Raw genomic sequence first — 144,179 nt, 5'->3', positions numbered from 1 at the left:
GGAAACTAGACCCTCTAAGGAACTTATCTAGATGTGTTTTGAGAGCTTTGAACCCCCAAGTGTTTCACTACAGTTTATAACGCAGAGCTGTTAAAATAAATTTATTTTTTTTTCGCAAAAATTTTTTAGCCCCCAGTTTTGTATTTTCACAAGGGTAACATAATAAATTGGACCCCAAAAGTTGTTGTCCAATTTGTCCTGAGTACGCTGATACCCCATATGTGGGGGGGAACCACTGTTTGGGCGCATGGCAGAGCTCGGAAGGGAAGGAGCGCCATTTGGAATGCAGACTTAGATGGATTGGTCTGCAGGAGTCACGTTGCATTTGCAGAGCCCCTGATGTACCCAAACAGTACAAACCCCCCACAAGTGACCCCATATTAGAAACTAGACCTCCCATGGAACTTATCTAGATGTGTTGTGAGAACTTTGAACCCCTAAGTGTTTCACTACAGTTTATAACGCAGACCCGTGAAAATAAAAATTCTTTTTTTTTTCACAAAAATGATTTTTTAGCCCCCAGCTTTGTATTTTTACAAGGGTAACAGAATAAATTGGACCCCAAAAGTTGTTGTTCAATTTGTCCTGAGTACGCTGATACCCCATATGTGGGGGGGAACCACTGTTTGGGCTCATGGCAGAGCTCGGAAGGGAAGGAGCGCCATTTGGAATGCAGACTTAGATGGATTGGTCTGCAGGCGTCACGTTGCATTTGCAGAGCCCCTGATGTACCCAAACAGTAGAAACCACCCACAAGTGACCCCATATTGGAAACTAGACCTCCCATGGAACTTATCTAGATGTGTTGTGAAAACTTTGAACCCCCAAGTGTTTCACTACAGTTTACAACGCAGAGCCGTGAAAATAAAAATCCTTTTTTTTCCCACAAAAATGATTTTTAGCCCCCCAAATTTTTATTTTCCCAAGGATAACAAGAGAACTTGGACCCAAAAAGTTGTTGTCCAATTTGTCTCGAGTACGCTAATACCCCATATGTTGGGGTAAACCCCTGTTTGGGCGCACGGGAGAGCTCGGAAGTGAAGGAGCACTGTTTTACTTTTTCAATGCAGAATTGGCTGGAATTGAGATCGGACGCCATGTCGCGTTTGGAGAGCCCCTGATGTGTCTAAACAGTGGAAACCCCCCAATTATAAATGAAACCCTAATCCAAACGCACCACTAACCCTAATCCCAACTGTAACCCTAACCACACACCTAACCCAGACACACCCCTAATTCTAATCCCAACCCTAATCCCAACCGTAAATGTAATCCAAACCCTAACCCTAGCCCCAACCCTAGCCCTAACCCTAACCCTAACCGGAAAATGGAAATAAATACATTTTTTTTAATTTTATTATTTTTCCCTAAGGCTAGGTTCACATTGCGTTAGGGAAATCCGTTTAGCACTAGCGGATTGCGCTAACACAATGTCTTTTTAGGTGTCGTGTTTAGTGGTCGCGTTAACGTCCCCGCTCTGGAAGATCGGGGATCGGACCTCGGGCGCGCCGCGGACGCTGCAAGCAGCGTCTGAGGCGCGCCACAAAAGAATGGCACCTTGCTAGCGCGAGCCGAAAATGGCACGCTCTAGCGATGCGCTACACCTGAAAATCACATTGCTGTCAATGGTTGTGCTAACGGACCCGTTGCACGGCGTTAATTGTGACATTTTCGCCGTGCAACGCTGTCCGTTAGCGTTAACCCATTAACGCAATGTGAACCTAGCCTAACTAAGGGGGTGATGAAGGGGGGTTTGATTTACTTTTATAGCGAGTTTTTTAGCGGATTTTTATGATTGGCAGCCGTCACACACTAAAAGACGCTTTTTATAGCAAAAAAGTTTTTGCGTCTCCACATTTTGAGACCTATAATTTTTCCATATTTTGGTCCACAGAGTCATGTGAGGTCTTGTTTTTTGCGGGACGAGTTGACGTTTTTATCGGTTACATTTTCGGACACGTGACAGTTTTTGATCGCTTTTTATTCCGATTTTTTTGTGAGGCAGAATGACCAAAAACCAGCTATTCATGAATTTCTTTTGGGGGAGGCGTTTATACCGTTCCGCGTTTGGTAAAATTGATGAAGCAGTTTTATTCTTCGGGTCAGTACGATTACAGCGACACCTCATTTATATCATTTTTTTTATGTTTTGGCGCTTTTATACGATAAAAGCTATTTTATAGAAAAAATAATTATTTTGGCATCGCTTTATTCAGAGGACTATAACTTTTTTATTTTTTTGGTTATGATGCTATATGGCGGCTCGTTTTTTGCGGGACAAGATGACGTTTTCAGAGGTAACATGGTTATTTATATCCGTCTTTTTGATCGCGTGTTATTCCACTCTTTGTTCAGCGTTATGATAATAAAGCGTTGTTTTTTGGCTCGTTTTTTTTTTTTTTTTCTTACGGTGTTCACTGAAGGGGTTAACTAGTGGGCCAGTTTTATAGGTCGGGTCGTTACGGACGCGGCGATACTAAATATGTGTACTTTTATTGTTTTTTTGTTTTTTTTTATGTAAAGAAATGTATTTATGGGAATAATATTTTTTTTTTTCTGCTTTATTTAGGAATTTTTTTTTTATTTTTTTTTTTACAAGTGTGGAAATTTTTTTTTTTACTTTTTCACTTTGTCCCAGGGGGGGACATCACAGATCACCGATCTGACAGTGTGCACAGCACTCTGTTAGATCGGTGATCTAACATACAGCCGGGCAGGATTAGAGCTGCAGCTGCAGCCTGATCCTGACCCGGAAGTGCTCCCTGCAGGACCCGGATGCAGCCCGGCGGCCATTTTGGATCCGGGGACTGCAGGGAGAAGACGCTCGGTACACGGTGAGCACATCACCGTGTACCGATCGTCTCAGGGAAGCCCGCAGGGAGCCCCCTCCCTGCGCGATGCTTCCCTGCACCGCCGGCACACCGCGATCATCTTTGATCGCGGTGTGCCGGGGGTTAATGTGCCGGGAGCGGTCCGTGACCGCTCCTGGCACATAGTGCCGGATGTCAGCTGCGATAGGCAGCTGACACCCGGCCGCGATCGGCCGCGCTCCCCCCGTGAGCGCGGCCGATCGCATATGACGTACTATCCCGTCCATGGGAATTAAGTCCCAGGTCACCTGGACGGGATAGTACGTCATATGGGATTAAGGGGTTAATGTAAGAAGCAGCTACTTGTATTTACAGGGTGCCCACACGTTGTTCAAATGTGCTAAATGTCTTCCCTGCATGTTTCACCCCCACGAAGAATGCCACACTGCTACACTTGACTTTCGTCATCCCAAAGTGTATAATTAAATACCTCGTGAAATTCTTTAGGCTGTGCTTAGAATTCGTTTGATTTTGTTTTATTCTAAACACACACTGCGTAATCCATTAATGTGCACTCCGAACATTGTCTTTCAAGGCACTTTGTTCCATGTCTTCTTATTTTTTCAAAGACACAACACCGGATTTCTTTTTACTGTAGGTGGAAAATGTGCCAGCTAAAAATAAAGCAGATAATTTACTGAACATTTATGTCTGAACATTTTCCACTTTTACTTCTTTGATTCGTTTGTGACTTAAGTGCTCATGACAAAATTTTATTTTGTATTTTATAATTGCTGTGTCAAATATTTAAATATAGAAAGTCAATGCAGTGTACTGCAAAATGTTCATGAACAAATGTGAGGGACTGATATTTAAGTGAGGGTAGTAATGGTTTGTCATATATGGGATATGTAAGTGGCCACAAGGGGCACAGAAGAAGAAGAAGAAAATCTGTCCCTGTATCATTGGAGCAGCACCAATTGGAGGAGGTACATGCTTAAATAAAATACAGGGAATGTTCCTCTTTAACCCCTTTCCGACATCGGGCATAATAGTATGCCGATGTCAGACTCCCCGTTTGGGGCGGGCTCCGACGCAGAGCCTGCACTTTTCCAGGCACTTCAGCTGTGGGTTGAATCAAAATCCACTTGTGGCTGTTAACTATTTAAATGCCGCTGTCAATCTCTGACAGCGGCATTTAACCCGCGCTTCTGGCAAGAGCGCCAGAAATCCCACCCATCGCTGACCCTGTCACATGATTGCGGGTCAACGATGGGTTGGCATGACAACCAGAGGTCTCCTGCAGATCTCTATGATTGTCATAGCCAGATTGCTATGAGCGTCGCCCGGTGGTCGGCGCTTTTGGCAAGTGAGTATTTCTGCTACACATAGGCAAACTGATCATCGCCTTTATGTAGCAGAGCCGATAGGACAAGTGCAGCTTCTAGTCTCCCATGGAGACTATTGAAGCATGGAAAAAGTTAAAAAAAATGTTTTTAAAAATATAAAATAAAAAAATATAAAAGTTCAAATCACCCCTCTTTTGCCTCATTCAAAATAAAACAATAGAAAAATCAAACATACACATATTTGGTATCATTCAGAATCGCCCAATCAATATAAAAAAGAATTAACCCTATTGTTAAACAGAGTAACGAGAAAAAAAAAGTAAAAAACCCAGAATTACAGGGGGTGGAGGGTGGGGGGGTTGTAGCAACAGTGCAATAAAATGCCATAACGAGCAATCAAAAGATTGTATCTGCACCAATATGGTTTCAATAAAAACATCAGCTCAGCATCCAAAAAAGTGCTCTAACCCAACCCGAGAGAAAAATGGAAATGCTACGGGTCTTGGAAAGTAGCGCAATTTTTTTTTCTTTTTTACAAACATTGGATTTTTTTTCCACCACTTAAATAAAAAAGAACCTAGATGTGTTTGGTGTCTGTGAACTCGAAATGACCTGGAGAATCATGATGGTGGTTAGTTTTAGCATTTAGTGAATACTGTAGAAAAAATAAAACAACTGTGGCACTTTTTTTGCAATTTCACAGCTCATGAATATTTTTCCTGTTTTCCAGTACACGATATGTTAAAAGCAATGTTGTTGTTCAAAAGTACAACTTGTCCTACAGAAAACAAGCCCTCAAATGGCCATTTTGACCAAAAAATAAAAAAAGTTATGGCTCTGGGAAGAAAGGGAGCAATAAATGAAAGTGCAAAAACTGAAATACCTCTAGTCGTTAAGGGGTTAAAGAGATCTGTCACCAGGTTTTTGCTACTCCATCTGAGAGCAGCATTATGCAGAGAAAGCGACCCTGATTCCAACAATGTATAAGTTTCATTACTGATTGTCGCAGTATAGATTAAAAACAGTTTTATCTGGTGCAGATGATGACACAACTGTGGAAACAATGATTTTTATAAAGACTACACTAAGCAGCTCAGTAAGTCACACATTGCTGGAATCAAGGCCTCAACCACTGCATCTTCAAAAACCTAGTAACAGATCCCTTTAAATACTGAAGCTGAAGCTATACAGGTCCCACTGAAATCAACGGATTGACAATACAATACATGTCTGGACAGGTCATCCACAGAGAAAAAAATTCTTATTATCTGTTCTCCACTGTGGCCAAAACTTATTAATCCAAAATAAAAAAAAAATATTTACCCCCTTTATTATCTTTGATTTTCCCTAATAGTATTTAAAGAAAATCTTAAGTGATCAGTTTTTGTTTAAAATTGCATAATTTTATTACTGCCGTTCAAATTATTCAATTTTTTCTTTTTATTTCAAATCCCCAATACAGTTCCAGAGTTTTAGCTTTTTTATTTACTATACATTTTTCCCAAGTGGGCGTGGTTCACAGAATTAACTCTCTTTCTCTCTCCTCTACTTGTATTTTTCTAGCAAATACAAGTTTTCCATTATTCATATTGACACTAATTTATTCACTGAAAATCAAAATTGTGGGGACAGTTCACTGAAGTTGGCGAATTTGAATTTCAGAATATCCACTCATCTCTATTCAATAGTTGACAAGTAGTGATGAGCGATTATACTCGTTACTCGAGATTTCCCGAGCAAGCTCGGGTGTCCTCCGAGTATTTGTAAGTACTCGGAGATTTAGTTTTCATCGCTGCAGCTGAATGATTTACATCTGTTAGCCATCATAAGTACATGTGGGGTTGCCTGGTTGCTCGGGAATCGCCACATGTAATCAAGCTGGCTAAGAGATGTAAATCATTCAGCTGTGGCACTGAAAACTAAATCTCCGAGTACTTACATATGCTCGGAGGACACCCGAGCGTGCTCGGAAAATCTCGAGTACCAAGTATATTAGCTCATCACTATTGACAAGCAATGCAATCTCAATAACAATCCAATTTCAAAACAGTCCACAGAAACACGTGCTTCTCACAAAATTAGGATATCATCAAAAAGTTAATTTATTTTTAGTGATGAGCAGGTGTACTTGTTGCTCGGGTTTTCTCGAGCACACTCGGGAGCCCTCCGAGTATTTGTTATTGCTCGGAGACATAGTTTTCCCGGTGGTCGGCGCTCACACAAAAGTCAGCAGTACTGCTACATGCAGGGGATCTGATCATCGCCTGTATGCAGCAGAGCTGATGGGGTTATGGCAGCTTATAGTCTCCCATAGAGACTATTGAAGCATGCCAAAAATAAGAAAAAAAGTTTTTAAAAATATAAAAAAAAATATAAAAGTTCAAATCAACCCCCTTTTGCCCAACTCAAAATAAAACAATAAAGAAAAAAATCAAACATACATATATTTGGTATTGGCACTTTCAAAATCACAACAATCTATGAATAAAAAAGGATTAACCTGATCGCTAAAGGCAAAGTGATGAAAAAAAAATCAAAACACCAGAATTGCTTTTTATTGGTCGCCACAAAAATACATTAAATGCAATAATGGGCAAAGAAAAGATCATATCTGCACCAAGATGGTATCAATAAAAACAGCAGCTCGGCATGCAAAAAATAAGCCCTCACCCATCCCGAAATCACGAAAAATGGAGATGCTACGGGTCTCAGTAAATTGCAGAATTTTTTTTTTCAACAAAAACTGGATTTTTTTTTTCACCGTTAAATAAAAAAGAACCTAGACATGTTTGGTGTCTATAAACTTGTAATGACCTGGAGAATCATAATGACAGGTAATTTTAGCATTTGGTGAACATGGTATAAAAAAAATCCCCAAAACGTTTGTGTAATTGCACTTTTTTTTTGCAATTTCACAGCACTTGGAATTTTTTCAGTACACGATATGGTAAACCCATTGGTGCTGTTCAAAATTACAACTTGTCCCACAAAAAACAAGCCCTCACATGGTCATATTGAAGGAAAGATAAAAAAAGTTATGGCTCTGGCAAGAAGGGGAGCAAAAAACAGAATCCCAAAAATGAAATTGGACTGTGGTGCGAATGGGTTAACCATGTATTTGTACTTTTGGCAGTGCGGACAGGTGCCGAGTCCTGCTGGAGAATGAGAATTCCATCTCCATAAAGCGTGTGATCAGAAGGAAGTCTGAATTGCTCTAACATCTCATGGTAGACAGCTGAGGACCTACCCCACCAGATGACATGGCTCCCCAAACCATCACTGAATGTGGAAACCTCACACTAGACCTCAAGCAGCTGGGATTGTGCACCTCTCCACTCTTCCTCCAGACTCTGGGACCTTGATTTCCAAATTAAATTCAAAATTTACTGTCATCTGAAAACAACACCTTGGACAACTGAGCAACAGTCCAGCTCTTTTTCTCCTTGGTCCAGGTAAGACACTTAGGCCATTGTCTATTGGTCATGAGTGGCTTAACATAAGGAATGCGACACTTGTTGCCCATGTCCTGGATACGTCTGTGTGTGGTGGATCTTGAAGCAATTACTCCAGCAGCAGTCCACTTCTTGTGAATCTCCCCAAACAACAATCATTTTAAGGCTGCGGTTATCCCGGTTGCTTGTGCACCTTTTTCTACCACACTTTTTTGTTCCACTCAACTTTCCATTAAAATGCTTCAATACAGCAATCTGTGAACAGCCAGCTTCTTTAGCAATGACCCTCTGTGGTTTACCCTCCTTGTGGAGTGAGTCAATGACTGCCTTCTGGACATCTGTCAAGTCAGCAGTCTTCCCCATGATTGTGGAGCCTACTGAAAAAGGCTAAAGGACCTTTTTAAATACTTATGAAGCCTTATCAGGTGTTTTTTGTTAATTATTCTAATTTACTGAGATAATGACTTTTGGGTTTTCATTGGCTGTAAACCATAATCATCAAAATTAACAGAAACAAACACTTAAAGTAGATCACTGTTTGTAATGACTCTACATAATATATGAGTTTCACTTTTTGTTAAGGAAGAACTGAAATAAATTAACTTTTTGATGATATTCTAATTTTGTGAGAAGTATCTGGGTATCTGTGATCAGGGAACATGCAACCACCACCTTTCAGGGCTGATATACAGCATTCTAATGCCGTATTTCGGTCCCCAATCTGACCTGTATGACAAGAGAGATTATTTTAATTATACTCACCTGTAGGGAGGTCCGGTGGTTCGGTGCCTCATCTTCTTAGATCACCATCCTCCTTCTTGGTTCGTGTGGATGACGCATTCTTGCATAATCCACACAGTCTCCCCGGCATCGCGCTTCTGTGCAGGTGTATTTATCAGCCCTGTTGAGGGCATAGCAAAGTACTGGAGTGCGCAAGCGCCGGGAAAGGTCAGAGAGGCCTAGCACCTGCGCACTGCAGGACTTTCTTCTGCCCTCAACAGGGCAGATAAGTATACCTACACAGAAGCGCGATGCTAAGCAGGGACGCATCATCCACACGAACCAAGAAGGAGGACTGCATTGCAAGAACAAGTTAGGCGCCGGACCAAGAAGAGTGACACCCCTCTGACCACACTAACCCGCAGGTGAGTATAATAAAAGTTATTTTTCTCCTCTAACAGGTCAAGTTGAGGACAGATATACAGCTCTATATACTCTGGGGTCTCTATCCAGGATTATCCACACAAACAATTGAATTTTGCCTGATTCACTTATTTCTATTGGTGAGTGGCGGAGAAGCATTCATAACGATGTCACTTTTTGGTCATTCAATGTTGACTCCTGACTAATGTTTTTGTCTCCATATTGAGGATGATGCTTAAAGTTTTGTAGTGATGTTTGATTTATATTTATCTAATCCATAAAACTTAAAAAAATCCTTAAATTGGAATGCAAAACCGCAATAAACAAGAATTTCCAATACCACTGAGTCATCTATCAAAGGGAATCTGTCATATGATACATGCTAATGTATGGGCACCATGAATCATATACCAGCCTCAGTATTACAAAAATGTTCTGAAGCATTTATGAAAAAAAAACTTATTTGAAAATGGTAGCATGGTTAAGGTCTCTTGTCGATTGGTTATATCTCATCTAGCTTCTCTCTGTCCAATCAGCTAGACTGTCAGGTCTTTTCCTATTAGGGGAGTTTAAATAGAATATAAATTTGGTCTTTCCATCCTTTACAATGTCATATATTGAGATATAATGTACCTTTTTTATGGCATGGCCTGTTTGATGGATGAAGTCCAAGGTGACATATATTCTGTGCTTACAGATGAAAATTCTATGCTGCCCGTCACATAAGATGACAATATTCATCATTATTGAAATGTATAATTATAAAAGGTAAGACATTTTAACTGTAAGAATTCTGTGCACATTTCCTTAATTTTACAGTGCACACAAGTTGTTAATACAACCAACCAGGTAAGATAAATTACAAACTAGAAATAAGTCATTGTCAAGTCCAGATCCAACAAGAGTGATTAGCGGTTAAGTAGGCTGATAGATTTTCCATGTTATTTCCGTTAGCTCGTAGACTTGACCACCCAGCCTGTTTCATTTTTGTCTGTGCTTCATCAGCCCATGTGTCCTTCACGGAGGAGGCATAAGATTTCCTTTTGCATTGATTTTGGAACAACCTCATGTCACTAAATTAACAAATCATTCTATTTAAGGTGTAAATAGCCTGCAAACTATTTCCTCACCACTTCTGGCCAATCTTGGACACTTTGTATCCCTCCTAAGTAAATTTATTTTAAAATCAATTGATGTGTAGAATGTCCTTGTAATTTTGGGCTGTTCTTAGTTTAATCTTCTATGTGATAATGGTCTGGAAGCCATTAAACTCTTCATATAAGCTTTCACGTCCTTTTTTAGATCATACAGAATTATATATGTGGCAAGACATCTGGAAACTGCATATACAATAATCAGCTTTTATTACAATTCATTGAAGTTGGTGCTTTGTTTAAACATTATGGAAACTGCATAGAAAGAAATACCCACAAATTCATAACTGACATTGAAGTGGTTCTCCCATGACACCCACTTATACCTTGTCAATTACACAATAAGCTGCCCACCATTCATGAGAATGATGGGTCCCTATTCTTGATTGAAAAGCCCCATAGCTTCATAATGCTTAGTGAGAGAGTCATAAGTAAACAAGTGAGTGCACAGACTTAAAAAAAAACACAGTTCATGTTACGCAGGCACTGTACGTGGTTAGCTGGCAGCTTCAAAATGGCGTAGCACGAACAGGTTTGGCGCAGTCTAATCCATTTGCCAGAACCCAAGGGTTGCCCTGGTCTTCAACCTCTAACCCCTGTACAGGAATATGAAATTAAACAGGGTGCACAGGGCTAGGCTACAGAGTCAACTATTGTTTGGTGGCACAAGCAGCCTTAAAAGATAGTCAGGTAGCTGGGTCAGATCCATGAGGTACAAAATAGTAAGGCAGGAGAAATGATAATAAAATAACCAAGGTCATGTAACAGAATAAATTAGAATGAAACACCAGATGTACAGAACCAGGTAGCCCAATCATTGACTGGCGGCGGGAACTGATTCTCAGGGGTTTCTATAGTGAACAGCCCAACTCAGGGCTGACAACAGGAAGAAACCCAAACACGATTAATCCCATAGCTTCTGGACTCACAAGGCTACAAGTCTCAGGAATAAGATAGGATTAATGCTGTCAAGCATCATTAACAACAATGGCACGGTGCCGTCTAGTGGCCGAAGCAGAAACCGGCACAGATGTTACAGTTCACTTTGGAAGTTGACTGGTGTTGACATATATCTTCAGCCTGGCAGCAAAACCTCTTAGATAACACAATCAATAATAACCAGTGAAAATATAAGTGTAAACAAAGGAAGGGGCTGAAAGATTGTGGATAAAGTTATGTTTCAATGGCAGCCAAAGCTAAGAAAATAAACCAAGGGCTTCTGTCCAGTGTAATAGCACGTGTGGTGTCTTTCCAATAAAATTATGGGATAACAGAAATAGATTGCAGAGCTTGACTACGTTTGTCAGTGCCACTGGTTTCCACAGAGCCTATAAGTGAGTGATGTGATATTTATGGTGTAGGATAACCCTACTTCTGAACTATGAGGAAAGTATAGAGCAGAGATAGAACAGATACACTGTAGATTCAATGGCATTTGCAAATCTTGTTGAGGCTGCATTTAGACTGAAAGATTATTGTGAAAATGGTAATTAGACCTACAGGTAATTGTATTTCCAGGAATCCATCCTGACAGCACCCTGGAAGATGTCCTTCTTATCCATCATGGGACAGGAAACACGAGAAGTTAAAAGGACCCTCCCCCTACCACCCTTCACTGCTTTTCAAAGTAACACATGAGGATGGATGCAAAAAAATAAGGTGTTTATTCCAACAAAATAATCAAACATACAAATGTTACATCACATGAGTATAAAAATTATACAGTAGGGAGGGAGTTAATAGTGCTGTCAGGATGGATCCCTGGAAATACAATTACTGGTATTTCTAATTACTGTTTTCCAGGTCACCACCTGACAGCACCCTGGAGAAATACCAAAGAAGAATGGTATTTAGGGTGTGACTACTACTTAAAGTACCTTCCCACCAAAGGCTAACTGAGCTGATACTACATCTAGTTATAATGTTTTGAAAAGGCCCTAAGGCAGGACCAGGATGCAGCACTGCAGAACTGCTCTGCGGTAGCCCCCCCTTTCTCTGCCCATGACGTGGCCATGGCCCTAGGTTAATGGGCCCCAAGGTTAGGCGGGGAACTTTTCCCCTGTGCTTCATAAGATAAACTGATTGTAGACTTTATCCATCTTGCAATGGTTGCTTTAGACGCTTTTTCGCCCTTATTTGAGCCTCTAAACTGGACAAACAGGTTGTTATCCTGTCTCCAGGGTCTAGTTAACTCAAGGTACTTGAGTACCGTTTCCCTAAAGTTCAAATTATGGTAAAACCTTTCCTTTTGATTTTTAGGGGACTGGCAAAATGAGGGCAGAACGATTTCCTGATTCATATTAGAATTTGAGACGACTTTTGGGAGGAAGGCTGGGTTGAGTTTTAAGACTAGTCTATCATCGAAAGTTTGTAAATACGGGTTCTGTACCGATAGAGCCTTTAATTCCCCCAGTCTATTTGCTGACGTAATTGCCAATAAGAACACAGTTTTAAGGAAAATTTACTGATCTCTATGTCCCCCGCTACATCCCATGGCTGTTCGCGTAGAACATTAAGGACCAGGTTAAGATCCCACGGCAGCACCGATCTCCTAACTAACGGTTTTAGCCTCTGAACCACCCTAGAAAATCGATTAATCCAAGGATATGTAGATAGAGAGAAGTCATAAAACACACTCAGGGCTGCTATTTGGACCCTCAACGTACTAGGTCTAAGCCCTTTCCTGAATCTAACTGCAGAAAATAAAGGATCTTGGGAATATCAGAATGGTAAGTATTAACTGTCATCTCCTCATAAAACCCGCAAAATCGTTTCCATATTTTTGTATAGATAGCTGACGTCACCGGTTTTCTACTGGCCTGGAGGATAGACATAACGTCATCTGATAGTCCCTTCGCTTTTAAGACCTGCCATTCAGGATCAAGGAGAGCTTCTGAGTTCTGGTGTAGAACCGAGCCTTGATGAAGAAGATCCTTTCTTTCCGGTAACAAAAGGGGTTTCTCTTCTGATAACTTCTTTAGTAAGGAGATCCAACTCCGCTTCGGAAAATGGGGTTCTATAAAAATGACCTTGGCCCTGTCCTTGCAGATTTTTCTGAGCGTACTTGGAATCATCGCCAGAGGAGGGAATGCGTAGAGTAACCTGTTGTTCCAGGGATGTGAGAAAGCATCGATCCCTGCTGGGCTTTCCTAAAGATTTAGAGAGTAAAAGGTTCTAACTTTTGCATTCCGCTTGGCTGTGAATAGGTCCACATACGGCTTCCCCCAACGCTGACAAAGCCTGTTGAAGACTTCGTTGTTCAGTTCCCACTCTGTTGGGGCCACTTTTTTCCTGCTGAGGAAGTCCGCTAACTGTTTTTTTGAACCTTCCAGATGTACTGCCGAGATTAAAAGTACCATCACATTGGCCAACTTAACAACGATATCGGTAGTGATCCGTGACGTTGCAGCGTCCTGGCTAGCGATATCGTTGTGTTTGACACGCAGCAGCGATCTGGATCCTGCTGTTACATCGTTGGTCGGAGCAGAAAGTCCAGAACTTTATTTTGGTCGCTGATCTCCCGCAGACATCGCTGAATTGGCGTGTGTGATGCCGATTCAGCGATGTCTTCACTGGTAACCAGGGTAAACATCGGGTTACTAAGCGCAGGGCCGCGCTTAGTAACCCGATGTTTACCCTGGTTACCAGTGTAAATGTAAAAAACAAACAAACACTACATACTTACATTCCGGTGTCTGTCGCGTCCCTTCGCATTCTGCTTCCCTGCACTGTCAGCACCAGCCAGCCGTACAACAGATTATAGCGGTGACATCACTGCTGTGCTTTACGGCCAGCCGGCGCTCACAGTCAGTGCAGGAAAGCAGAACGCCGGGGACAGACACCGGAATGTAAGTATGTAGTGTTTTTTTTTTTACGTTTACGCTGGTAACCAGGGTAAACATCGGGTTACTAAACACAGCCCTGCGCTTAGTAACCTGATGTTTACCCTGGTCACCAGGGGACTTCGCATAGTTGGTCGCTGGAGAGCTGTCTGTGTGACAGCTCTCCAGCGACCACTCAGCAACGATGCAGCAATCGGGATCGTTGTCTACATCGCTGCAGCGTCGCTAAATGTGATGGTACCTTAACAGTACAGACTTTTCTGCCCATCTGAAGATCTGCTCCACCAGGCCTTGCAATGCCATATGTCTTGGACCGCCTTGATGAAGGAAGGCTACAGTTGTTGTATTGTCCGAAAAGACTTTCACATGCCTGTTTCTTTCCAGGGACTGGGCAGCTGATAAGACCTTCCAGACTGCATGCATCTCCCTGCAGCTCAATGATCTATTGTTGTTTCCTCAGAGTCCCTGGAAATACCTTCCTTGGACATGACCTCCCCAGCCTTGCTGACTCGCGTCTGTTGTAACCGATACACTTGGATTTTGAAGCCATGGCACACCAGCATGAAGATTTCTGGGAAGAGTCCACAATTTTAAGCCTCTCATCTGGTAGGTAAGACATTCTTGCTTCCGAATCTAGTATGACACCCAAGAATTTTATTTTGATTTTGGGTATCAGATCCGACTTGGTCCAGTTTATGATCCACCCTAGATTTTCCAGTGTGGAAATGAGGGATTGACAGTTGATCCTGAGCTGGACTACGGAGTCTGCTGCTATTAGAAAGTCGTCTAAGTAAGGAATCACCATAATGTCCTGATTTCTTAGATAAGCCACGACTTCTACCATGGGTTTTGTAAAAACCTTGGAAGCTGACACTAGTCTGAAGGGGAGGCAGCGAAATAGGAAATGGTAGATTTTTCCCTCCATTTTTACCGCAAATCTCAAAAACTTTTGATGGTCTGGATGAATTGGCACATGGTAGTATGCACTCTTTAGATCTAGAGTGCACATTACCACGCCTCTCCCTAACAGGGGAGTGGTTGACCGAATCGACTCTATTTTGAATCTTTTGTATGTTACCAATTTGTTTAAATGTTTTAGATTTAATATTGTCATTGACTCTCCCGAGGGTTTTACTATTGAGAAGAGATTTGAGTAGTAACCTCTGTGCTCTTCTTGAGGGGGTACCGGAACAATTGCTGCCATGTACAGGAGGCCCTGGATATCCGACTACATGGGGGACACTGAATTTAGGCAGGAGCTGGAAACCAGGAATCTTACGGCAGGGGGAGACATAAATTTTATTTTGTATCCCTGGGATACTACTTGTAAGACCCAAGGACTTGTGGTAACTTCCCGCCATCCCCCTAGAAACTCAGATAGTCGGCCCCCTATGCTTATGGCGTCATTTTCTCCGGTAGTTAGACCCCGAACCTGAGTAGCTCGAGTCCTTGATTTTGAGCCTGCTCTATCCCCCTTTTTGATAACTCCATCTGCCTTGCGTCCCTTTCCCAGTGTGATCTGTTTTTTTATTATAATGGGGTCTACGAAAGGGCTGAAATCTTTTAGGTTTGTCTTCAGGGAACCCTCTCTTTACATCTGAGGCCTTCTCCAAAATTCCATCGAGGACAGGTCCAAAGGCTCTGCCCCCGGAAAAGGGTATAGAACAAAGTATGCTCTAAGAATGCACATCTCCTGAGCAGCTCTTGAGCCAAATAGCTCTTCTGGCTGCATTGGATAGGGATTGACTCCTAGCTGCAAACCTAACTGATTCTGCAGAGGCATCTGCTAAAAAAGTGGTTGCTAGTTTAAAAAGAGGGAGGGATTTTAAAATAGTTTCCCTAGGAGTTTTAGCTGATAACTGATCCTGGAGATCATCTATCCACAGGTGCATGGAACGAGTTACCGATGTCGCTGCTATATTAGCTCCTATGATTGCCGCTGAGCTCTCACAAGCTCTTCTTAGAAGGCCGTCTTCCTTCCTATCCATGGGCTCTTTCAGGTTAGAGGAGTCCTCAAAAGGAATTGCCGTCCTTTTGGACACCTTGGCCAGTGGGATGTCTATTTTAGGAATGTCCATCCATTCCTTGACCTCTTCTGGGTCAAATGGCAAGCATGAGATTGAAGTCTTTGGGAATGGTCAGTCTTTTCTCTGCCTCCTCCCATTCCTCTAAAATCATAGAGCGGATATGGGAGTTTACTGGAAAGACCTTAGAAGTCTGGGAGCGTAACCCCCCAAATATTTCATCTTGTACAGAATACGACGGTTGAGGTTCTTCAATTTGCATAGTATCTCTTACTGCCTCTAAAAGTTCTCCTGTGTCTGCAGCGGAAAACAAATATCTTCTTCATTTTTCTGGAAGCTCTCTACTTTCCTCCCCCCCTCCAGATCTGAACAGGAAGAGAATGAGTCCACTGAGGAAACTTCTTTCCTTGGCTTTTTCCTGGATCTTTCTGAAAGTGACGGTTGAGGGGGTACCAGTCCCGATACAGAGGCCTGAACTTCCTCTCTTATAATGGATCTCATATTAAACATAAGGGAAGCCTGCTCTTCTCCTACAATCCTGCAGGTGCATACCTCAAATAGGGGTTTCTGCCAGGCATCCTTCAGCTTAGCTGCGCAAATAGGACATTTTCTATGTTTGCTGGGCTTCTTTATGGTTTTCTCTGGCAAGGAGGAAACCTACAAAATATATAATTGCCACTACTATCATGGAACTGTCCTGTAATGGTGTTCTAGAGCTTCTGCTCTATCATTTACATGTCCGAGGCCCTCCTGCCCTCCATCAGACTTAGATGCGTCATCCATGGTAACTAGATTGAGGATCGCATGTGTCACAGCCTCCATACCTTTATGCTTCTGATCTTCTGTTGCAGCGCTTCCGCATGATCTGACCGCTCCGGAAATGTTCTCCCTGGAGAAGACGCCGCCTACCCTCTTCGGCCGCGAACCAGAAGTGACACGCGGCCGGAGCTGAGAGCGCGTATCGTCAGCTGACTTCCCCCCGGAAGGGCTGCATGAAGATCTGAGATAAGCAGAGGCATTCTGAAGTACCGATATCACAGTGGGTGCGACGGAAGGGAAGCGACCCCCAGACCAGGAGAAGCGCTGCACTGGTAGGCAGAGGGACCCTCGGGCGGGTGTCAGCCTGTGGGTGCCTCATGATGGCAAGGGTGAAGCCGAGCCCCCCCGATCCACACCTCCTGCACAGAATGGTCGGTCTTCCTCTCGTCCATTGCTATCCCTAATGTGACAGGAAAAACACTGAAGGGTGGTAGGGTGAGGGTCCTTTTAACCTCTCGTGTTTCCTGTCCCATGATGGATAAGAAGGACGTCCTCCAGGGTACTGTCAGGTGGTGACCTGGAAAAGTTAATTCTTTAGAACTTTTGTTCACTATAATCTTTCAGTGTAAACAGGGTGTCAATTACCCGATGAACGAGAAAAGCGATTGTTCCCAAGTAGTGTTGAGCATTCCGATACCGCAAGTATCAGGTATCGGCTGATATTTGCAGTATCGGAATTCCGATACCGAGTTCCGATATTTTTGCGATATCGGGATGAAGATTGATGTGTAAAATAAAGAATAAAAATAAAAAATATTAATATACTTACCCTCGGACGCGCCCTGGTTGTAACCGCTGCAACCGCCATGCTTCTGTTCCTAAGAATGAGCGCGTGAAGTACCTTCGATGACGTCGCGGCTTGTGATTGGTCGCGTGAGCGGTCACATGAGTTTCCTCTCCTTCAGACCCTGGGAACCATAGAGGATACCTTCCGATATTTGTGTCCCATTGACTTGTATTGATATCGGATATCGGTATCGGCGATATCCGATATTTTTCGGATATCGGCCGATACCATCCGATACCGATACTTTCAAATATCGGACGGTATCGCTCAACACTATTCCCAAGATGAAATGATCTTTTGGAAAGCATAAAAAACATAGTTCACAGGGGATCATTGTCCTGTGTAAGCAGCATCACAGGGGATCATTGTCCTGTGTAAGCAGTATCACAGGGGATCATTGTCCTGTGTAAACAGGATTTGTGTTGCTGAGATGAATGCCAGCCTATGTGCACTGAACAATCATTCAGCATGCATTGCTTACTGTAAAGCAGAATAATAAACGAGCGCTAATTGATAAATGTTTACACATCTGTGGTTATTTGGTGCCAGAAGTCAGTCTGTGTAAACAGACACTAAATTGATGACTGTGAACAAAGTTCCTGAATGTTATCCTGCAGGAGGTGTCAGTGAGATGGAATAACTTGGAAGTGCCACAGCATTTGCAAATTTGGCTTGAGAGTATCTATCTAAAGAGAAAGTCAGGCCCTTTTTGGAGGATATTAGGGTTGGTCTGCACACGTTTGACACTAACTTGTATTTATAAAATTCACCCGTCTAGGGCTGTGCAGTCTTTTATTAAATATGATGGCCAGTCACAGACTGGTGATGGGTAATTTTTAAATGTGAATGTGCATATGTGGGTGCAGTTAAGAACATGAAAGAGAAAAAAGACTTTCTAATGTGTCAGCAAAAGTCTGATATAGACAGCCACTATCAGTATTTACCAAAGCGGGAGAAGCAAAGGTGGGAGGGGGCAAAGCGAAGCCCACCAAGCAAAGACAAAAAAAAATCTGCCACATTTGTGGTACAAATTTTGCCAGTAATGTGTTATGGTTGGCAGATTGCGCTAAATAAAATAAATAATAAAGCGCAATCGCAACCCGAGGTCCATCGTGCAGAGATGGAAAACTGCTGCTATTGAACAATGATGGAACACACGGAGAGCGATTACCTGTACACACTGGGTTAGCAGATTGCTGAGTTCCAAACTCTAGTACGCCACAGGAAGGAACAGTACAAACGAGTACTAAGTGCTTTATCCTTTTAAACGTCATGTGAACTGAACTTGCACACAGAAACGAAACAGATGCTTTGCAACTGAGCTGTGTCACTTGCACACAGAAACAAAACAGATGCTCTGCAACTGAGCTGTATCACTCGCACACAGAAACGAAACCGATGCTCTGCAACTAATCTGTGTCACTCACACACAGAAATGAAACAGATGCTCTGAGCATAATACCCTGAATGGGTTGAGATTGCTCTGAAACTCTACTGTGCTAACCACACACATGTAGGTAACAGATGTTAATTGCCCCCACTGACGCTAGCTGCCTGCCTATGTGTACAATATACAAAAAATGGGTTGTACTCTATCGTGCCAAAGCATGTCAAATATGAAATACATGAAATATGAATAGCAAAATGGCTTTTGAATATTAGGAAAAATATTTATGAGACAGTTTGCACAAAATTTTTATTTCATGTATTTCATATTCGACATGCTTTGGCACGATAGAGTGCAACCTTTTTTTATATTGTAAATGGAGGTAGCTGCTCCTGGTATGCACCTATTCACACTAGTTTGGATGTGCCAGTCATTTTTCTGTCATGCCTACATGTACAGTCCCGAAGCTTAGGCCGGGATCACACACAGCGAGACACGGCACTCACAAGCTCTGGCACCGGCACTCCGGCCGCATAGCAATACATGGAGCTGCATGCTCCGCTCTGGAGTGCTGGTGCCAGAGCTTGCTTTTAACCAGCCAGACTCAGCCGTATCTCGCTGTAGTGTGACTCCGGCCTTAGGCTGGTTTCACACTTGCATTTTCATCTGCATGCGTTTTTAACGTGTCTTAAACGCATGCAAAAACGCATGTAAACGTATGTCGACGCTGCGTTTTTTTGATGCATGCGTTAACGCATGCGTCTACAAAAACGCAGCGTTTACACGCGTTTACAGGTGTTTTTGCATGCGTTTGCGTTTTTTTTTGCACAAGTCCAAAAATATCACTGGAGCCAAAAAAAGATAACGTGACACCACCAATGGGAATAGAGAGGGCGTATATGATGGGCTCTCTATATATAGACCCTAGGGCTACTGAAATTTTAACTGCTTGCTACAGTTTCCTGTGTCATGATGGATCTTAGCATGGAGAGCTTTTATTTCAACCTGGATTTCAGCTTCAAGATTTTTCTGGCCTGTGCTTTTGCTTGGGAGCAAGACCGAAACCGCAAAAGATGGAGAAGGAGACAACGTCGGCGTTTTTGGAGGCACCCCATAATAGAAGTGCGTGAGAGCCATGGAGCCTATCACACGCTCTATGCCGAGCTGAATGCCAACCTGGAGAAATTCTAGGAGTACACGAGAATGTCACAAGCATCATTCCGGGATTTGCTGTCTCGTGTCCAAGGAGTCATACGGCGCCAGGACACCTAGCTCCGTAGAACGATACCACCCAAGGAACGTCTGCTGGTGACATTAAGGTACGTTCAAAATCTAAACCAATGACAGTCCTTTTTTTTTTATTCTGACATTTTTTTTTGTTTTCTTCTTTTTTTTTTCTTTTAAACCACACCATAAAAAAGAGTAGATTGTAATGTTTTTTTGTGTGTTTTTCTTCTAGATTTCTTGCGACAGGGGAGACTTTATCTTCCCTCCACTTCTAATACCGGCTTGGAATATCCACCCTCTCCGGAATAGTTGTGGACACGTGTCGGGCTTTTGGAACGTACTACGTGAGGAGTTTATACCAGTACCCACCGTGGACAGGTGGCGTGAAATTGCCGACAAATTTTTGAATGTGTGTGATTTCTCCAACTGTTTAGGGGCGGTGGATGGAAAGCACATCCACATTATCAAACCTGCCAGAACCGGATCGGAGTTTTTCAACTACAAAAAATATTTTTCTGTGGTGCTCATGGCAATAGCTGATGCGGACTGTCGCTTCATCGCCGTGGACATTGGAGCTTTTGGCCGTGGCAATGATTCCCAGTCTTTCAAGAGCTCTGATATGGGCCATCATGTGTATGGCAACAATTTAAATTTTCCTCCTCCACAGCCTCTCCCCAACACTCAAGGCCCACCGCTGCCATTTGTTATGGTTGGGGATGAGGCCTTCCAGATGTGTGAAAATCTACTGAAGCCATATTGCAGTCGGGACTTGGACCACACTAGAAGGATCTTCAACTACAGACTGACCAGAGCCCGGAGAACAGTAGAGTGTACCTTTGGCATTCTGGTTGCTAAATGGCGCATTCTTGCAACCGCCATAAATCTAAAAGTGGAAACAGTTGACGAGGTGGTCAAAGCCTGTGTGGTTCTCCACAATTACATAATTACTAAGGAGCGACCCCACATTGAACTGGATGAACCAGTTGCACACCCACTGCCTGATTTTCAGCATCACCCGCTGAGGTCAACTGCAGCCGTTGGTCTTATGCGGGACCAATTTGCGGCCTATTTTGTATCTGATATTGGACGTGTGTCATGGCAGGACAATGTTGTATAAATGTCCTGTTGTATCTTTATCTTTAACAGTAATTTTCTACAATGAAAAAAAAGTTTAAAATAAATAAACTTTAGTGTTGGTTGTGTTAACCGTGTCTCCTATCTTTTTCTTCTCCAAGCCAAGGTTGGCCAAAAACGGCCAGTACATATGTGTGTAATTTCATTTTTTGTAATCCAAAACCAGGAGTGTGTGATAGAGGCATAGGTATTAGGTATTAGTTATTATTTTATTATCATAATTGACCTCTTATAGTTTCATTCCCTATTTTGTTTTATAAATAATGATATCAAACACTTACAAATAATGATATCAAACACTGGCCACATACTTCTAATAATGGCAACCATGTTGATTTATTGGTAAGCTTGTTGACGTCATTGCGTCGACACTGTGACAATCGCTGTCACGCTATCTATACTCATCAAGTCAAGTGTCAGAAATAATGAATTCATGATAAACATATACAGGCTCATGAATTCACTAATTCTTACCCATGGGCAGGCGAGCATAGATATGTAGCGTGTGACAACCATTGTCACCTCAATTGGTGTATAATACATTTTGTTTAAAGAAGAGAATATGGTGAATATACAAGGCAGTTATCAACTCAATGGGTCAGGTGTCCTAACTTATGACTTTTTTTGACACCTGACCTATTGAGTTGATTACTGCCTTGTATATTCACCATATGCTCTTTGTACTGTCACACTAGGCATATACAAAAACAGAGTATGGAAATTATTTTTTGTGCCACCTCATATCTCCATACTAAAGACACACATATAGCTGCTGTCTTGTATTTTTAACTACTGGAGATACGTTGTGGCCCAAATAATGTGTATGGCGAATTATCGTGGCGCACGGTGTGTATTGCCGTGGGCGATAGACACAATAAACCAAACATAATTGTGGCAAATAAAACTTTTTTATTGATTTAACAAAATGTAAAACTTATTTTTTGGTACCCCGACGGCTTGTACCACGACGGCTTGTGCTGCGACGGCTTGGGGTAGAGTGATGTAAATGGGGGGTGTGCAGAACTAATGCCTGGCTAACCGTGGACGACGCTGAGGTGGCAGGAGAAGGGGCAATGAAACTGGATGGGTCTGGAAGCTCGGGGATGGGGCTTGACACATGAGAGGCTTGAGACACACTGGAAGGGTGAGACAAAACTGACAATACAGACACATCGGTAGGTGAAGGGGGAGGAATACTAAGTGTTTTTTGTTTGTTTTTTTTATGAGTTTTTGTTTGGGTTTGCCTGGTAGGGGGACGTCTTGGTGGGCTCATATGCTGTAGTGTGGTGGCGGGAGACACATCAGGGTCCGGCTGCACTGTGTCAAAGTCCATTGTGCTTGACGAACGCTCGGCCTCACCAGAGTCCTGCTGCATCGTAGTGGGGGGGGAACATAAAGCCCTGCCAGGGTCCTGCTGCATCGTTGGGGGGGGAACATAAAGCCCTGCCAGGGTCCTGCTGCATCGTGGTGGGGCCGGCCCGATAAGCCATGCCTGGGTCCTGCTGCATGGGGGGGTCCTGCCCAGAAAGCCATGCCTGGGTCCTGCTGCATGGGGGGGTCCTGCCCAATAAGCCATGCCTGGGTCCTGCTGCATGGGGGGGTCCTGCACGATAAGCCATGCCTGGGTCCTGCTGCATGGGGGGGTACTGCCCAGAAAACCATGCCTGGGCCCTGCTGCATGGGGGGTCCTGCCCGGAAAGCCATGCCTGGGTCCTGCTGCATGGGGGGGTCCTGCCTGGAAAGCCACGCCTGGGTCCTGCTGCATGGGGAGGTCCTGCCCGGAAAGCCATGCCTGGGTCCTGCTGCCTGGGGGGTCCTGCCCGGAAAGCCACGTCTGGGTCCTGCTGCATGGGGGGAGTCCGGCCCGGAAAGCCACGCCAGGTTCCTGCGGCCTCGTGGTGTCAGTGGAGGAGGTCCAAGCCGGAGCAGCGGTTGTCACGGTGGTGGCGGTGGGATGTCCAACAGCACTGGTAATGGTGTTGCCGCTGTAGTGAAGTCCACCTGTGGAAGGAATTGAGGTGGCCGTGCAGTGGTATGCAGCAGAGGTAGGAAGGGATGTTAATCGTGACAGTGACGGCACAGTTGGATATGCCGCCACTGTCTGCTGTAAATTGCGACTCTGCTGCATAGCCTGCACAAAAGCAGCATTGCAGGCCTGCATCACACTGAGCTGGAGATCAGGGCTAAGGTGTTCCGACATGCCCTGCTCAATTTGGTTGAAAAAATGATGAGCTGGCCTCTGGAGGTCGGCTTTAACTTGATCAAGGCTTTTGGTGACATCCTGGATACGGCAATTTAACAGGTTATGAGACACATCCATTCGGTCACCTAAAGCCTTGATTGCTTCGTGTAAAACCGAGCTCAAGTGCAAAAACTCGGGCATGAGTGACCTGTCCGAAGCACTCTGTCGCTGCCGGGATGTGCCCGCAAAAAAGAGTGCAGTGGAAGAGGACTGCGAAAGGGAAATACCTGATGGGCCAGCTCCCTGGTCTCCAGTTAGTGTGGAAGGCCCACCTGCTGCTGCGCTGCTGGATGGCTGGGACGGGTCCGTGGTTGCCGGCTGAAGGACCGCTCCAGAACCTGGGGCGACAGTCGTGCTGTGTGTGCTGTGAAAAAAGGAAACATAAAATTAATACCAAAAACTAACCAGACGCTAAATCCTGTGGAATTTGAAAATACATATTATGTCAATGCAATACAACCAAAAGCATGTGAGAAATACTTACGTTCTCATGAGAAAGACCGGTCTTAAAAATGACAGCACACGATGGTACTTGTACAGTCTGATCCTTGCTGCAGAACCACTGGCAACACGACTCATCGCGCAGGTCCTTGTTGAAGCGGTCCTTCATGGAACGCCAACGTGTTCTTAGTTTGTCCACTGTTAAATAAAAATAAAATATAATGATCAGTAAATGGACTTTTGGCCGTGCAAAAACAACTATGTGTGATGAAGAAACTCTGAAGAGTTTCTTTCATCACACACAGTCAAGAAAGCACGGCCAGGGTCTCTGCTGCTTCACACTGCATTGCAATACTTACCAAATGCACTATGGGCCCGTGGCGGGGCATTGTCCCAGCCATCCCACAACGCTTGGGCCACCTCACTCCACAACCGACGGAGCGTGCTGTACACTGCGTGCTGTTGATCCCGGCTGTCCCACAACGGGACTCGCTCCTGGATAAGGGTTATCAGGAGGTCGTTGTCAATCCGGTCATCGTCCCGTCGTGAAACCTAAAATTTAAAGGAAATAATTAAAGTTTGATCAATCACATAAGGAAAAGAAAGAGAACAGATGTTGAGAAATGGCATGAATACAAAAGTCAACATACAAAAGGATTCCAGAAGAAAAATTAAAAGAAATATGAGTGTAAAGAAAAGAAGATTCAAGAATATTACAATGAGGACAGTCTGCCTTGTAAACGTACCCGCTGGCGTCTTTCCACCGGACCTTGACTCCGCTGCTCCGGCCCTGTCTGTGCCTCAGTAGAAGTGCTCTAAATAAAAAAAGGAAAAATCAAATTGTCACATGTGTCGATGTGACAGTGAATACTTACCAAGCTGACGGGGCAAATACTAACCTCACTAACATGATCCACTTCCGACTGACGTGGCTCAAACTCCTCACCAAATGAAGACTCCGAAGTAGACATTCTGACGCATTTGGAAAAAAATATTTGGAAGAAATTAGGACATGTAGAGCAAAAAATTACAAAGAAAGGCATTGGTTAGGATATACTCACATTGTCCTGTGTCTTGTCCTCTAAAATGCTGTCCGACAGTGTCTTGTCTCCTTGGGAGTCTGATGAGAAGTGTCCTGAAACTTCCCCCAAGCTCCCTTTTATCATCTTGAAGCTAGGGGGTGGCTTATCAGTGTCTAGACATCTTTATCTTAATTAAAACGCATGTGTTCAAAAACGCATGCAAACGCATGTACCTCAAAAACGCATGCGTTTCCATTGACTCCAATGCATTTTTGGCTGCAAAAAAACGCATACGAACGCATGCGTTTTTTTTGTGTCCAAAAAACGCCTCTTAAAATTACTACATGTTGCATTTCTGCAAATGGACGCATGCAGAAAAAAACGCATGCGTTCATAAACGCGACCAAACACGTATATAAAAAAAGCATGTGTTTTTAATGTTAAAGATAGGGAAAAAAACGCATACTTTTTTTGCGGTAAAAACGCTGCAGATGAAAACGCAAGTGTGAAACCAGCCTTAGACAGACATACGACACTTGCAGACAAAGTGGAAGGGTCTACACTCACATAGCCACACACAAATGATACTAACGTGCGCCACTGGGGTTTTTTTATGCCCTAGGCTCCACTCCAAACACGCCTACTTGGGTGAGACATCACGGGCAGGCCAATCCGGAGCTGCCACATCACCCATGCAGCAAGCATCTGACCGCCAATGTGATGCCGCCACATCACGGACATGCTCAGTAAAGAAAACTCTGGACTTAGGCTCCAGGCTGGCAGGCTGCTCCTGTGTAACACTGGATATAAAGGCCTTGGCTGGAGAGCCTGCAGTAACCAACCGTATACCATGAGCCTGAGCTAGACACTGGGACCGACATCTATGCTGAGCAGCACCTGCTGTGGTTGTGCCCAAAGGCAGACAATGCTTGGGATCTACTCTGTGCAGTGAGAGAATTCTCGCACCTAACACAATATTTTTTGACAGAGGCCCACAGCAGTTGTAATATGTGCCTAATTCATTAAGTGGTGTGCACCTATCAATTAATTAGGGGTAGCTTACGCCGGCACTAAATTTGGTGTGCAGAATGCCAGTGTTAATAAATTGGGACCCTAATGTGCAGCCATGTTTTGGATTCTCTCCTTTGTACCCTTTATTTTTTTTTCCAGAGAGACAATTCATCTTTCTGTAACTGCTCATCTGTTTAACAGTTTTCACACATAGTGTACTTATAATTGACACAGCAGCTGCTTTCTTTTGTGTGATCTTGAGTGCAATGTGGGGGGCTGTAGGCTAGAGAGTGGGATGAGAACATGCCCACATAGCCACTGTCAGGCCTCCTCCATTGTGAGTTCAAACATGCAGAACTGAGGTTCCATACAGGCAGCGCTAACTCTGGCCAAACCTTCACTATTAATCAACTATACACATTCAGTACTTGTTGAGGTTTTTACCTCAGTATTTGTAAGCCAAAACCAGTAGTGGAACAATCAGCAGAAAAGTATAATAGAAATACGTCACCTCTTCTGCATTTATCACTCACTTCTGGTTTTGGCTTACAAATACCGAGGTAAAATGAAGACCAAGTATTCAAGGTGTGAACATGGCCATAATCAAGCTAATGGAAGGTACTCGACATTTTGAATGAGTTGGGGGGAAGGTGCATCAAGGAGCTCTCATTTACATATGCAATAAAACAGGGAAATCTATACTGTAGGTTTGAGATTTACAGGGGGTACATCCCCTGTTAAACTGTGTACGTTTTTGTGTGGACAGACCCCCTTTAACCCCTTAAGCCCCGAGGGTGGTTTGCACGTTAATGACCGGGCCAATTTTTACAATTCTGACCACTGTCCCTTTATGAGGTTATAACTCTGGAACGCTTCAACGGATCTTGGCGATTCTGACATTGTTTTCTCGTGACATATTGTACTTCATTTTAGCAGTAACATTTATTCGATATAACTTGCGTTTATTTGTGAAAAAAACGGAAATTTGGCGAAAATTTTGAAAATTTCGCAATTTTCCAACTTTAAATTTTTATGCCCTTTAATCACAGAGATATGTCACGCAAAATACTTAATAAGTAACATTTCCCACATGTCTCCTTTACATCAGCACAATTTTGGAACCAAAATTTTTTTTTGTTAGGGAGTTATAAGGGTTCAAAGTTGACCAGCAATTTCTCATTTTTACAACACCATTTTTTTTTAGGGACCACATCTCATTTGATGTCATTTTGAGGGGTCTATATGATAGAAAATACCCAAGTGTGACACCATTCTAAAAACTGCACCCCTCAAGGTGCTCAAAACCACATTCAAGAAGTTTATTAACCCTTCAGGGGTTTCACAGGAATTTTTGGAATGTTTAAATAAAAATGAATATTTAACTTTTTTTCACACAAAATTTATTTCAGCTCCAATTTGTTTTATTTTACCAAGGGTAACAGGATAAAATGGATGCCAAACATTGTTGTACAATCTGTACTGAGTACGCTGATACCCCATATGTGGGGGTAAACCACTGTTTGGGCGCATGGCAGAGCTCGGAAGGGAAGGAGCGCCATTTGACTTTTAAATGCAAAATTGACAGGAATTGAGATGGGACACCATGTTGCGTTTGGAGAGCCACTGATGTGCCTAAACATTGAAACCCCCCACAAGTGACACCATTTTGGAAAGTAGACACCCTAAGGAACTTATCTAGATGTGTGGTGACCACTTTGACCCACCAATTGCTTCACAGAAGTTTATAATGCAGAGCCGTAAAAATAAAAAATCATATTTTTTCACAAAAATGATCTTTTCGCCCCCAATTTTTTATTTTCCCAAGAGTAAGAGAAGAAATTGAACCTCAAAAATTGTTGGCCAATTTGTCCTGAGTACGCTGATACCCCGTATATGGGTGTAAACCATTGTTTGGGCGTATGGCAGAGCTCGGAAGGGAAGGAGCGCCATTTTACTTTTCAATGCAAAATTGACTGGAATTGAGATGGGATGCCATGTTGCGTTTGGAGAGCCCCTGATGTGCCTAAACATTGAAATCCCCACAAGTGACACCATTTTGGAAAGTAGACCCCTTAAGGAACTTATCTAGAGGTGTGGTGAGCACTTTGACCCAACAAGTGCTTCACAGAAGTTTATAATGCAGAGCCGTAAAAATAAAAAATCATATTTTTTCACAAAAATAATCTTTTCGCCACCAATTTTTTATTTTCCCAAGGGTAAGAGAAGAAATTAGACCACAAAAGTTGTTGTGCAATTTGTCCTGAGTGCGACGATACCCCATATGTGGGGGTAAACCACTGTTTGGGCGCATGGCAGAGCTCGGAAGGAAGGAGAGCCATTTGACTTTTCAATGCAAAATTGACTGGAATTGAGATGGGACGCCATGTTGCGTTTGGAGAGCCCCTGATGTGCCTAAACATTGGAACCCCTCACAAGTGACACCATTTTGAAAAGTAGACCCCTTAAGGAACTTATCTAGATGTGTGGTGAGCACTTTGACCCAACAAGTGCTTCACAGAAGTTTATAATGCAGAGCCGTAAAAATAAAAAATCTTATTTTTTCACAAAAATGATCTTTTCGCCCCCAATTTTTTATTTTCCCAAGGGTAAGAGAAGAAATTAGACCACAAAAGTTGTTGTGCAATTTGTCCTGAGTGCGACGATACCCCATATGTGGGGGTAAACCACTTTTTGGGTGCATAGCAGAGCTCGGAAGGGAAGGAGCGCCATTTGACTTTTCAATGCAAAATTGACTGGAATTAAGATGGGACGCCATGTTGGTTTGGAGAGCCCCTGATGTGCCTAAACATTAAAAACCCCCACAAGTGACACCATTTTGGAAACTAGACCCTGTAAGGAACTTATCTAGATGTGTTTTGAGAGCTTTGAACCCCCAAGTGTTTCACTACAGTTTATAACGCAGAGCCGTTAAAATAAATTTATTTTTTTTTCGCAAAAATTTTTTAGCCCCCAGTTTTGTATTTTCACAAGGGTAACATAATAAATTGGACCCCAAAAGTTGTTGTCCAATTTGTCCTGAGTACGCTGATACCCCATATGTGGGGGGGAACCACTGTTTGGGCGCATGGCAGAGCTCGGAAGGGAAGGAGCGCCATTTGGAATGTAGACTTAGATGGATTGGTCTGCAGGAGTCACGTTGCATTTGCAGAGCCCCTGATGTACCCAAACAGTACAAACCCCCCACAAGTGACCCCATATTAGAAACTAGACCTCCCATGGAACTTATCTAGATGTGTTGTGAGAACTTTGAACCCCTAAGTGTTTCACTACAGTTTATAACGCAGACCCGTGAAAATAAAAATTCTTTTTTTTTTCACAAAAATGATTTTTTAGCCCCCAGCTTTGTATTTTTACAAGGGTAACAGAATAAATTGGACCCCAAAAGTTGTTGTTCAATTTGTCCTGAGTACGCTGATACCCCATATGTGGGGGGGAACCACTGTTTGGGCTCATGGCAGAGCTCGGAAGGGAAGGAGCGCCATTTGGAATGCAGACTTAGATGGATTGGTCTGCAGGCGTCACGTTGCATTTGCAGAGCCCCTGATGTACCCAAACAGTAGAAACCACCCACAAGTGACCCCATATTGGAAACTAGACCTCCCATGGAACTTATCTAGATGTGTTGTGAAAACTTTGAACCCCCAAGTGTTTCACTACAGTTTACAACGCAGAGCCGTGAAAATAAAAATCCTTTTTTTTCCCACAAAAATGATTTTTAGCCCCCCAAATTTTTATTTTCCCAAGGATAACAAGAGAACTTGGACCCAAAAAGTTGTTGTCCAATTTGTCTCGAGTACGCTGATACCCCATATGTTGGGGTAAACCCCTGTTTGGGCGCACGGGAGAGCTCGGAAGTGAAGGAGCACTGTTTTACTTTTTCAATGCAGAATTGGCTGGAATTGAGATCGGACGCCATGTCGCGTTTGGAGAGCCCCTGATGTGTCTAAACAGTGGAAACCCCCCAATTATAAATGAAACCCTAATCCAAACGCACCACTAACCCTAATCCCAACTGTAACCCTAACCACACACCTAACCCAGACACACCCCTAATTCTAATCCCAACCCTAATCCCAACCGTAAATGTAATCCAAACCCTAACCCTAGCCCCAACCCTAGCCCTAACCCTAACCCTAACCGGAAAATGGAAATAAATACATTTTTTTTTATTTTATTATTTTTCCCTAAGGCTAGGTTCACATTGCGTTAGGGAAATCCGTTTAGCACTAGCGGATTGCGCTAACACAATGTCTTTTTAGGTGTCGTGTTTAGTGGTCGCGTTAACGTCACCGCTCTGGAAGATCGGGGATCGGACCTCGGGCGCGCCGCGGACGCTGCAAGCAGCGTCTGAGGCGCGCCACAAAAGAATGGCACCTTGCTAGCGCGAGCCGAAAATGGCACGCTCTAGCGATGCGCTACACCTGAAAATCACATTGCTGTCAATGGTTGTGCTAACGGACCCGTTGCACGGCGTTAATTGTGACATTTTCGCCGTGCAACGCTGTCCGTTAGCGTTAACCCATTAACGCAATGTGAACCTAGCCTAACTAAGGGGGTGATGAAGGGGGGTTTGATTTACTTTTATAGCGTTTTTTTTAGCGGATTTTTATGATTGGCAGCCGTCACACACTAAAAGACGCTTTTTATAGCAAAAAAGTTTTTGCGTCTCCACATTTTGAGACCTATAATTTTTCCATATTTTGGTCCACAGAGTCATGTGAGGTCTTGTTTTTTGCGGGACGAGTTGACGTTTTTATCGGTTACATTTTCGGACACGTGACAGTTTTTGATCGCTTTTTATTCCGATTTTTTTGTGAGGCAGAATGACCAAAAACCAGCTATTCATGAATTTCTTTTGGGGGAGGCGTTTATACCGTTCCGCGTTTGGTAAAATTGATGAAGCAGTTTTATTCTTCGGGTCAGTACGATTACAGCGACACCTCATTTATATCATTTTTTTTATGTTTTGGCGCTTTTATACGATAAAAGCTATTTTATAGAAAAAATAATTATTTTGGCATCGCTTTATTCAGAGGACTATAACTTTTTTATTTTTTTGGTTATGATGCTATATGGCAGCTCGTTTTTTGCGGGACAAGATGACGTTTTCAGAGGTAACATGGTTATTTATATCCGTCTTTTTGATCGCGTGTTATTCCACTCTTTGTTCAGCGTTATGATAATAAAGCGTTGTTTTTTGGCTCGTTTTTTTTTTTTTTTTTCTTACGGTGTTCACTGAAGGGGTTAACTAGTGGGCCAGTTTTATAGGTCGGGTCGTTTCGGACGCGGCGATACTAAATATGTGTACTTTTATTGTTTTTTTGTTTTTTTTTTATGTAAAGAAATGTATTTATGGGAATAATATTTTTTTTTTTCTGCTTTATTTAGGAATTTTTTTTTTATTTTTTTTTTTACAAGTGTGGAAATTTTTTTTTTTACTTTTTCACTTTGTCCCAGGGGGGGACATCACAGATCACCGATCTGACAGTGTGCACAGCACTCTATCAGATCGGTGATCTGACATACAGCCGGGCAGGATTAGAGCTGCAGCTGCAGCCTGATCCTGACCCGGAAGTGCTCCCTGCAGGACCCGGATGCAGCCCGGCGGCCATTTTGGATCCGGGGACTGCAGGGAGAAGACGCTCGGTACACGGTGAGCACATCACCGTGTACCGATCGTCTCAGGGAAGCCCGCAGGGAGCCCCCTCCCTGCGCGATGCTTCCCTGCACCGCCGGCACACCGCGATCATCTTTGATCGCGGTGTGCCGGGGGTTAATGTGCCGGGAGCGGTCCGTGACCGCTCCTGGCACATAGTGCCGGATGTCAGCTGCGATAGGCAGCTGACACCCGGCCGCGATCGGCCGCGCTCCCCCCGTGAGCGCGGCCGATCGCATATGACGTACTATCCCGTCCATGGGAATTAAGTCCCAGGTCACCTGGACGGGATAGTACGTCATATGGGATTAAGGGGTTAAGCGTAGTGTGCCATTAAAGTGACAGTAAGAGCTTCAAAATTTTTTGCCTTATAGTGTGAAAATAAATTGTTCTTCTTTTGCACCAAAATGTCTCCAACATTCTGTCACGGGTGCACCCTGTACTGACTCAATCATAAGTCTCTTTTGCTATTTGCAACTGACTGTGATGGAACTAAAAAACATGTGACAAAATGGCGGCACGCAGGTAGATCAATAACATATTTAGAAAAAAATATAACAAATTTACGGCAAAACCTTAATTTTAAGTTAAAACATTATATGTGGAATAGTTACAGATACTTCTCAAAAAATTAGAATATCATGAAAAAGTTAATTTATTTCAGTTGTTCAATGCAAAAAGTGAAACTCATATATTATATAGAGTCATTACATACAGTGTGATCTATTTCAAGTGTTTATTTCTGTTAATGTTGATGATTATGGCTTACAGCCAATGGAAACACAAAAGCCATTATCTCAGTAAATTAGAATACCTTACACCAGCTTGAATAATGATGTTAAAATCCGAAATGTTGGCCTAATGAAATGTATGTAAAGTAAATGTACTCAATACTTGGTCGGGGATCCTTTTGCACCAGTTACTGCATCAATGCGGTGTGGCATGGAGGCGGTCAGCCTGTGGCACTGTTGAGGTGTTGTGGAAGCCCAGTTTGCCTTGATAGCAGCCTTCAGAGCATCTGCATTGTTGGGTCTCGTGTCTCTCATCTTCCTCTTGACAATTTCCCACAGATTCTCTATGAGGTTAAGGTCATGCGAATTTGCTGGCTAATCAAGCAAAGTTATACTGTTTTTTGTAAACCAGGTATTGGTACATTTGGCAGAGGGAAGCATGAAGTGATCTAAAATTTCCTGTAGATGTCTGCACTGACTTTGGTCTTAATAAAACACAGTGGACCTACACCAGCAGATGACATGACTACCCAAACCATCACTGATTGTGGAAATGTCACACTAGATCTCAAGCAGCTTGGACTGTGTGCCTCTCCACTCTTCCTCCATACTGTGGGACCTTGATTTCCAAATGAAATGCTAAATTTACTGTCATCTGAAAACAACACCTTGGACCACTGAGCAACAGTCCAGTTCTTTTTCTCTTTGGCCCAGGTAAGACACTTCTGGAGTTGTCTATTGGTCATGAGCGGCTTGACACAAAGAATAAGACACTTGTTGCCCATGTCCTGGATAAGTCTGTGTGGAGGCTCTTGAAGCAATAACTCCAGCAGCAGTCCACTCCTTAGGAATCTCCCTCAAATTTTTGAAGGGCATTTACTTAAAAATCCTTTAAAGGCTGCGGTTTTTCTGGTAGCTTGTGCACCTTTTTCTACCTCACTTTTTTGTTCCACTCAACTTTCCATTAATGTGCTTGGATACAGCACTCTGTGAACAGCCCGCTTCTTTAGCAATGACCTTTTGTGGCTTACCCTCCTTGTGGAGTGTGTCAATGACTACCTTCTGGACATCTGTCAAGTTAGCAGTCTTCCCCATGATTGTGGAGCCTACTAAAACAGACTGAAGGACTTTTTTAAGTGCTTAGGAAGCCTTGGCAGGTGTTTTTTTGTTAATTATTCTAATTTACTGAGATAATAACTTTTGGGTTTTCATTGGCTGTAAACCATAATCATCAGCACTAACAGAAATAAACACTTGAAATATATAACTCTGTTTGGAATGACACTATATAACATATGTATTTTGTATTGAATAAATGAAATAAATTAACTTTTTGATGATATTCTGATTTTGTGAGAAGCACCTGTATAAGAAATATACACTATAAAACATCACCTTGTTACCTGAAACTCTACTTGATACAACATGGGATTTTTTTTTATGATTATAAGATGATAAGGCCAAATTAGCAAAATAGCATCGCATCCAATTTGTATATTTTGTCCTTTCTTAATTTACATGTCCTTTTTTATTTGCAATTCATCAAATAAATGTGCCATCTGTTGCATGGAGTGTAGCATAATACCATGTGTGAAAGGCAAGAATGCTGTCATTGTATAGAGTATATGTTTGATGAACCCTCCGGCAATGGGTCACGTTCTGTGAGGTGTGACAGTACCAATTAGCTAATAAATGAATTTGCTAGCCTTTCTGCTGAATTTGCATGTTACTTAATACGTGTGAAATCATCTAGACAACACCATCAGTGCACGGACAGTAAACAGAATGCATTGTTAATGGGAAGATCAAGTAGTTCATATTAAACTATCCCATCGTTGTTTGCCAGTCTAACATCTGTCTGTTAGAAACAAAACTGGAAAGTCTTATAGAAAGACAGGAAATATTCCATTACCTCATTCATCATCACCCATTCTTACAAAAATATGGCCACATAGTCAGTAGAAATGCTCTTACCTCAGGCTAGGCCTTCATTGTTCAGAATGTTCTTACAATGCCAGATAAAATGAATCAAAACACACAAAAGTTTTACCTTAAATTACACTGAACTTGATTTAATTATTTCTGGTATCTCCTGGATCCCACTATATGAGTTATAGAAATTTCACTTCTATAGATTAGAACTTTAAAGGAAACCTGTGATGTAAAAAAAAAAAAACACTATTAATCTGCAGGCTGATAGCATTCTAAAGCTTCTTGGCTCCCGCACTGAGAGCCCTGCTGCCAAAGAGAAATGAACTGGATTCCACCTAGCAGCCTCGGGCTTTCAGTCATAGAGGTGTGGCTTCAGTCACTGGCACTGGTGCCACCGTCACTGACTGACAGCCGACTCTAATGCTGAGTTAGGGTACCGTCACACTATACGATTTACCAACGATCACAACCAGCGATACGACCTGGCCGTGATCATTGGTAAGTCGTAGTGTGGTCGCTGGAGAGCTGTCACACAGACAGCTCTCCAGCGACCAACGATGCCGAGGTCCCCGGGTAACCAGGGTAAACATCGGGTTACTAAGCGCAGGACCGCGCTTAGTAACCCGATGTTTACCCTGGTTACCAGCGTAAAAAAAAAACAAACAGTACATACTTACATTCCGGTGTCTGTCCCTTGCCATCTGCTTCCCGCACTCACTGACTGCTGGCTGTAAAGTGAAAGCACAGCACAGCGGCGGTCACCGCTGTGCTCTGCTTTCACTTTACAGCCGGCAGTCAGTGAGTGCGGGAAGCAGACAGCAAGGGACCTGACGGACACCGGAATGTAAGTATGTAGTGTTTGGTTTTTTTTACATTTACGCTGGTAACCAGGGTAAACATCGGGTTACTAAGCGCGGCCCTGCGCTTAGTAACCCGATGTTTACCCTGGTTACAAGCGAACGCATCGCTAGATCGGTGTCACACACGCCGATCTAGCGATGATAGCGGGAGATCCAGCGACGAAAGAAAGTTCCAAACGATCTGCTACGACGTACGATTCTCAGCAGGATCCCTGATCGCTGCTGCATGTCAGACACAGCGATATCGTATGGATATCGCTGGAACGTCACGAATCGTACCGTCGTAGCGATCAAAATGGCACTGTGTGACGGTACCCTTAGTGCTGGGGATGCAGTTTCCATCGCCGCTCACTGTGCACTGAGCAGTAACTGGATCTACACTAGCCTATCCTATGACCGAGGCTCCTGAAAGGAATAAGGTTCATTTCCTCTCGGCAGCAGGGCTATCAGTGCAGGCACTGTACAGCTTCAGAACACTAATATAACCCCAAATTTGCAGGTTAATAGCAATTTTTTAAATGATAGACTACCTTTAACTAATAGAAAAACATCTGTTTGAATAGCAGTTCATGAGCCGTGGCAAAGCTGACAAAATGGCAGTGTCACGTATTGTAGCTCAAGAGTGTTGATCATAGCAATACGCCAATGACATTTTTGATAAGACAATTATATGAGAGGTAGTGAATTACACTTCTGTAATTTATTAGGATGAATAAATATTGACCCATTAGTTGTCATAACCATTTTCCCAAACATTTTATACAGATTTACAACTCTTAAAAAAATGGTGCATCTTAATTCAGTTTTATTTTTTTTTCATTAAAGACAAGTAGATAAACCACCAGCCCTAGCAATCTCCCGTTATAACTGCTGACATGTCTGCTCCGAATTTCAAAGGTGATGTTTCTAAAAGTGAACATACGATTTCACAGACCATTTTCTTTGCCTAAGGGCTCATCTCCACTTGTGTGAGAAAAAAACGGTCCGATTTACGGACCGAAAAAACGGATGTAACGTGTGCGATTGTCATGCGAGTGTCATGCGAGTGTAATGTGATTTTTTAATCGCATCATCCGTTTTTACATCCGTATGCAATCCGTTTTTTTTCTCTGCAACTATTTTTATACAGTCATTTACAGGACTATTTACAGTGTTCTGTGCCACAGAATGGTAAGGTATCCGTAAAAAACGGATGGAATACGGATGGTCTGTATTCCATGCGTTTTTTTTCTCGCACCCATTGACTTGCATTGGCGAGTCTCGTACGAGAATCTCAGCAATACGCAGCATGCTGCGATTTTTTTCTCAGCCGACACAGATTTTTCTCAGTCCGATTTCGGCTGGGAAAAAAATCGCAAATGGAGTGTCACCTACTGATTAACATTGGTCCGAGTGCAATTCGATTTTTTATCGGATTGCACTCGTCCGTTTTCCTCACAAGTGGAGATGAGCCCTAAGTCTGATGTCTTCATCTCTGTATGTAGACATCAAGTCTAATGTTTTAGAGACCTAATACTTCTTCTTCATATTTAATTCATTGTTTACCTACCTATCAGGATTGTCATCTGTTCAGAAATTTCAGGACAGTCCAAAACAAATGGTTACTTTTTTCAAATGTACGCAAAAAACAATCTTTGCGCCATCTTTGATTTTGTTTGAGGCTGAAGAAAGTAATTCGGAATATTTCAGTCCATCATAGATGGAAGCAAGGCAAAAAAAAAAAATAATGCATCAGTTATATAAATATCACTGTCATCTGATGCTGATTACTCTGGGTACTAAATTATTTTAGAATTACATTAAAACTCTTTGACTAGTCTACAAAACTGTCCATAATTCTGCACTGCTAAATTTTTCGATTCTCTCTTTACAGAATCTGACTCGATCACAAATCCATTCTTTCTACAACTAGCTACTCTTGCTGGATAATTCTGCACTTTATCCATGTTAGTTTAATAATTGGCTAGTTATGTGTTCATACAACTATATTTCTCAACCCCAACACAAGGGCAGCAGTCTATCACCCTTAGAAAAAAATTTTTTAGGTACTTTAATCCCAACTCCTTGATCTGCCCTGGCTTCTGCCAGTCTATGGTCAATAGAATAGTCCCAAAACATTAGATTGTTGGACAGTCTCACTAAAATTAGCTGGGTTGACCAATATGTTTATGTATTGTGAATGGCCCATATGAGACCTCTTTCTGAGGTTCCTAATATGTTAACAGTTTAAAGGGACTCCGTCACCTGAACTTGGCGGGCTCTGTTAATGGTCAGATGGGCTGTGTTTTCTGTTCTTTCATGCACACCTTCCTTTCCCGCTGGCCGCAATATTGTCTTGAATTTGATTAGGTTTCCTCCGTAGTACATGCGTGTACAGTGCAATTTCGCCTTGCGCACATGCAGTATGCTTTGCCCAACTGCGGGCAAAGCTGAAGAGCATTAATGCGCATGTGCCGGTGCACTATGTCCCGGAACACAGTGAAATACTTTCGGGACATAGTGCGCCGGAACATGTGCACTAATGCTTTTCGGCTTTGCCGCAGTTGGGCAAAGCATACTGCGCGTGCGCAAGGCGAGATTGCACTGTGCACGTGTGTACTACGGAGGAAACCTAATCAAATTCAAGACAATATTGCGGGAAAGGAAGGTGTGCATGAAAGAACAGAAAACACCGCCCATCTGACCATTAACAGAGCCCGCCAAATTCTGGTCACAGAGTCCCTTTAATGTGCAAGTACTAGTGAAATTTATGTACCTGCCTAAGGTCTTGTTAATATCTGCCTGAGGTCTATTATGAAAATGACCTACCGTAGCACTGTTTTTAATTTTTTTAATTTATGTACAGGAAGGTTCTTGAAAAGTAAAATCATTACAGGGAAAAATTTAAATTGAAAATAAGGGTTTGAACTACTCTCTTCTACCAAAAAAGTAAAAAGTTTTTCATTCTCAGTTATTCCATAATCCCCACAAACATGCAAGAGAAAATTGCTGATTATGCATGATGGACCTTATTTAAATATTGTGTATATCAACTTCAAGGAATTTTTTTTAAAACATGCAATGTTGTGAAAAAAAATCAGAAATAAAAAACCCACAAAACTTGGTTTGTGGCACCATTTTCTGAGAACCTTAACACCTTTATTTTTCTGTCTGTGTAGATATGTTAGGGCATGTCTTTTGCATGGTGGGCCATCATTTCTATTTACTGTATATCATTTTAGACAGCATATAATGTTGATTGCTTTCTATTGGATTTTTAGTTACAAAAAGGAAGCACAATTCTGGCAATTTATTTTTCTGTTGCTGGCATTTACTATAAGGGTTAAATAATTTTTCAGTTTGATAGACTGGAGTCCTAAAAAGGCAGCAATACTGTTTTTTTTTTATTCCTTTATTTTTAAAGTGAACCTGTCAGCAGGATTGTGCTCAGTAAACTGCAGACATTGTTAGGTTGGAGCTGCTATACTGATTAAATATCATACCTTGGTTAATGAAATCCGTCATGTTGTGCTTGCGTGATGAATGTTCAGTTTTTTTTCCACAAAATATTCTATGCAGTATGTAAAATAAGAGGTAGGTCACTAAAGAATTAGTGACCTGTCATAAGCCCATACAGATGCATATGTAAGCATAGCATAACATAAAGCCCAGTCCACAGCCACACCCAGAGGGGCACGAGAATCTAATTAACTGAAAACTGCAAATATAGATTAAACAACAAATAGAGAAAAAGACCAGCACATCCAAGCTAGTGTTAACAGGCGCCAACCCCCAAAAAATATAAGTTGAAAAACGATAAAGGTTGCACCATTATTTACCGTGTCAAGGCATCCTTTGTGATTTTAAGTAGTTAGCTGGTCCACTCGAGACCCATAAATTTTAGGCTTTTTTGCCCAGGAGAGGTGACAAAACAAGACAGGGACCCACATACAAAGGATGCCTTGTAGTGTTGAGCATTCCGATACCGCAAGTATCAGGTATCGGACGATATTTGCGGTATCGGAATTCCGATACCGAGTTCCGATATTTTTGTGATATCGGGAATCGGTATTGGGATTAAGATTCATGTCTAAAATAAAGAATAAAAATAAAAAATATTGATATACTTACCCTCGGGCGCGCCCTGGTTGTCACCGCTGCAACCGCCATGCTTCCGTTCCTAAGAATAGTGCGCGTTAAGGACCTCCGATGACGTCGCGGCTTGTGATTGGTCGCGTGAGCGGTCACATGACGCTACCGCGACCAATCACAAGCCACGACGTCATCGAAGGTCCTTAACGCGCTCATTCTTAGGAAGGGAATCATGGTGGTTGCAGCGGTGACAACCAGGGAGCGTCCGAGGGTAAAGTATATCAATATTTTTTTTTTTTATTCTTTATTTTACACATGAATATGGATTCCAGGGCCTGAAGGAGAGTTTCCTCTCCTTCAGACCCTGGGAACCATAGAGGAATACCATCCGATATTTGTGTCCCATTGACTTGTATTGGTATCGGATATTGGTATCAGCGATATCCGATATTTTTCGGATATCGGCCGATACCATCCGATACCGATACTTTCAAATATCGGACGGTATCGCTCAACACTAATGCCTTGACGCGACAGTTGGGCTCACATACATTGGCCAATTAATGTGCGAAGTACCTTCCTTTTTCCATAGCAATTTTTGCAGATAAAAATTTTATGTGTACATTATATAGTAATTTTTCCTATTTTATATGGCAGTAATGCATTTTCAATGTTCTAGAGTAATAATTCTTGGTAAATAATGGTGCAACCTTTATCGGTTTCAACTTAGATTAAACAACAACTACAAGATGGACTTCATTAATCGAGGTATAATTTTAATCAGTGTAATGGTACCAACCTGACAGTGTCTGTAGTTTGCTGAGCACAATCCTGCTGACATGTTCACTTTAAAATCTACTTTTCTTTCAGAGTTTCCAGCACATAGAGAGTACATTCTCACACACAGAAATGTACACAGATTATAATGTTGCTCTACACATTTGAGTAAATCCACAAGACCGTTTCTACGTGGGCTATGTTTTCTATCCAAGTATTTAGCCAGATGAAATTGGTATTAAAGTAAATTCCTAAAGTCGTAGCCTTGCAACAGTAAGGTTACAAATATATTATTTTATTTAAGTAATGTCATTACATTAGTTTTGTGTTTTCCATATTAAATTCACTGAAACCTTTTATAGGAAATGTCATGTAATACATTATATTTAATAATCATATGAAATATTGCAATTCATGTAGTAAAGCTGAAAAGTGCATGGTGAATGCTGTCTCTCTAGGGGAACCTGTGCCAAGATGTACTTAAGTCACAAACGCAAGACCACCCAAAATCTTACTCTTGAAAATAATTTCACTCACCAATTCCACATCACCACCAACATATTAAATGAATTAAGTCAACACTTACGGCTGTGAGAACAAAAACACCCTGGCATGTAGCATTGTTCACTGAAACATGTTCCAGAATCAAGCAGTTGAGCAGCTAGTGTTCCCTTTACTCTTGTGGAACTTAATGTTAGGCAAATTGTTAAACCATCTATATTACACGCAAAAAATAATTCATAATAATATAAATAAATATTCATATATGTGTGTTAGGTCTCAAGTTCCCGCTTCTGCACAGGGGGAATCTCGAGCCATCTCCGCTGTGGTCTCCCATTCTTATCCAGTCGCAGTGGAGTCTGCTCAGCAGGGACGTCGGTCCCAGCGTCTTGCTCAGTCTCACTCTGTACAGAGAGTTACTGCTGCTTCTTCAGCTTCTGCCATTAAAGCCAGTGCTGGTCAGCAGCGAGCAGACTTCTCTGGGACTAAGTCCTTGTCTGCACACACTGAGCATGCCCAGGGCAAGATCTCCCGTTGGAGATCGAGGGTCATGTGCTCAGGCCCTGCAGCACATTCCATTGGTCCTCTTGGCAGGTCTTGGAAGGGCAAAGTTTCTGTGGCCACTTCCTGTGCTGCAACTATATAAACTGCGCATGACCGCACGGCCATGTGCTAGTGTACATTTGCATACGTGTGTTTGTTGTGAGTGCAAGTCGTCCTTGGATACCCCTTCCCTATTGAATGTCTGTTCGCGGAAGGTGTATGGTTGCTATCTAGCGCCCGACTTATCCAACAGCACGAATCACACATTACAGCGTCCAGTTGCTGTGACCGCCAGTACGGCGCCGTGCACTTCCTCTGTGCTTTCCTTACCCAAGCCTGGGTGGTTAGTGGCGTTCGTCAGTGCGGCACCGCATGCACTCTTGTGCCCTGATATTGTTGTTTGGCTTCCTTACACACCCAGTTGCGGTGTTGTGCCAGCAAGGGTCTAATCGGACTTCAATCCTAGTTGGGGTTGAGTTCGCTGGCTACTTGCTCGCGCTCTATGTGCGGTACCGCGGTCCTGAGACGCAACAGGATCGCTTCCTTCACGCTGGGTGAAGTTTAACCCACGTGTGTATACTTGTGAGTACCGCGATATAGTCCGTCATTACTTGGCAGCAGGTTCCATCTCTGCACGGTGGACCCCGGGCTGCGAACTCACCATACTCTATCTGTCTTAGTATTTGGTGCGTTCCGCTAGCCCTAACATTACACTAGCGCCAGGGTCTGGCTAGTAATGACGGACAAACAGCAGTCCTTGCGGTATATCCAGCAGCTGGAGGGTAGGTTGGCGGCTCTTGAGAGCGCAACCTCAGCTGTGGATGTTACCGCAGTTGCTGTACAGGCTGCTAGCGTGGCTGCAGCAACCCTGTCCATTGCCACCCCTGCTCCGACATTATCTCGCCTCCCGCTGCCAGAAAAATTTTCTGGTGATAGCAAATTTTGTAGGGGATTTGTGAGTCAGTGCTCTATTCACCTCGAGCTCCTGGCTGCACGTTTTCCCACAGAGGGGGCTAAGGTGGGATTTATAGTGTCTCTCTTGTCGGACAGGGCATTGGAATGGGCTACGCCGCTGTGGGAGCGTGGCGATCATGTGGTGCAGAGTGCTCCGCTGTTTCTGAGCACTCTGAAACAGGTCTTTTTAGGACCTCAAGTCACCCATGATACTGCGCTCCAACTGCTGGCATTAACTCAGGGTGAGTCCTTGGTCAGTCATTTTGCCGTCCAATTCCGCACTTTAGCTTCTGAGCTGGATTGGTCGGATAAAGCTCTTATCCCCATATTTTGGAGGGGCCTGGCTGACCACGTTAAGGACGCTCTGGCCACTAGGGAGATTCCTGCCACACTGGAGGAGTTAATAACTGTCTCCACTCGAATTGACCTCCGTTTTAACGAGCGGAGGTTAGAGCGAGCCCAGTGTAGGCAGAGGTTTCGACTGGCTCCTTCCTTCGCCAAACCTCTGGAATCTCCGGTCCTGGTTCCTGAGTCACATGAGGCCAGGGAAGTGTCACAGGCGGGATCTAAATCCCGGACCGCTTGTGCACTCAAGGTGTGTCATGTTTGCCTGCAGTCAGGACATCTAGCCACCAGATGTTCTCAGCGGTCGAGGAAACGTCAGCGTCTAGTGGTAGTAGGTGGAGGTACACTAGACACGGCGACGTTTGCCTCTAAATTGTCCTTTAAGGGGACAATTACTATAGGCTCATTCTCCCACTCGGTAGAGCTCTGCGTGGATTCTGGGGCGGAGGGCAATTTTATGTCTTCTGCCTTCGCCCAACGTCACGCAATACCCCTGGTTATGCTAGCTCAACCAGTAATGGTACGAGTGGTGAATGGGTCGACACTGCCCTCACTGATAACACACCAGACCATCCCTTTTACTCTGTCCATGTCGCCATCTCATCAGGAGATTATATCTCTGCTCGTCATTCCTGAGGGAATTGATGAGGTCCTGTTGGGAATACCTTGGCTATGGTACCACTCTCCTCATATTGAGTGGTCCTGTGGCAGAATCCTGGGATGGGGCGAATCTTGTGGGGGTAGGTGTCAGAGGGAGTGCGTTCAGGTTGCTACTACAGAGGTACCCGCAGATCTTTCCTCTCTCCCCAAGCAGTATTGGTCTTATGCAGACGTGTTCTCCAAAAAGGCGGTGGAGATCCTTCCGCCCCATCGCCCCTATGACTGTCCTATTGATCTCTTGCCTGGTGCTGAGCCTCCCCGGGGTCGGGTCTATCCGCTATCTCTCCCGGAGACGGAGGCAATGTCACAGTACATCCAGGAAAATCTGGCAAGAGGATTCATTAGGAAGTCAGTGTCACCTGCTGGGGCAGGGTTCTTCTTCGTGCAGAAGAAGAATGGGGAATTGCGTCCATGCATAGACTACAGGGGTCTTAATGCCATCACCGTTAAAAATAAGTATCCTTTGCCCTTGATATCTGAGCTCTTCGATAGGCTTCGGGGAGCAAGGGTATTTACTAAACTAGATCTGCGGGGTGCTTACAACCTGATTCGCATCCGTGAGGGGGACGAATGGAAGACGGCTTTTAACACCCGGGATTGGCACTATGAATACCTGGTGATGCCCTTCGGGCTCTGTAATGCCCCAGCCGTTTTCCAAGACTTTGTGAATGATATCTTCCGGGATATGCTTTCCACCTCGGTCGTAGTCTATCTGGATGATATTCTCATCTACTCTCCAGATATTGACTCCCACCGGAGAGATGTTTGCAAAGTCTTCGACCTCCTACGGGCAAACTCCCTCTATGCCAAGTTGGAGAAGTGTATGTTTGAGCAGGAGTCCTTACCTTTCCTAGGCTACATCATCTCTGCCCAGGGATTGGCTATGGATCCTGCCAAACTACAGGCGGTGATGGACTGGCAGGAACCCCAGCGGTGCAGCGCTTTATGGGGTTCATTAATTATTATCGCCAGTTCATTCCGCACTTCTCAACTTTGGTAGCTCCCTTGGTTGCCCTCACCAAGAAGGGGGCGAATCCCAAATTGTGGTCTGAGGAGGTTTCCAAGGCCTCTAACTCTATAAAGTCACACTTCGCTAGCGCTCCCATCCTACATCGCCCCGATGTTGATAAGCCATTTATCATGGAGGTGGATGCCTCTTCTGTTGGTGCTGGAGCAGTCCTCTTCCAAAAGGATGCTCAAGGTCGGAAGCATCCTTGCTTCTTTTTCTCCAAGACCTTCTCACCAGCAGAGAGGAATTATTGCATCGGGGACAGGGAGTTGCTAGCCATGAAGTTGGCTTTCTCGGAGTGGAGACATCTCTTGGAGGGAGCACGTTTTCCCTTCCAAGTCTTCACAGACCATAAAAATTTGGTGTACCTGCAGACAGCCCAGCGGTTGAATTCTCGCCAGGCCAGATGGTCCTTATTCTTCTCCCGGTTTCATTTCACCCTCCATTTTCTTTCTGGGGAGAAGAACATTCGGGCCGACGCTCTCTCTCGCTCCGTTGTGTCATCTGCGGAGGAGGAGGAGGAGCCTCGGCTTATTGTCCCCACCGAGAGCTTGAGAACTGTGGCCCCGATTTCGCTAGAGTCTGTGCCTCCGGGCAAGACTTTTGTACCATCCAGTTTGCGACCGGAGGTTCTCTCTTGGGCACACTCGTCCAGGGTGGGTGGACATTTTGGTACCAAAAGGACATCCGAGTTACTGGCGAGGACATACTGGTGGCCGCATATGGCTCGTGATGTCGCAGAGTATGTTCGGGCGTGTGTCTCTTGAGCCAAGAACAAGACTCCTCAGCAACGGCCAGCTGGTTTGCTTTATCCTCTGCCAGTGGCGGACAGGCCCTGGGAGATGGTCGGGATGGACTTTATGGTGGGCTTACCCAAGTCTTGTAACTGCACCATTATCTGGGTGATCACCGACCATTTTTCCAAAATGGTGCACTTGGTGCCTCTTCCACGGCTACCTTCTGCACGGGCGTTGGCTGTCTTGTTCGTCAAGCATATCTTTCGCCTACACGGTATGCCAGACAAAATTGTTAGTGACCGGGGTCCCCAGTTTGCGTCTCGATTCTGGAGAGAGCTTTGTCGTCTACTCAGTATTGAGTTGAATCTCTCTTCGGCATATCATCCCGAGACGAATGGGTTGGTAGAGAGGGCCAACCAGACCTTGGTCACATATTTACGACATTTTGTTTCTGCCAGGCAGGATGACTGGGCATCCTTGCTACCGTGGGCAGAGTTTGCACTTAACAATGCCGTAGCCGACTCCACCGGTCAGACTCCATTCCTCCTAAATTAAGGCCAGCATCCGCGTGTTCCTGTGCCCATGCCTGTGTCTTCTGCTGACTCCAGGGTGGCAGACTGGGCTGTGGAGGCACGGGACATTTGGGACCGCACGCAGGATGCCATTCGGGCCTCCCAGAAGAGAATGAGGTCCTCCGCTGATGTTCATCGGCGCCCCACTCCGACCTTTGCTCCTGGCAACTTGGTGTGGCTCTCCGCCCGTAACATCAGGCTGCGAGTTGAGTCCACTAAGTTTGCTCCTCGCTACTTGGGTCCCTTCAAGGTTCTCGAACAGGTTAATCCTGTGGTCTACCATTTGGCTCTTCCTCCACGCTTGGGTATCACCGACACCTTTCATGTGTCCCTCTTGAAACCCGTATACATGCCCCGGTTTTCCGAGTCTTCTGCCGGGACATCGGGTTCGTCTACGGACGATTACAAGGTGAACGCTATTTTGGGGTGCAAGGTGGTACGCGGCAAAAAGTTCTATCTGGTGGATTGGAAGGGTTATGGCCCAGAGGACAGGTCATGGGAGCCTGCTGAAAACATTCGGGCCCCACAGCTCATTGCTGCCTTCGAGCGTAGCGAGGCCCAAGGAGGGGGGGCCCTAGGAGGGGGGTAATGTTAGGTCTCGAGTTCCCGCTTCTACACAGGGGGAATCTCGAGCCATCTCTGCTGTGGTCTCCCATTCTTATCCAGCCGCAGTGGAGTCTGCTCAGCAGGGACGTCGGTCCCAGCGTCTTGCTCAGTCTCACTCTGTACAGAGAGTTACTGCTGCTTCTTCAGCTTCTGCCATTAAAGCCAGTGCTGGTCAGCAGCGAGCAGACTTCTCTGGGACTAAGTCCTTGTCTGCACACACTGAGCATGCCCAGGGCAAGATCTCCCATTGGAGATCGAGGGTCATGTGCTCAGGCCCTGCAGCACATTCCATTGGTCCTCTTGGCAGGTCTTGGAAGGGCAAAGTTTCTGTGGCCACTTCCTGTGCTGCAACTATATAAACTGCGCATGACCGCACGGCCATGCGCTAGTGTACATTTGCATACGTGTGTTTGTTGTGAGTGCAAGTCGTCCTTGGATACCCCTTCCCTATTGAATGTCTGTTCGCGGAAGGTGTATGGTTGCTATCTAGCGCCCGACTTATCCTACAGCACGAATCACACATTACAGCGTCTAGTTGCTGTGACCCCCAGTACGGCGCCGTGCACTTCCTCTGTGCTTTCCTTACCCAAGCCTGGGTGGTTAGTGGCGTTCGTCAGTGCGGCACCGCATGCACTCTTGTGCACTGATATTGTTGTTTGGCTTCCTTACACACCCAGTTGCGGTGTTGTGCCAGCAAGGGTCTAATCGGACCTCAATCCTAGTTGGGGTTGAGTTCGCTGACTACTTGCTTGCGCTCTATGTGCGGTACCGCGGTCCTGAGACGCAACAGGATCGCTTCCTTCACGCTGGGTGAAGTTTAACCCACATGTGTATACTTATGAGTACCGCCATATAGTCCGTCATTACTTGGCAGCAGGTTCCATCTCTGCACGGTGGATCCCGGGCTGCGAACGCACCATACTCTATCTGTCTTAGCATTTGGTGCGTTCCGCTAGCCCTAACATTGTGTGGATGGATGGATGGATGGATGGATGGATGGATGGAAAAAAAAAGTTAAGAGCAGCACCAGAAAAAATGGGTGCAGAGCCTCCCAGGTACATACTGTTCCAGTCCACAAATGTAGCAAAAAAGTATAAAAGCAGCATACCATAATCCGTGAAAAAAAAGCTAGATTAATAGCCCATGTGGCGTTGTTTCCGCTTCAAAGTGTGAGCCTTCCTCAAGCAATATACAAGTGCATGTGTAAGGTATTTAAGATGTATAAATTAGCAATGGCATTTAACAACTATAATAATAAAATATCACACTGTCAAAACATGATATACATTCACAATCATTTAGATACACAAGAGTGCCAGTGGAATAAATGCATACACAAATAGGAACATATGAATATAAATAATATTTCAATTAATAATTAGAACACAGCTGTATAGAGTCATTATACAACATTACTCACTCCATTCATATTAGTGGTGCTGGTGATATCGGCTTTCTGTTGTATCAAATGCGCATGTCAAGAAGTAAAAAAGAAAAAAAGAGCCATACCGAGTGTGCACGATCGCTCTCTTAAGCATCTAGCACCATCTTGGCACAGAAAGAAATGTCATGAGCGCACGCACTGCAGTGTGACGTCATAGTCACCTGATTCATGTTTCTTTGCACATGCGCCATAGCTATTTCCCAATGGTTCTCAGCCTGGAGGGTCGCATCTTTTAACCGTCCAGGTTGAAAACTAATTATCCCCACAAACATGGATTACGGCGTGGGACAGAACGACAGACAGGTGAGGGATATGGTTGTCTTTTATTTTGTTTTAATACAGAATACGAGGACTTCAGTGGAATGGGTGTTAGGTGGGTATAACTGTGTTTGCTATTTTTAAATGAAAAAGTAAAAGAGTGTTTTGTTTTATCTAAAAAAAAGGACTTTATTCTGGCTGTGTGCTATTTTACCATAAAACTATAAGATTAGTAATTGATAGGTGTCTTATAGACACAAATATGAACCCCACTTGCCACCGCAGGGCAAGTGGGAAGAGCTGGGCAAAGCGCCAGAATTGGCACATATAATAGATGTGCTTTTCTGGGCAGCTGCAAGCTGCTATTTTTAGGCTGAGGGGCCATGTCTATGGCCCCTTACCAGCCTGAGAATACCAGCCCTCAGCTGACTGAATGGTTGTCAAACATTTGGGTACCCCATGCCTTTTTTTATTATTTATTTAAATAATTAAAAAAATTGGAGTGTGGGCCTCTCTATTTTTCACAAACTAGCCTTGCTGAGGGTTACAGCCCCCAGTTGTAGAGTTTTGCCTTGTTGGTTAGCAAAAATACAGGGGAACCCATGTCATTTTTTTAAAATTATTTATATACAGTGCAGCTGCTGGCTGATGAATACTCCCATCAACCACTCCTGCTCTTGCTGTTGGAGCAGCAGCAGGCGTTGGCTGACGGGAGCAGTAGTCCCATCAGCTGACACCAATGAAAGGAGGTAAACTATATACCTCCGATCACAGCTGTGCGCTTGCCCTGTTTTTTGACAGCGTGGGAACTGTGGCTGTCTAACTGACGGTGATGATTTTACCACCGATCAGAACTGGTGTTCGGTGTCCATGCCTGTTATGACCTGGTGGTTAGGAGCACCTGACCTGATAGTTAAACTCATACAGGACGAGCTCTGGGATGTGGGAGCTCTGCTGACCGCAAGCCCTAATCCTATCGCACACACTAAAAATAGCCGTGGAGCGCTCCTGACGCTCCCTAGGCGCCTCGTCACAGCCTCAGAGCTAGCTAGCCCTAGAGATAGAAAATAAAGCCTACCTTGCCTCAGAGAAATTCCCCAAAGGAATAGGCAGCCCCCCACATATAATGACTGTGAGTAAAGATGAAAGTCACAAACGCAGAAATGAAATAGGTTTCAGCAAAGGGAGGCCAGACTTACTAAATAGGCAGAGGATAGGAAAGGAATCTTTGCGGTCAGCACAAAAACCTACAAAAGACCACGTAGAGTGTGCAAAAAGACCTCCGCACCGACTAACGGTGCGGGCGGGGCCACTCTGCATCCCAGAGCTTCCAGCTAGCAAGACAAAATCAGGATAACCAGCTGGACAAAGAAACAATGAGCAAAAATAACAATAAGGAACTTAGCTTCTGCAGGAGAAGACAGGTCACCAGGCAGATCCAGGAGCGAACTGAGCCAATGCTAAAACATTGACAGCTGGCATGGAGTAACGATCTGAGTGGAGTTAAATAGAGAAGCCAACCAAAGGATAAACCATGTCACCTGTGTAAGGAACCTCAGAAGCAGCAGCTTCACTCATAGCCACCAGAGGGAGCCCATAGACAGAACTCGCCGAAGTACCATTCACGACCACAGGAGGGAGTTCGACAACAGAATTCACAACAGTACCCCCCCTTGAGGAGGGGTCACCGAACCCTCACCAGAGCCCCTAGGCCGATCAGGATGAGCCAAATGAAAGGCACGAACAAGATCGGCAGCGTGAACATCAGAGGAAAAAACCCAGGAATTATCTTCTTGACCATAACCCTTCCACTTGACCAGGTACTGGAGTTTCCGTCTCGAAACACGAGAATCCAAAATCTTCTCCACCACATACTCCAACTCCCCCTCGATCAACACCGGGGCAGGAGGATCAACGGAGGGAACCATAGGCGCCACATATCTCCGCAACAACGACCTATGGAACACATTGTGGATGGCAAAAGAAGCTGGAAGGTCCAAACGAAATGACACAGGATTAAGAACCTCAGAAATCTTATATGGTCCAATGAAACGAGGCTTAAACTTAGGAGAGGAAATCTTCATAGGAACGTGACAAAATGACAACCAAACCAAATCCCCAACACGAAGTCGGGGACCAACACAACGCCGGCGGTTAGCGAAACGTTGAGCCTTCTCCTGGGACAATGTCAAATTGTCCACCACATGAGTCCAAATCTGCTGCAACCTGTCCGCCACTGCATCCACACCAGGACAGTCCGAAGGCTCAACCTGCCCTGAAGAGAAACGAGGATGGAAACCAGAATTGCAGAAAAAAGGAGAAACTAAAGTAGCCGAGCTGGCCTGATTATTAAGGGCGAACTCAGCCAAAGGCAAGAAGGACACCCAATCATCCTGATCAGCAGAAACAAAGCATCTCAGATATGTCTCCAAAGTCTGATTAGTTCGTTCGGTTTGGCCATTAGTCTGAGGATGGAAAGCCGAAGAAAAAGACAAATCAATGCCCATCTTAGCGCAAAAGGACCGCCAAAACCTCGAAACAAACTGGGAACCTCTGTCCGAGACGATGTTCTCCGGAATGCCATGCAAACTAACCACATGCTGGAAAAACAATGGCACCAAATCAGAGGAGGAAGGCAGTTTAGATAAGGGTACCAAATGGACCATCTTAGAGAAGCGATCACAAACCACCCAAATGACCGACATCTTTTGAGAAACAGGGAGATCAGAAATAAAATCCATTGAAATATGCGTCCAGGGCCTCTTTGGAATCGGCAAGGGCAAAAGCAACCCACTGGCATGAGAACAGCAGGGCTTAGCCCGAGCACAAATCCCACAGGACTGCACAAAAGAACGCACATCCCGTGACAAAGAAGGCCACCAAAAAGATCTAGCCACCAAATCTCTGGTACCAAAGATTCCAGGATGACCAGCCAATACTGAACAATGAATCTCCGAGATAACTCTACCAGTCCATCTATCAGGGACAAACAGTTTCTCCGTAGGACAACGGTCAGGTCTATCAGCCTGAAACTTTTGCAGCACACGCCGCAAATCAGGGGAAATGGCAGACAAAATTACCCCTTCTTTAAGAATACCCGCCGGCTCCGGAACACCCGGAGAGTCAGGCACAAAACTCCTTGACAGGGCATCAGCCTTCACATTCTTAGATCCTGGAAGATATGAAACCACAAAATCAAAACGGGAGAAAAAGAGTGACCATCGAGCCTGTTTAGGATTCAACCGTTTGGCAGACTCGAGATAAGTCAAATTCTTGTGATCCGTCAAGACCACCACGCGATGTTTAGCTCCTTCAAGCCAATGTCGCCACTCCTCGAATGCCCACTTCATGGCCAACAACTCCCGATTGCCCACATCATAATTGCGCTCAGCAGGCAAGAATTTTCTAGAAAAGAAGGCACAGGGTTTCATCACCGAGCCATCAGAACTTCTTTGCGACAAAACAGCCCCTGCTCCAATTTCAGAAGCATCAACCTCCACCTGAAAAGGGAGCGAAACATCTGGCTGGCACAAAACAGGGGCAGAAGCAAAACGACGCTTCAACTCCTGAAAAGCCGCTACAGCCGCAGAGGACCAATTGACCACATCAGCACCTTTCTTGGTCAAATCAGTCAGCGGTTTAGCAATACTGGAAAAGTTAGCGATGAAGCGACGATAAAAATTAGCAAAGCCCAGGAACTTCTGCAAGCTCTTCACAGATGTCGGCTGAGTCTAATCGTAAATAGCCTGAACTTTAACAGGGTCCATCTCGATAGTAGAAGGGGAAAAATGAAACCCAAAAATGAAACCTTCTGAACTCCAAAGAGGCACTTTGACCCCTTCACAAACAAGGAATTTGCACGAAGGACCTGGAACACCATTCTGACCTGCTTCACATGAGACTCCCAATCATCCGAAAAGACCAAAATGTCATCCAAATATACAATCATAAATCTATCCAGGTACTCTCGGAAGATGTCATGCATAAAGGACTGAAACACAGATGGAGCATTAGAAAGCCCGAATGGCATAACCAGGTACTCAAAATGGCCCTCGGGCGTATGAAATTCCATTCATCACCCCGTTTAATTCGCACAAGATTATACGCCCCTCGAAGATCTATCTTGGTGAACCAACTAGCCCCCTTAATCCGAGCAAATAAATCAGACAGCAGCGGCAAAGGATACTGAAATTTGACTGGGATCTTATTAAGAAGGCGGTAATCAATACAAGGTCTCAAAGAACCATCCTTCTTGGCCACAAAAAAGAACCCTGCTCCCAATGGTGATGAGGACGGACGAATATGACCCTTCTCCAAGGATTCCTTTATATAACTCCGCATAGCGGCGTGCTCTGGCACAGATAAATTAAACAGATGGCCCTTAGGAAACTTACTACCCGGAATCAAATTAATAGCACAGCCGCAATCCCTATGAGGAGGTAGGGCACCAGATTTGGGCTCTTCAAATACATCCCGGTAATCTGATAAAAACTCAGGGACTTCAGAAGGAGTGGAAGGCGAAATTGACAGCAATGGAACATCACCATGTACCCCCTGACAACCCCAGCTGGACACAGACATAGATTTCCAATCCAACACTGGATTATGGACCTGTAGCCATGGCAACCCCAAAACGACCACATCATGCAGATTATGCAACACCAAAAAGCGAATATCCTCCTTATGTGCAGGAGCCATGCACATGGTCAATTGAGTCCAGTACTGAGGCTTATTCTTGGCCAAAGGCATAGCATCAATTCCTTTCAATGGAGTAGGATACTTCAAGGGCTCCAAGAAAAAACCACAGCGCCTGGCAAACTCCAAGTCCATCAAATTCAGGGCAGCGCCTGAATCCACAAATGCCATTACAGAATAGGACGACAGAGAGCAAATCAGAGTAACGGACAAAAGAAATTTAGACTTTACCGTACCAATGGTGGCAGACCTAGCGAACCGCTTAGTGCGCTTAGGACAATCGGAGATAGCATGAGTGGATTCACCACAGTAAAAACACAGCCCATTCCGACGTCTGTGTTCTTGCCGTTCAGCTCTAGTCAAAGTCCTATCTCATTGCATAGGCTCAGGCCTATGCTCAGAGAATACCGCCAGATGGTGCACAGCTTTGCGCTCACGCATGCGCCGATCGATCTGAATGGCCAAGGACATAGACTCATTCAGACCAGCAGGCGTGGGAAATCCCACCATGACATCCTTAAGGGCTTCAGAAAGACCCTTTCTGAAAATTGCAGCCAGGGCACATTCATTCCACTGAGTAAGCACAGACCACTTTCTAAACTTCTGACAGTACACCTCCGCTTCATCCTGACCCTGACACAAAGCCAGCAAGATTTTTCTCTGCCTAATCCACTGAATTTGGTTCATCATAAAGCGATCCAAGCGCCAGAAAAAACGCATCTACATCTCGCAATGCAGGATCTCCTAGCGCAAGGGAAAATGCCCAGTCTTGAGGGTCACCACGCAACAAATAATTTATGATTTTTACTTGTTGAACAGGGTCACCAGAGGAGCGGGGTTTCAAAGCTAGAAACAGTTTACAATTATTTTTGAAATTCAAGAATCTAGATCTATCCCCAGAAAATAAATCAGGAATAGGAATTCTAGGCTCTAACATAGGATTCTGAACCACAAAATCTTGAATGTTTTGTACCCTTGCAGTGAGATGATCCACACAAGAGGATAGACCCTGAATGTCCATCTCTATACCTGTGTCCTGAACCACCCAAAGGTCTAGGGGAAAAGAAAGACAAAACACAGTGCAAAGAAAAAAAAATGGTCTCAGAAGTCCTCTTATCCCTCTATTGAGATGCATTAATACTTTGGGCCAGCTGTACTGTTATGATCTGGTGGTTAGGAGCACCCGACCTGATAGTTAAACTCATACAGGACGAGCTCTGGGATGTGGGAGCTCTGCTGACCGCAAGCCCTAATCCTATCGCACACACTAAAAATAGCCGTGGAGCGCTCCTGACGCTCCCTAGGCGCCTCGTCACAGCCTCAGAGCTAGCTAGCCCTAGAGATAGAAAATAAAGCCTACCTTGCCTCAGAGAAATTCCCCAAAGGAATAGGCAGCCCCCCACATATAATGACTGTGAGTAAAGATGAAAGTCACAAACGCAGAAATGAAATAGGTTTCAGCAAAGGGAGGCCAGACTTACTAAATAGACAGAGGATAGGAAAGGAATCTTTGCGGTCAGCACAAAAACCTACAAAAGACCACGCAGAGTGTGCAAAAAGACCTCCGCACCGACTAACGGTGCGGGGGGGCCACTCTGCATCCCAGAGCTTCCAGCTAGCAAGACAAAATCAGGATAACCAGCTGGACAAAGAAACAATGAGCAAAAATAACAATAAGGAACTTAGCTTCTGCAGGAGAAGACAGGTCACCAGGCAGATCCAGGAGCGAACTGAACCAATGCTAAAACATTGACAGCTGGCATGGAGTAACGATCTGAGTGGAGTTAAATAGAGAAGCCAACCAAAGGATAAACCACGTCACCTGTGTAAGGAACCTCAGAAGCAGCAGCTTCACTCATAGCCACCAGAGGGAGCCCATAGACAGAACTCGCCGAAGTACCATTCACGACCACAGGAGGGAGTTCGACAACAGAATTCACAACACATGCTCGAACAGTAGGTGTTCGGTACAGACGCTGAACTTTACTGTTTGGGTTCACCCATCTCTAAATAAAACCTCTATTGAAATGAAAGGCAAAAAGTAGTACCTATAAGGTAACACCCATTTTGAAATCTGCATTAAGTCCATATGGTTTCAATGTATTTAGTCTTCTTATCCATTGAAGTTCTTTAATCTTTAGTAATTTTACTCTATCTCCCTTCTTTTAAGTGAGGGTATGTAGGTAAGGATCCCAAATTTTAGATTCTTTTCCGAGTGACCACATTAAACAAAATGTTTACAGATATGATCAGTATTATATTACTATATATATATATATATATATATATATTCTTGTAATATGTAGCATCTTATCACTAAATATATTAATATCTTATCACTAAACACATTTTCTATGATGCTTCTCATTTGCACTGTCACATTAATTAATTGGAATTTTGCCGTTCCAATCATTTGGTAAGAAAAATATTTAGAATTGAGAGTCCTCAGTGGTTGATACCTTTTAATAGCTAACGGAAAAGATAGTAACAAATTGCAAGCTTTTGAGACTACTCCGGTCCCTTCATCAGGCATAGACTAAAAAAAATTCTGAAGAATCACATATTTATGTACAACAAAGCACAGAAAAATGCCATAGATAAAATGTATCATCCACTGAGGACTCTCAGTTCTAAATATTTTTGTATCCACTGGCTAACACGGTACCAAGATATATATCTTTCCTGTATCAATCATTTGGAAATTAATTTATTGCCACCACTGTAATTCATTTGCATTTTTCACTTCATTTTATCCTTTGAATTTAATCTTGCAATTTTTGTGGTTATCCATTTATACATCATGCATATTATATATACATTACAGACCAAAAGTTTGGACACACCTTCTCATTTAAAGATTTTTCTGTATTTTCATGACTATGAAAATTGTAAATTCACGCTGAAGGCATCAAAGCTATGAATTAACACATGTGGAATTATATACTTAACAAGAAAGTGTGAAACAACTGAAAATATGTCTTATATTCTAGGTTTTTCAAAGTAGCCACCTTTTGCTTTGATGACTGCTTTGCACACTCTTGGCATTCTATTGATGAGCTTCAAGAGGTAGTCACCGGAAATGGTTTTCACTTCACAGGTGTGCCCTGTCAGGTTTAATAAGTGGGATTTCTTGCCTTATAAATGGTGTTGGGACCATCAGTTGTATTGAGCAGAAGTCTGATGGATACACAGCTGATAGTCCTACTAAATAGGCTGTTAGAATTTGTATTATGGCAAGAACAATGTAGCTAAGTAAAGAAAAATGAGTGGCCATCATTACTTTAAGAAATGAAGGTCAGTCAGTCTGAAAAATTCGAAAAATTTTGAAAGTGTCCCCAAGTGCAGTTGCAAAAATCATCAAGTGCTACGAAGAAACTGGCTCACATGAGGACCGCCCCAGGAAAGGAAGACCAAGAGTCACCTCTGCTTCTGAGAATAAGTTTATCCGAGTCACCTCAGATATCGCAGGTTAACAGCAGCTCAGATTAGAGACCCGGCCAATGCCACACAGAGTTCTAGCAGCAGACACATCTCTACAACAACTGTTAAGAGGAGACTGTGCAGCAGGCCTTCATGGTAAAATAGCTGCTAGGAAACCACTGCTAAGGACAGGCAACAAGCAGAAGAGACTTGTTTGGACTAAAGAACACAAGGAATGGACATTAGACCAGTGTGAATCTGTGCTTTGGTCTGATGAGTCCAAATTTGAGATCTTTGGTTCCAACCACCATGTCTTTGTGCGATGCAGAAAAGGTGAACGGATGCACTCCTCTACATGCCTGGTTTCCACCGTGAAAGATGAAGAAGTAGGTGTGATGGTGTGGGGTGGTTTGCTGGTGACAGTGTTGGGGATTTATTCAAAATTGATGGCATACTGAACCAGCATGACTACGACAGCATCTTGCAGCGGCATGCTATTCCATCTGGTTTGCATTTAGTTGGACCATCATTTATTTTTCAACAGAACAATGACCCCAAACACACCTCCAGGCTGTGTAACCTCCAGGCTGTGTAAGGGCTATTTGACCAAGAAGGAGAGGGATGGGGTGCTACGCCAGGTGACCTGGCCTCCACAGTCACCAGACTTGAACCCAATCAAGATGGTTTAGGGTGAGCTGGACCGCAGAGTGAAGGCAAAAGGGCCAGCAAGTGCTAAGCATCTCAGGGAACTCCTTCAAGATTGTTGGAAGACCATTTCCGGTGACTACCTCTTGAAGCTCATCAAGAGAATGCCAAGAGTGTGCAGAGCAGTCATCAGTGCAAAAGTTGGCTATTTTGAAGAACCTAGAATGTAAGACATATTTTCAGTTGTTTCACACTTTATTGTTAAGTGTATAATTCCACATGTGTTAATTCATAGTTTTGATGCCTTCAGTGTGAATTTACAATTTTCATTGTCATGAAAATACAGAAAAATCTTTAAATGAGAAGGTGTGTCCAAACTTTTGGTCTGTACTGTATATCCCCTTTGTTCTGACACATATAAATTCATGATACATTATAATATATACCGAATATCATGGTACCACTTGCACCAGCACTTTCAATATATAATGATGTTTTCTCTGCCTCTTACTTATTTAAGCATTTGCACTGTCATTTTATTTTTCATGATCCAATTTTTATTTTTTTATATATATATATATATATATATATATATATATATATATAATCATAGTGTTGATGCCTTCATCCAGCGCCCGAACCCCTGACATCCTGTGACCAATCAGCGACAGAAGCAGTCCAGCTAAAAAATTGATGCGGGATTTAAACCACGCTTCGCTGATTGGTCGCGCCCAGCCACCCGCGAACAATCAGCGATATTGGTGCAGTATTTAAACACCACTTCGGTCATTGGTTGTGCCCGGCCGGCCGGACCAATCAACGCAAGGCGCAGTCCGGCCGCAAATTTGCGCCAGATTTGAACCATGCATCGCTGATTGGCCAGCCGGGCGTGACCAATCAGCGATATTGGCGTGGAATTTAAACCCTATTCACAGTGCGACATACTTACATACATACATATTCTAGAATACCCGATGCGTTAGAATCGGGCCACCATCTAATATATATATATATATACATATATATATATATACACACAGTGGGAATGGAAAGTATTGAGACCACTTTAAATTTTTCACTCTTTGTTTCATTGTAGCCATTTGTTAAATTAAAAGAGTTCACTTTTTCACATTAATATATATATATATATATATATATATATAATATAGATAAGAAAAACTGAAATATCACATGGTCATAAGTATTCAGACCCTTTGCTCAGACACTCATATTTAAGTCATATGCTGTCCATTTCCTCCTGATCCTCTTTGAGATGATTCTACTCCTTCATTGGAGTCCAGCTGCATTTAATTAAACTCATAGGACTTGATTTGAAAAGGCGCACACCTGTGTATACAAGACTTCACAGCTCGCAGTGCATTTCAGACCAAATGAGATACATGAGGTCAAAGGAACTGGCCAAGGAGCTCAGAGACAGAATTGTGGCATGGCACAGATCTGTCTAAGGTTACAACAGAATTTCTGCAGTACTCAAGGTTCCTAAGATCACAATGACCTCCATAATCCTTATACGAAAGAAGTTTGGGACCACCAGAAGTCTTCCTAGACCTGGCCATCCAGCCAAACTGAGCAATCGTGGGAGAAGAGGTTTGGAGTGGGAGGTGAAGAAGAACCCCCAGGATCACTGTGGTTGAGCTCTAGAGATGCAGTAGGGAGATGGAAGAAAGTTCTACAAAGTCAATTATCAATGCAGCCCTCCACCAGTCAGGCCTTTATGGCAGAGTGGCCCCATGGAAGCCTCTTCTCAGTGCAAGACATATGAAAGCCCACATAAAGTTTGCTAAAAAACACATGAAGGACTCCCAGACTATGAGAAATTAGATTCTCTAGTCTGATGAGATGAAGATAGACCTTTTTGGTCAGAATTCTAAGCAGCATATGTGGAGAAAACCAGGCACTGCTCATCACCTGCCCAAAAGAATTCGAACAGTGAAACCTGATGGTGGCAGCATCACGCTGTAGGGGGTGTTTTTCAGCTGCAGGGACAGGGTGACTGGTTGTCATTGAAGGAAACATGAATGCAGCCAAGTACAGAGATAACCTGGATGAAAACCTGTTCCAAAGTGCTCTGTACCTCAGACTTGGCCGAAGGTTCATCTTCCAACAGGACAATGACCTTAAGCACACAGCTACAATAACAAAGGAGTGGCTTCAAAACAACTTTGTGACCATTCTTGACTGGCCCAGCCAGAGCCCTGACCTAAACCTAAATGAGCATCTCTGGAGAGACCTCAAAATGGCTGTCCACCAATATTCACCATCCAACCTGATGGAACTGGAAAGGATCTGCAAAGAAGAATGGCAGATGATCCCCAAATCCAGGTGTGAAAAACTTGTTGCATGATTCCCAAGAAGACTCATGGCTTCACTAGCTCAAAAGGGTGCTTCTACTCAATACTGAGCAAGGGGTCTGAATACTTATGACCATGTGAGATTTCAGTTTTTCTTTTTTAATAAATTTGCAAAAATTACTACATTTCAGTTTTTTTCAGTCAAGATGGGGTGCTGAGTGTACATTAATGAGAAAAAAAATGAACTCTGGTCACCACCCATCTTGAAAAATTTCCCCCCTCCCATATACTAATTTGCCGCAAACAGGAAGTTGTTATCACAGTTGTTACAGACTGTCTTGTGTTTATACTTTTAGTGACATCCACTTCCATTGAGACGCTGTGATGGTCTGATACTCCTCTCAAAACCCTGAGGTAGAGGCTTTGGGTCATGTGATCGTGTCATCTTCATTATACCCCTGTGATAAATACAATGAGTTAGCTTGTGGTCGCATATATGCTCACCTTCCCCTTTCTCTTATCCTCGGCAGCGTCTGTTGCTATGGAGACACTGTGATGGCCTGGCTTCATGCTTCTCTCACATTACCGTGGCTCTGAATGATGTGATCACTATGTCTCCATGAAACCCCTGATGAAGCAATATGATGGGCGACCATGAGCCATCACATGCGTCAATCAACACTCGTGTTTCATCTCTGTTTGTAATGAACTAATGAAATACTCAACACTTAGTGATATTTATTGAAGCTGGATAATACATGTAGCCACTCTCCCGGAAGAAGTCTTTGACGATGAAACGCGTGAAGGAGGCTCTGGCACCACAAACATTGCTTCAGTAAACATTATTTATGCTGATTATTTATATACACCTGTGTTTAATTATTATCCATTCCATGTCTCAGCTGGGAGACTATCTTTTTAGCTTATTCATTGAGTGAAATACGTACTTTACATTTTTCTATTATATATCTTTGAAATTGGATATAGAATTTTTGATCAAGTGTCATCCTATTCTTTATTACACATATATATGTATTGTTTACAACTTATGATCTCTTTAACTGAATTACTTAGTAACAACCATGTTTTATAAATCTACTATTTTTCATACTTTACCTTGACTGTTGATGCCAATCATTGGCTGACTGTTCATGTAATTTTTAATTATTTTCAAAAAAATTGTATATTATAAATCTTCTATTGTGGTTTTTCCACACCTTTCTTTATATGATTAATATGATTATTTTGTGTAACCATTTACTAATGTGCTAATACCCTGACACATTTGTAAGATTATCTCCACACAGGAACATTATTTTTAACACATCTAATTTTAGAATTTATTTTTATTTCAATGTCTATGGGCAACCCCTTTAATAAGCAAAGTTGAGTAAACCTATTAATAAGTCACAATGTGCAAAACTTCAGAGATTTAATTCAAAGATTACTCCAAAATTAATACAAGCACTGCACAAACATGGAAGTAAAAATTAAACAATAAAGATTATAACTTTTTTCAAATTATTTCTAAAATTTATTTTTGAAAAGCAATACCCTTTCATGTTTTACTCTTTTGTAAAAGGTTCAGAAAAATTGCTTTTTCATCTATACCTTTATCCTCATGTATTTAGAATATAACATGACTTACTGATGAGAAGAACCAGAATTTGCCTTGGTATATTTATTTTTAAGTAGTCCTTCCCCACTGTGGGTACATGGATGGTAAGCAGAAAGAATAAACAATGTTACCCTGCTTCTCTGCATTTCATAGCTGCTGGATAGTGTTGCATGCACTACAGAGGAACCAGAAGCTACTTTGTTATTGGGATCACATTTGGGATTGATGGTGAGTAAAGGAGACATCAGTTTCTGTTTATTATGCCACAATACACTAGAGATCCTATACAGCAACAAACACAAGACAGTTTGTCACATTGAGGTTGAACACATTGTTTAAATTAAGGTACATTATAAGGTCCTATGGCGTAGGTTAGGCCACACAATGGGATAAGTAACATCTGATGAATGGAGAAGGTTAAAAGGTCACCATCAAAGAAGGAATGCTGTATGCCTTTCTCCTGTAAACAGTTGCCTAAGAAGCTTATTTCTCTAAGACGTCAAAGCTGCATTAAATAGGTTGTTCACTACTTTTTCACATAGGTCATCAAAGTGTGATCACTTGTTGTCTGCGGTGGAACTGCTCAATTGCCGAGCTGCTCCATCTTCTGAAAGGGGTAGCAGCAGGGCACTGCACATTCACCTCCTATTCAAAATCAAAAGGAGGCGGATATGCAATACTCTACCGTGGCCACTATCAGAAGACTGAGAAGGTGTGAAGTTGACCAGCTCCGGCTGGCGGTGGGGATGTTGGGTGTTGGACCCAAACTGATCAGACATTGATAACATGTCCTGAACAAATCAAGGACATCTTAGTACAGTTCCATTTCACTGACTCCCTTCATTGATTCATGTCTCTGCCAATTTATCTGGATAATCGGTTGAGTGAACGCAGATAGGAGCCCATTGTTGATTCTGCACTCCTACCTAAGACTTATGCACCTTTTACTCTTAGGGTACCATCACATTTAGTGACACTGCAGCGATATAGACAACGATGCCGATCGCGACAGCATCGCTGTTTAGGTCGTTGTGTGGTTGCTGGAGAGCTCTCACACAGACAGCTCTCCAGCAACCAACGATGCCGAAGTCCCCGGGTAACCAGGGTAAACATCGGGTTACTAAGCGCAGGGCCGGCCGGCACTGACAGTCAGTGCGGGAAGCTGACACCGGGGGACGTGACAGACACCGGAATGTGAGTATGTAGTGTTTGTTTTTTCAACTTTTACAATGGTAACCAGGGTAAACATCGGGTTACTAAGTGCGGCCCTGCGCTTAGTAACCCGATATTTACCCTGGTTACCAGTGAACACATCGCTGGATCGGCGTCACACACGCCGATCCAGCGATGACAGCGGGTGATCAGAGACCAAAAAAAAGGTCCTGATCATTCCCAGCGACCAACGATCTCTGTTATGAATAGGTAATTCAGAACCACAAAGGACCTTGAAGTTCAGAGCACACAAAGTGACCTGACAATAACCAAAAGACATAGGACAAGCTCTGAGACGTGGGAACTCTGCTGACCGCAATTCCTAATCCTATCCAACCACACTAGAGGCAGCCGTGGATTGCGCCTAACGCTCCCTATGCAACTCGGCACAGCCTGAGAAACTAGCTAGGCCTAAGAAGGAAAAATAAGCCTACTTTGCCTCAGAGAAATACCCCAAAGGAAAAGGCAGCCCCCCACATATAATGACTGTGAGTAGAGATGAAAATACAAACGCAGAGATGAAATAGATTTAGCAAAGTGAGACCCAACTTACTGAACAGACCGAGGATAGAAAAGATTGCTTTGCGGTCAACACAAAACCCTACAAACAACCACGCAGAGGGGCAAAAAGACCCTCCGCACCGACTAACGGTACCGAGGTGCTCCCTCTGCGTCCCAGAGCTTCCAGCAAGCAAGAAAAACCAATTAAGCAAGCTGGACAGAAAAAATAGCAAACAAAAATAACACAAGCAAAACTTAGCTTATGCAGGAAGACAGGCCACAGGAACGATCCAGGAGGAAGCAAGACCAATACTAGAACATTGACTGGAGGCCAGGAGCAAAGCACTAGGTGGAGTTAAATAGAGCAGCACCTAACAACTTCACCACATCACCTGAGGAAGGAAACTCAGAAGCCGCAGTACCACTTGTGACCACAGGAGGGAGCTCTGCCACAGAATTCACAACAGTACCCCCCCCCTTGAGGAGGGGTCACCGAACCCTCACCAGAGCCCCCAGGCCGACCAGGATGAGCCATATGAAAGGTACGAACAAGATCGGCAGCATGAACATCAGAGGCAAAGACCCAGGAATTATCTTCCTGACCATAACCCTTCCACTTAACCAGATACTGGAGTTTCCGTCTCGAAACACGAGAATCCAAAATCTTCTCTACAATATACTCCAACTCCCCCTCCACCAAAACCGGGGCAGGAGGATCAACAGATGGAACCATAGGTGCCACGTATCTCCGCAACAATGACCTATGGAATACGTTATGGATGGAAAAAGAATCTGGAAGGGTCAAACGAAAAGACACAGGATTAAGAACCTCAGAAATCCTATACGGACCAATGAAAGGAGGCTTAAACTTAGGAGAGGAAACCTTCATAGGAATATGACGAGATGACAACCAAACCAAATCCCCAACACGAAGTCGGGGACCCACACAGCGTCTGCGATTAGCGAAACGTGAGCCTTCTCCAGGGACAAGGTCAAATTGTCCACTACATGAGTCCAAATCTGCTGTAACCTGTCCACCACAGTATCCACACCAGGACAGTCCGAAGACTCAACCTGCCCTGAAGAGAAACGAGGATGGAACCCAGAATTGCAGAAAAACGGCGAAACCAAGGTAGCCGAGCTGGCCCGATTATTAAGGGCGAACTCCGCCAAAGGCAAGAAGGACACCCAATCATCCTGATCAGCAGAAACAAAGCATCTCAAATATGTTTCTAAGGTCTGATTGGTTCGTTCAGTCTTGCCATTTGTCTGAGGATGGAAAGCCAAGGAAAAAGACAAATCAATGCCCATCCTAGCACAAAAGGCTCGCCAAAACCTCGAAACAAACTGGGAACCTCTGTCAGAAACGATGTTCTCTGGAATGCCATGTAAACGAACCACATGCTGGAAGAACAATGGCACCAAATCAGAGGAGGAAGGTAATTTAGACAAGGGTACCAAATGGATCATCTTAGAGAAGCGATCACAAACCACCCAAATGACCGACATTTTTTGAGAAACGGGGAGATCCGAAATAAAATCCATAGAGATATGTGTCCAAGGCCTCTTCGGGACCGGCAAGGGCAAAAGCAACCCACTGGTACGAGAACAGCAGGGCTTAGCCCGAGCACAAATCCCACAGGACTGCACAAAAGAACGCACATCCCACGACAGAGATGGCCACCAAAAGGATCTAGCCACTAACTCTCTGGTACCAAAGATTCCAGGATGACCAGCCAACACCGAACAATGAACCTCAGAGATAACTTTATTCGTCCACCTATCAGGGACAAACAGTTTCTCCGCTGGGCAACGATCAGGTTTATTAGCCTGAAATTTTTGCAGCACCCGCCGCAAATCAGGGGAGATGGCAGACAAAATTACTCCCTCTTTGAGAATATTCGCAGGCTCAGACAAACCCGGAGAGTCGGGCACAAAACTCCTAGACAGGGCATCCGCCTTCACATTTTTAGAGCCCGGAAGGTACAAAACCACAAAGTCAAAACGGGAGAAAAACAGCGACCAATGAGCCTGTCTAGGATTCAACCGTTTGGCAGACTCGAGATAAGTCAAGTTCTTGTGATCAGTCAAGACCACCACGCGATGCTTAGCTCCTTCAAGCCAATGACGCCACTCCTCGAATGCCCACTTCATGGCCAGCAACTCTCGATTGCCAACATCATAATTTCGCTCAGCAGGCGAAAACTTCCTGGAAAAGAAGGCGCATGGTTTCATCACCGAGCAATCAGAACTTCTCTGCGACAAAACAGCCCCCGCTCCAATTTCAGAAGCATCAACCTCGACCTGGAACGGAAGCGAAACATCTGGTTGACACAACACAGGGGCAGAAGAAAAACAACGCTTTAACTCTTGAAAAGCTTCCACAGCAGCAGAAGACCAATTGACCACATCAGCACCCTTCTTGGTCAAATCGGTCAATGGTTTAGCAACACTAGAAAAATTACAGATGAAACGACGATAAAAATTAGCAAAGCCCAGGAACTTTTGCAGACTCTTCAGAGATGTCGGCTGAGTCCAATCATAGATGGCCTGGACCTTAACAGGGTCCATCTCGATAGTAGAAGGGGAAAAAATGAACCCAAAAAATGAAACCTTCTGAACACCAAAGAGACACTTTGATCCCTTCACAAACAAAGAATTAGCACCCAGGACCTGGAACACCATTCTGACCTGCTTCACATGAGACTCCCAATCATCCGAGAAGACCAAAATATCATCCAAGTATACAATCAGGAATTTATCCAGGTACTCTCGGAAGATGTCATGCATAAAGGACTGAAACACCGATGGAGCATTGGCAAGTCCGAATGGCATAACTAGGTACTCAAAATGGTCCTCGGGCGTATTAAATGCAGTTTTCCATTCATCGCCCCGCTTAATACGCACAAGATTATACGCACCACGAAGATCTATCTTGGTGAACCAACTAGCCCCCTTGATCCGAGCAAACAAATCAGATAATAGCGGCAAGGGGTACTGAAATTTGACCGTGATTTTATTTAGAAGGCGGTAATCTATACAAGGTCTCAGCGAACCATCCTTCGTGGCCACAAAAAAGAACCCCGCTCCCAATGGCGACGATGACGGGCGAATATGACCCTTCTCCAAGGACTCCTTCACGTAACTCCGCATAGCGGCGTGCTCAGGCACAGATAAATTAAACAGTCGACCTTTAGGAAACTTACTACCAGGAATCAAATCGATAGCACAATCACAATCCCTATGCGGAGGTAGGGCATTGGACTTGGGCTCATCAAATACATCCCGGTAATCAGACAAGAACTCTGGGACCTAAGAAGGGGTGGATGACGAAATAGGCAGAAATGGGACATCACCATGTACCCCCTGACAACCCCAGCTGGACACAGACATTGATTTCCAATCTAATACTGGGTTATGGACTTGTAGCCATGGCAACCCCAACACGACCACATCATGCAGATTATGCAACACCAGAAAGCGAATATCCTCCTGATGTGCAGGAGCCATGCACATGGTCAGCTGGGTCCAGTACTGAGGCTTATTCTTTGCCAAAGGCGTAGCATCAATTCCTCTCAATGGAATAGGACACTGCAAGGGCTCCAAGAAAAACCCACAACGCCTAGCATACTCCAAGTCCATCAAATTCAAGGCAGCGCCTGAATCCACAAATGCCATGACAGAATAAGATGACAAAGAGCAGATCAAAGTAACGGACAAAAGAAATTTTGACTGTACCGTACCAATGGTGGCAGACCTAGCGAACCGCTTAGTGCGCTTAGGACAATCGGAAATAGCATGAGTGGAATCACCATAGTAGAAACACAGCCCATTCTGACGTCTGTGTTCTTGCCGTTCAACTCTGGTCAAAGTCCTATCGCACTGCATAGGCTCAGGTTTATGCTCGGATAATACCGCCAAATGGTGCACAGATTTAGGCTCACGCAAGCGTCGACCGATCTGAATGGCCAAAGACATACACTCATTCAGACCAGCAGGCATAGGAAATCCCACCATGACATCCTTAAGGGCTTCAGAGAGACCCTTTCTGAAAATAGCTGCCAGCGCACCTTCATTCCATTGAGTGAGCACGGACCACTTTCTAAACTTCTGACAATAAATCTCTATCTCATCCTGACCCTGACACAGAGCCAGCAAATTTTTCTCTGCCTGATCCACCGAAATAGGTTCATCGTACAGCATTCCGAGCGCCAGGAAAAACGCATCAATATTACATAATGCAGGATCTCCTGGCGCAAGGGAAAATGCCCAGTCTTGAGGGTCGCCACGTAATAAAGAAATAATAATCCTAACTTGTTGAACTGGGTCACCAGAGGAGCGAGGTTTCAAAGCCAGAAACAGTTTGCAATTATTTTTGAAATTCAGAAACTTAGTTCTATCTCCAGAAAACAAATCAGGAACAGGAATTCTAGGTTCTAACATAGATTTCTAAACCATAATGTCTTGAATTTTCTGTACTCTTGCAGTGAGGTTATCCACACAAGAAGACAGACCTTTAATGTCCATCACTACACCTGTGTCCTGAACCACCCAAATGTCTAGGGGAAAAAAAAGGCAAAACACAGTGCAAAGAAAAAAAAATGGACTCAGAACTTCTTTTTTCCCTCTATTGAGAAGCATTAGTACTTTTGGCCTCCAGTACTGTTATGAATAGGTAATTCAGAACCACAATGGACCTTGAAGTTCAGAGCACACAAAGTGACCTGACAATAACCAAAAGACATAGGACGAGCTCTGAGACATGGGAACTCTGCTGACCGCAATTCCTAATCCTATCCAACCACACTAGAGGCAGCCGTGGATTGCGCCTAACGCTCCCTATGCAACTCGGCACAGCCTGAGAAACTAGCTAGGCCTAAGAAGGAAAAATAAGCCTACCTTGCCTCAGAGAAATACCCCAAAGGAAAAGGCAGCCCCCCACATATAATGACTGTGAGTAGAGATGAAAATACAAACGCAGAGATGAAATAGATTTAGCAAAGTGAGGCCCAACTTACTGAACAGACCGAGGATAGAAAAGATTGCTTTGCGGTCAACACAAAACCCTACAAACAACCACGCAGAGGGGCAAAAAGACCCTCCGCACCGACTAACGGTACGGAGGTGCTCCCTCTGCGTCCCAGAGCTTCCAGCAAGCAAGAAAAACCAATTAAGCAAGCTGGACAGAAAAAGTAGCAAACAAAAATAACACAAGCAAAACTTAGCTTATGCAGGAAGACAGGCCACAGGAACGATCCAGGAGGAAGCAAGACCAATACTAGAACATTGACTGGAGGCCAGGAGCAAAGCACTAGGTGGAGTTAAATAGAGCAGCACCTAACGACTTCACCACATCACCTGAGGAAGGAAACTCAGAAGCCGCAGTACCACTTGTGACCACAGGAGGGAGCTCTGCCACAGAATTCACAACAGATCTCCCAGCAGGGGCCTGATCGTTGGTCGCTGTCACGCATAACGATTTCGTTAACGATATCGTTGCTACGTCACAAAAAGCAACGATATCGTTAACGAAATCGTTATGTGTGAAGGTACCTTTACTTACAGTAGAAGCCTATGCAGATTAGGGTGAATCACTCTCATTAACAACAAGATGTCAAGTAATAAAAACTATTTTTTTGGTAGCCATTGTGGAGCATTTGGATATCAGATAAATGCCAGCCAAAGACAACTGCCACCAGAAAGACTCCAGCTCCTAGGTAGCTTTGTAGATGCCATAGGTATTTCCTTATGACTCTTCAAATCAAATATTGTTCATCTTACCTACATAAATCTGTATGGCACAGATAGTTCTTTTGCAAACTTTGTTTATGGCAAGAGATTTTGGTTTATCTTTGCCAAAAATTATGTTTTTCTATAAAAGTCACTGATATTCATGTTACACTTTTCACCGAGGATAATGTAACATACTGTATGTCACAATGGAGGTGTCCCTTCTTGTCAGTGATTAAAATTTTTTAATCAGTGTAATTTTTCTTCCGAAAACTATAAGCACCTGAGATCTTTGGCATGCCTTGGTTATGTAAAGATAACTTGACTGGCACAAAGTAAATATTGTATGCTGAAGCCCTGAGTATCAGAATGAATGTACAGCTTGTCTTTGTGAATTTGTCATATGTCGTGCTTAACCTCCTATATTTTGAAGTTTTGTTGATGCATATTCTTTGTCCAAATCTGAAAAATTACCCAAACACGTAGGTTATGATTGTTCCATTGATCTAGTACCATACTCCCTTCTCACCCAAGGAAAAATATATGATCTTTCTTGCCTAGAATGTCAGGCCATGAAGAATTATGCGACAGATAGTCTGCAAAAAGGGTTCATCAGACCTCCCACTTCACTTGCAAGCGCAGGTTTCATTTTTTTTTTTTAATAAAAACAGTGGTTTCACTGAAGGTATAATTATTAGTGTTTAGCATTCCGATACCGCAAGTATCAGGTATCGGCCGATATTTGCGGAATTGGAATTCCGATCCCGAGTTCCCATATTTTAGCGATATCGGGAATCGGGATGAATATTTATGTGTAAAATAAAGAATAAAAAAAAAAAATATGAATATACTCACCCTCGGACGCGCCCTGGTTGTAACCGCTGCAACCGGCAGTCTCCGCCGTTCCTAAGAACGCGCGAGTGAAGGACCTGCGATGACGTCGCGGCTTGTTATCCGGTCGTGTGAGCGGTCACATGAGCGGTCACGTGACCAATCACAAGTTGCGACGTCATCGAAGGTCCTTCACCCGCTCATTCTTAGGAACGGAGGCTGCCGGTTACACCGCTAAGGTCCAGGATCCGCCGGAGGGCTGAGTATATCCATAATTTTTATTCTTAATTTTTTACATGAATATGGATCCCAGGGCCTGAAGGAGAGTCTCCTCTCCTTCAGACCCTGGGAACCATTCCAGGATACATTCCGATATTTGTGTCCTATTGACTTGACTTGTATTGGTATCAGGTATCGGTATCGGTGATATCCGATATTTTTCGGATATCGGCCGATACAATCCGATACCGATACTTTCAAATATCGGAAGGTATCGCTCAACACTAATAATTATATACTCTGCTCATCTAGATCTTGTGGAAGAGATCAATAAATATCAACAGTTAGCCCCTGAAACTAAACCTATTAAAAAAAAAATCCTTCCCAGTTTCATCTACTTATTGTTCAGGAAACCCATGATGCTCTACTTACAGATCACCCTGGAATTATCAATACTATTTGGCTGGTAACGAGGAATTTTTGGTGGCCAACCAGTTAGGAGCTATAGGGAATATGTACTGACCTATGATATTTGTGCCGGAAGCAAAACACCCAGAACCATTTCTGCCATTTTTCTACAGCCTCTGGTCTTAAGAGTTCATAGACCTACTTCTCCATAGACTTCTTTACTGATCTCCAAACCCGATTCTCAAACCTTTAGTAAGTTATTAATTAAACACATTGTGTATTTAGATGGTATTCAGGAAAATATAATTTCCAACCAGGGGACCATGTTAATTTACAATATCTGGTGCTTTGCAAAGGTTGTGCCACAAAGGAGAGATTACAGCTAATAACATTAACACCAATATCCTTATGGGGAACAATCATCTGCTTTTCTTGGGTAAATCTGGCCTTAAGTTACTGGAAGTTACTGTCAAATCTCTCCAGGATCTGCTCCTGCAATGTCTGCTCTTGCCAACAGGCACTAACATATTAATTCTGTGGCAGCTCTGGTAATGGGGGAGATGTCAGAAAAAGAAGCTCTCTGTTGTGCTGTCTAGCCTGTCAGTAAGGGTGGGTTTCCTAAACAGCTGGAGTAATAAGCTCCTTGCGTTGATCAACAGGACAGCATTACGTCCTGTTAAGACACCCAGCCTAGAGCTACCAGATATACAGTGGGTACAGAAAGTATTCAGACCTCTTTAAATGTTTCACACTTTGTTTCATTGCAGCCATTTGGTAAATTCAAAAAAGTTAATTTTTTTCTCATTAACCCCTTCATGACCTTGGGATTTTTCTTCCCAGAGCCATAACTTTTTTATTTTTCCGTCAATTTGGCCATGTGAGGGCTTATTTTTTTGCGGGACGAGTTGTACTTTTGAACGACATCATTGGTTTTAGCATGTTGTGTACTAGAAAATGGGAAAAAAATTCCAAGTGCGGTGAAATAGCAAAAAAAGTGCAATCCCACACTTGTTTTTTGTTTGGCATTTTTGCTAGGTTCACTAAATGCTAAAACTGACCAGCCATTATGATTCTCCAGGTCAGTACGAGTTCATAGACACCTAAAATGACTAGGTTTTTTTTATCTAAGTGGTGAAAAAAAATTCCAAACTTTGCTAAAAAAAAAAAAAAAAATTGCGCCATTTTCCGATACTCGTAGCGTCTCCATTTTTCGTGATCTGGGGTCAGTTGAGGGCTTATTTTTTGCATGCCGAGATGACGTTTTTAATGATAGCATTTTGGTGCAGATACGTTCTTTTGATCGCCCGTTATTGCATTTTAATGCAATGTCACGGCGACCTAAAAAACGTAATTCTGGCGTTTCGAATTTTTTTCTCGCTACACCGTTTAGCGATCAGGTTAATGCCTTTTTTAATTGATCGATCGGGCGATTCTTGGCACGGCGATACCAAATATGTGTAGATTTGATTTTTTTTTATTGATTTATTTTGATTGGGGCGAAAGGGGGGTGATTTAAACTTTTATATTTTTTTTATTTTTTTCACATTTTTTTTTAATTTTTTTTTTTACTTTTGCCATGCTTCAATAGCCTCCATGGGAGGCAAGAAGCAGGCACAACTTGATCGCCTCTGCTACATAGCAGCGATCTGCTGTTCGCTGCTATGTAGCAGAATTGCAGGTGTGCTGTGAGCGCCGACCACAGGGTGGTGCTCACAGCTACCGGCGATCAGTAACCATAGAGGTCTCAAGGACCTCTATGGTTACAATGGAGAAGCATCGCCGACCCCCGATCATGTGACGGGGGTCGTCGATGACGTCATTTCCGGCCGCCCAGCCGGAAGCGGTAGTTAAATGCCGCTATCTGCGTTTGGCAGCGGTATTTAACTAGTTAATAGGTGCGGGCAGATCGCGATTCTGCCCGCGCCTATTACGGGCACATGTCAGCTGTTCAAAACAGCTGACATGTCCCGGCTTTGATGCGGGCTCACCACGGAGCCCTGCATCAAAGCAGGGGATCTGACCTCGGACGTACTATCCCGTCCGAGGTCAGAAAGGGGTTAAAGGGAACCTGTCACCCCCTAAGTCGAAGGTGAGCTAAGCCCACCAGCATCAGGGGCTTATCTGCAGCATTCTGTAATGCTGTAGATAAGCCCCCGTTGTATAATGAAAGATGAGAAAAAGAGGTTAGATTATACTCACCCAGGGGCGGTCCCGCTGCGGTCCGGTCTGCTGGGCGTCGCGGTCCTCTCCGGGGCCTCCCATCTTCTTACGATGACGTCCTCTTCTTGTCTTCATGCTGTGGCTCCAGAGCAGGCGTACTTTGTCTGTCATGTGGAGGGCAGAGCAAAGTACTGCAGTGTGCAGCCACCTGGAAAGGTCAGAGAGGCCCAGCACCTGCGCACTGCAGTACTTTGCTCTGCCCTCCACAGGGCAGACAAAGTACGCCTGCTCTGGAACCGCAGCATGAAGACAAGAAGAGGACATCATCCTATGAAGATGGGAGGCCCCGGACTGGACTGCAACGCCCATCGGATCAGACCGCCCACCCAGGTGAGTATAATATAACCTCTTTTTCTCATCTTTCAGGATACGTCGGGGGGCTTATCTACAGCATTACAGAATGCTGTAGATAAGCCTCTGATGAAGGTGGGCTTAGCTGACCTTCGATTTTGGGGGTGACAGGTTCCATTTAATGTACAATCTGCATCCCATCTTGACTGAAAAAAAAAGAAATTTAGAAATTTTTGCAAATTTATTAAAAAAGAAAAACTGAAATATCACATGGTCATAAGTATTTAGTCACTTTGCTCAGTATTGAGTAGAAGCACCCTTTTGAGCTAGTACAGCCATGAGTCTTCTTGGGAATGATGCAACAAGTTTTTCCCACCTGGATTTGGGGATCCTCTGCCATTCTTACTTGCAGATCCTCTTCAGTTCCATCAGGTTGGATGGTGAATGTTGGTGGACAGCCATTTTTGGGTCTCTCCAGAGATGCTCAATTGGGTCTAGGTCAGGGCTCTGGCTGGGCCAGTCAAGAATGGTCATAGAGTTGTTCTGAAGCCACTCATTTGTTATATTAGCTGTGTGTTTAGGGTCATTGTCTTGTTGGAAGGTGAACCTTCGGCCAAGTATGAGGTCCTGAGCACTCTGGAAGAGGTTTTCATCTAGAATATCTCTGTACTTGGCCACCTTCATGTTTCCTTTAATGGTAACCAGTCATCCTGTCCCTGCAGTTAAAAACACCCCTATAGCATGATGCTGCTACCACCATGTTTCACTATTGAGATTTTATTGGGCAGGTGATGAGCAGTGCCTTGTTTTCTCCCCACATACCACTTAGAATTATCACCAAAAAGGTCTATCTTCGTCTCATCAGACCAGATAATCTTATTTCTCATAGTCTGGGAGTCCTTCTTGTGTTTTTAGCAAACTCTATGCGGGCTTTCATATCTCTTGCACTGAGGGGAGGCTTCTGTCAGGCCACTCTGCCATAAAGCCCCAAGTGGTGGAGGGCAGCAGTGATAATTGACTTTGTGGAACTTTCTTCCATCTCCCTACTGCAACTCTGTAGCTCAGCCACAGTGATCTTGAATTTCTTCTTTACCTCTCTCACCAAGGCTCTTCTCCCATGATTGCTCAGTTTGGCTGGACGGCAAGGTCTAGGAACACTTCTGGTAGTCCTAAACTTCTTACATTTAAGGAATATGGAGGCCACTGTGCTCTTAGGAACCTTGAGTACTGCAGAAATTATTTTGTAACCTTGGCCAGATCTGTGCCTAGCCACAATTCTGTCTCTGGGCTCCTTGGTCACTTCCTTTGACCTCATGATTCTCATTTGGTCTGACATGCACTGTGAGCTGTGAAGTCTTATATAGACAGGTGTGTGCCTTTACAAATTATTTCTGTTTGTTTTTTTTCAGTCAAGATGTTGTGCAGAGTGTTAATGAGAAAAAAATAAACTTTTTTTTTTAATTTACCAAATGGCTGCAATGAAACAAAGATTAAAAAATATAAAGGGACCTGAATACTTTTCGTACCCACTGTAGTTCTACTTGGCTGGTTTGCATCTGTTGTTTTCTGCGTTTGGTGTTTGGGTGCTTTTTCCTGATAAATACCTTTGCTTGTTCACTGACTACTCTTCTGTCTTCTGATTTTATGCCTTTGCTTCCCCTGGGATTGGCTAAATGGAATGACTTGCCTTATGCCTGGCTATGGTAGCCATTTTTAAAGCTCGAAGTAGACCACTGATAGACCCACCTTATGCCGGCATTCTGCTAGTCGCTGCAATTCTATTGCTGTGTCTCCTATCATGGAACTCTCAATGTGTACTCTGATATTATAGTATAAGGACATGCCAAGGTGAGTGTTTCAAAGGTTTTTAGCATATTATCTAACCTAAAATCCATCTGAAAGCTGTATATGGCTGCTTTAATTTAGAAATAAACTAAGTGCTGATGAAATGATTACTCATCAATAAAAAGTTTAACTTTGGATAAATCTATGCTGTATTATTGTGTCACTATTAATTTATCACACTATACATTTCTGCAAGGGAGATTTATATTATTAGACTTTCAAGATAATTAAAATGTGGCACTGATATGAATTCAAGACGAGCCTGTGGGTCAGGGAAGACGCACACAGAAACACAATGAACAAGTCCGCTTTCTGACCAGTGTTAAAGACGGATTGTTTTTCATCTTCAGAGATCTTTGATAAAGGAAAATTTGTAAGGGCAACAGTGCCAGATTCTCAGCAACTGTGAGGTAAGCTGTAAGGCCGAGCAGCTAATTGCTTGAGAGAAAACAGCTTGAACGTAAATCTTTGTTCAATTACAGAACCACCCCGGGAGAAAAAGGACTTATTAAAATCACATTTTTATTGATACAAAAAATAAAATAGATCTCTATCAGGCAGTAAAAACATCTCCTATGTCAATGTTGTACTGTACCACACGTTTCTCCTCTGGAATAGGATAAAGCCCTCTTAGTCATGATGTTTTTTATGAACGTTAGCATTAATGTTAGATCACAGGACTTTGGTATTTTAATCTTTGCTTAAATATGATTATATTTCATATCACCAAGATATTGGCGCCTATTAACATTGCATTCAAAATGCCTGTCAAATGTTCTTTGAACAGTTGAATTTTTTACAGTATTTGTATTGACACAGAGGTAGCTTGGGTCTCGATGCATTGAAACGTGCCCTCTGGGCTTCGACATCAATTTAGGTAAAAATAAAGAAAAACAATGTGGGCACCTGCCTGGGCCCATGGCACACAGAGGACTTGTGACTGCCCAAAAACTGACTAGAATATCAAGGAATCACCTGCTACATTACAAAGCTAAAGAAGAAAATAGTTGGGTGTCTCTAGTATTTAACTACAATCCAAATCTGGAGGTGCTAAGGGGAGCTGCACAGAAATTACAACCTTTACTACAAAAAGATGCCAGCTTACAATCCATTTTCCAGACCACCCACTACTGTGTTTTAGGCAGCCCAGAAATTTAAGAAGCACCATTGTCAGAAGCTCCCTGTCCTCTCAAATAGCTGCAGGAAACTTTCAGCTGCATCACATCTAATGTGGTGTACCCAATTATTTGTACTAAATGTCCAACTTGGGGTCTGTATGTAGGGGAGACAGGGCAGAAACTGAGAACAAGGATGAACTCTCATTGCCACACAATAAGAGAAAAAAGAATAGATGTACCTGTGGCCAGACATTTTTGTCTCCCTGATCATAGCACCATGGACATGAGATTACTTGTATTAAAGGGTAACTTCAAATCTCCGAGAGACAAAAGAGTTTGGGAGTATAAACTGATGATGACTAGGGTTGAGCGAAATGGATCGGTCATTTTCATAAGTCGCCGACTTTTGGCAAAGTTGGGTTTCATGAAAGTCGACCTGATCCCTGTGTGGGGTCGGCCACGCGGTCGGCGACCTTCACGCCAAAGTCACGTTTTGATGACGCGTTCAGCGCCATTTCTAAGCCAATGAAGGTGGACGCAGAGTGTGGGCAGCGTGATGACATAGTTCCTGGTCCCAACCATCTTAGAGAAGGGCATGGCAGTGATTGGCTTGATTTCTGCAGCATCACAGGGGCTATAAAGGGGCGTTCCCGCCGACCGCCATCCTACTGCTGCTGATCTGAGCATAGGGAGAGGTTGATGCCGCTTCATCAGAAGCAGGGATAGCGTTAGGCAGGGTACATTAATTCCCAAACCGCTTGTGCTGTAGCGATTTCCACTGTCCAACACCTCCTTTTGTTTGCAGGGACAGTAGAGGCTACATTTTTTTTCCTCAGCACTGTAGCTCATTGGGCTGCCCTAGAAGGCTCCCTGATAGCTGCATTGCTGTTTGTACACCGCTGTGCAAACCAACTGCTTTTTTCAAAGCACAAATCCTGTTGCTCCATCCTTTCCGCACATCTATCTTGTTTGTTTGTCCACACTTTTGACTTTATTGTGCAGCAGTCCACTCCTTTTCATTGCTGCCTGCCATACTTTGCTGAGATTACTGCAGGGAGATAGTAATTGTAGTACAGTCCCTTTTTTTCCGTTATATCTCTTCAAGCCACTTTCTGCCACAGAAAATATACTCTAATACAGTGTTAGGGCTAGCAGAACGCACCAAATAATAAGACAGATAGAGTATGGTGCGTTCGCAGCCTGGGGTCCACCGTGCAGAGATGGAACCTGCTGCCAAGCAATGACGGACTATATGGCGGTACAAAGTAAATACACACACGGGTTAACCTCACCCTGTGTGAAGGAAGAGAACCCTGTTGCGTCACAGGGCCGTGGTACCGCACGAAGAGCGCAAGCAAGGAGACTCAGAACTCAATCCCAAGGCACAGGATTTGAGTACATAGACCTCATGCGCTCGACACCGCTACTGGGGTGTCAGAGTGACAGCATTAGAAGCACGAGAATGCATGCAGTGCCGCACTGGCGAACGCCACTAACCACCCAGTCTTGGGTCAGGAAAGCACTGTGAAAGCACACGGTGCCGCACTGGCGGTCAAAGCAATAAGACGCTGTATTGTGTGTTTACATGCTGACGGCTAAGTCGGGCGCTAGATAGCAATCCTACATTCGCGACCAGTCAACAACACTAGGAATGGAAATGATTAGGAGCTTTCATCCATCGACATACATCCATCAACACACACACATTATCAAGTCTATACTAGCGCATGGCCGTGCAGTCATGCGCAGCTTAAATAGTTGCAGCACATTCAGGATCTTCCAATAAAGGACCAATCAATGGGAAGCTGCTACCGAAGTTTTGCCTTTTCAGGACCTTCCTGGAGGACCAATGGGATGTGCTGCAGTACCTGAGCATGTGACCCTCGATCTCCAACGGGAGATCTTGCCTTGGGCATGCTCAGAAAGAGAAAAGCAGGACTTAGCCCCAAAAGCATCTGCTCGCCGCTGCCCAACACTGACTTCAATGGCAGAAGCAGGAAAAGCAGCAGTAACTCTTTGTACAGAGTGAGACTGAGCAAGACACTGGGACCGACGTCTCCGCTGAGCAGACGACACTGCGGCTGGAGAAAAATGGGAGACCTCAGCGATGGCTCGAGATTCCCCTTGTGCAGAAGCGGGAACTCAACACCTAACATACAGTGGCCCAGATTTATTCACTAGTCTCCATGAAGAAAAAAAAAAGGGTGCAGATTAAAATTGGCAAATCTGCATCAGTGGCAGTCCTGTGTGTGGCATCTGTGTCTCATGTTCTGGTACAGAAAACATACAGTCTAACAGTGGGCCTAATTTCTTGCCAATTCTCCCATAAATAAAAAAAAATAGTGGGAGATTAAGATTGGCAATTCTGCCTCAGTGCCAGTGCTGTGTGTGCCATCTGTCTCTCATTTTGTGCCACATAAAACCTAGTGTGCAACACTGGGACAAATTTTTTTACAATTTTCCCAGGAAAAAAAAATAGTGGGAGATTAAGATTGGCAATTCTGCCTCAGTGCCAGTCCTGTGTGTGGCATCTGTCTCTCATTTTGTGCCACAGAAAACCTAGTGTGTAACACTGGGCCAGATTTTTTGACAATTCTCCCAGAAAAAAAAATAGTGGGATATTAAGATTGGCCATTCTGCCTGTTGTGGATTCTGTTGTCGAGCTCCCTCCTGTGGTCATAAATGGTACTTCGGTGAGTTCGGTCCGTGGGCTCCCTCTGGTGGCTGTGAGTGGGGCTGCTGCTTCTGAGGTTCCTTACACAGGTGACATGGTTTATCCTTTGGTTTGCTTCTCTACTTAACTCCACTCAGATCGTTTCTCCATGCCAGCTGTCAATGTTTTAGCATTGGTTCAGTTCGCTCCTGGATCTGTCTGGTGTCCTGTCTTCTCCTGCAGAAGCTAAGTTCCTGATATTATTATTGTTATTATTGTTCTTGTTTCTTTGTCCAGCTGGTTATTTTGATTTTGTCTTGCTAGCTGGAAGCTCTGGGATGCAGGGTGGCACCCCCGCACCGTGAGTCGGTGCGGAGGACCCTTTTGCACACTCTGCGTGGTCTTTTGTAGGTTTTTGTGCTGACCGCAAAGATTCCTTTCCTATCCTCTGTCTATTTAGTAAGTCGTGCCTCCCTTTGCTGAAACCTATCTCATTTCTGCGTTTGTGACTTTCATCTTTACTCACAGTCATTACATGTGGGGGGCTGCCTATTCCTTTGGGGAATTTCTCTGAGGCAAGGTAGGCTTTATTTTCTTCTCTAGGGCTAGCTAGCTCTTAGGCTGTGACGAGGCGCCTAGGGAGCGTCAGGAGCGCTCCACGGCTATTTCTAGTGTGTGCGATAGGTTTAGGGCTTGCGGTCAGCAGAGCTCCCACATCCCAGAGCTAGTCCTGTATGAGTTTAACTATCAGGTCGGGTGCTCCTAACCACCAGGTCATAACAGTACAGCTGGCCCAAAGTATTAATGCATCTCAAAATAGAGGGATAAGAGAAGTTCTGAGACCATTTTTTTTCTTTGCACTGTGTTTTGTCTTTCTTTTCCCCTAGACCTTTGGGTGGTTCAGGACACAGGTGTAGAGATGGACATTCAAGGTCTGTCCTCTTGTGTGGATCATCTCACTGCAAGGGTACAAAACATTCAAGATTTTGTGGTTCAGAATCCGATGTTAGAGCCTAGAATTCCTACTCCTGATTTATTTTCTGGAAATAGATCTAAGTTTCTGAATTTCAAAAATAATTGTAAACTGTTTCTAGCTTTGAAACCACGCTCCTCTGGTGACCCCGCTCAACAAGTAAAAATCATTATTTCTTTATTACGTGGTGACCCTCAAGACTGGGCATTTTCCCTTGCGCCAGGAGATCCTGCATTGCGTGATGTTGATGCGTTTTTTCTGGCGCTAGGATTGCTTTATGATGAACCAAATTCCGTGGATCAGGCAGAGAAAATCTTGCTGGCTTTGTGTCAGGGTCAGGATGAGGCGGAGGTGTACTGTCAGAAGTTTAGAAAGTGGTCTGTGCTTACTCAGTGGAATGAATGTGCCCTGGCGGCAATCTTCAGAAAGGGTCTTTCTGAAGCCCTTAAGGATGTCATGGTGGGATTTCCCATGCCTGCTGGTCTGAATGAGTCTATGTCATTGGCCATTCAGATCGATCGGCGCTTGCGTGAGCGCAAAGCTGTGCACCATTTGGCGGTGTTCTCTGAGAATAGGCCTGAGCCTATGCAGTGTGATAGAACTTTGACCAGAGCTGAACGGCAAGAACACAGACGTCGGAATGGACTGTGTTTTTACTGTGGTGACTCCACTCATGCTATCTCCGATTGTCCTAAGCGCACTAAGCGGTTCGCTAGGTCTGCCACCATTGGTACGGTACAGTCAAAATTTCTTTTGTCCGTTACTCTGATTTGCTCTCTGTCATCATATTCTGTTATGGCATTTGTGGATTCAGGCGCTGCCCTGAATTTGATGGACTTGGAGTTTGCCAGGCGCTGTGGTTTTTCCTTGGAGCCCTTGCAGCATCCTATTCCATTGAGAGGAATTGATGCTACGCCTTTGGCCAAGAATAAACCTCTATACTGGACGCAATTGACCATGTGCATGGCTCCTGCACATCAGGAGGATATTCGCTTTTTGGTGTTGCATAATCTGCATGATGTGGTCGTTTTGGGGTTGCCATGGCTACAGGTCCATAATCCAGTGTTGGATTGGAAATCTATGTCTGTGTCCAGCTGGGGTTGTCAAGGGGTACATGGTGATGTTCCATTGTTGTCAATTTCGCCTTCCACTCCTTCTGAAGTCCCTGAGTTTTTATCAGATTACCGGGATGTATTTGAGGAGCCCAAATCCGGTGCCCTACCTCCTCATAGGGACTGCGATTGTGCTATTAATTTGATTCCCGGTAGTAAGTTTCCTAAGGGCCGACTGTTTAATCTATCTGTGCCAGAGCACGCTGCTATGCGTAGTTATATAAAGGAATCCTTGGAGAAGGGTCATATTCGCCCGTCGTCGTCACCATTGGGAGCAGGGTTCTTTTTTGTGGCCAAGAAGGATGGCTCTTTAAGACCTTGTATTGATTACCGTCTTCTTAATAAGATCACAGTCAAATTTCAGTATCCTTTGCCGCTGATGTCTGATCTGTTTGCTCGAATTAAGGGGGCTAGTTGGTTCACCAAGATAGATCTTTGAGGGGCTTATAATCTGGTGCGAATTAAACAGGGCGATGAATGGAAAACAGCATTTACTACGCCCGAGGGCCATTTTGAGTACCTGGTTATGCCATTCGGGCTTTCTAATGCTCCATCTGTGTTTCAGTCCTTTATGCATGACATCTTCCGAGAGTACCTGGATAGATTCATGATTGTATATTTGGATGACATTTTGGTCTTTTCGGATGATTGGGAGTCTCATGTGAAGCAGGTCAGAATGGTGTTCCAGGTTCTTCGTGCTAATTCCTTGTTTGTGAAGGGGTCTACGTGTCTCTTTGGAGTTCAGAAGGTTTCATTTTTGGGTTTCATTTTTTCCCCTTCTACTATCGAGATGGACCCTGTTAAGGTCCAGGCCATTTATGATTGGACTCAGCCGACATCTGTGAAGAGCCTACAGAAGTTTCTGGGCTTTGCTAATTTTTACCGTCGCTACATCGCTAATTTTTCTAGTGTTGCTAAACCGTTGACTGATTTGACCAAGAAAGGTGCTGATGTGGTCAATTGGTCCTCTGCGGCTGTAGAGGCTTTTCAGGAGTTGAAGCGTCATTTTTCTTCCGCCGCTGTGCTGTGCCAGCCAGATGTTTCGCTTCCGTTTCAGGTCAAGGTTGATGCTTCTGAGATTGGAGCAGGGGCTGTTTTGTTACAAAGAAGTTCTGATGGCTCAGTGATGAAACCATGTGCCTTCTTTTCTAGAAACTTCTCGCCTGCTGAGCGCAATTATGATGTTGGCAATCGAGAGTTGTTGGCCATGAAATGGGCATTCGAGGAGTGGCCACATTGGCTTGAAGGAGCTAAACATCACGTGGTGGTCTTGACGGATCACAAGAATTTGACTTATCTCGAGTCTGCCAAACGGTTGAATCCTAGACAGGCTCAATGGTCGCTCTTTTTCTCCCGTTTTGATTTTTTGGTTTCATACCTTCCGGGATCTAAGAATGTGAAGGCTGATGCCCTGTCGAGGAGTTTTGTGCCTGACTCTCCGGGTGTTCCGGAGCCGGCGGGTATTCTTAAAGAGGGGGTAATTTTGTCTGCCATCTCCCCTGATTTGCGGCGGGTGCTGCAGAAGTTTCAGGCTGATAGACCTGACCCTTTGTCCTATGGAGAAACTGTTTGTCCCTGATAGATGGACTAGTAGAGTTATCTTTGAGGTTCATTGTTCGGTGTTGGCTGGTCATCCTGGAATCTTTGGTACCAGAGATTTGGTGGCTAGATCCTTTTGGTGGCCTTCTTTGTCACGGGATCTGCGTTCTTTTGTGCAGTCCTGTGGGACTTGTGCTCGGGCTAAGCCCTGCTGTTCTCGTGCCAGTGGGTTGCTTTTGCCCTTGCGGGTCCCGAAGAGGCCCTGGACGCATATTTCCATGGATTTTATTTCTGATCTCCCTGTTTCTCAAAGGATGTTGGTCATTTGGGTGGTTTGTGATCGCTTCTCTAAGATGGTCCATTTGGTACCCTTGTCTAAATTGCCTTCCTCCTCTGATTTGGTGCCATTGTTTTTCCAGCATGTGGTTCGTTTACATGGCATTCCGGAGAACATCGTCTCGGACAGGGGTTCCCAGTTTGTTTCAAGGTTTTGGGGGTCCTTTTGTGCTAAGATGGGCATTGATTTGTCTTTTTCTTCGGCTTTCCATCCTCAGACTAATGGCCAAACCGAACGAACTAATCAGACTTTGGAGACATATCTGAGATGCTTTGTTTCTGCTGATCAGGATGATTGGGTGTCCTTTTTGCCTTTGGCTGAGTTCGCCCTTAATAATAGGGCCAGCTCGGCTACTTAGGTTTCTCATTTTTTCTGCAATTCTGGTTTCCATCCTCGTTTCTCTTCAGAACAGGTTGAGCCTTCGGACTGTCCTGGTGTGGATACTGTGGTGGACAGGTTGCAGCAGATTTGGACTCATGTGGTGGACAATTTGACATTGTCCCAGGAGAAGGCTCAACGTTTTGCTAACCGCCGGCGCTGTGTTGGTCCCCGACTTCTGGTTGGGGATTTGGTTTGGTTGTCATCTCGTCATGTTCCTATGAAGGTTTCCTCTCCTAAGTTTAAGCCTCGTTTCATTGGGCCATATAAGATTTCTGAAATTCTTAATCCTGTGTCATTTCGTTTGGACCTTCCAGCTTCTTTTGCCATCCATAATGTGTTCCATAGGTCGTTGTTGCGGAGATACGTGGCGCCTATGGTTCCCTCCGTTGATCCTCCTGCACCGGTGTTGGTCGAGGGGGACTTGGAGTATGTGGTGGAAAAGATCTTGGATTCTCGTGTTTCGAGACGGAAACTCCAGTACCTTGTCAAGTGGAAGGGTTATGGTCAGGAGGATAATTCCTGGGTTTTTGCTTCTGATGTTCATGCTGCCGATCTAGTTCATGCCTTTCATTTGGCTCATCCTGATCGGCCTGGGGGCTCTGGTGAGGGTTCGGTGACCCCTCCTCAAGGGAGGGGTACTGTTGTGGGTTCTGTTGTCGAGCTCCCTCCTGTGGTCATGAATGGTACTTCGGTGAGTTCGGTCCGTGGGCTCCCTCTGGTGGCTGTGAGTGGGGCTGCTGCTTCTGAGGTTCCTTACACAGGTGACGTGGTTTATCCTTTGGTTTGCTTCTCTATTTAACTCCACTCAGATCGTTTCTCCATGCCAGCTGTCAATGTTTTAGCATTGGTTCAGTTCGCTCCTGGATCTGTCTGGTGTCCTGTCTTCTGCAGAAGCTAAGTTCCTGATTGTTATTATTGTTCTTGTTTCTTTGTCCAGCTGGTTATTTTGATTTTGTCTTGCTAGCTGGAAGCTCTGGGATGCAGGGTGGCACCCCCGCACCGTGAGTCGGTGCGGAGGACCCTTTTGCACACTCTGCGTGGTCTTTTGTAGGTTTTTGTGCTGACCGCAAAGATTCCTTTCCTATCCTCTGTCTATTTAGTAAGTCGTGCCTCCATTTGCTGAAACCTATCTCATTTCTGCGTTTGTGACTTTCATCTTTACTCACAGTCATTACATGTGGGGGGCTGCCTATTCCTTTGGGGAATTTCTCTGAGGCAAGGAAGGCTTTATTTTCTTCTCTAGGGCTAGCTAGCTCTTAGGCTTTGATGAGGCGCCTAGGGAGCGTCAGGAGCGCTCCACGGCTATTTCTAGTGTGTGCGATAGGTTTAGGGCTTGCGGTCAGCAGAGCTCCCACATCCCAGAGCTAGTCCTGTATGAGTTTAACTATCAGGTCGGGTGCTCCTAACCACCAGGTCATAACATCTGCCTCTGTGCCAGTCCTGTGTGTGGCATCTGTCTCCCCGCCTCCAGATCAGAGCTTATAGGGAAGTTTCCCTGAAACAGGGTTTAGAGCTGCTTCTTCTGGTATGGAGTCAGGAAAATGTTGCATGTTTGTTTTACCTGCCAAGGGGATCCCTCCTTACCTCCAGGAATGTCATCACCCCCCAATGAGGAAGGTAATGCCAATATGTCAACCGAACTCCTGGGGTACCACATATGCACAAAGTTTGGTGCTTTGCCCAGCTCTTGCTACTTGCTCTGTAATGGTGGCAAATGGGGTTCATATTTGTTGGGTTTATGTGACCTTTATATTGTCAGGTGACTTCAATGCCATGGATTACTAATGGAGAGGCGTCCATAAGACACCTACTGTGGGGAAAAAAGTATTTAGTCAGCCACCAATTGTGCACGTTCTCCCACTTAAAAAGATGAGAGAGGTCTGTAATTGACATCATAGGTAGATCACAACTATGAGAGTCGAAATTGAGAAACCAAATCCAGAAAATCACCTTGTCTGATTTGGCAAGATTTATTTTGCATATTTTGGTGGAAAATATGTATTTGGTCATTAACGAAAGTTCATCTCAATATTTTGTTACACATCCTATGTTGGCAATGACAAAGGTCAAACATTTTCTGTAAGTCTTCACAAGGTTGGCACACACTTTTGGTGGTATGTTGGCTCATTCCTCCATGCAGATCTCCTCTAAAGCAGTGATGCTTTGGTGTCTTGGGCCTGTCGCTACGCAACATGGACTTTCAACTACCTCCAAAGGTTTTCTATGGGTTGAGATCTGGAGAATGGCTAGGCCACTCCAGGACCTTCATATGCTTCTTACGAAGCCACTCCTTCGCTGCCCTGGTGGTGTGCTTGGGATCATTATCAGACCCATCTATGTTTCATCTTCAATGCCCTTGCTGATGGAAGGAGTTAGTATCTATTACGGATACTATAGTTGTATTGCAAATAAGGACACAACCAGAATAAAGTCTTTTATTTGAAATAAAGCAAAACACTTTAACTTTTTTATTTAAAATTAAAAAACAAGATTATACTCACCTAACATCTATTTCCACTGAATCCCTAGTCTTCTATAATCAAAAAAATAAATAAAAAGCAACAATATCCCTCACCTGTCCATCATTCTGTCCCATGCCTTAATCCTTGTCTAGGGGATAAACAGTTTTCAAACTGGATGGTGCTAAGATGTGACCATCCAGGCTGAGAACCAATGGTGAATGAGCTGTTGCGTGTGCAGCATCAGAGACTGGCGTGACATCATTGAGGTTACTGCGGTCACTGAGACTGCAGTTACCTCGTTAACTGCAGTTCACCTTGCCTCTGCATCATGAGACTTGCTCACGGTGTTAGCAGGGATGTCACCGAGGTCACCGCAGTTCAGTCCAGCTGGGAACGCAGCCTCAGTGACCGGCAGTAACCTCTTTGATGTCACCACTAGTTACTGATGCTGCGCTCTCCGCAGCTCATTCACCAGTGGTTCTCAGCCTGAACGGTCACATATTGGGACCGTCTAGGTTGAAAACTGGTTATCTCGCAGTCATGGATTACAATGTGGGACAGAATGAAAGACAGGTGAGGGATATTGTTGTTTTTTATTTTTGTTTTATTACAGGCGACAAGGTATTCAATGGAATTAGTAGTTAGGTGAGTATAACTGTTTTTGTTATTTTTAAATAAAAAAGGAAAGTGTTTTATTTCATTTCAAATAAAAGACTTCATTTTGGCTGTGTCTTTATTTACCATATAACTATAGGATTAGTAATGGGTAGGTGTCTTATAGATGCCTCTCCATTACTAATTCATGAGCTTGATGTCACCTGATAATACAAAGGTGACATCAACCACACAAATAAGAACCCAACTTGTCAGTACTACAGCGCAAGTGGGAAAAGCTGGGCAAAGCACCAGAATTGATACATCCAGTAGATGCCTTATATCTGGGCATCTGTGGCTTGCTATTTTCAGGCTGGGGAGGCAAACCAATATACATGGCCGCCTGAGAATACCAGCCCCCAGTTGTCTGCTTTAGTTTGGCTGGTTGTCAAAAATTGGGGGAGACCCATGCCATTTTTTATATTATTTATTTAAATAACTGAAAAAAACAGAGTGGGGACCCTTCCATACTTGATAACCAGCCTTTCAGAAGATGACCGCTGAGAGTTGTGGTCTCCAGCTGTGAGTTTTGCCTGGCTGGTTATCAAAAATTTAGGAAAACCCAGGTCAGTTTGTTTTTTTTTTAATTATTTACGTCACGAGTAGTGTTGAGCATTCCGATACCGCAAGTATCGGGTATCGGCCGATATTTGAGGTATCGGAATTCCGATACCAAGTTCCGATATTTTTGTGATATCGGGAATCAGTATCGGGATTAAGATTCATGTGTAAAATAAAGAATAAAAATAAAAAATATTGATACTGACGTCGCGGCTTGTGATTGGTCGTGTGAGCGGTCACATGGGCGGTCACGCGACCAATCACAAGCCGCGACTTCATCTAAGGTCCTTCAGGAGCTAATTCTTAGGAAGGAAGCGTCCAAGGGCGCGTCCGAGGGTGAGTATATTCCTAATAGGTATATACTCACCCTCGGACGCGCCCTGGTTCTAACCCAGAGCCTTCCTTCCTAAGAATCAGCGCCTGAAGGACCTTAGATGACATCGCGGCTTATGATTGGTCACGTGACGCCCATGTGATCGCTCACGCAACCAATCACAAGCCGCGACGTCATCGAAGGTCCTTCAGGCGCTCATTCTTAGGAAGGAAGGCTGCCGGTGAGAACCAGGGCGCGTCCGAGGGTAAGTATATCAATATTTTTTATTTTTATTCTTTATTTTACTCATGAATATGGATCCCAGGGCCTGAAGGAGAGTTTCCTCTCCTTCAGACCCTGGGAACCATAGAGGATACCTTCCGATATTTGTGTCCCATTGACTTGTATTGGTATCGGATATCGGTATCGGCGATATCCGATATTTTTCGAATATCGGCCGATACCATCCGATACCGATACTTTCAAATATCGGACGGTATTGCTCAACACTAGTCACGAGTACCGGCCGATGAATACTCCCATCAGCTGCTCCTTCTCTCACTGTTATTAGCTGCAACACGCATAGACTGAGGGGAGCAGTAGTCCCCATGAGTTTGCTGCTTTGGCTGAACTCATCACTAGGAGACTTGTGGGCTTGTGTATATGAATTGTGACTGTGTATGTTTCTTTGAATGTGTGTGTGTTTGTATGTGCCATGCTCATTATAAGTGATCATACCTTCTTTTAAAAGTAAGATTTTAATCAATATCTTACACAAGAATAAATTCTAAAATTGTGAAATCACTGAGTTTCATAGAACAGTTTTTAATCAATAGCATGAAAGTAAAGTTAATGTAACTTTCATTACAAATTTTCAGTTTTATTCAGAGTAGACGAGGCAAAATTAATGCACCTCACATCAAGAACTACTATATCTAGTATTTTTTACATACATTATTTTTAAGGATAGCCCCAAGTGTTCTAGTCATGGAATGACCAAGTTGGCAATATATTAAATCTTTTTTTTTATCTTTTTCCATTCTTCAAGAACAACATCTTTCAGAGTCTGGATGCTGGATGCAGAGTGATGCTCTATGTTTCTCTTCAGAATTCCCCATAGGTGTTCAATTGAGTTCAAATCAGGAGACATGCTTAGCCACTGAGTCACTTTCACTGTGTTCTTTTTCAGAAATTCAACATATGTTGGTTTTGGATCATTGTCATGTTAAAAAAGTGAAGTAGAAAGTAGAAAGAGAGGGATGTAGCCAAGCCACTAGTAAACCCATAATACGGCAAACAATCTGAATACCTTAAAATATATGATACTTTATTACATAATATCAGTGGACAATAACAATAAAAAGCAAAACAGCTTTTGCTGTAGAACTGCCTAGGTCTCCACATAAAAATATGTGAGAGCATCCCAGCCATCTTCCTAGAAACCAAAATTTAACATGGAAAAAATATACATCGATAGTATTATAAATAGCAAAAGAATCCAGTTAAAACAGATTTGATAGATCATAAATGGCAGTAACATACCAATAGATCCAAGGATGTAATAAGATACCAATGTAAAAAAAAGGAAACACTAGATCCAAATGGTGGTACCCACAAAAAATAGGAAGATAGGGAGAGGGAATGAGTTCATGCATTACGCCAACTGCTGCAGTTTAATTAGGGGTGTGCAAATATTTACTCAGCTATATATATAGAGGATTTAAATTGTTAAAGCACCACTCCAGTTGTTTTTTATTTTAGCGCTGGAGTGGTGCTTTAAATATAAGCTCCCTGCCGCCGGTCATATACTCTCCCTCCTGTGTCTTCACCGTTTGTTTGTGTCACATTAGTATATGGGAGGGGGAAAACTTTTCAAAATGGGTGGTGACCATGGTGGCCATTTTGTAGTCAGCCATTTTAGATCCAACTTTATAAATGGCCCACCTAGGTGTATCCATATAAATGGCCCACCCTGTAGAAGTGGTCAAATGGATATTACAAGCAGGACGGTGTGGGTGTCAAACTGTACTGTAACACCAAAAGTGATCCAACATATGTGTGTGACTTGCCAAATCAAGTCCTATCAGTTTAATTAAGCACAGCTGGACTACAATGAAGGAGTAGAACCATCTCAAGGAGGAGCACAAGGAAATGAACAGCATGTAACTTAAACCTGAGTGTCTGAGCAAAGGGTCTGAATAATTATGACCATGTGATATTTCAGTTTCTCTTTTTTAATAAATATGCAAAAATTTCTACATTTCTGTTTTTTTCTCTGTCGACATGGGAAGCAGCGTATACATTAATGAGAAAAAAATTAACTTTTTTGAATTTACCAAATTTCTGCAATGAAACAAATAGTGAAAAATTTAATGGGGTATTCAGTTTATGTATATATATTGTGAGACAGTGACTGGCGTTATTGTGAATGGCCGGTATGTGTCGCAGAGGTGGAGTCCCTCTGTGCTGTAAGCCTGGAAGGTTTCTCTCGGACCTGTAGTTCCATGAGCCATATTAAGTTTATATGGGCCGTGCTTGAAGATTAGCCAGATAGTTGGGTGGATCTGGCTCACTACCTACCTCTCATCAATGGATGTGTCTCATGGAAATAATGAGACTTGTTTGGTCACATGGTCTCTGGGTTGGAAGGTCCTGGAAGAGGATGACCGAAACACGAAACCCAATGCAAGTCAATGGGGAATCAAAGGCGGAGGAGGAGGACGGGAAAACACCTACAGTGTCCATTTTAATGCCAAAAACATCAATTTTTATTTCTTAAGCTTGTCAATCTTAATTTACTTTATAATAATAGTTAGGCATTGAAAACAGGGGCTCATTTGGCTAAAGTTGTGGGGGGTAGGGCTGGCTCAAGATTTCCTTGGGTCCAGGAATCGCGGAATACGTCACGGTGGTGGAGCAGGGAGAGGTAAGTATTTCAACTTTGGAAGTGTTGTGATCCTGAGCAAGCAGGGGGGGCCCACTAGTTGGCACTGGCACAGGGCCCCTCATAGTACAGCGGTGTGTTTGACGGCAGGCGGTGCCTCCCACTGCTAGAGACACTTTTGCATACTATGAGGTGCCCTGTGCCAGTGTCAACGAGTATGCCCCCCCACCTGATGAAGGAACCTGCACTTTCATCTGCACCTTCCTCTGTGTCCCCGTGTAAGGTGGTATGGTATGCGGGAAAGGGAACCTGACTTTCAGCAGGGTCAGATTCTGGCTGTGTAGAGTGCAAGGGGAATGTAGTGGTCTGGGTCAATGTACCAGCAGACTCATCTAGCAGTGGCTGGGCAATGGGCAGGATGAGGAGGAAACACAGATATAGGCCCAAAATAAAAAAGTAGGCTAAAAGCAGTTCAAAATTGGTAACAGGACTAAACAGGCGGCATAGCTTTGTTCAGTGGAGGACAACTTTAATGAGTGGCTGACACAGTTACTAGGCCCAAATAAGTAAATAGGCTAAATGCAGTTCAAAATTGGTAAGAGGAGTACACAGGCGGCATTGCTTTGTTCAGTGGAGGAGGACAACTGTTATGAGAGGCTCCACAGACTTAGTAGGCCTAAAGTAAAAAGTAGGCTAAATGCAGTTCAAAATTGTTAACAGGAGTACACAGGAAGCATTGCATTGTTCAGCGGAGGAGGACAACTGTTATGAGAGGCTCACACAGTTAGTAGGCCCAAGTAAGTAAGTAGGCTAAATGCAGTTCAAAATTGGTAACATGAGTACACAGGTGGCATTGCTTTGTTCAGTGCAGGACAACTGTATTAAGTGGCTGACACAGTTAGTAGGCCAAAATAATAAAGTGGGCTAAATGTCAGCCAAAAAAAGTTCATAAATAAACTGGTCGCATAGCTAGGTACAGGGGTGAGCTCCACTGCTGAGTAGTAAACAGTGGTAGTTGGCGCAAAGTATTAACTGGTCTAAACGGAAGCCAGGGCCCTGTATATTTTTACTATCATCTATCATTTCAACAAATTTGTATTGGCAGTGCCATTGAAGGATTTAACAGCACAGACTACACAGTGGTGGAGCAGGGAGAGGTAAGTTTTGCAAGTGGTAGAGCAGTGTTCGAGCTGAGGGGGAACACTCTCTCGTGGGTGGCAGTACTGGCACAGGGCCCCTCATATTACGATGGTGTGTCTGATGTTGGTTGTGCACCACCACCATCAGAGACACTTCATTGTACTATGAGGGAACCTGTGCCAGTGCCGTCGCCCAAGAGTGGGCACACCCACCTGTCCAGGCAAACGGCACTCGCACGGGTGCTTGCGCCAAGTGGTGACCATGGCCCTGTGGGGGGAGTCAGCCCATTTAGGGAGGTATAAAAATGGCCTATGGTGGACATTCAGCAGCTGCAAATGGAGGAATTTGAGCAGTCAATAAGAGGAGGCCAAAAGCAAGACATTTTTAAGGCAAACTACGCGTCAGCTGGGGAAGGTGGGGCAAAATAATTTGAAATCCATGATTGGTTCATTTTAATGAAGGATAGATCATCAACATTTTGGGTAGCCAGACGTGTCCTTTTTTTGGTTAGTATTGAACCAGCAGCACTGAAGACTCTTTCTGATAACACACTAGCAGCTGGGCAAGCGAGCTCCTGTAATGCATATTCCGCCAATTCAGGCCAGGTGTCTATTTTAGATGCACAGTAATCAAAGGGGAATGACCTGTGAGGGAGAACATCGATAAGGGAGGAAAAATAGTTGGTAACCATACTGGACAAATGCTGTCTCCCATCACTTTGAATTGACGCAGCAGTACCTGTCGTGTCTGTGGTCATTGCGAAATCACTCCACAACCTGGTCATAAAACCCCTTTGTCCAAAGCCACTTCGGATTTGTGCACCTCTAACACCTCTGCCATGTTGCCCCCTACAGCTCGTGTGAGAACCATCACCGCCGCTGTGTGCTGGGAATGCCTTAACCAAACAGTCTACAAGAGTTGCTTGTTTGGTAGCCAATATTTGCTCAAGGTTCTCATGTGGCATGATATTTTGTAATTTTCCTTTGTTTCGTGGATCCAGGAGGCAGGCCAACCAGTAATCGTCATCGGTCATCATTTTGATAATGTGGGGGTCCCTTTTTAGGATACGCAAGGCATACTCTGCCATGTGGGCCAATGTTCCAGGTGTCAATTCACTGCTTGTGCTGGGTTGAGGAGCACTTTCTTGCAAATCAACATCACTTGTGGCCCGCAAAAACTCTGTACCTGACCTTGCAACGCCACCAGTTTCTATTGCCCCCTGAGAAGCATCCTCCTCCCATAAATATTCATCCCCATCATCCTCCTCCTCCTCTTCGTCCGCCACCTCATCCAGGAGAGTTCCCTGACCAGACAATGGCTGACTGTCATCAAGGCTTCCCTCCTCCTCGGCTGCAGACGCCTGCTCCTTGATGTGCGTCAAACTTTGCATCAGCAGACGCATTATTGGGATGCTCATGCTTATGATGGCATCGTCTGCACTTACCAGCCGTGTGCATTCCTCAAAACACTGAAGGACTTGACAGAGGTCTTGAAGCTTCAACCACTGCACACCGGACAACTCCATGTTTGCTATCCAACTGCCTGCCCATGTATGTGTATCCTCCCACAAATAAATGACAGCACACCTCTGTTCTCACAGCCTCTGAAGCATGAGCAGTGTGGAGTTCCGCCTAGTTGCAATGTCGATTATTAGGCAGTGCTGGGGAAGGTTCAGCGATCGCTGATGGTTCTGCATACGGCTGGAGTGTATGGGCGACCGGCTGCGGCTGATGTGCGTGCAAAGTCTTCGCACCCTCAGGAACAGGGCTGGTAACTCAGGATAATTTTTCAGGAAGCACTGCACCACCAGGTTCAAGGTGTGAGCAAGGCAATGAATGTATTTCAGTTCTGAAAGGGCTATGGCAGCCATAAAATTCCTTCCGTTATCACTGACTACCTTGCCTGCCTCAAGATGTACACTGCCCAGCCATGACTGAGTTTCTTGCTGCAAGTACTCGGCCAGTACTTCTGCGGTGTGTCTGTTGTTGCCCAAACACTTCATTTGTAGCACAGCCTGCTGATGTCCACTAGCTGTTCCATAATGGGACACCTCGAGTGCAACACTGGCAGCTGCGGGTGGAGTGGTCGCTCAACTGTGCTCTGTGGACATCCTTTCACTTCTGGAGGAGGAGGAGGAGGAGGGGTGGCGAACGCCTACAGCAAACTGTTTCCTAAACCGTGGGCTAGGCAGGACTGTCCCACTATGGCTGTCCCCTGTGGACCCTGCATCCACCACATTAATCCAGTGTGCCGTGATGGACATGTAACGTCCCTGGCCATGCCTACTGGTCCATGCATCTGTTGTGAGGTGCACCTTTCTACTGACTGATTGCCTCAGTGCATGGACAATGCGGTCTTTGACATGCTGGTGGAGGGCTGGGATGGCTTTTCTCACAAAGAAGTGTCGACTGGGTAGGTCATAGCGTGGTACTGCGTAGGCCATGAGGGCTTTAAAAGCTTTGCTTTCAACCAAACGGTATGGCATTATTGTAGGGTGAGCTGGACTGGAGAGCTGCATATGGTGGAACTAGCAGGGGTGGTGGTGGACATGGCAGATTGAGTGAGGGTTGGTGATGGTATTCTTGATGTTGGCCTACCTACAGTGTTTCCTACCAAGAACCTTGTGAATCCCTGACTGCTTTGGCCTTGCGACGATACTTCCACATTTGCTGCTGGTGGTGTCCTAACTGGTGGGCTTACTGTGAGGGAAGCAATGTAGCGTTGCTGACTACCTTCATTCTGAATAGGTGCACCAACGGTACTGGACGTTTGGTAGTTAGTCCAGGCTTGCAAGTGCATGCTGGTTAAATGTCTACGCATGCACGTTGTATTTAAATTTAGGAGATTCTTCCCTCTGCTAAAGGTCTTTGAGCACTTCTTACAGATAACTTTGCACTGATCATTCAGATCTTGGTTAAAAAATTCCCACACTGCACTCTTCCTACTATGGATTACCTTTTCAGGCATTGCACGCTGTGCTACTTTCACCGGATGGGCACGCTGTCCTAAAACTGTTTTTGGTTTTGACAAACATTTTTGGCCATATATGGGCCTGCCAGATGAAAGCAGTTGCGATTTAGATGACTGCTGCGGATCATCCTCCTCCGCTTCTGAGCTACTGGCAGCGGCACCCTCTTCCCCCAATCGCTGCCAATCTGGGTCAACAACTGGGTCATCTATCACCTCCTCTTCAAAGTCATGTGCACCTTCCTCTGTGTCACCGTGTAAGGTGCTATAGCATTCGTGACGGGGCACCATAGTCTCATCAGGGTCAGACTCTGGCTCAGTACACTGCGAGGGCAATGTAGTGATCTGAGTCAATGGAACAGCATAATAATCTAGCTGTGGCTGTGCATCTGTGCACTCCATGTCCGATTCATCTTGTAATGGGCTTTTAATAATTTCCCTCTCTAACCCAGGCACGGTATGTGTAAAGAGCTCCATGGAGTAAACTGTAGTTTCGCCTGCCGCATCCTTAACTTTTGGTTTGGGTGAAGGAAACAAGGAAGGGACTTGTTCCTGACCGGGAGCATCCACTAATGACTCGCTGCTTTTAGATTTCGAACCTTCTGAAGAGGAGGCAAAAAAGCTGAAGGCTGAGTCAGCAAGGAAATCCAAAACTTTATCCTGCTGCTCCGGCTTTAAAAGCGGCTTTCCTACTCCCAGATAAGGGAGCCTTCGAGGTCTTGTGTAGCCAGACGATGATGCTGGCTCAACACCTCGAGCCTTTGGTGCTATTTTGCTTTTCCAACTACCACCAGATGCTCCACCACCACCACCATCAGTACCAGCTGGCAACGACCGCCCACGGCCTCTTCCACCGGACTTCCTCATTTTTGGGAAAATCTAACCAAAATAACAACCGTTATATGGTACTGTGAAACAAGGTAGAAGGTGTGTATAAATTTGTGGAGAATTTAAATCTCCCTTTTTTTTGGGGGGGGGAAGACTGCAACAAAACTCAGGCCCAGTTTATTACACTACACAATGTAAGTGGCAGAACGTGGCTAGAAGATATACGACAAACTAACAGAACTGTGACGTAGATCCACTTAGTGCCAATTTAAATCTTTTTTTGGGCAGGAGACTGCAACAAAATTCATGCCCAGTGTATTACATTACACAATGTAAGTGGCAGAACGTGGCTGGAAGATGTACGAAAAACTAACAGAACTGTTACATAGATCCACTTAGTGCCAATTTAAATCTCCCTTTTTTGGGGGGAGACTGCACCAAAACTCAGGCCCAGTGTATTACACTACACAATGTAAGTGGCAGAACGTGGCTGGAAGATGTACGACAAACTAACAGAACTGTGACGTAGATCCACTTAGTGCCAATTTAAATCTTTTTTTGGGCAGGAGACTGCAACAAAATTCATGCCCAGTGTATTACATTACACAATGTAAGTGGCAGAACGTGGCTGGAAGATGTACGACAAACTAACAGAACTGTGACATAGATCCACTTAGTGCCAATTTAAATCTCCCTTTTTTGGGGGGGACTGCAACAAAACTCAGGCGTAGTGTATTACACTACACAATGTAAGTGGCAGAACGTGGCTGGAAGATATATCAAAAAATACAAGGACTGTAGTACAATTTCAATCTCCCTACAATGATCTCAGGACAAGTATGGCAGCAATAAAAAGGACTGCTGCACACAAAAGTGTGGACAAATAAACAAGAGAACTGTGCAGAAAGGAGCAACAGGATTTTTGCTTTAAAAAAGCAGTTGGTTTGCACAGCAGCGTACAAACAGCAATGCAGCTATCAGGGAGCCTTATAAGGCAGCCTCCACTGTCCCTGCATAGAAAAGGTGGTGTTGGACAGTGGAAAACGCTACAGCACAAGCAGTTTTGGGGTTAATCTTCCCTCCCTAGCTATATCCCTTCTTCTGATGCAGCTGCAGCAACCTCTCCCCATGCTAAGATCGGCAGAAGATGGCGGTCAGCGTGCAAGCTCCTATATAGCCCCAGTGATGCCGCAGAAAGCAAGCCAATCACTGTAATGCCCTTCTCTAAGATGGTGAGGACCGAGACCTATGTCATCCCACTGCCCACACTCTGCGTCCTCCTTCATTGGATGAGAATGGCGCTGAAAACATCATACAAAACGCGACTTTGGCACGCTGATTGCCGACCTCATGGCCGATCCCACACTAGGATCGGGTCAGGTTTCACAAAACCCGACTTCGCCGAAAGTCGGCGATTTTTGAATTTGTCCGATCCGTTTCGCTCAACCCTAGTAGTAAGTTCTCCTGTTAATCCCTTTATTTTATGTACCTGATTATTCTGTATTGCTTTGTCCCTCTTGTAAAATCTTTTGCATATTTTTTCTTAACACTGCCTCCCATTGGATTAAATATAAAATGTAATGGTTCTGTTCCTTCTGTTCTGTAAACTATGACTCGAAGGCATAAGCTACTACATACGGTGTCCATTTGACCGAGACAGAGTGCTTGTGGCGGCGAGTAGTCTGGCATTATCGGAGAGTTAGCTGTGACCATACAGGGGTGTGTACACATATTCCATGGTTGGAATCTGGAGAGGTATGTGCCGTACGATCACCGTTAATTTTCCAATAGCCAGCCTAGTGGTGTGAACAGGCTGCAGCCTTCTCCCTTGACTGACAACAATTGTGTAATTGTCCGGACGACAGGGGGCAGCAGAGAGTGGTTTGCTCCAATGACCACAGTGGGTGGTGCTCGCAACCTTCCCGGCCTGTGATATCAGGAATTGGTGGGACTAAAAATGTCCTGATAAATTAAATATCCCTGACATAATCATTTAACCCTTTCTAGTGCATTAAAACCAATAGTTAGTGACATGAACATCTTCAAACTAAATCAGTATCAGAAAATTTGCATCACACAGAGTTCAATAAAAATAATCTTTTACTACTTACATTTTGCCATCACAAATTATCACAAGAACAGTGATTAGATCAGCCCAGCTAAATGTTAATGGTAGCATTTTGTATTAATGTTTCAGAGTTATTAATGATTTGCTTGCAATCAGAAAGTAGGGGGATTTCAAGAAGGAAGTAGGTGACAAATTGTGCAGGAAAAATAGAGAAATTTAATTTCCTACAATATAATTCGGAACAAGCTGTGTAAACATTCGAGTTCATAAAGAAAGAAATAGTTGAAAAGGAAAACAAATGTTCTAATGTTCTTGATACTCCGACCATCCTGAAACAGGCCTAACTCTGATACATTTTTTACAACAGGTTTAAGCGTTCGTGAAAGATTTTGGATTAACAGGACTAGCAAATGGTATGTCCATTGACAGAGCAGTACACCAAGGGTCAGAAAATACCTCTGGAGCTAACCTTTAAAAGTATATAAGTCTACACACTTAAGTCTCTGAGAAATATTTCCCCAAAGCTGCCAGATTAAAGTAGTAAAGTATACCCTGGTGTGTCTTAAATGTTTAACATTGCCCAATGTCATGCTGCAACCTTAATACTGATGATGAGTAGTGTTGAGCGATACCTTCCGATATCGGAAAGTATCGGTATCGGATAGGATCGGCCGATATTCAAAAAATATCGATACCGATACCCGATCCCAATGCAAGTCAATGGGACCAAAATATCGGAATTAAAATAAACCCTTTCTTTCCTTGTAGGTTCATTCTACATGAAGGAAAACAACTAAGAATAATGCAGGATGTATTTGGGGAGGTGGCGGAGACATTAAAGTCATAGAGGTTTAGCCCAATCAAATAGAATAGCATGTTTTTTTTTTTTTTTAAAGACGTTTGGAGTGACAAAGATATTGACTATGTAAATTTTTTTTAATTTTGTCAGATATTGATGTTTCACTATTCCACGCCCTTCCCCTTCTTTTTTTTTTTACTTTTCCCACACTTTCATCTTCATCATCATCAGCATCTTTGACATCAACTTCTTCTTCACCTTATTCATCTTCTTCTTCATCCTTTACCTTTTTTTTTTTTAATACATTCTTCATATTTTATTCAACTATAATTATTCTTCCTATTCTACATATTCATTTTATTCAACTGTTGTTATTCTTCCTATTCTACTTCTTCATCATATTCTCATTTGTGACAGGCATTCCCGTAGTTGTTATCTATAAAAGTTGGAAGATTACACCTTTCGTTCTGCCAGTCACAAAAGTTACATTTGTCCGCGTTCAGTTTGGCCTGCAGCATCAGGCTTTATCCAGGGGCACCACGAGGAGGAACGGACTCACCCCCATACACTGCTTAGTCTTCTTCTGCATATAATTTAGATAATATCTTTTGCTCTGATATTAAGTGTTATGCTTAATGTTCTTCTGTTCTTTGTTCTGCAGCCTCTTGTTCTTCTGCTTCTCGGTCTTCCATGTCGTCGTCTCCAGGGTCGTCGTCTCCAGTGTCGTCGTCTCCGCCGTCGTCGTCTCCGCTGTCGTCGTCTCCGCCGTCGTCGTCATCGGGGTGGTCTTCCGGGTCGTCGACGTTAGGGTCTTCAACTTGGAAATGTAGCAGAAGGTACAAGAAGGCTGAGAAAATGCCAAGAACCAGCTGATGGAACTGGATGGCTACCCGAAGGTTCAAGAGCCTATGGAACTACCGAGGACCAGCTGACGTTACTGGAACCGGGTTACTAAGCAGGAGGTACCCGTGCTAAAAAGCACTACCAAGGACCGCCTGACGTTGGCGGAACTCGGATACCCAGGAGGAGGCACCTAAGCCAAAGGCTCGGCCCGGAACCAGCTGACGGTGCTGGAACCAGGTGGTGGACCCGAAGGCCCACAGGAGAGGAGAGAACAGCTAGGCCGCGAGGCAGCCGCAGTTACCGAACCCCAACAGTCCTACAGAGGGAGCTGGGCCTACTGGCACTACAGAACCAGCCTTGACTACCAATTCATGCAGCCCACATAGGAAGCTCCTAAACTGGAGGCACCCTGGAGTTGGCTAACTCGACCGCAACACGACGGGGCAACGCATAGGTGTCTCAGTGAGTTTGACAGTACCCGGAAACAGCTGACGGTGCTGGAACCAGGCTGGGCACGAGGGAGTACCCATGACAAAAACACTGCCGAGAACCAGCTGGCGGTGCTGGAACCCAGATGCGTTGCCCCAGTGTGCAAGAGCCAATGGCACGACCGAGGACCAGCTGACGGTGCTGGAACCCGGTTACTAAGCTGTAGGTGCCCGCGCTTAAAAGCACTACCAAGGACCGCCTGGCGTTGGCGGAACTCGGATACCCAGGAGGAGGCACCTAAGCCAAAGGCTCGGCCCGGAACCAGCTGACGGTGCTGGAACCAGGTGGTGGACCCGAAGGCCCACAGGAGAGGAGAGAACAGCTAGGCCGCGAGGCAGCCGCAGTTACCGAACCCCAACAGTCCTACAGGGGGAGCTGGGCCTACTGGCACTACAGAACCAGCCTTGACTACCAATTCATGCAGCCCACATAGGAAGCTCCTAAACTGGAGGCACCCTGGAGTTGGCTAACTCGACCGCAACACGACGGGGCAACGCATAGGTGTCTCAGTGAGTTTGACAGTACCCGGAAACAGCTGACGGTGCTGGAACCAGGCTGGGCACGAGGGAGTACCCGTGACAAAAACACTGCCGAGAACCAGCTGGCTGTGCTGGAACCCAGATGCATTGCCCCAGTGTGCAAGAGCCAATGGCACGACCGAGGACCAGCTGACGGTGCTGGAACCCTGTTACTAAGCTGTAGGTGCCCGCGCTTAAAAGCACTACCAAGGACCGCCTGGCGTTGGCGGAACTCGGATACTCAGGAGGAGGCACCTAAGCCAAAGGCTCGGCCCGGAACCAGCTGACGGTGCTGGAACCAGGTGGTGGACCCGAAGGCCCACAGGAGAGGAGAGAACAGCTAGGCCGCGAGGCAGCCGCAGTTACCGAACCCCAACAGTCCTACAGGGGGAGCTGGGCCTACTGGCACTACAGAACCAGCCTTGACTACCAATTCATGCAGCCCACATAGGAAGCTCCTAAACTGGAGGCACCCTGGAGTTGGCTAACTCGACCGCAACACGACGGGGCAACGCATAGGTGTCTCAGTGAGTTTGACAGTACCCGGAAACAGCTGACGGTGCTGGAACCAGGCTGGGCACGAGGGAGTACCCATGACAAAAACACTGCCGAGAACCAGCTGGCGGTGCTGGAACCCAGATGCGTTGCCCCAGTGTGCAAGAGCCAATGGCACGACCGAGGACCAGCTGACGGTGCTGGAACCCTGTTACTAAGCTGTAGGTGCCGGCGCTTAAAAGCACTACCAAGGACCGCCTGGCGTTGGCGGAACTCGGATACCCAGGAGGAGGCACCTAAGCCAAAGGCTCGGCCCGGAACCAGCTGACGGTGCTGGAACCAGGTGGTGGACCCGAAGGCCCACAGGAGAGGAGAGAACAGCTAGGCCGCGAGGCAGCCGCAGTTACCGAACCCCAACAGTCCTACAGGGGGAGCTGGGCCTACTTGCACTACAGAACCAGCCTTGACTACCAATTCATGCAGCCCACATAGGAAGCTCCTAAACTGGAGGCACCCTGGAGTTGGCTAACTCGACCGCAACACGACGGGGCAAGCATAGGCGTCTCAGCGAGCTTGACACAACCCGGAAACAGCTGACGGTGCTGATACCAGGTTTGGCACGAGGGAGTACCTGTGACAAAAACACTACCGAGAACCAGCTGGCGATGCTGGAACCCGGATGCGTTGCCCCAGTGTGCAAGAGCCAATGGCACGACCGAGGACCAGCTGACGGTGCTGGAACCCGGTTACTAAGCTGTAGGTGCCCGCGCTTAAAAGCACTACCAAGGACCGCCTGGCGTTGGCGGAACTCGGATACCCAGGAGGAGGCACCTAAGCCAAAGGCTCGGCCCGGAACCAGCTGACGGTGCTGGAACCAGGTGGTGGACCCGAAGGCCCACAGGAGAGGAGAGAACAGCTAGGCCGCGAGGCAGCCGCAGTTACCGAACCCCAACAGTCCTACAGAGGGAGCTGGGCCTACTGGCACTACAGAACCAGCCTTGACTACCAATTCATGCAGCCCACATAGGAAGCTCCTAAACTGGAGGCACCCTGGAGTTGGCTAACTCGACCGCAACACGACGGGGCAACGCATAGGTGTCTCAGTGAGTTTGACAGTACCCGGAAACAGCTGACGGTGCTGGAACCAGGCTGGGCACGAGGGAGTACCCATGACAAAAACACTGCCGAGAACCAGCTGGCGGTGCTGGAACCCAGATGCGTTGCCCCAGTGTGCAAGAGCCAATGGCACGACCGAGGACCAGCTGACGGTGCTGGAACCCGGTTACTAAGCTGTAGGTGCCCGCGCTTAAAAGCACTACCAAGGACCGCCTGGCGTTGGCGGAACTCGGATACCCAGGAGGAGGCACCTAAGCCAAAGGCTCGGCCCGGAACCAGCTGACGGTGCTGGAACCAGGTGGTGGACCCGAAGGCCCACAGGAGAGGAGAGAACAGCTAGGCCGCGAGGCAGCCGCAGTTACCGAACCCCAACAGTCCTACAGGGGGAGCTGGACCTACTGGCACTACAGAACCAGCCTTGACTACCAATTCATGCAGCCCACATAGGAAGCTCCTAAACTGGAGGCACCCTGGAGTTGGCTAACTCGACCGCAACACGACGGGGCAACGCATAGGTGTCTCAGTGAGTTTGACAGTACCCGGAAACAGCTGACGGTGCTGGAACCAGGCTGGGCACGAGGGAGTACCCATGACAAAAACACTGCCGAGAACCAGCTGGCTGTGCTGGAACCCAGATGCATTGCCCCAGTGTGCAAGAGCCAATGGCACGACCGAGGACCAGCTGACGGTGCTGGAACCCTGTTACTAAGCTGTAGGTGCCCGCGCTTAAAAGCACTACCAAGGACCGCCTGGCGTTGGCGGAACTCGGATACTCAGGAGGAGGCACCTAAGCCAAAGGCTCGGCCCGGAACCAGCTGACGGTGCTGGAACCAGGTGGTGGACCCGAAGGCCCACAGGAGAGGAGAGAACAGCTAGGCCGCGAGGCAGCCGCAGTTACCGAACCCCAACAGTCCTACAGGGGGAGCTGGGCCTACTGGCACTACAGAACCAGCCTTGACTACCAATTCATGCAGCCCACATAGGAAGCTCCTAAACTGGAGGCACCCTGGAGTTGGCTAACTCGACCGCAACACGACGGGGCAACGCATAGGTGTCTCAGTGAGTTTGACAGTACCCGGAAACAACTGACGGTGCTGGAACCAGGCTGGGCACGAGGGAGTACCCATGACAAAAACACTGCCGAGAACCAGCTGGCGGTGCTGGAACCCAGATGCGTTGCCCCAGTGTGCAAGAGCCAATGGCACGACCGAGGACCAGCTGACGGTGCTGGAACCCTGTTACTAAGCTGTAGGTGCCCGCGCTTAAAAGCACTACCAAGGACCGCCTGGCGTTGGCGGAACTCGGATACCCAGGAGGAGGCACCTAAGCCAAAGGCTCGGCCCGGAACCAGCTGACGGTGCTGGAACCAGGTGGTGGACCCGAAGGCCCACAGGAGAGGAGAGAACAGCTAGGCCGCGAGGCAGTTACCGAACCCCAATAGTCCTACAGGGGTAGCTGGGCCTATTGGCACTACAGAACCAGCCTTGACTACCAATTCATGCAGCCCACATAGGAAGCTCCTAAACTGGAGGCACCCTGGAGTTGGCTAACTCGACCGCAACACGACGGGGCAACGCATAGGTGTCTCAGTGAGTTTGACACAACCCGGAAACAGCTGACGGTGCTGGAACCAGGCTGGGCACGAGGGAGTACCCGTGACAAAAACACTGCCGAGAACCAGCTGGCGGTGCTAGAACCCAGATGCGTTGCCTATTAAAGATTGTATTCCTAGAGCCCCAGCTAGCGGTGCTGGAGCAAAGGTTAAGCAGGGGGAGCAGAGTGTAGGCCGAAGCCTGCACTGGAGGCAGCTTTGTGTCTGCGTTGCGTTTGCAGGACACTTTGCCGGCTACACAGTGGGGGAACAGCTGGCGTTGCTGAACCCCACTAACACAATGGCGGGTGTTTTTCTCTGTGCAGCTAGCACTTGCGGTCAAAAACTAGCGATGTTAGAGCCCGTGGTGAAGCAGGAGGAGGAGGAGAGGAGCAGAGTGTAGGCCGAAGCCTAGTTGAACCAATTTCAAAGGAAACCTTTGTAACACCTTTGTAACACCTTTAGGTGTTGTAACACCTTTAGGTGTTACAAAGTACAAGAGACACACCTTGTGCAGTATTAATGCTGCACAAGTGAAAGGTTGCTCTATTAATTTGTCTACTTGCACACGCTGAATGAAAGACGTACACAATTTAGCCCATTCTACAGTCAAACTGTAGTGGATGCGTGACTTGGCTTTTTAAGGAGACGCAGCACTGGTGTCCCAAATAACACCTTGGTGCTTGGCGCAGCTTCATGAGCGTTGTTATTTGCTGTACAGGAGTCTGCGCTCTTGTGTTATCCCTTGGCAATGCCCTGTTAGCGCTGCCCGTCTTATGACCTCATTTCATGTTGGCCGGTGCGGTTAACGATGGCCATAAATCCCAGACCCACAGTGCCTTTTCATAAAGTCACACTGCGGTGCTGGGATTCGTGGCCTTGAGCAGTAAATATTTTGGCCGCTCACACACGTCCTTACATCTGCTTCAGACTGGGCGGCATCTGCTGATCCCTTCTCGCATGCCGCGGCCATGAGGCTGCACAGTCTGAAGAAGGCGGAAGGAGATGAGTGACGACAGGCGAACATATGCACTGCTCGTGCCCATAAACCACACCCTCGCTGACAAAATAAATAAGAAACCGAGGGGCGTTGTTTGGAGCAGGGCGGACGCACAGGCGCAGCCAGCTAACCAATGTTGTCAAAAGACGGGCAGCGCTAACAATGGGGGTGCTGCGTGTCATTAAAAAGGAAAGTCACACCTCAGGGACATTGTAATGGTCTCTAATGAGACACATTTTGTACGTGTTGAGTTCCACGTGGGCAAGGAGAAAAAGTCAGCCACCTTGTACAAATGCAGCAGTACTGCTGTACAAGGTGGCTGTTATACATAGAAACACCTGGGGGTGGGGGGCAGGCTCCCTTCAATTTCAGTTCATGTGCCTACGTGGCGTTTGCAGGACACATTGCCGGCTACACAGCAGGGGAGCAGCTGGCGGTGCTGAACCCCACTAACACATTTTCTGGTGTTTTTCTCTGTGCAGCTAGCACTTCGGGCAAAAACTAGCGGTGTTTGAGCCCAGGGTCAGCAGGAGGAGGAGAGGAGCAAAGTGTAGGCCGAAGCCTGCACTGGTGGCAGCTTTTGTTCTGTTGTGCCAGCGTGGCTTGTGCTGGACATGATGCCGGCTACACAGCAGGGGAACAGCTGGCGGTGCTGAACCCCACTAACACATTGGCTGGTGTTTTTCTCTGTGCAGCTAGCACTTCAGGGCAAAAACTAGCGGTGTTTGAGCCCAGGGCCAGCAGGAGGAGGAGAGGAGCAGAGTGTAGGCCGAAGCCTAGTTGAACCAATTTCAAAGGTAACCTTTAACCCCCCTCAGGTACAAGAGCCACACCTTGTGCAGCATTAATGCTGCACAAGTAAAAGGTTGCTCTATTTATTTTGCTCCTTGCACACGCTGAATAAAACACGTACACTATTTAGCCCATTATACTGTCAAACAGTAGTGGAGGCGTGACTTGTCTTTTTAAGGAGACGCAGCACAGGTGTCCAAAATAACACCTTGGTGCATGGGCACAGCATCCTGAGCATTGTTATTTGCTGTACAGGAGTATGTGCTCTTGTTATCCCTTGGCCATGCGCTGTGAGCGCTGCCTGTCTTCTGACCTCATTTCATTTTGGCCGGTGCGGTTAGCGATGGCCATGAAACCCAGACCCGCAGTGTCTTTTCTTTAAGTCACACTACAGGGCTGGGATTCGTGACCTTGCGCAGTAAATTTTTTCGCCTGTCACCCATGTCCTTACACCTGCATCAGACTGGGCGGCCTCAGCTGATCCGTTCTCGCATGCCGCGGCCATGAGGCCGCACAATCTGAAGAAGGCGGAAGGAGATGAGTTAAGACAGGCGAAGATATGCACTGCTCGTGTCCATCAATCACACCCTCGCAGTCAAAATAAGTAAGACAACGAGGAGCATTGTTTCAGTCAGGGCGGACGCACAGGCGCAACAAGCCAACCAATGATGTCAGAAGACGGGAAGCGCTACCAAGGGGGGTGCTGCGTATCATTAGAAAGGAAAGTCACACCTCAGGAACAGTGGAATGATCTCAATGAGACACATTTTGCATGTGTTGAGTTCCACGTGGGCAAGTAGAAAAAGTCAGCCACCTTGTACAAATGCAGCATTACTGCTGTACAAGGTGGCTGTTATACATAGAAACACCTGGGGGTGGGGGGCAGGCTCCCTTCAATTTCAGTTCATGTGCCTGTGTGGCGTTTGCAGGTCACGTTGCCGGCTACACAGCAGGGGAACAGCTGGCGGTGCTGAACCCCACTAACACATTGGCTGGTGTTTTTCTCTGTGCAGCTAGCACTTCCGGGCAAAAACTAGCGGTGTTTGAGCCCAGGGGCAGCAGGAGGAGGAGAGGAGCAGAGTGTAGGCCGAAGCCTGCACTGGTGGCAGCTTTTGGTCAGTTGTGCCAGCGTGGCTTGTGCTGGACACGATGCCGGCTACACAGCAGGGGAACAGCTGGCGGTGCTGAACCCAACTAACACATTGGCGGGTGTTTTTCTCTGTGCAGCTAGCACTTCCAGGCTACAACTGGCGGTGTTATAGCCCAGGGTCAGCAGGAGGAGGAGAGGAGCAGAGTGTAGGCCGAAGCCTAGTTGAACCAATTTCAAAGGTAACATTTAACCCCCCTCAGGTGTTGCAAGGTACAAGAGCCACACCTTGTGCAGCATTAATGCTGCACAAATAAAAGGTTGCTCTATTACTTTTGCTCCTTGCACACTCTGAATAAAATACGTACACTATTTAGCCCATTATACTGTCAAACAGTAGTGGAGGCGTGACTTGTCTTTTTAAGGAGACGCAGCACAGGTGTCAAAATTTACACCTAGGTGCTGGGCGCAGATTCCTGAGCGTTGTTATTTGCTGTACAGGAGTCTGCGCTCTTGTTATCCCTTGGCCATGCGCTGTGAGCGCTTCCTGTCTTCTGACCTCATTTCATGTCGGCCGTTGCGGTTAGCGATGGACATGAATCCCAGACCCACAGTGTGTTTTCAAAAAATCACACTGCGTGGCTGGGATTCGTGGCCTTGTGCAGTAAATATGTTTGCCGCTCACACATGTCCTTACACCTGCTTCAGACTGGGCGGCCTCATCTGATCCCTTATCGCATGCCGCGGCCATGAGGCCACCCAGTCTGAAGAAGGCGGAAGGAGATGAGTGAACACAGGCAAACATATGCACTGCACATGCCCATCAATCACACCCTCGCTGTCCAAAAAAATAAGACACCGAGGGGCGTTGTTTCGAGCAGGGCAGACGCACAGGCGCAGCCAGCTAACCAATGATGTCAAAAGACGGGCAGCGCTACCAAGGGTGGTGCTGCGTATCATTAGAAAGGAAAGTCACACCTCAGGGACAGTGGAATGGTCTCAATGAGACACATTTAGTACGTGTTTATTTAAACGTGGGCAAGGAGAAAAAGTCAGCCACCTTGTACAAATGCAGCAGTACTGCTGTACAAGGTGGCTGTTATACATAGAAACACCTGGGGGGGGGCTGGTTCCCTTTAATATCAGTTCAGGTGCCTGCATGGCGTTTGCAGGACACGTTGCCAGCTACACAGCAGGGGAACAGCTGGCGGTGCTGAACCCCACTGACACAATGGTGGGTGTTTTTCTCTGTGCAGCCAGCACTTCCGGGCCCAAACTGGCATAGTTAGATCCCAGGGTCTGCAGGAGGAGGAGAGGAGCAAAGTGTAGGCCGAAGCCTGCACTGGTGGCAGCTTTTGGTCTGTTGTGCCAGCGTGGCTTGTGCTGGACACGATGCCGGCTACACAGCAGGGGAACAGCTGGCGGTGCTGAACCCCACTAACACATTGGCTAGTGTTTTTCTCTGTGCAGCTAGCACTTCCGGGCAAAAACTAGCGGTGTTTTAGCCTAGGGTCAGCAGGAGGAGGAGAGGAGCAGAGTGTAGGCCGAAGCCTGCACTGGTGGCAGCTTTTGGTCGGTTGTGCCAGCGTGGCTTGTGCTGGACACGATGCCGGCTACACAGCAGGGGAACAGCTGGCAGTGCTGAACCCCACTGACACAATGGTGGGTGTTTTTCTCTGTGCAGCCAGCACTTCCGGGCCCCAACTGGCGTAGTTAGAGCCCAGGGTCTGCAGGAGGAGCAGAGTGTAGGCCGAAGCCTAATTGAACCAATTTCAAAGGTAACCTTTAACCCACCCTCAGGTGTTACAATGTTGAAGAGCCACACCTTGTGCAGCAGTAAAACTCCACAAGTTAAAGGTTGCTTTTTAAGTTTTGCTCATTGCACACGCAGAATGAAAGACGTACACAATTTAGCCCATTGAACAGTAGAACTGTATTGGAGGCGTGACTTGTCTTTTTAAGGAGACGCAGCACAGGTGCACATAAATAACGCCTTGGTGCTGGGCGCAGCCTCCTGAGCGTTGTTATTTGCTGTACAGGAGTCTGCGCTATTGTGATCCCTTGGCCATGCGCTGTGAGCGCTGCCTGTCTTCTCACCTCATTTCATGTTGGCCGGTGCGGTTAGCAATGGCCATGAATCCCAGACCCGCAGTGTGTTTTCAAAAAACCACACTGCGTGGCTGGGATTCGTGCCCTTGTGCAGTAAATATGTTTCCCACTCACACATGTCCTTACACCTGCTTCAGACTGGGCGGCCTCAGCTGATCCCTTATCGCCTACCACGGCCATGAGGCCGCACAGTCTGAAGAAGGCGGAAGGAGATGAGTTAAGACAGGTGAACATATGCACTGCACATGCCCATCAATCACACCCTCGCAGCCAAAATATATGAGACAACGAGGGGGGTTGTGTCGGGCAGGGCGGACGCACAGGCACAGGCAGCCAACCAATGATGTCAGAAGACGGGCAGCGCTACCAAGTGTGGTGCTGCGTACCATTAGAAAGGAAAGTCACACCTCAGGGACAGTGGAATGGTCTCAATGAGACACATTTTGTACGTGTTAAGTTCCACGTTGGCAATGAGAAAAAGTCAGCCACCTTGCACAAATACAGCATTACTGCTGTACAAGGTAGCTGATATACATAGAAACACCTTGGGGTGGGTGGCAGGGTCCCTTTAATTTCAGTTCATGTGCCTGCGTGGCGTTTGCAGGTCATGTTGCCGGCTACACAGCAGGGCAACAGCTGGCGGTGCTGAACCCCACTAACACATTGGCTGGTGTTTTTCTCTGTGCAGCTAGCACTTCCGGGCAAAAACTAGCGGTGTTTGAGCCCAGGGTCAGCAGGAGGAGGAGAGGAGCAGAGTGTAGGCCGAAGCCTGCACTGGTGGCAGCTTTTGTTCTGTTGTGTCAGCGTGGCTTGTGCTGGACACGTTGCCGACTACACAGCAGGGGAACAGCTGGCGGTGCTGAACCCCACTGACACATCAGCTAGTGTTTTTTCTGTGTAGACAACACTTCCAGGTGGCAACTGACAGTGTTGAAACCCAGGGAATCAAAGAGGAGCAGAGTGTAGGCCGAAGCCTGCAGTGGAGCAAGTTGAAAGGGAACCTTTAACCCCCCCCCCAGGCATTTGTTGCTGAAAGAGCCATCTTGTACAGCAGTAATACTGCACATGGAAAATGGTGGCTCCGAAAATTATGCTCCTTGCAAACGCTGAAGTACACACTCATATAATGTGTCCCCTCACACCGTCAAACCGTCCCGGAAGTGGGACTTTCCTTTGTAATGTGACACAGCACAGCCGTCATTCCAACCCCCTTGGTGCCGTGCGCCACCTCCTCAACGTTGTTTGGTTCTGTCACGGAGCCCGCGCTGTAATGTTATCCCTTGGCCATGCACAGTTAGCGGTGCCCGTCTTCTGACATCATTTAGGTGTCAGGCTGGCAGTGCCTGTGCGTCCAAGCTGCCCGAGATCCAACCTCGCAGTGTCATCTAATGTAATCCCACTGCGGGCCAGGGATCCATGGGCATGCGCAGTGCATATCATCGCCTCTAACTCACCTCCTTCCTGCTTCTTCAGACTGTGCGGCGTCACGGCCGTGGCATGCAATTAGGGATCAGCTGACGCCGCCTAGTCTGAAGAAGCATAAAGAAGGGGAGTGAGAGGCTAGTATATGCACTGCGCATGGCCATGGATACCAGGCCCACTGTGGGATCACATTAGACGACACTGCGAGGTGGGATTTCGGGCAGCGTGGACGCACAGGCGCAGCCAGGACGACAGCAAATGATGTCAGAGGACGGGCAGCGCAAACTGTGCATGGCCAAGGGATAACATAACAGCGCAGGGTCCATGACGGAATCAAACAACGCTAAGGAGGCAGCGCACGGTGCCAAGGGGGTAGCAATGACGGCTGTGCTGCGTCACATTACAAAGGAAAGTCCCACCTCCGGGATGGTTGGACGGTGTGAGGGGACACATTACATGAGTGTGTAGTTCAGCGTTTGCAAGGAGCATAATTTCAAGAGCGACCTTTTCCTTGTGCAGTATTAGTGCTGCACAAGGTGGCTCTTTCAGTAACAAACGCCTGGGGGGGGGGGGGACAGGTCCCCTTACATTTTAGTTGTGCCAGCGTGGCGGTCGCATGACACATTGCCGGATACACAGCTGGGGATCAGCTGACGTTACTGAACCCCAATAACAGAGGAGCGACTGTTGACTGTGCAGACAGCACTTCCAGGCACCAACTGGCGGTGTTAGAGCCCAGGGACAGCAGGAGGAGCAGATTGGAGGTATTGCCGCACACACAGCTGGGGATCAGCTGACGTTACTGAACCCCAATAACAGAGGAGCGACTGTTGACTGTGCAGACAGCACTTCCAGGCACCAACTGGCGGTGTTAGAGCCCAGGGACAGCAGGAGGAGCAGATTGGAGGTATTGCCGCACACACAGCTGGGGATCAGCTGACGTTACTGAACCCCAATAACAGAGGAGCGACTGTTGACTGTGCAGACAGCACTTCCAGGCACCAACTGGCGGTGTTAGAGCCCAGGGACAGCAGGAGGAGCAGAGGAACAGAGTGTAGGCCGAAGCCTGATTGGAGCAAGTTGAAAGGGAACCTTTAACCCCCCCCCCAAGACGTTTGTAGCTGAAAGAGCCATCTTGTGCAGCACTAAGGATGCAAAAGGAAAAGGTTGCTCTTTTAATTATGCTCCTTGCAAACACAGAAGTAAACACTAAAAATGTGTCCCCTTATACTGTTAAACCATCCCGGAGGTGCGAATTTCCTTTGTAATGGGACACAGCACAGCTATTATTCATATCCCCTTGGTGCCGTGCGCTGCCTCCTCAGCGTTGTTTTAAGCTGTCACGGAGCCTGCGCTGTTCTGTTATCCCTTGGCCATGCCCAATTAGCGCTGCCTGTCTTCTGACATAAATTGGTGTCAGGCTGTCAGTGCCTGTGCGTCCACGCTGCTCCAGATCCCACCTCGCAGTGTCGTCTAACGTAATCCCACTGCGGGCCTTGGATCCATGGGCATGCACAGTGCATATCCTCGACTCTCACTCCCCTCCTTCCCTCTTCTTCAGACTGTGCGGTGTCACGGCCGTGGCATGCTATTAGGGAAAAGCTGATGGCGCACAGTCTAAAGAAGGCGGAGGGAGATGAGCGAGAGCCCGAGGGGAAGATATGCACTGCGCATGCCCATGGATCCCAGGCCCGCAGTGTGATTCAATCAGAAGACACTGCGAGGCGGGATTTCGGGCAGCGCGGCCGCACAGGCGCAGCTAGCCTGACACCAAATTATGTCAGAAGACAGGCAGAGCAAATAGGGCATGACCAAGGGATAACAGAACAGCGCAGGCTCCATGACAGCTTAAAACAACGCTGAGGAGGCAGCGCATGGCACCAAGGGGGTAGGAATGACGGCTGTGCTGCGTCACATTACGAAGGAAAGTCCCAGCTCCGGGACGGTATAACGGTATCAGTGAACACATTTTATAAGTGTTAAGTTCTGCGTGTGCAAGGAGCTAAACTAAAAGAGCTACCTTTTCCTTGTGCAGCATTACTGCTGCACAAGATGGCTCTTTCAGTAACAAACAACGGGGGGGGGAGACAGGTTCCCTTACATTTAGGTTGTTGTGCCAGCGTGGCGATCGCAGGACACATTGCCGGCTACACAGCTGGGGATCAGCTGACGTTACTGAAACCCAATAACACTGGGTCGTATGTTTTTACTGTGCGGCCTGCACTTCTGAGCCGCAACTGGCGGTGTTGGAGCCCAGGAATAGCAGTTCAGGTGGTAGAAAGATGAACACAGCAGGAGACCTGGATGACACCCAATTACTTAATCAGGCAGAGGAGTGGCAAATTCCTGCAAGATCCAGGCCAGGTTCATTTTCAGGAAAGTAAGCCGGTCAACGTTATCGGAGGATAGTCGCATGCGACGGTCTGTTAGTACACCACCTGCGGCACTAAAGACACGTTCCGATAAGACACTAGCCGCAGGGCAAGCCAGCACCTCCAATGCATACTGGCTTAGCTCTGGCCATGTATCCAGCTTAGAGACCCAAAACTTGAATGGGGAAGAGCCGTCTGGGAGTACAGTAAGAGGGCAAGCCATGTAGTCTGTCACCATCTGACGGAACAGTTGCCTCCTGCTGATTGGAGCCGCCCGTGATGGTGTAGACATTTGGGGCGGGCACACAAAAGTGTGCCATAGTTGTGCCATACTGGGCTTACCTTGGGCAGAGGCACTGCTTCTGCTCCCTCTTTGGGCAGAGCCTCCCCCACTGCCTCGACGCACTGAGCTGCTTTGTAAAGCACTAGCAGCACTCCTCTCAGTTGGACTGGAGAAGATGATGGAATTCACCAGTGTGTCGTGGTACTCCCACAATTTACGCTCCCGGGTCAACGCTGGTATGAGGTTTTAGACGTTGTCCCGGTAGCGAGGATCGAGGAGGGTGAACACCCAATAATCAGGCATGTTGAGAATGTGGTCGATGCGGCGGTCGTTTCTCAGGCACTGCAGCATGAAATCCACCATGTGCTGCAGACTGCCAACTGGCCCAGAAACGCTGTCCCCTGCTTGAGACATGATCTCTGCCCGCTCGTCATCACCCCACCCTCGCTGTACACACTGACCACTGGACAATTGTGTCGCTCCCTCCTCTGGACGGAGCTCTTCCTCCTCCATTGACTCCTCCTCATCCTCCTCACAAAGTGGCCCCTGCGTACCCCTTTGTGAGGAACCACGTGGCGCTGACTCTCCAGAAGCTGATGGAAAAGGTGACTCCTCATCCTCCACCTCTTCCACAACATCATCCCTTAACCCTTGCAAACTTTGTTGAAGCAGGCAGATAAGGGGGACAGTCATGCTGACTAGTGCATCATCTGCACTTGCCATCCGCGTGGAATAATCAAAAGGACGCAAAACCTGGCAGACGTCCTTCATAGTGGCCCACTCTGTGGTTGTAAAGTCTGATCGGCGCTGACTGCGACTTCTTTGCGCCTGATGCAGCTGGTACTCCATAACTGCTTGCTGCTGCTCACACAACCGCTCCAACATATGTAACGTGGAATTCCACCTGGTAGGTAGGTCACATATGATGCAGTGTTCCGGAAGGCGGAATCGGCGCTGCAGAGCAGCAATGCGGGATCTTGCCAAGCTGGAACGCCGCAAGTGAGCACACTCTAGGCGGACCTTGTGCAGCAGGGCATCAAGATCCGGATAGTCCCTCAGAAAACTCTGCACAACCAAATTGAGCACATGTGCCAGACATGGGATGTGAGTGAGGTTGCCAAGGGCCAAAGCTGCCACCAGATTTCGGCCATTGTCACACACTACCATGCCTGGCTGGAGATTCGCTGGCAGTAACCACACATCGCTCTCCTGCTTGATGGCATTCCAGAGCTCCTGCGCTGTGTGGCTTCGATTCCCCATTGAAACTAGTTTCAAGACGGCCTGCTGACGTTTGGCCACGGCTGTGCTCATGTCGGTCATAGGTAAACGTTCACGGGTCCATGTGGAGGTGGACTGTGACGGCTCCTGCAGAGATGATTCTGAGGAACTTGTGTAAGAGGAGGAGTCAATGCGTACAGACTGGATTCCTGCAATCCTTGGAGTGGGCAGGACACGTCCTGCGCCACTCGCACGATCTGTACCTGGCTCAACAACATTAACCCAATGGGCAGTGAGGGAAACGTATCGCCCCTGTCCATGCTGTCTGGTCCACGCATCGGTGGTGAGGTGGACCTTGCTACTGACGGCGTTCAGTAGCGCATGTTTTATGTTTCCCTCAACATGCCTGTGCAGGGCAGGGACAGCTTGCCTGCTGAAGTAAAAGCGGCTGGGCACCTTGTACTGTGGGACTGCCAATGCCATCAAGTCACGGAAGCTGTCAGTCTCCACCAGCCTGAATGAGAGCATTTCCAGGGACAACAGTTTGGCAATGCCTGCATTCAGAGCCTGTGCTCGGGGGTGGTTGGCCAAGAATGCCCGCCTTTTCTCCCATGCCTGTACTACCGATCGCTGTAGAGTAGACTGGGAGTGTGAGGATGACTGGGAATGTGGTGCTGTGGGTGGAATTACACAAGGTCTCTGGACAACAGTGCCAGAGGTTCTTCCATGGTGATCCTGGGAGGAAGCCAAACCAGCTGTGTGTGAGCTGGAGGAAGAGGCAACACGAGCTGAAGAGGTGGTAGCTGCCGCTGTTGGTTGGCCTACATCTTCAGTGTGTTTCTGTAACTCCACCGCATGCCTGGTCCGCACATGTTTCCACATATTTGTGGTATTGAGGTTGCTGACATTTTTCCCTCTTTTTACTTTCTGATGACACAGCTTGCATTTGACAAAACAAATGTCATCTGCAACTGTGTCAAAAAAGGACCAGGCACTGCAAGTCTTGGGAGCGCCCTTTTTGGCTTTGGAAAGAGACAGGCTCCTAACGGGTGCCAAAGTGGAGGCTACAGGCTCCGCAGTCTTCCCCCTCCCTCTCCCTCTTTGGCCCGTAAGGGGAATCTCTTCCTCAGAGCTGCTCCCACCACCTTCCTGTTCCTCACGCCACGATGGGTCAACGACCTCATCATCTCCACTACCCTCTGCCACCAACTGCTCCTCCTGTGTAGTCTCGGCAGCACAGTACGCACCAGAAAGCGGCACCTGAGTTTCATCATCAGATGCGTACTGCGCTGTGGTCACCGGAGGCACTGGCCCACCCGCCTCTTCAGAGTCAGAGAGACAAAGCTGTTGGGCATTACTGCACACTGCCTCTTCTTCCATTTCTCCAATGCTGCTTGGCTGGCCCCCTGTTTCCAAGCCAAGAGATTCAGAGAACAGAAGTAGAGACGGCTCCTGTCCTGGGCTCTCTGACTGCCTGGCCAATTTGCCAGGTGGTGAAGAGACAGATGGCTGCTCTCCAGTGCTCTGTGCCTGAGAGGATGTGGCACTAACTGAAGTCGATGCCGAGGCGTTAGCTGCCATCCACCCGACAACGGCTTCAATTTGGTCTTCACGCAGCAGCGGTGCACGGCGCTCTCTGACAAAGCTGCGCATGAAGGACTGTTCCCTGCTGAAACTGAGTGACGACGAGTCACCGGTGCCCGCAGCAGGCACAGAATCACCACGTCCTCTCCCTGCTCCTCTCCCTGCTCCGCGCCCACGCCCACGTGCCTTACTCCCTGCCCTCTTCATCTTGGTTGACAGATAAAGATAAGCAGAAAAGTACTAAGGCCTTAGTGTGCTTATTCCTGAAATGCTCCTCCTAACAGGTGTAAGAAACACTAATGTTGTAAAGTGTGGACTAAACTTTATTATTTTTCAAATGTGGCCTACACAAGTGTTAAGTTGTGTTTGGTTAACTTTCCTTTTTTTTTTGTTTCTGCAGATCGGACTACAGAGCAAGTTTAACTCACACGGGGACCGTGCAGACAGCCGTAAACGTCGCTGCAAGGCCCAAAAACCCTCCTCTAGGTTATCCTATGTAGTGTTTTTCCACTATTTAGCTGGAGACGGGTGGAAAGACACTAATAGGAAATTTGTTTTTAAAATTTTAAACAGGCTGCACTATTTGAAAAAAAGGAAATTTTTTTTCAAGGTATGAGGCAGTAACGCACCCTGAGCTGAATCCAACCGGCTATGGCTGCACACAGACTACAGGGCGAGCTGCGCTCACACAGAGACCGTGCAGACAGCCGTAAACGGCGCTGCAAGGCCCAAAAAAAAACCTCTAGGTTATCCTATGTAGTGTTTTTCCACAATTTAGCTGGAGACGGGTGGAAAAACACTAATAGGAAATTTTTTTTTTAAATTTTAAACAGGCTGCACTATTTGAAAAAAAAGGAAAATTTTTTTCAAGGTATGAGGCAGTAACGAACCCTGAGCTGAATCCAACCGGCTATGGCTGCACACAGACTACAGGGCGAGCTGGGCTCACACGGAGACCGTGCAGACAGCCGTAAACGGCGCTGCAAGGCCCAAAAACCCCCCTCTAGGTTATCCTATGTAGTGTTTTTCCACAATTTAGCTGGAGACGGGTGGAAAAACACTAATAGGAAATTTGAGAAAAAATGTGCAGCAGGCTGCACTATGAGCAAAAAAGGACAACTGTGTGAGGCAGTGTGAACCCCCCCTGAGCTGAATACAACCGGGTATATGGCTGCACACAGACTACAGAGTGAGCTGCACACACACACACACACAGAGACCTTGCAGAACGCTGTTAAAACAGCGCTGCAAGGCAAGAGCAAGGTGAACAGTGAAGAACACACAGCGTTTTGCTAAATTAGCCTTGGGAAAGGAAAATAAAGCAATTAGCTATCTCAACTGGCCCTCAGTTAGAACACAGCGTCCTGTCCCTAACTGAAATCACAGCAGAGTGAGCGCAAAATGGCGGCAGCGTTTTTTATAGTGCAGAGTGACATCATTTCAGCAGCCAATCACAGCCTTGCCAGTAGTTACATGCCCACCATGCTAAACAGGATGTGCCCACACTTCCAATCATTCCTCATTGGCTGCTGCGTTCAGTTTGAATTCTGGGAACTTCCGATTCCGGTATCCGATACGCGGGAAGTATCGGAATTCGGTATCGGAATTCCGATACCGCAAATATCGGCCGATACCCGATACTTGCGGTATCGGAATGCTCAACACTAATGATGAGCTTTGCTGCTTAAAGATATAAATGTTCTTAAAAATGATGTTCTTTAATGAATGTTAGACATATGCGGATATTTTGAAATTCAAAATTTGCCAACTTTACTGAATATTTCAAAAAAGTTTGATTTGAAGAGAATAAAATGGTGCAAATCTCAATACTGAAAAGCTTGTAATTACTTGGAAAATGCACATGGGGGGTGGAGAAAGAAAGAGGGAACACAGGAAGAAGCCTGTGTGTCTGGTGTGAAATGGACTGGGAACTCCTACAGTTGGTCAGACTGGTCAGACCAAATGCTGCGGTACCGGGGGAAATGCGGCGACCTGTTGGTATTCCTAAAGAAGAGAGGGACAGCACAGGGACAGAAAATGACATGTCTTGTGAAGTATCTTGTGCTGTACCTAAATGTGAACTGGACGTTCTGAGAAAGGAACTATGTAAAATCGTTTGTTTTAAGTTGTAACTTGACTCTGTCTCTCTTTATATGGAATCTCAAGAAAGATACCCCCAGCAAATTATAGAAGACCCAGATGGACAGGAAAGCAGACAAAAAGGTACGCTACCTCTGGGACATTGTGTGCATGTGACGGAGGGCCAGCCACCATTTAAAGCCACGACTACAGCCCAGGCCCCTGTTACATCTTCTTGACTTGTGCACTCAAGGGTAGCTAATATTCAGGGCTTTTAGAAGGGGATAGGAAAACTATGATTGCCGTATTCTTTCATCCTTTTTATTCCTAGGATCAATCAGGGGTTTCATAGGTTGAACCAGCTCCAATTGTCTTAGCAATAAACCATCACTTTAGAAGATTAACCCCTTCCCGACCTTTGACGCCACGTAGGCGTCATGAAAGTCGGTGCCATTCCGACCCATGACGCCTATGCGGCGTCATGGAAAGATCGCGTCCCTGCAGATCGGGTGAAAGGGTTAACTCCCATTTCACCCGATCTGCAGGGACAGGGGGAGTGGTAGTTTAGCCCAGGGGGGGTGGCTTCACCCCCTCGTGGCTACGATCGCTCTGATTGGCTGTTGAAAGTGAAACTGCCAATCAGAGCGATTTGTAATATTTCACCCATTATAACGGGTGAAATATTACAATCCAGCCATGGCCGATGCTGAAATATCATCGGCCATGGCTGGAAATACTAGTGTGCCCCCACCCCACCCCTCCGATCGCCCCCCCACCCCCCCGATCTGGCCGGTACACTGCTCCGGCTCCCCTCCGTCCAGTGCTCCGCTCCCCCCCCGTGCTCGTGTCCGCTCCCCCCGTGCTCCAATCACCCCCCCGTGCTCCAATCACCCCCCCTGCACTCCGATCCACCCCCCCCGTGCTCCGTTCCACCCCCCCGTGCTCCATTCCAGCCCCCCCGTGCTCCGTTCCACGCCCCCCGCGCTCCGTTCCACCCCTCCCGCGCTCCGATTCCCCCCCCGTGCTCCGATCCCCCCCCCCGTGGTCCCCCCCCACCCTATCATACTTACCGATCCAGCCGTGGTCCCGTCCATCTTCTCCCGGGCGCCGCCATCTTCCAAAATGGCGGGCGCATGCGCAGTGCGCCCGCCGAATCTGCCGGCCGGCAGATTCGTTCCAAAGTGCATTTTGATCACTGAGATATAATCTATCTCAGTGATCAAAATAAAAAAAATAATAAATGACCCCCCCCCTTTGTCACCCCCATAGGTAGGGACAATAAAAAAATAAAGAAATTTTTTTTTTTCCACTAATGTTAGAATAGGGTTAGGGTTAGGGTTAGGGGTAGGGCTAGGGGTAGGGTTAGGGTTAGGGGTAGGGTTAGGGGTAGGGTTAGGGGTAGGGTTAGGGTTAGGGGTAGGGTTAGGGCTAGGGTTAGGGTTAGGAATGTGCACACGTATTCTGGTCCTCTGCGGATTTTTCCGCTGCGGATTTGATAAATCCGCAGTGCTAAACCGCGGCGGATTTACCGCGTTTTTTTCTGCGCATTTCACTGCGGTTTTACAATTGCGATTTTCTATTGGAGCAGTTGTAAAACCGCTGCGGAATCCGCACAAAGAAGTGACATGCTGCGGAATGTAAACCGCTGCGTTTCCGTGCAGTTTTTCCGCAGCATGTGTACAGCGATTTTTGTTTCCCATAGGTTTACATTGAACTGTAAACTCATGGGAAACTGCTGCGGATCCGCAGCGTTTTCCGCAGCGTGTGCACATACCTTTAGAATTAGGCTATGTGCACACGGTGCGGATTTGGCTGCGGATTCGCAGCAGTGTTCCATCAGGTTTACAGTACCATGTAAACATATGAAAAACCAAATCCGCTGTGCCCATGGTGCGGAAAATACCGCGCGGGAACGCTGCGTTGTATTTTCCGCAGCATGTCAATTCTTTGTGCGGATTCCGCAGCGTTTTACACCTGTTCCTCAATAGGAATCCACAGGTGAAATCCGCACAAAAAACACTGGAAATCCGCGGAAAATCCGCAGATAAAACACAGTGCCTTTTACCCGCAGATTTTTCAAAAATGGTGCGGAAATATCTCACACGAATCCGCAACGTGGGCACATAGCCTTAGGGTTAGGGTTGGAATTAGGGTTGTGGTTAGGGTTAGGGGTGTGTTGGGGTTAGGGGTGTGTTGGGGTTAGGGTTGTGATTAGGATTATGGCTACAGTTGGGATTAGGGTTAGGGGTGTGTTGGGGTTAGTGTTGGAGTTAGAATTGAGGGGTTACCACTGTTTAGGCACATCAGGGGTCTCCAAACGCAACATGGCGCCACCATTGATTCCAGCCAATCTCGTATTCAAAAAGTCAAATGGTGCTCCCTCACTTCCGAGCCCTGACGTGTGCCCAAACAGTGGTTTACCCCCACATATGGGGTACCAGCATACTCAGGACAAACTGCGCAACAATTACTGGGGTCCAATTTCTCCTGTTACCCTTGTGAATCTAAAAAAATGCTTGCTAAAACATAATTTTTGAGGAAAGAAAAATGATTTTTTATTTTCACGGCTCTGCGTTGTAAACGTCTGTGAAGCACTTGGGGGTTCAAAGTGCTCACCACATATCTAGATAAGTTCCTTGGGGGGTCTAGTTTCTAAAATGGGGTCACTTGTGGGGGGTCTCTACTGTTTAGGCACATCAGGGGCTCTGCAAACGCAACGTGACGCCCGCAGAGCATTCCATCAAAGTCTGCATTTCAAAACGTCACTACTTCAATTCCAAGCCCCGGCATGTGCCCAAACAGTAGTTTACCCCCACATATGGGGTATCACCGTACTCAGGAGAAACTGGACAACAACTTTTGGGGTCAAATTTCTCCTGTTACCCTTGGGAAAATTAAAAAATTCTGGGCTAAATAATTATTTTTGAGGAAAGAAAACGTATTTATTATTTTCACGGCTCTGCATTATAAACTTCTATGAAGCACTTGGGGGTTCAAAGTGCTCACCACACATCTAGATAAGTTCCTTTGGGGGTCTAGTTTCCAAAATGGGGTCACTTGTGGGGGGTTTCTACTGTTAAGCCACATCAGGGGCTCTGCAAACGCAACGTGACGCCCACAGAGCATTCCATCAAAGTCTGCATTTCAAAACGTCACTACTTCACTTCCGAGCCCCGGCATGTGCCCAAACAGTGATTTACCCCCACATATGGGGTATCAGCGTACTCAGGAGAAACTGGACAACAACTTTTGGGGTCAAATTTCTCCTGTTACCCTTGGGAAAATAAAAAATTGCAGGCTAAAAGATCATTTTTGAGAAAATAATTTTTTTTTTTATTTTCATGGCTCTGCGTTATAAACTTCTGTGAAGCACTTGGGGGTTCAAAGTCCTCACCACACATCTAGATTAGTTCCTTTGGGGGTCTAGTTTCCAAAATGGTGTCATTTCTGGGGGATCTCCAATGTTTAAGCACACAGGGGCTCTCCAAACGTGACATGGTGTCCGCTAATGATTGGAGCTAATTTTCCATTTAAAAAGCCAAATGGCGTGCCATCCCTTCCGAGCCCTGCCGTGCGCCCAAACAGTGGTTTACCCCCACATATGGGGTATCAGCGTACTCAGGACAAACTGGACAACAATATTTGGGGTCCAATTTCTCCCATTATCCTTGGCAAAATAGGAAATTCCAGGCTAAAAAATCATTTTTGAGGAAAGAAAAATTATTTTTTATTTTCATGGCTCTGCGTTATAAACTTCTGTGAAGCACCTGGGGGTTTAAAGTGCTCAATATGCATCTAGATAAGTTCCTTGGGGGGTCTAGTTTCCAAAATGGGGTCACTTGTGGGGGAGCTCCAATGTTTAGGCACACAGGGGGCTCTCCAAACGCGACATGGTGTCCGCTAACAATTGGAGCTAATTTTCCATTCAAAAAGTCAAATGGCGCGCCTTCCCTTCCGAGCCCTGCCGTGTGCCCAAACAGTGGTTTACCCCCACATATGAGGTATCGGCGTACTCGGGAGAAATTGCCCAACAAATTTTATGATCCATTTTATCCTACTGCCCATGTGAAAATGAAAAAATTGAGGCGAAAATAATTTTTTTGTGAAAAAAAAGTACTTTTTCATTTTTACAGATCAATTTGTGAAGCACCTGAGGGTTTAAAGTGCTCACTAGGCATCTAAATAAGTTCCTTGGGGGGTCTAGTTTCCAAAATGGGGTCACTTGTGGGGGAGCGCCAATGTTTAGGCACACAGGAGCTATCCAAACGCGACATGGTGTCCGCTAACGATGGAAATAATTTTTCATTCAAAAAGTCAAATGGCGCTCCTTCCCTTCCGAGCCTTACCATGTGCCCAAACAGTGGTTTACCCCCACATGTGAGGTATTGGTGTACTCAGGAGAAATTGCCCAACACATTTTAGGATCCATTTTATCCTGTTGCCCATGTGAAAATGAAAAAATTGAGGCTAAAAGAATTTTTTTGTGAAAAAAAAGTACTTTTTCATTTTTACGGATCAATTTGTGAAGCACCTGGGGGTTCAAAGTGCTCACTATGCATCTAGATAAGTTCCTTGGGGCGTCTAGTTTCCAAAATGGGGTCATTTGTGGGGAAGCTCCAATTTTTAGGCACACGGGGGCTCTCCAAACGTGACATGGTGTCCGCTAAAGAGTGGAGCCAATTTTTGATTCAAAAAGTCAAATGGCGCTCCTTCCCTTCCAAGCCCTGCCGTGCGCCCAAACAGTGGTTTACCCCCACATATGAGGTATCAGCGTACTCAGGACAAATTGGACAACAACTTTCGTGGTTCAGTTTCTCCTTTTACCATTGGGAAAATAAAAAAATTGTTGCTAAAAGATAATTTTTGTGACTAAAAAGTTAAATGTTCATTTTTTCCTTCCATGTTGCTTCTGCTGCTGTGAAGCACCTGAAGGGTTAATAAACTTCTTGAATGTGGTTTTGAGTACCTTGAGGGGTGCAGTTTTTAGAATGGTGTCACTTTTGGGTATTTTCAGCCATATAGACCCCTCAAACTGACTTCAAATGTGAGGTGGTCCCTAAAAAAAATGGTTTTGTAAATTTCGTTGTAAAAATGACAAATCGCTGGTCAAATTTTAACCCTTATAACTTCCTAACAAAAAAAAATTTTGTTTCCAAAATTGTGCTGATGTAAAGTAAACGTGTGGGAAATGTTATTTATTAACTATTTTGTGTCACATATCTCTCTGGTTTAACAGAATAAAAATTCAAAATGTGAAAATTGCGAAATTTTCAAAATTTTCGCCAAATTTCCGTGTTTATCACAAATAAATGCAGAATTTATTGACCTAAATTTACCACTAACATGAAGCCCAATATGTCACGAAAAAACAATCTCAGAACCGCTAGGATCCGTTGAAGCGTTCCTGAGTTATTACCTCATAAAGGGACACTGGTCAGAATTGCAAAAAACGGCAAGGTCTTTAAGGTCAAAATAGGCTGGGTCATGAAGGGGTTAAATAACTACTTTATTGTTCTCCACCTGTCTAGCCATATTGACCCACTTGTATCATGGAATTGTTTCTTTCCTGGTTTACTACTTTTTTTCCAATTTAAAGTTCCCAGTAGTCTATATGAACAATATCAAGGCAACCATCCTATTACTAAGCATAGTATATTCATTGACATTGGTTTCACAATTTACATGTTTTACAAGATTTTTTTAAACAATGATATACTTAATGGTTCAAGACCAATTAGTTATAAACAGAATCCTCTCCTAAACCCCTTTCTGACCTCGGATGGGATGGTACGTCAGAGGTCAGAACCCCCGCTTTGATGCGGGCTCCGGCGGTAAGCCCGCATCAAAGCTGGGACTAGTCAAAGCTATTAACTAGTTAAATGCCGCTGTCAAACGCTGACAGCGCCATTTAACTAGCGCTTCAGGCCATTGGGCCAGAAATATGCGTATCGCTGACCTCTTCACATGATCGGGGATCAGCAATGCGTCGGCATGACAACCAGAGTTCTATTGAAGACCTCTTTGGTTGTTAAGGCCAGATTGCTGTGAACACCACCATGTGGTCAGCGCTCATTGCAATGCAGTGAATCTACTACATAGGAGCGATCTGAGCATCGCTCCTATGTAGCTGAGCTGATTAGGCTATGCCAGCTTCTAGCCTCCCATGGAGGCTATTGAAGCATGGAAAAAGTACATAGAAAATGTTTTCAAAAATATGAAAAAATTAAAAAAATAAAAGTTTAAATCACCCCCCTTTCACCCCATTTAAAATAAAACAATAATAAAAAAATCAAACCTACACATATTTGGTATCGCCACATTCAGAATCACCTGATCTATCAATGAAAAAAAAGCAGTAACCTGATCGCTAAGCGGTGTAGTGAGAAAAAAAAATGAAACACCAGAATTACTTTTTTTGGTTGCTGCAACTTTGCATTAACATGCAATAACGGGCGATAAAAAGAATGCATCTGCACTAAAATGGTATCATTAAAAACTTCAGCTCGGCACACAAAAAATAAGCCCTCACCCAACCACAGATCACGAAAAATGGAGAAGCTAAGGGTATCGAAAAATTGCTCAAATTAGTTTTTTTTTTTAGCAAAGTTTGGTATTTTGTTTTACCACTTAAATAAAAAATAACCTAGAATTTTTTGGTGTCTATGAACTCTTTTAGCATTTAGTGAACATAGCAAAAAAGCCAAGCAGAAAACAAGTGTGGGATTGCACTTTTTTTGCAATTTCACCACACTTGGAATTTTTTTCCTGTTTTCTAGGACACGAAATGCTAAAACCAATGATGAAATAAAAAAGTTATGGCTCTGGGAGGAAGGGGAGTGGAAAACGAAAATGCAAAACCGAAAAAAGCTGGGGTCAGGAAGGGGTATAATTGCTTAGTAAGTAAAGTCTGGAGCTTTACCCTAGAGGGTTTAAACTGACAGTTGGTGTAAATCATTAAAAAATGTAATTAGTAGTATTAGGAAATGCAATTATACTATATAAACTAATAAATAAAAATAACTTTGCTTTGATAACATACCTGTAGCTCCTAAATTTAGACTTGTAGCGAATATGTTCACAATGGAAATATCACAACAACCTGTCACCTGTAATAATCATTGTGAAAGGTAAACAAGATTAAATTATAGACTATTTATATTGCCAATTTGCGTTGCTGAGTACAATTTTATCAGGCCATGTTTACACATTCAGTATTTGGTCAGTAATTTACTTCAGTATTTGTAAGCCAAAACCAGGAGTGGGTGATAAATACAGATGTGGTAACTAGTGATGAGCGAGTATACTCGTTGCTCGGGTTTTCCCAAGCACACTCGGGTGGTCTCTGAGTATTTGTTAGTGCTCGGAGATTTAGTTTTCTTCACCGCAGCTGCATGGTTTGCGACTGCTACACAGCTTGAACACATGCTAGGATTCATTAGCAACCAGGAAACCCCCACGTTTACTCAGGCTGACTAGCAGCTGTAAATCATGCAGCTGCGTCAGCAAAAACTAAATCTTCGAGCACTCACGAATACTCGGAGACCACCTGAGCGTGCTTGGGAAAACCCAAGCAACGAGTATACTTGCTCATCACTAGTGGTAACGTGTTGATGTATAATACTGACCAAATACTGAAGGTGTGAACTTGGCCATGATAATAAATTGATGAGTTTTTGATGAAAATCTTCAGAATTTCTGCACCTATTAGGTTATCTAAGTTACTTATGCTTTTGTTATATGTTGTCTTTTTGGTAAGTTATATTTTAAATAAAGGTTCTTTGTTTGTAATTCTTCCTGGTATTTGTCTCTGACAAAACTTCATTGATACAGTCATGTTTGGGTTAGATGTTCTTTTAGTGAACTTTCTTAAAGGGAATCTATCACCCCAAAAATCATATATGAGCTAAGGCCACCGGCATCAGGGGCTTATCTACAGCATTGTGTAATGCTGTATATAAGCGTCCAATGTAGCCTGAAAGGTAAGAAAAACAGGTTATCTAAGGTCATGTTCACACAGTCAGTATTTGGTCAGTATTTTACTTCAGTATTTGTAAGCCAAAATCAGGTGTGGAACAATCAGAGGAAAAGTATAAAAGAAACATATGCACCACTTCTGTATTTATCACCCACTTCTGGTCATGACTTACAAATACTGAGGTAAAATACTGACCAAATACTGAACGTGTGAACGTGGCCTTATACTCAAGAAGGGGCTGTCCAGATGAGGTCAGGTCCAATGGGCATTGCGGTCTGGGTTCAGCGCCTCCTATCTCCATACGATGACATCCTCTTCTTGTCTTCCTGCCACGGCTCCGGCGCAGGCGTTTTTTTGAGGGCAGAGCAAAGTACTGCAGTGCGCAGGCGCCGGGCCTCTCTCACCTTTCTGCGCACTGCAGTGCTTTGCTCAGAATGCTGTAGATAAGCCCCTGATGCCGGTGGCCTTAGCTCATATATGATTTTTGGGGTGACAGATTCCCTTTAATGGATATGCACTAACAGCGTATTTGCTTCTTTATGTGAGGATTTTCCACGTTCAATGGAATTCTAGCAGAAAATCAACCATGACAAGAATCCGTTTTTTGTACAGCAGCTATTAATCATTTACAGGACCATTAACAATTTCATATGTTACAGAATTGCAATGTATCCACAGGGGCGCCAATACCATGTGGCAAGTTGAGTACTTTGCCTCAAGCGGCACTGCCTTCAATGAAGAGAGGGGGCGGCAGATACTGCCGATGTAGTAACTGAATTTGCATCGTAAACGCAGGTTCAGTTACTTCTGTATTCAAGCCTCCCAACCATCCCGATTGGCCGAATCTCCTCATCCAGCCTTCCCTGGCTCATGTGACCGATCATGTGATTGTCCGAATAAAAGTAGATAAACACGGCACTCTGTGAGGATATAACACAGCACTTAAAAATTGTAAGAAGTAACAATTACAGTTTATTTTTATCCAGATGTAGAACCAGTTTGCTGAACGTTTTCGGTCCCAGATGGACCTTCTTCAGAATAGTTTATAGATAGTTTATGTATAGAATTTATCTGGAATGGAAGGATAATGCGTATGGCCAGTAGGGGGATCCCTCTGACAATGTAATGGCTATCACCACACTAAATGCAATGTGTACATCTGGGGTGTGTAGTGCACAGCGGCGCTACAGAGATCCGGAGGTCAGCACATGGTGAAGCTGCAGCTGGTGGCATGCTAGGTCGCTGAGGCAGCTTACAGAAACTGACGTGGAGCACAACAGAGGGCAATGGACCAAGGTAAAGGAATCAGATCCCATTAAGTCATCTCCATGATCCTGTTTAGGGCCGATTAAGACACAGACATGTGTCTAAGGATTGTAATTCAAGAATTTAGTTTATTTTACACCACCTTCTGAGCACACCATGCTTTATCCTGCTTCATTCACTGCTGACTTCCACTTCACCTATCCTACTCCTACCAACATACCTCAGTGTCTTGCGTCCTCATTTCCCATGTGCCATCCTACCAGCTGCATCAATGCCTTGGGTCCGTGTACCCACCCAGGCTTGAGGCTTAGTGGGTCCACATCACAAGTTGAGTCTCCCAATACGACTGCAACCTTCATTTTCACAGTCCATCATCTAATATCCTAACACTGAGATTTTACATCAATTTCTGTAATCCTTTTAGATTGTTTTGTGGATTTTTTTGCGTTTTTTTTCTTATTCTATAGCAGTTTGATCTACTGTACGATTGTAAGCTTTATAGATTATGCTGGTGCTACTATAGCAATATTATTATAGCTAATTTTAAATAATATATTGTTTTTTCTGTCATTTGCACATTTTTTAGGTAAATTCTTTTCTGCTCTGTTTTCACCTTTAGGCCCTTTTCACACATCAGTTTTTGCTATCAGTCACAATCCGTTGGCTCGACGGATCCATTGCAGATTGTGAAAAACTGATGCAACAGATTCGTTTTTTGATGGATCTAACTAGCGGATCTGGCTAATTGGATCCTAAATAAATTGGAATATGCTCAGTAAAAAAAAATGGAATCCATCGCCCATATGCTTCCATTAGAGCAAACGATGGACGGAAATGGATCCGTCGCTGTCCAATTTTTCGACGTACACAAAAAACGTTACTTTGTCTGTCGTCTCCGGGCGCCAGACAAACAATTTTGGATGGATCCAGTGAACGATGGATGAAACTTGAGGCAATCTGTTGCAATCCGTCGCTAATACAAGTCTATGAGAAAAAACGGATCTGGGAGCATCAGTTGCTGGATTCGTTTAGTCAAAATTCGACGGATTGCGACTGATAGCAAAAAACTGATGTGTGAAAGGGGCCTCATTTTACTAGTAATACACTGCTAGGCTTATCAGAGAAGCTCTTATTGACCCAATGAAACTAGTAGCACTTGTCAAAACAAGAAGGACATGCTCCTTGGAGCTCGTGTGCAAACAATGCACAAGATACTGTGTCACTGCAGAATTGGTTTCCATTTGTCCTTCTGTTTGAACAAGATGGCAACATGTTTTGCAGCTGATACAGCTTTTGTTTTTTTATTTTTTATTTTTCGACCTAAGCAGTCAATTCTGCCAAACCATTATTTTAAGAAGTGATTATAATACAATGGAGAACTGTTAGCTACTTTTGATCTGCATAGAAAGAAAAGAGTATTACTGTAACTAAAATGTATCAGCATATTAAATTATGAAAATGACTATTAAAGCAAACTTGTCAGCAGGATTTTCCTCAGAAAACTTCAGATACTTTCCGGTTTGCACTGTTATACTAAAGAAAATGATATATTGGTTAATGAAATCCATCTTGTGGTTGTTTTTTAATCTTTATTTGTAGTTTTCAATTAATCAGATTCTCCTTCTTCATGGCGGCCTGTGGGTGGGTCTTTATGTGATGCTCTACTTACAGTGGGGAAAAAAAGTATTTAGTCAGCCACCAATTGTGCAAGTTCTCCACTTGATGAGTGATGCCTGTAATTGACATCATAGGTAGATCACAACTATGAGAGTCAAAATCAGAAAACAAATCCAGAAAGTCATCTTCTCTCATTTGGCAAGATTTATTTTGCAAATTATGGTGGAAAATAAGAATTTGGTCACCTAAAAACATGTAAGATTTCTGCCTCTCACAGACCTGTAACTTCTTGTTTAAGAGGCTCCTCTGTCCTCCACTCATCACCTGTAGTAATGGCACCTGTTTGAACTTATCAGTATAAAAAACACCTGTCCACAACCTCAAACAGCCACAACCAAATCTCCACTATGATGAAGACCAAAGAGCTGTCGAAGGACACCAGAAACAAAATTGTAGCCCTAAACCAGGCTGGAAACACTGAATCTGCAGTAGGCAAGCAGCTTGGTGTGAAATCAACTGTGGGAGCAATAATAAGAAAATGGAAGACATACAAGAACCCTGATAATCTCCCTCAATCTGGTGCTTCACACAAGATCTCAAAATGATCACAAGAACAGTGAGCAAAAATCCCAGAACCACACAGGGGAACCTATTGAATTACCTGCATAGAGCTGGGACCACTGTAATAAAGGCTACCATCAGTAACACACTAGCCAGCCAGGGACTCAGATCCTGCAGTGCCAGACATGTCCCCCTGCTTTAGCCAGTACATGTCTGGGCCCATCTGAAGTTTGCTAGAGAGCATTTAGATTATCCCGAAGAGTACTGGGAGAATGTCATATTATCTGATGAAACCAAAGTAGAACTGTTAAATAGAAACAAAACTCGTCATGTTTGGAGGAGACAGAATGCTGAGTTGCATCCAAAGAACACCATGCCTAGGGCTGGTTTTAGGCAAAGTGGGACCCTAGACAAAGTTTAAAATGGGGCCCCAAATGATAACATATTGCACATCACACAAAAGCATTTCGGTTGTATTTACATGTGCTGATCTCAGGCCGGTAAACGAGTATGATCGACAATACTGAAGTCGTTGGACGCTTGTTTCCCGACCTCTTTCCACCTTCTGAGAAAGAATGATGGGGACAGAATGATCACTAATAGATCACTAACAGATCACCATACAGTATCATGTTATCAGCAGCACATCCACAGTTCACACTGGCGATGTCCTGCTGAGAACAATGATTTTTATTCCGGCATAAACAATCCAATCACCTAATGAATAGGCAGCATTTTGCTTGTTTAGTATATTACACCCCATACTCCTCCATATATTATAATGTACACCACAGTCCTCCATATTGTAAAATGCACACCCCATAGTCCTCCATATAATATAATGTGCCCCATAGTCTCCATATAGTATAATACACTCCTCATAGTCCTCCATATAGTATAATACACTTCCCATAGTCCTCCATATAGTATAATACACTCCTCATAGTCCTCCATATATTAAAATATACTCCTCAGTCCTTCATATAACATAATACACTCCTCACAGTGCTCCATATAGTATAATGCATTGCCATAGTCATCCATGTAGTACAATTTACTTCCCATAGTATAATGCACCCCATAGTTCTTCATATAGTATAATGTATTCCCCATAGTCCTCGATACAGTATAATTCAGCCCACATATTGTATAATGCAGCCTCCCCAGAGTATAATGTAACCTCCCCATAGAATATAATGCAGCCCCCATATAGTATAATGTAGCCCCCTCATAGAGTATGATGCAATCACCCCTAATAGAATATAAAAATAATACAGCCCCCCATAGAATATAATGTAGCCCCGAACAGGATATAAAACAGCCCACCTCCCCATAGAATATAATGTAGCCCCATAAAAGAGTATGATGCAATCATCCCTTATAAAATCTAATAAAGCCCCCCACAGATTATAATGCAGCCCCCATAATATATAACACAGCCTCCTCCATAGAATATAATGTACCCCCCAAATATATAACACAGCCACATAGTATATAACACAGCCTCCCCCATAGAATATAATATACCCCATAGTATATAGCACAGCCCACATAGTAGTATATAGCACAGCCCACATATTAGTATATAGCACAGCCACATAGTATATAGCACAACCCACACAGTAGTATATAGCACAGCCCACACAGTAGTATATAGCACAGCCCACACAGTAGTGTACAGCACTGCCCACACAGTAGTATACAGCAAAGCCCACATCCCCCTTCCCTCCCCTCCTCTCCCCTCCCGAGAATGGCCCCACAGTTCAGTAAAAAAAAAACACAAGCACCTCTCCTCGTGCCTGCGCTGCCCCCTGCTCCTGTGTCGGCGACTGCCGCCGCACTGCCTCACCCGCAGTGTCAGAGGCAGAGCGGGGAATGATGGGAGAGGGAGCGTCAGGTGATGCTCTCTCCTCCATCATTGCTTTGAACTGTATTGGCAGATGCCAGTATAGTTCAATGCGGCGGGGGAGTCGGCGCTGGCAGACCCCCCTGCCTCACAGGGGCCCCATAGCGGCTGCATGACTTGCTGCTAGCTGGGGGCCCCTGGGGGAGCGGGGGCCCCAGGCAGCTGACTGGTCTGCCTGCCCCTAACGCCGGCCCTAACCATACCTACTGTGAAGCTTGGGGGTGGCAACATCATGCTTTGGGGCTGTTTCTCTGCAAAGGGACCAGGATGACTGATCGGTGAACATGAAATAATGAATGGGGTCATGTATCGTGAGATTTTGAGTGCAAACCTCCTTCCATCAGCAAAGGCATTGAAGATGAAACTTGGATGGGACTTCAGCATGATAATGATCCCAAGCATACCACCAGGTCAATGAAGGAGTGGCTTCATAAGAAGCATAGGAACGTCCTGGAGTGGCCTAGCCAGTCTCCAGATCTCAACCCCACAGAAAACCTTTAGAGGTAGTTGAAAGTCTGTGTTGCCCAGCGATATGCCCAAAACATAACTGCTCTAAAGGAGATCTGAATGGAGGAATGGGCTAACATACCACCAACAGTGTGTGCCAGCCTTGTGAAGAATTACAGAAAACTTTTGACATCTGTCATTTTCAACAAAGGATATATAACAAAATATTGAGATGAACTTTTGTTAATGACCAAATACTTATTTTCCACCATAATTTGCAAAATAAATCTTGCAAAATCAGTCAAGCTGATTTTCTAGATTTGTTTTCTCATTTTGACTCTCATAGTTGTGGTCTACCTATGATGTCAGTTACAGGCCTCTCTCTTCTTTTTTAGTGGGAGAATTGCACAATTCGTGGCTAACTAAATACTTTTTTTTCCCACTGTATATATGCATCTGTATGGCTTATGACAGGTCACTAATTCCTCACTGACCTGCCTCCTATTTTACATACTGCATGTACTATTCTGGAGTTAGAAAAAAAATAACTTAATGGCGGCATTGGCACCAGTGCTGTAGCACCTATCGCGTTCTGTTAGAGGCTACTGCGCAACCGTTTCCATTGGCACCATTTTGCTGCAGACAATTTTTTTTTATCTAGCAAAATAGTGCTAGTGCATGTGCAATAGCATCTATCACATTCTGATACATTCTACTGTGCAAGTGCCGCTGCTGGAGTAACATTTTTTTTCTCCACCAAAGTGGCACCACCGACAGCGCTTGCTGTCAGAATGCGATAGATACTGCGGCTCAGGTGCCGCCACGGGCATTATTTTGATGAGCGTAATTTTTTTTTTACTCCACAACAGTATAGGCCTAAAGCAATACATATGCGATTCATGCTACAGTGCAAGCACCACCAGCAATAATATATGCAGTACGTAAAATAGGTGGCAGGTTAGTAATTGATCAGTGACCTGTCATAAGCCGATACAAATGCATATGTAAGCAGAGCACCACATAAATCCCCGCCGACAGACTGCCCCAAAGCACAAGAATCTCATTAACTTAAAACTGCATATACAGATTAAACAACAACCACAAGACAGATTTCATCAACCAAGGTAAAATTTTAATCAGTATAACAGTGCCAACCTGACAGTGTCTGTAGTTTACTGAGCAAAATCCTGCTGACAGGTTCGCTTTAACAAATAAGGGTACCAACTGATTTCCTAAATCCATCAAAAAGTAAAACAATGTAAATCACAGACATAGAAATTTCCGCTATAAAATTATATTTATCCATAAACTTTAATATTTTTGGATGAATGTGACACATATTTCTTTTGTTGAAATGTTGCTCTGATTTATATTTGTAAACTATTGGGGCTCACAGCATAGTGGAAGTTTATGTCTTATAGCAGTTCCCTACTTTATTACTAATTACTAGTGTTGAGCATTCCGATACCGCAAGTATCGGGTATCGGCCGATATTTGCGGTATCGGAATTCCGATACTGAATTCCGATACTTCCCGCGTATCGGATACCGGAATCGGAAGTTCCCAGAATTCAAATTGAACGCAGCAGCCAATGAGGAATGAATGAAAGTGTGGGCACATCCTGTTTAGCATGGTGGGCATGTAAGTACTGGCAAGGCTTGGATTGGCTGCTGAAATGATGTCACTCTGCACTATAAAAAAGCGCTGCCGCCATTTTGCGCTCACTCTGCTGTGATTTCAGTTAGGGACAGGACGCTGTGTTCTAACTGAGGGCCAGTTGAGCTAGCTAATTGCTTTATTTTCCTTTCCAAAGGCTAATTTAGCAAAACGCTGTGTGTTCTTCACTGTTCACCTTGCTCTTGCCTTGCAGCGCTGTTTTAACAGCGTTCTGCAAGGTCTCTGTGTGTGTGTGTGTGCAGCTCACTCTGTAGTCTGTGTGCAGCCATATACCCGGTTGTATTCAGCTCAGGGGGGGTTCACACTGCCTCACACAGTTGTTCTTTTTTGCTCTTAGTGCAGCCTGCTGCACATTTTTTCTCAAATTTCCTATTAGTGTTTTTCCACCAGTCTCCAGCTCTATTGTGGAAAAACACTACATAGGATAACCTAGAGGGGGGTTTTTGGGCCTTGCAGCGCCGTTTACGGCTGTCTGCACGGTCTCCGTGTGAGCCCAGCTCGCCCTGTAGTCTGTGTGCAGCCATAGCCGGTTGGATTCAGCTCAGGGTTCGTTACTGGCTCATACCTTGAGAAAAATTTTCCTTTTTTTCAAATAGTGCAGCCTGTTTAAAATTTGAAAAAAAAAATTCCTATTAGTGTCTTTCCACTCGTATCCAGCTAAATAGTGGAAAAACACTATATAGGATAACCTAGAGGAGGGTTTTTTGGCCTTGCAGCGCCGTTTACGGCTGTCTGCATGGTCTCCGTGTGAGCGCAGCTCGCCCTGTAGTCTGTGTGCAGCCATAGCCGGTTGGATTCAGCTCAGGGTTCGTTACTGGCTCATACCTTGAGAAAAATTTTCCTTTTTTTCAAATAGTGCAGCCTGTTTAAAATTTGAAAAAAAAAATTCCTATTAGTGTCTTTCCACTCGTATCCAGCTAAATAGTGGAAAAACACTATATAGGATAACCTAGAGGAGGGTTTTTTGGCCTTGCAGCGCCGTTTACGGCTGTCTGCACGGTCTCCGTGTGAGCCCAGCTCGCCCTGTAGTCTGTGTGCAGCCATAGCCGGTTGGATTCAGCTCAGGGTTCGTTACTGGCTCATACCTTGAGAAAAATTTTCCTTTTTTTCAAATAGTGCAGCCTGTTTAAAATTTGAAAAAAAAAATTCCTATTAGTGTCTTTCCACTCGTATCCAGCTAAATAGTGGAAAAACACTATATAGGATAACCTAGAGGAGGGTTTTTTGGCCTTGCAGCGCCGTTTACGGCTGTCTGCACGGTCTCCGTGTGAGCCCAGCTCGCCCTGTAGTCTGTGTGCAGCCATAGCCGGTTGGATTCAGCTCAGGGTGCGTTACTGCCTCATACCTTGAAAAACAATTTCCTTTTTTTCAAATAGTGCAGCCAGTTTAAAATTTGAAAAAAAAAATTCCTATTAGTGTCTTTCCACTTGTATCCAGCTAAATAGTGGAAAAACACTATATAGGATAACCTAGAGGAGGGTTTCTTGGCCTTGCAGCGCCGTTTACGGCTGTCTGCACGGTCTCCGTGTGATTTAAACTAGCTCTGTAGCCCGATCTGCACCAAAAAAAAGGTTAAGTTCACCAAACACAACTTACACTTGTGTAGGCCACATTTGAAAAATAATAAAGTTTAGTCCACAATTTACAACATTAGTGTTTCTTACACCTGTTAGGAGGAGCATTACAGGAATAAGCACACTAAGGCCTTAGTACTTTTCTGCTTATCTTTATCTGTCAACCAAGATGAAGAGGGCAGGGAGTAAGGCACGTGGGCGTGGGCGCGGAGCAGGGAGAGGAGCAGGGAGAGGACGTGGTGATTCTGTGCCTGCTGCGGGCGCCGGTGACTCGTCGTCACTCAGTTTCAGCAGGGAACAGTCCTTCATGCGCAGCTTTGTCGGAGAGCGCCGTGCACCGCTGCTGCGTGAAGACCAAATTGAAGCCGTTGTCGGGTGGATGGCAGCTAACGCCTCGGCATCGACTTCAGTTAGTGCCACATCCTCTCAGGCACAGAGCACTGGAGAGCAGCCATCTGTCTCTTCACCACCTGCCAAATTGGCCAGGCAGTCAGAGAGCCCAGGACAGGAGCCGTCTCTACTTCTGTTCTCTGAATCTCTTGGCTTGGAAACAGGGGGCCAGCCAAGCAGCATTGGAGAAATGGAAGAAGAGGCAGTGTGCAGTGATGCCCAACACCTTTTTCTCTCTGACTCTGAAGAGGCAGGTGGGCCAGTGCCTCCGGTGACCACAGCGCAGTACGCATCTGATGATGAAACTCAGGTGCCGCTTTCTCGTGCGTACTGTGCTGCTGAGACTACCCAGGAGGAGCAGTTGGTGGCAGAGGTAAGTGGAGATGATGAGGTCCTTGACCCATCGTGGCGTGAGGAACAGGAAGGTGGTGGGAGCAGCTCAGAGGAAGAGCTTCCTCTTACGGGCCAAAGAGGGAGAGGGAGGGGGAAGACTGCGGAGCCTGTAGCCTCCACTTTGGCACCCGTTAGGAGCCTGTCTCTTTCCAAAGCCAAAAAGGGCGCTCCCAAGACTTGCAGTGCCTGGTCCTTTTTTGACACAGTTGCAGATGACATTTGTTTTGTCAAATGCAAGCTGTGTCATCATAAAGTAAAAAGAGGGAAAAATGTCAGCAACCTCAATACCACAAATATGTGGAAACATGTGCGGACCAGGCACGCGGTGGAGTTACAGAAACACACTGAAGATGTAGGCCAACCAACAGCGGCAGCTACCACCTCTTCAGCTCGTGTTGCCTCTTCCTCCAGCTCACGCACAGCTGGTTTGGCTTCCTCCCAGAGACCTTGTGTAATTCCACCCACAGCACCACCTTCCCAGTCATCCTCACACTCCCAGTCTACTCTACAGCCATCGGTAGTACAGGCATGGGAGAAAAGGCGGGCATTCTCGGCCAACCACCCCCGAGCACAGGCTCTGAATGCAGGCATTGCCAAACTGTTGTCCCTGGAAATGCTCTCGTTCAGGCTGGTGGAGACTGACAGCTTCCGTGACTTGATGGCATTGGCAGTCCCACAGTACAAGGTGCCCAGCCGCTTTTACTTCAGCAGGCAGGCTGTCCCTGCCCTGCACAGGCATGTTGAGGCAAACATAAAACATGCGCTACTGAACGCCGTCAGTAGCAAGGTCCACCTCACCACCGATGCGTGGACCAGTCAGCATGGACAGGGGCGATATGTTTCCCTCACTGCCCATTGGGTTAATGTTGTTGAGCCAGGTACAGATCGTGCGAGTGGCGCAGGACGTGTCCTGCCCACTCCAAGGATTGCAGGAATCCAGTCTGTACGCATCGACTCCTCCTCTTACACCAGTTCCTCTGATTCCTCTCTGCAGGATCCGTCACAGTCCACCCCCACATGGACCCGTGAACGTTTACCTATGACCGACATGAGCACAGCCGTGGCCAAACGTCAGCAGGCCGTCTTGAAACTAGTTTCATTGGGGCATCGAAGCCACACAGCGCAGGAGCTCTGGAATGCCATAAAGCAGGAGAGCGATGTGTGGTTACTGCCAGCGAATCTCCAGCCAGGCATGGTAGTGTGTGACAATGGCCGAAATCTGGTGGCAGCTTTGGCCCTTGGCAACCTCACTCACATCCCATGTCTGGCACATGTGCTCAATTTGGTTGTGCAGAGTTTTCTGAGGGACTATCCGGATCTTGATGCCCTGCTGCACAAGGTCCGCCTAGAGTGTGCTCACTTGCGGCGTTCCAGCTTGGCCAGATCCCGCATTGCTGCTCTGCAGCGCCGATTCCGCCTTCCGGAACACCGCATCATATGTGACCTACCTACCCGGTGGAATTCCACGTTACATATGTTGGAGCGGTTGTGTGAGCAGCAGCAAGCAGTTATGGAGTACCAGCTGCATCAGGCGCAAAGAAGTCGCAGTCAGCGCCGATCAGACTTCACAACCACAGAGTGGGCCACTATGAAGGACGTCTGCCAGGTTTTGCGTCCTTTTGATTATTCCACGCGGATGGCAAGTGCAGATGATGCACTAGTCAGCATGACTGTCCCCCTTATCTGCCTGCTTCAGCAAACTTTGCAAGGGTTAAGGGATGATGTGGTGGAAGAGGTGGAGGATGAGGAGTCACCTTTTCCATCAGCTTCTGGAGAGTCAGCGCCACGTGGTTCCTCACAAAGGGGTACGCAGGGGCCAATTTGTGAGGAGGATGAGGAGGAGTCAATGGAGGAGGAAGAGCTCCGTCCAGAGGAGGGAGCGACACAATTGTCCAGTGGTCAGTGTGTACAGCGAGGGTGGGGTGATGACGAGCGGGCAGAGATCATGTCTCAAGCAGGGGACAGCGTTTCTGGGCCGGTTGGCACTCTGCAGCACATGGTGGATTTCATGCTGCAGTGCCTGAGAAACGACCGCCGCATCGACCACATTCTCAACATGCCTGATTATTGGGTGTTCACCCTCCTCGATCCTCGCTACCGGGACAACGTCCAAAACCTCATCCCTGCGTTGACCCGGGAGCGTAAATTGCGGGAGTACCACGACACACTGGTGAATTCCATCATCTTCTCCTGTCCAACTGAGAGGAGTGCTGCTAGTGCTTTACAAAGCAGCTCAGTGCGTCGAGGCAGTGGGGGAGGCTCTGCCCAAAGAGGGAGCAGAAGCAGTGCCTCTGCCCAAGGCAAGCCCAGTATGGCACAACTCTGGCACACTTTTGTGTGCCCGCCCCAAATGTCTACACCATCACCGGCGGCTCCAGTCAGCAGGAGGCAACGGTTCCGTCAGATGGTGACAGACTACATGGCTTGCTCTCTTACTGTACTCCCAGACGGCTCTTCCCCGTTCAAGTTTTGGGTCTCTAAGCTGGATACATGGCCAGAGCTAAGCCAGTATGCATTGGAGGTGCTGGCTTGCCCTGCGGCTAGTGTCTTATCGGAACGTGTCTTTAGTGCCGCAGGTGGTGTACTAACAGACCGTCGCATGCGACTATCCTCCGATAACGTTGACCGGCTTACTTTCCTGAAAATGAACCAGGCCTGGATCTCGCAGGAATTTGCCACTCCTCTGCCTGATTAAGTAATTGGGTGTCATCCAGGTCTCCTGCTGTGTTCATCTTTCTACCACCTGAACTGCTATTCCTGGGCTCCAACACCGCCAGTTGCGGCTCAGAAGTGCAGGCTGCACAGTAAAAACATACGACCCAGTGTTATTGGGTTTCAGTAACGTCAGCTGATCCCCAGCTGTGTAGCCGGCAATGTGTCCTGCGACCGCCACGCTGGCACAACAACCTAAATGTAAGGGAACCTGTCCCCCCCCCCCCCCCCGTCGTTTGTTACTGAAAGAGCCATCTTGTGCAGCAGTAATGCTGCACAAGGAAAAGGTAGCTCTTTTTTTTTAGCTCTTTGCACACGCAGAACTTAACACTTATAAAATGTGTTCACTGATACCGTTATACCGTCCCGGAGCTGGGACTTTCCTTCGTAATGTGACGCAGCACAGCCGTCATTCCTACCCCCTTGGTGCCATGCGCTGCCTCCTCAGCGTTGTTTTAAGCTGTCACGGAGCCTGCGCTGTTCTGTTATCCCTTGGGCATGCCCTATTTGCGCTGCCTGTCTTCTGACATAATTTGGTGTCAGGCTGGCTGCGCCTGTGCGGCCGCGGTGCCCGAGATCCCGCCTCGCAGTGTCTTCTGATTGAGTCACACTGCGGGCCTGGGATCCATGGGCATGCGCAGTGCATATCTTCCCCTCGGGCTCTCGCTCATTTCCCTCCGCCTTCTTTAGACTGTGCGCCGTCAGCTGATCCCTAGCATGCCACGGCCGTGACACCGCACAGTCTGAAGAAGAGGGAAGGAGGGGAGTGAGAGTCGAGGTTATGCACTGTGCATGCCCATGGTTCCAAGGCCCGCAGTGGGATTACGTTAGATGAGACTGCGAGGTGGGATCTGGAGCAGCGTGGACGCACAGGCACTGACAGCCTGACACCAAATTATGTCAGAAGACAGGCAGCGCTAATTGGGCATGGCCAAGGGCTAACAGAACAGCGCAGGCTCCGTGGCAGCTTAAAACAACGCTGAGGAGGCAGCGCACGGCATCAAGGGGATAGGAATGACAGCTGTGCTGTGTCCCATTACGAAGGAAATTCGCACCTCCGGAACGGTTTAACGGTATAAAGGGACACATTTTTAGTGTTTACTTCGGTGTTTGCAAGGAGCATAATTAAAAGAGCAACCTTTTCCTTTTGCATCCTTAGTGCTGCACAACATGGCTCTTTCAGCTACAAACGTCTTGGGGGGGGGGGTTAAAGGTTTCCTTTCAACTTGCTCCAATCAGGCTTCGGCCTACACTCTGTTCCTCTGCTCCTCCTGCTGTCCCTGGGCTCTAACACCGCCAGTTGGTGCCTGGAAGTGCTGTGTGCACAGTCAACAGTCGCTCCTCTGTTATTGGGGTTCAGTAACGTCAGCTGATCCCCAGCTGTGTGTGCGGCAATACCTCCAATCTGCTCCTCCTGCTGTCCCTGGGCTCTAACACCGCCAGTTGGTGCCTGGAAGTGCTGTGTGCACAGTCAACAGTCGCTCCTCTGTTATTGGGGTTCAGTAACGTCAGCTGATCCCCAGCTGTGTATCCGGCAACGTGTCATGCGACCGCCACGCTGGCACAACTAAAATGTAAGGGGACCTGTCCCCCCCCCCCCCTAGGCGTTTGTTACTGAAAGAGCCACCATGTGCAGCACTAATACTGCACAAGGGAAAGGTCGCTCTTGAAATTATGCTCCTTGCAAACGCTGAACTACACACTCATGTAATGTGTCCCCTCACACCGTCCAACCGTCCCGGAGGTGGGACTTTCCTTTGTAATGTGACACAGCACAGCCGTCATTGCTACCCCCTTGGCACCGTGCGCTGCCTCCTTAGCGTTGTTTGATTCCGTCATGGACCCTGCGCTGTTATGTTATCCCTTGGCCATGCACAGTTTGCGCTGCCCGTCCTCTGACATCATTTGTTGTCGTCCTGGCTGCGCCTGTGCGTCCACGCTGCCCGAAATCACACCTCGCAGTGTCGTCTAATGTGATCCCACAGTGGGCCTGGTATCCATGGCCATGCGCAGTGCATATACTAGCCTCTCACTCCCCTTCTTCACGCTTCTTCAGACTAGGCGGCGTCAGCTGATCCCTAATAGCATGCCACGGCCGTGACGCCGCACAGTCTGAAGAAGCAGGAAGGAGGTGAGTGAGAGGCGATGATATGCACTGCGCATGCCCATGGATCCCTGGCCCGCAGTGGGACTACATTAGATGACACTGCAAGGTTGGATCTCGGGCAGCTTGGACGCACAGGCACTGCCAGCCTGACACCTACATGATGTCAGAAGACGGGCACCGCTAACTGTGCATGGCCAAGGGATAACATTACAGTGCGGGCTCCGTGACAGAACCAAACAACGTTGAGGAGGTGGTGCCCGGCACCAAGGGGGTTGGAATGACGGCTGTGCTGTGTCACATTACAAAGGAAAGTCCCACTTCCGGGATGGTTTGACGGTGTGAGGGGACACATTATATGAGTGTGTACTTCAGCGTTTGCAAGGAGCATAATTTTCGGAGCCACCATTTTCCATGTGCAGTATTACTGCTGTACAAGATGGCTCTTTCAGCAACAAATGCCTGGGGGGGGGGGTTAAAGGTTCCCTTTCAACTTGCTCCACTGCAGGCTTCGGCCTACACTCTGCTCCTCTTTGATTCCCTGGGTTTCAACACTGTCAGTTGCCACCTGGAAGTGTTGTCTACACAGAAAAAAACACTAGGTGATGTGTCAGTGGGGTTCAGCACCGCCAGCTGTTCCCCTGCTGTGTAGTCGGCAACGTGTCCAGCACAAGCCACGCTGGCACAACAGAACAAAAGCTGCCACCAGTGCAGGCTTCGGCCTACACTCTGCTCCTCTCCTCCTCCTGCTGACCCTGGGCTCAAACACCGCTAGTTTTTGCCCGGAAGTGCTAGCTGCACAGAGAAAAACACCAGCCAATGTGTTAGTGGGGTTCAGCAACGCCAGCTGTTCCCCTGCTGTGTAGCCGGCAACGTGACCTGCAAACGCCATGCAGGCACAGGAACTGAAATTAAAAGGGAACCTGGCCCCACCCCCCCAGGTGTTTCTATGTATAACAGCCACCTAGTACAGCAGTACTGCTGCATTTGTACAAGGTGGCTGACTTTTTCTCCTTGCCCACGTGGAACTCAACACGTACAAAATGTGTCTCATTGAGACCATTCCACTGTCCCTGAGGTGTGACTTTCCTTTGTAATGATACGCAGCACCCCCCTTGGTAGCGTTTCCCGTCTTTTGTCATCATGGTTAGCTGGCTGCGCCTGTGCATCCGCCCTGCTAGAAACAACGCCCCTCGTTGTCATATTTATTTTGTCAGCGAGGGTGTGGTTTATGGGCACGAGCAGTGCATATGTTCGCCTGTCTTAACTCATCTCCTTCCGCCTTCTTCAGACTGTGCGGCCTCCTGGCCGTGGTAGGCGATAAGGGATCAGCTGAGGCCGCCCAGTCTGGAGCAGGTGTAAGGACATGTGTAAGCGGCAAACCTATTTACTGCACAAGGCCACGAATCCCAGCCACGCAGTGTGATTTTTTGAAAACACACTGTGGGTCTGGGATTCATGTCCATCGCTAACCGCAACGGCCGACATGAAATGAGGTCAGAAGACAGGAAGCGCTCACAGCGCATGGCCAAGGGATCACAATAGCGCAGACTCCTGTACAGCAAATAACAACGCTCAGGAATCTGCGCCCAGTACCTAGGTGCAAATTTTGACACCTGTGCTGCGTCTCGTTAAAAAGACAAGTCACGCCTCCACAACTGTTTGACAGTATAATGGGCTAAATAGTGTACGTGTTTTAGTCAGCGTGTGCAAGGAGCAAAACAAATAGAGCAACCTTTTACTTGTGCAGCATTAATGCTGCACAAGGTGTGGCTCTTGTACCTTGCAACACCTGAGGGGGGGGTTAAAGGTAACCTTTGAAATTGGTTCAACTAGGCTTCGGCCTACACTCTGCTCCTCTACTCCTCCTGCTGACCCTGGGCTCAAACACCGCTAGTTTTTGCCCGGAAATGCTAGCTGCACAGAGAAAAACACCAGCCAATGTGTTAGTGGGGTTCAGCACCGCCAGCTGTTCCCCTGCTGTGTAGTCGGCAACGTGTCCAGCACAAGCCACGCTGGCACAACAGAACAAAAGCTGCCACCAGTGCAGGCTTCGGCCTACACTTTGCTCCTCTCCTCCTCCTGCTGACCCTGGGCTCAAACAACGCCAGTTTCTGCCCGGACATGCTAGCTGCACAGAGAAAAACACCAGCCAATGTGTTAGTGGGGTTCAGCACCGCCTGCTGTTCCCCCGCTGTGTAGCCGGCATCGTGTCCAGCACAAGCCACGCTGGCACAACCGACCAAAAGCTGCCACCAGTGCAGGCTTCGGCCTACACTTTGCTCCTCTCCTCCTCCTCCTGCTGACCCTGGGCTCTAACACCGCTAGTTTTTGCCCGGACATGCAATCTGCACAGAGAAAAACACCAGTCAATGTGTCAGTGGGGTTCAGCAACGCCAGCTGTTCCCCTGCTGTGTAGCTTGCAACGTGACCTGCAAACGCCACGCAGGCACATGAACTGAAATTGAAGGGAGCCTGCCCCCCACCCACAGGTGTTTCTATGTATATCAGCCACCTTGTACAGCAGTACTGCTGCATTTGTACAAGGTGGCTGACTTTTTCTCCTTGCCCACGTGGAACTCAACACGTACAAAATGTGTCTCATTACAGACCATTACAATGTCCCTGAGGTGTGACTTTCCTTTGTAATGACACGCAGCACCACCCTTGTTAGCGCTGCCCGTCTTTTGACATCATTGGTTAGCTGGCTGCGCCTGTGCATCTCCCCTGCTCGAAACAACGGCCCTCGGTGTCTTATTTTTTTGGACAGCGAGGGTGTGATTGATGGGCATGTGCAGTGCATATGTTTGCCTGTGTTCACTCATCTCCTTCCGCCTTCTTCAGACTGTGCGGCCTCCTGGCCGTGGTAGGCGATAAGGGATCAGCTGAGGCCGCCCAGTCTGGAGCAGGTGTAAGGACATGTGTAAGCGGCAAACCTATTTACTGCACAAGGCCACGAATCCCAGCCACGCAGTGTGATTTTTTGAAAACACACTGTGGGTCTGGGATTCATGTCCATCGCTAACCGCAACGGCCGACATGAAATGAGGTCAGAAGACAGGAAGCGCTCACAGCGCATGGCCAAGGGATCACAATAGCGCAGACTCCTGTACAGCAAATAACAACGCTCAGGAATCTGCGCCCAGTACCTAGGTGCAAATTTTGACACCTGTGCTGCGTCTCGTTAAAAAGACAAGTCACGCCTCCACAACTGTTTGACAGTATAATGGGCTAAATAGTGTACGTGTTTTAGTCAGCGTGTGCAAGGAGCAAAACAAATAGAGCAACCTTTCACTTGTGCAGCATTAATGCTGCACAAGGTGTGGCTCTTGTACCTTGCAACACCTGAGGGGGGGGTTAAAGGTAACCTTTGAAATTGGTTCAACTAGGCTTCGGCCTACACTCTGCTCCTCTACTCCTCCTGCTGACCCTGGGCTCAAACACCGCTAGTTTTTGCCAGGAAATGCTAGCTGCACAGAGAAAAACACCAGCCAATGTGTTAGTGGGGTTCAGCACCGCCAGCTGTTCCCCTGCTGTGTAGTCGGCAACGTGTCCAGCACAAGCCACGCTGGCACAACAGAACAAAAGCTGCCACCAGTGCAGGCTTCGGCCTACACTTTGCTCCTCTCCTCCTCCTGCTGACCCTGGGCTCTAACAACGCCAGTTTCTGCCCGGACATGCTAGCTGCACAGAGAAAAACACCAGCCAATGTGTTAGTGGGGTTCAGCACCGCCTGCTGTTCCCCCGCTGTGTAGCCGGCATCGTGTCCAGCACAAGCCACGCTGGCACAACCGACCAAAAGCTGCCACCAGTGCAGGCTTCGGCCTACACTTTGCTCCTCTCCTCCTCCTCCTGCTGACCCTGGGCTCTAACACCGCTAGTTTTTGCCCGGACATGCAATCTGCACAGAGAAAAACACCAGTCAATGTGTCAGTGGGGTTCAGCAACGCCAGCTGTTCCCCTGCTGTGTAGCTTGCAACGTGACCTGCAAACGCCACGCAGGCACATGAACTGAAATTGAAGGGAGCCTGCCCCCCACCCACAGGTGTTTCTATGTATATCAGCCACCTTGTACAGCAGTACTGCTGCATTTGTACAAGGTGGCTGACTTTTTCTCCTTGCCCACGTGGAACTCAACACGTACAAAATGTGTCTCATTACAGACCATTACAATGTCCCTGAGGTGTGACTTTCCTTTTTAATGACACGCAGCACCCCCATTGTTAGCGCTGCCCGTCTCCTGACATCATTGGTTGGCTGGCTGTGCCTGTGCGTCCCCCCTGCCCGACACAACGCCCCCCGTTGTCTCATATATTTTGACTGCGAGGGTGTGATTGATGGGCACGAGCAGTGCATATGTTCCCCTGTTTTCACTCCCCTCCTTCCGCCTTCTTCTGACTGTGCGGCCTCATGGCCGCGGCATGCGATAAGGGATCAGCTGAGGCCGCCCAGTCTGAAGCAGGTGTAAGGACATGTGTGAGCGGCGAACATATTTACTGCACAAGGCCACGAATCCCAGCACCGCAGTGTGACTTTAGGAAAAGCCACTGTGGGTCTGGGATTTATGGCCATCGTTAACCGCACCGGCCAACATGAAATGAGGTCATGAGACGGCCTGCACTAACAGGGTATTGCCAAGGGATAACACAAGAGCGCAGTTTCCTGTACTGCAAATAACAACGGTAAGGAATCTGCGCACAGCACCTAGGTGTAAATTTGTACATCTGTGCTGCGTCTCCTTAAAAAGACTAGTAGTCACGCCTCCACTACTGTTTGACAGTATAATGGGCTAAATAGTGTACGTGTTTAATTCAGCGTGTGCAAGGAGCAAAATTAAATAGAGCAACCTTTGACTTGTGCATCATTAATGCTGTTCAAGGTGTGGCTCTTGTACCTTGCAACACCTGAGGGGGGGGGTTAAAGGTAACCTTTGAAATTGGTTCAACTAGGCTTCGGCCTACACTCTGCTCCTCTACTCCTCCTGCTGACCCTGGGCTCAAACACCGCTAGTTTTTGCCCGGAACGGCTAGCTGCACAGAGAAAAACACCAGCCAATGTGTTAGTGGGGTTCAGCAACGCCAGCTGTTCCCCTGCTGTGTAGTCGGCAACGTGTCCAGCACAAGCCACGCTGGCACAACTGACCAAAAGCTGCCACCAGTGCAGGCTTCGGCCTACACTTTGCTCCTCTCCTCCTCCTGCTGACCCTGGGCTCAAACAACGCCAGTTTCTGCCCGGACATGCTAGCTGCACAGAGATAAACACCAGCCAATGTGTTAGTGGGGTTCAGCACCGCCAGCTGTTCCCCTGCTGTGTAGCTGGCAACGTGTCCTGCAAACGCCACGCAGGCACATGAACTGAAATTGAAGGGAGCCTGCCCCCCACCCCCCCAGGTGTTTCTATGTATAACAGCCACCTTGTACAGCAGTACTGCTGCATTTGTACAAGGTGGCTGACTTTTTCTCCTTGCACACGTGGAACTCAACAAGTACAAAATGTGTCTCATTACAGACCATTACAATGTCCCTGAGGTGTGACTTTCCTTTTTAATGACACGCAGCACCCCCATTGTTAGCGCTGCCCGTCTCCTGACATCATTGGTTGGCTGGCTGTGCCTGTGCGTCCCCCTGCCCGACACAACGCCCCCCGTTGTCTCATATATTTTGACTGCGAGGGTGTGATTGATGGGCACGAGCAGTGCATATGTTCCCCTGTCTTCACTCCCCTCCTTCCGCCTTCTTCTGACTGTGCGGCCTCATGGCCGCGGCATGCGATAAGGGATCAGCTGAGGCCGCCCAGTCTGAAGCAGGTGTAAGGACATGTGTGAGCGGCGAACATATTTACTGCACAAGGCCACGAATCCCAGCACCGCAGTGTGACTTTATGAAAAGCCACTGTGGGTCTGGGATTTATGGCCATCGTTAACCGCAGCGGCCAACATGAAATGAGGTCATGAGACGGCCTGCACTAACAGGGTATTGCCAAGGGATAACACAAGAGCGCAGTTTCCTGTACTGCAAATAACAACGGTAAGGAATCTGCGCACAGCACCTAGGTGTAAATTTGTACACCTGTGCTGCGTCACCTTAAAAAGACTAGTAGTCACGCCTCCACTACTGTTTGACAGTATAATGGGCTAAATAGTGTACGTGTTTAATTCAGCGTGTGCAAGGAGCAAAATTAAATAGAGCAACCTTTGACTTGTGCATCATTAATGCTGTTCAAGGTGTGGCTCTTGTACCTTGCAACACCTGAGGGGGGGGGTTAAAGGTAACCTTTGAAATTGGTTCAACTAGGCTTCGGCC

The sequence above is a fragment of the Ranitomeya imitator genome, chromosome 5 (genome assembly GCF_032444005.1).
Source record: "Ranitomeya imitator isolate aRanImi1 chromosome 5, aRanImi1.pri, whole genome shotgun sequence".
In the NCBI taxonomy this organism is placed as follows: Eukaryota; Metazoa; Chordata; class Amphibia; order Anura; family Dendrobatidae; genus Ranitomeya; species Ranitomeya imitator.
The sequence above is the reverse complement of the archived record's forward strand: the minus strand, read 5'-3'. Positions refer to the sequence as shown.